General features: G+C 36.6%; 2 protein-coding genes across 3 annotated transcripts; one reads left to right on the forward strand and one right to left on the reverse strand.

The window, feature by feature from the left end:
• Positions 1-39,717: 39,717 nt before the first annotated feature.
• Positions 39,718-44,394, forward strand: LOC149775404 (uncharacterized). Its single transcript, XM_089943474.1, has 4 exons — positions 39,718-39,793; positions 40,632-40,706; positions 41,219-41,281; positions 41,963-44,394. Exons 1-4 carry the CDS (start codon positions 39,721-39,723, stop codon positions 44,392-44,394), a joined length of 2,643 nt encoding a protein of 880 aa, XP_089799600.1. The 5' UTR covers positions 39,718-39,720.
• An 8,489-nt stretch (positions 44,395-52,883) lies between these two features.
• On the reverse strand, positions 52,884-113,059 carry LOC149775405 (uncharacterized). Of its 2 annotated transcripts, XM_089944401.1 has the most exons (6): positions 111,167-113,059; positions 110,023-110,196; positions 106,461-106,674; positions 84,502-84,534; positions 68,178-68,300; positions 52,884-61,584 (listed from the first exon to the last, which is right to left on the reverse strand). In XM_089944401.1, the coding sequence occupies exons 1-6, from the start codon at positions 112,151-112,153 to the stop codon at positions 61,400-61,402; spliced, it is 1,716 nt and encodes a 571-aa protein (XP_089800527.1). In that variant the 5' UTR covers positions 112,154-113,059; the 3' UTR covers positions 52,884-61,399. The 2 variants fall into 2 exon arrangements, with proteins under 2 accessions (XP_089800527.1, XP_089800528.1); XM_089944402.1 differs by lacking the exon at positions 84,502-84,534 and having other exon boundaries at positions 111,167-113,057.
• Between the last annotated feature and the right edge of the window lie 26,817 nt (positions 113,060-139,876).

The raw sequence follows: 139,876 nt of genomic DNA on the forward strand, positions 1-139,876 counted from the left end.
CTGAGGTTTTAAAACCATTCGTAACTTTCTCAATCCGCAAAATCTTATACGTAGACGAGTTGTGCATTTATTATTTGCTATTGTTTCAGCCTTGTTATTTGGTAATTGGAAACCATTTAGCAAGTCACTCTGTCACTGTAGAAACCGAGTACATCATCCTGTCGACTGCTATAATTCTTTCTGATTAATCTGTGTACCTAACATTTGTATTTCTGTTGACCATTAATCCCTGCCAACCTAATTTGGCAGGTCTTTGAACATCAGTAATCAATAAATAAAAGTGAGCATCGACGGTCAGTCTAAACAAATAGCATGTATTAAATGTTTTGCACATCAACCTGTCTTGTTAGCATCCGTTTATGACCAATGACATAATCTGGTTATGTGTCCGCGAATGATTGACGGCATGTGCATGTGACGTGCGCGCCTGACTATATATACCTGTATAGCTGACCATTGCACCGATACATCTGCAAAGCTCCCAAAATAACCTCCAGTGCTGCCATACTGAGGAAACAGGTGAGTTAATATTTTCAACCAATAATGTCTTATTTAATCATTTAATCACAACAGTGTCATACTCAATCGTAAGTATATATAGCTTTAACAGAGAATGGATCAAATTGTGTATTGTTGGCTCTCTTTTTGTTGCTGTGAGGTCGTTCTTAGGCATTTCCTGATGTTGCCTATACATGGATACTAGAGTGTCTACAGTCTTGACACATTTCAAGACATGTTCATTAAGAATAAGGGTGGTTAGGGAGGGACGGAGCAGAAGAAGAAAATTGAAATAGTCATAAATAACGTAATAACATGCATAGGGACATATATATTTCCTAAATGGAAAAGAAAATAGTTTCAAAAGTGAAATCGTCAAAAGTGGCATAAGTTTTCTCCCACAGTAAAATTTTCAATATCTAACTATGTTATATATAATTAAAGAAATTATTTCATTGTCGCGTAGATGCATTTTTTTTAATACATACTAAAAATGACAAATAAGAAAATTGTATCGTAGTTAGACACGGGTACAAATAGAGCGTAGACAATTTTCGCCCATTGTTTGCGATGATGCGCAAAATTTCAACCAAGAAATGCTCTAAAATCGTTACTGAACAATTACTGTAGTTGAAAACGATTCTATGGAATAGGTCTCGTAGTATTTTTTTTACTTCTGATCCTATTAAGCATAAAGGGAGTTAATTTGATAAAAACTTTCCGTTTAATATGTTTTACAATTTTAAAAATAGAATCTGTGTTATCCACAGTTGTTTTGGTATTAGGATTAGTATTTTGCACATTCGCTGTTTAAAGAAAAGAAGAGAAAATCACGCAAATCGCTTGACAATAACACAAGGCCGACGATATCAGAAAAGACACGTTTTACTTCAGTTCTCCTACGGTCATCAGAAGTACCTTTGTTGATTTGTTTCGCCTGCTCATTAATATTGTTTGTTAACGCATTTCTACTCGTGTTTTAAACATATGAATTTATACGCATTTGAATAACTAGTGAACGCTTTCGTTTTTAAGAAGAATATCTTTGTTTTGTAACTTTAATTCACTTCGGCAATAATGCAGCAATGTTTAGAAAATTTAGTGTATTTAAACATAACAAGAAATTGCCATTGCACTGTTTTTAAGTACATGTGCTTAATTATAGACTCATTCAAATGCATAACTTTCTAACTTTTTACACTTTTTCTAATTCGTGTAAAGAATAAATTTAGATACAGATCGCAGAAAGATAATTTTGCATATTCATCACATCTGTATAACCTGGCAATCTTCCCATTACCTTGGTATATAGCAAATATTTTGCTGATCAGCCTGTATACATTCCTGCTTCGTTAAGAAGGGCAAAATTGAGCATTCACAAAAACATCATGTTGGTCAGTGCTTGTATGTATTCGTTCGTTCGTCTGTCCTCTCGGTCCTGTTTGTAACTCTTTTTGCAATATATTTACTGATACTAAACTTACTGTTACATGCATCGTACGGTGTCACGCAAACACCGGGGCGCTAAGACCTACTTCCCGATTTAAGAAACAAAATTACTTAAAATCGCGTGCTGGATATCAATAACATTACTTTTTAAATATTTCTACCCAAGCTGCCATGTTGATAAATTTCGGGATGAATAATGTTGCTCACGGTGACCGGTTTAACGTGACTGTCTACCGTGAACAAGTATGCAAGCTTTGATTCAGTATTGCTAAAAGAAATACCGATTCATGCCACTAATTCCAGACAGAGGCAGAAATACAAAGCTGACTTATGTTTACGCATGTCCATTTGTTTTCTAATTCCAGATCTAAAATGAGCCATTCCACGTACATCCTACTGGCCATAATAACTGTCTCATACGTCCATTGTCACGGGTTCTCTGGAGGTGAGTTGTCTTACTATAGAAAATAATAACCAGAATAAAGAAAGAGAAACTACGTATGAAAAGCATAAATCTTCCATTTGAATATGCAGGGTTATTAATTCATTAACTTTGCAAATACGCACATAAATCAACTATTTTAATGTAAAGAATAAATACGTCATTAACTTTGCAATTATAGCACATTAATCTTCTTTTTGAACAAGTAGAGTCATTACCTTATTAATAAAACAAACAAACATACTTTTTATATTTGAATATGTACAGTCATTATCTCATTAACTTTGCAAACATACATACATCTTCCATTTGAAAATGGTGTAAATACTTCAATAACGTTGCAAACACTCTCTCTCTCTCTCTCATACGCACACACACACACACACACACAATATATATATATATATATATATATATATATATATATATATATATATATATATATATATATATATATATATATATATAGAGAGAGAGAGAGAGAGAGAGAGAGAGAGAGAGAGAGAGAGAGAGAATTATAATTATACACCAGACAGAACGGAAATTGCTATCCCTGGATTATGTAGGAGAATGCTTGATAATAGTAGGCAGAATTAATATTTAATACCATTAATGCTATCATACAGGTTAGGGAATTTTTAATTCGTACTCTACAGAGATTCGAACCCATGTCCGCGGGTAAACGGCACCCATCGCGTTGTGTGCACACACAAGCCAAAATTCCATCACGACTAAATATACATAAAGAAGGATGCTACGTTATCAATGTTATATATTTTTAATTCCAGATAATGGCTTCGGATTTGATGACGGTGACTACGGATATTACAATGGTATGTTTACCGTTGGTGGTACTGGGCGTAAGCTACACCAAACTGCTATAGTAGTCTTTTCTCAATATAACAGAATATTTATGACATTTTCGGAAATTGCATGTTTTTCCGAATGTTATAGAAACGGACAAATTCAATTTAATTTCATTATTGACTTGAGGAAATTAAGCAATAATTCGTACACGTTCTACACAAATAGTTTTTAAACGTTTTGAGATTTAAAAGTTTAAAATTTATTTCTATTACGTTGATTGCACAGGTTCTCACAAAATGTAAAAGGTTTTCTTTAAATAAACAATGGATGTTCTTACAAAACTATAAGGTTTTTTTCCATTGGTTCAAATGAAAGATCTCAAAAATTACAAATTGAAGTTTTCACAAAGTATGAAAGGTTTTGTCAATGGATCAAAGTCGTACAATCCAAAAGCAACCTACTTTGGAAGGGCCAAGACATATCCTATAACTTGCTGGATCCTTGGATTGAATCCGGGTCAGAAGGTCTGCAAAGCATGTCAAAAATTTATGAAATTGATAAACCTACTTACCGGAATAACACACATGACTTAAAAAGATACAGAGTCTGAATCAGGAGGCTATTCGAATTGTTACTGGCATGTTCATTGACGCTAATTGCAGGCATCACCGGTGGAATTGGCGGTATTGGAGGTGCTAGTATTGGAAGTAGCCTGAAGAACGCTGGATTCAACCAAGGAGGCCTTCCGATGTTTGATGGCAGTAGTGTTAGTGGCATAGGTGGTGTTGGTGGAAGCATAGGTGGAATAGGTTATGGAAAAGGAATGGGAGGTATCGGCGGAGGCAGCGGTTTTGGTGGAATCGGTGGAATAGGAGGGACAGGAGGACTGGGAGGAAACGGAATAGGTGGCTTTAGTAGTACTGGAGGCATAGGTGGATATGGTTATGGACAAGGAACTGGAGGCTTCGGCGGCAATGGCGGATTTGGTGGGCTAGGAGGCATCAGTGGGATGGGAGGAAAAGGCATTGGTGGTGTTGGTGGTACTAGAGGCATTGGTGGAATTGGTTACGGACACGGAGTGGGAGATATCGGCGGTATTGGTGGTACTGGTGGAATCGGTGGAACGGGAGGTTTCAGTGGGATGGGAGGAAAAGGATTTGGCGGTATTGGTGGTGCTGGAGGCATAGGTGGAATTAGTTATGGACAAGGAATAGGAAGTATTAGCGGCATTGGTGGAATCGGTGGAATGGGAGGTATTGGTGGGATTGGAGGAAAAGGATTTGGTGGTATCGGTGGTGCTGGAGGCCTAGGTGGAATTGGTTACGGACAAGGATTGGGAGGTATTGGTGGTATTGGTGGAATCGGTGGAACGGGAGGTTTCGGTGGGATGAGAGGAAAAGGATTTGGCGGTATTGGTGGTGCTGGAGGCCTAGGTGGAATTAGTTATGGACAAGGAATGGGGGGTATTGGCAGTATTGGTGGAATCGGTGGGAGTGGAGTCGGTGGAACGGGAGGTTTCGGTGGGATCGGAGGAAAAGGATTTGGCGGTATTGGTGGTTCTGGAGGCATAGGTGGAATTAGTTATGGACAAGGACTAGGAGGTATTAGCGGCATTGGTGGAATCGGTGGAATGGGAGGTTTCGGTGGGATGGGAGGAAAAGGATTCGGTGGTATTGGTGGTGCTGGAGGCCTAGGTGGACTTGGTTACGGACAAGGAATGGGAGGTATTGGCGGTATTGGTGGTATTGGTGGAATCGGTGGAACGGGAGGTTTCGGTGGGATCGGAGGAAAAGGATTTGGTGGTATTGGTGGTGCTGGAGGTCTAGGTGGAATTAGTTATGGACAAGGAATGGGAGGTATTGGCGGAATTGGTGGTATTGGTGGAATCGGTGGAACGGGAGGTTTCGGTGGGATCGGAGGAAAAGGATTTGGCGGTATTGGTGGTGCTGGAGGCCTAGGTGGAATTAGTTATGGACAAGGAATGGGAGGTATTGGCGGATTTGGTGGTATTGGTGGAATCGGTGGAACGGGAGGTTTCGGTGGGATTGGAGGTAAAGGATTTGGCGGTATTGGTGGTACTGGAGGCCTAGGTGGAATTAGTTTTGGACAAGGAACTGGGGGCATCGGTGGCATTGGGGGGATAGGAGGTCTTGGAATGGGAGGATTGGGCAACATTGGAGGCTTTGGAATGCAGTTGGGTGGACTCGGTGGATTTGGAGGAAAGAGGCAATCAGGTAAGAAAGAATATCTTGGAGTTTTTCTTTAAATGTATCTACAGGAGTGTATTGATTTAGGTAACGAATTTAAAGAATTTTGCACGTTATTGGTTCCATTAATAATTAGTATCTAAACTTTCTGTCAACATGCTTATATTCTCTCTCTCTCTCTCTCTCTCTCTCTCTCTCTCTCTCACACACACACACACACACACACACACACACACACAAACAGACACATACACACACACACAAACGCACATACATGCGTAATAATGTCTTTAAGGTGTATGGACATCCATACACACTGGCGACATTGCCCATATTTTTATTTTCCTGCGACAAATACGAGAATATTCATCCACCCTTCCACTTCGTACCGAAGTAAATTTGTACATGCACTGTCCTGAGCAAGCTGTTTCTTTAATAGAAAAACTGCTTCCTAGTTAAAGTCTAGGCCTCGATGATATTCCTGGTATTTTGTATCATGATAACTCGTTTTATATGCAATGGATTATTTTCTTGCTGTCATTGTGTTTATAAACGATACATTAGCACAATGGTATCCATATCAAATTAACTACGTATTTCATGTCTTTCAGGATATTATTAAAATGCGACCAATCCAAGCCTTCCAGAAGACGAATGATGTCGGAAAACCATATTTTTTCTTTTAGTTTTGGTAATTTATTATATATGATTTTGACTAATACAAACATGCTGTGCTCTTGCAGAAACAGTGTTTTCTCGTTTTCAACCCACCCAGCCCCAATGCCCACATATACGTCTCTCTCTCTCTCTCTCTCTCTCTCTCTCTCTCTCACACACACACACACACACAGACACACACCAGAGGAAAATAGAGTGAATTCTCAACCAAAATGCATACCATGTTAATCGTCTATATCATTTACTGCTAGCGACACCTGGCTGCGGCATAAAGACATCGGTTGGTGTGCTTAATGCAACAACTTTATATATATATATATATATATATATATATATATATATATATATATATATATATATATATATATATAATATATATATATATATATATATATATATATATATATATATATATATATATATATATATATATATATATATATATATATATAAACATTATAATATACACTTTCCAAAACGTTCTGTATCCAGCCAACCATACAACCACTACTTAGAGAAAGCTACCAAGCTGACCTCAGGTAACTTCAAACAGAAATAGCAATGCAGTAGCGTAAAACACTCTCAACTCACCGTATTAATACATTGCCGGGGGATTCTTTCCTTTCAAACGTTTTCCCAAAGTATTTTTTTTTACCAAACCAAAACAAAATCACCACGTTTGGTCCTCAGGTCTTCAGCAATGGTTCTCAAACTTTTCTTGCGGACGCCTTGAACATCGCGGACTATGCAAAGATCTTTCCTGATCCTGGCTGTGCCGTTAGCTAACTATTACAACCTTTCCAAAACACCACCTTAATGAATTTCGCGGACCACTAGATCGCGCGTATATAGAACTCGGCACAAAAAATTAATATTTATTATGACTTTTATACATTATAAAAATAAGTTCTCATGTTCTTATATTGACGCCAACAGTGCGGGAAGTCTCGGGAGTGATTTGTATTTCTGTATAATTATTATTGAAAATAAATCATGAATCGTTACGATTACTGATTATTTCAGAATACTCATTTTATAAGGCTTGTCGTGTGCAAGGGTTTGGCGTAAAGGGGAAGGACAATAAATCCTTAACATGCGCCCTCAACTTCAGTCTTCCCTAGTCCTCATGCGTATCTTAGCATACATCAAACCGCGAAGGAGCCCGATCCAGGTATAGCTGTATATTTTACATTCGCGGACTACACACTCGAGTTCAAATTCTTTTCTTGTACTCTTTTTAAACATTTTCACCCAGAAAACAATGTATGATTGCTATACACTTGATATTACATCCATGATAAAATGAACACATTGTTTAGTTCCCCTGATTCAATACGATAAAATTGTACCATGCTCTTTTTACCCGCTTTACGTTCATTAACATTTATGTGGGCTTATGATAGGATGGGGTTAAAATATAGGCTAGACTACATAAACACTATGGGTATAAAAACATGTGGGCAAGACTATACCATACTCCGAGGTAGAATTACGTGGGGTATAAAATTAGGCTGAAGGGATGAGATGGGCGGTGAGAGACCATAATAGTGTGGCCCTAACTTATATCACAGGGTATAATATGACATATGATGACATATCTCTATTTCAAATTATGTCTAGGTATGAAATAGTTGGGAGGAAGAATTTGGGCTGTTACACCAGAATACTTGGTATTATCTTTTAAAGCTTGGGCTCAAGTTTAATGTCCTCTATTCAAACGTGTGCATACAGCAAACTGTACAATATCCCATTTGTATAGACCCAGATGCATTGAACGTCCTCACACTAGGCTCTCGGGTTCAAAATCTTCTCTATTGCTTCGGCTAAGGTTTACATACAGCAGATTGTATATGATCGCTTTTTGTATAGACCCAGACATGCTGGTGCCTTTTCCGACGGCAGATCTGGGGTTATTCTTCTCTTAGACTGATGTGTGTTGTACATGGATAGGAGGCTGTTCTCTCTCTCTCTCTCTCTCTCTGTGATTTGGAATTTTAACGTAGCTTTGCCTGCAGTATGGTAGTGATGTCTAGCACTGGGGCATCATGCCCCATCCAGTCATAGTATCCTGCCACAAGGCCGACCAGTCCTAACACTAACCTCATAATGCTGAGCGCCAAGCAAGACAGCTGCTAGTACCATCTTTTGGTATGAATAGGCCGGGTTCGAACATGCAACCTCCCGTATCTGATGTGGACGCTCTAAGCACTCAGGGCACCATAGCGGTGGTAGTTTCTTTTTATAACCGCCATGGACAGATAAATGTTCAACAAGTTTACATTGAAAGCATATGCAGAATGAAACTACTAAGAGTCCCAAACTGATATTAAATGGATTATCACTATAGTAAAGCTTGAATGAGGTTACCCGGCAGCAAGATGCTTAATTTGAATAAGCCTATCTGACAACACCGTAATTAAAGCCTAATGAGGCTTAATGAAGCTGTCTCGAGGCAAAGTTGAATGATGCGTTTCTCTCAATGACTTTCTCTCTCTCTCTCTCTCTCTCTCTCTCTGAAGCATTCAGACTCATTTTTTCCAGCAAATGTTTCAAACGAAACAGGACACTGTATCCAGAGAGATCGTGAGCAATCACGGTAGTGTACTGGTGAAAAGTCTTCTTCATTCCAGTCGTCATTTGTAGTCCAAGACCCATTTTGCAATATTGATAAGAAAGGTGAATCCACTGGGAGAACAGCAATTTGATTTATGCTTGCAGCGTATATTTAATTTTTAAGCCAAATTTAGAACTTGTGCTCTTGATTTTACAATGTGTAACAATGGTTGCTTTCACTTTTCCGTATAGGTTAGACAGAAGAGGCGTTGATTTGTTAGGAGTTTTGTTGGTCGGTCACTGATTAAATATAATAATTGTTGGTCAGTCAAAAGACTATTTGGGCAGTCATGATATGCTTTGCTCAGTCCGATTATTCACTGGCCAGCTAGAGTATATACTTGTCATTCACTTTATTTGTTGGTCATTTTAGTTACATCATGTATTGGTAAGTCAGAAAAGATATTGATTAACTGAATATCTCTTGGTCAGTTAAAAAGAGTGCTGATCAGTCAAAATCGGTGTTTGTCTGTCACAATAGGTGCTGGTCAGTCCTTGTCTGTCCTTCAATGTGGCTGACCCACTCTGTTTACACTTCATAAACCCAAGAGTGTCACGTCATGTTAATTTCCAATGAGGCCCATTCTATCACACGTAAAACTAAATTCCAATAAGGCCTATTGTATCACACATAAATATAAATTCCCTCAGCAGGTTATAAACCACTAATGTTGTTATCATGAAGGTCAATAAACCGCTAATGTAAATTTCCCTTAGGGCCCCATGGCGACCCTCAGTTTTTAATTCCTATACATAATCATTGTGACCTAAACTTAGTGTTAATTTCCTATAGATGCCTATAGTTGCCTATAGTTGCCAAAACGTAACGTTACAAGGGCTAAGCACCATAAGACCTCATTTTGACCCCGAAATTTTCAAATGAGTATTAGATCTGAAAATATCGTTGAAAGTTTTTTTTTTAATCAACATTTGAAATTTTTTAAATTGCAATAGCTGCTTAATTGTCCCTTTTCAGTTTCCGAATCTCCTGGACTATGGAAATTCGATAGGTCGCAACCTGATTATTCTTGGAGATTTCAACTTTCACTTTGACTGTCCCGGAAACCCAAATACATCAAAACTCACAGATTCCATTACTGTTTTCAACCTCAAACAGTCAGTTAATCAACCCACCCATAAACATGGTCACATTTTAGACTGGATTCTTCATAGACCTGACGATAACATTCTACGGTCCTCCCTGGTATCCCATGACCTTGAATCAGATCACCTCTGCATTATATGCCATCTTGACGTATCAGTCCCTAACCCTCCACCTTTATCTGCTACTAAGAGAAATCTCCGTATGATAAATAGAACCAAACTAATGCACGACATAAAAGCTAACCTAACAACTTGCTTACCTCCTACCGCAGAACAACTCGATAACTGCCTGCGTTCATTGCTTGACAAACATGCCCCAGCTACCAAGTGCAGAGTATCAATTCAAAAGTGTTCTCCATGGTATAGCAGTGTTAGGGACCAGCTCCGCACTGCTAAAAGAGACCGCCGTAAAGCTGAGAGACCTTCACTTTCCACCAGACTCACTGATCATAAGCACATCATTGAAGCCGCTAAGAAGAATGTCAGAAATATAGTCCATGCAGCAAAATCAGCCCACTATACTACTAAGATCATGGAAAGTTCCAGCTGCAAAGAGCTCTTCGAGATTGCTAACAAGCTAATGTCAAGGAACAAATCTACACCACTTCCAACTACCTTCTCTCCAGTCGACCTTCCGGACATATTTGCAAATTTCTTCCGTGACAAAGTACAAACCATTAGAGATAAGCTTGACACCACAAGTTCAATTACTCGTCGTCACCATACAGTTGGGATACAGAATTTGAGCGGCAACCATTAGCAGCATTTGAACCTGTCTCTATGGATTTCGTACGTACAATCCTGATGAAGAGTGCACCAAAGTCATGTGAACTTGATCCAATTCCAACATCACTGCTGCTTGAGTGCTTAGGTCCAGTATTGCCTTCACTAACTGATGTTATTAATACCTCCCTGTCATCCGGGGAATTCCCATCATTTTTCAAAACTGCCATTGTAAAGCCTCTGCTGAAGAAACCAACACAAGACCATAACGATTTAAAGACCTACCGCCCAGTTTCTACTCTCCCATTCATATCAAAAATCTTAGAAAAGGTTGTTCTATCCCAGCTGTATCTCATCGAAACTCAAACAGTCTTTTTAGCAATGTACAATCTGCTTATCGCATTTGCCACAGTATTGAAACTACTCTTCTAAAAGTAGTTAATGACATTCTCGCTGCGTTGGATAGCGGAAAGATTACACTCCTCACCATCCTTGATTTGTCTGCAGCATTTGACACAATAGACCATGATATATTACTTCACCGTCTCCAACATGTATTTGGCATTCATGATACAGCCTTACTGTGATTCAAGTCCTACTTGATCAACAGGACACAAATTGTATCTGCAAATGGAATACACTCCAGCCCAGTTGATCTATGTTGTGGTGTTCCACAGGGGTCTGTTTTTGGACCTGTTCTCTTCATTCTGTACACTCAGTCGCTCTCAAGTGTCATAGATCATCATCCAGTGTCTCACCAATTGTACGCTGATGACACCCAAATATACAAATCTAGCCACCCAACTGAAGTTGATGCTACCATCCAAGGTGTAGAGAGGTGCATTTCTGATGCGAAATCACGGATGACATGTAACAAGCTGCAGATGAATGATGATAAAACTGAGGCCATTCTGATCACAACACAAAGACTTTCTCATTCACATCCTGTACCTCAAACAATAAATATCAGCAGCGCCAACATTAAATTCACACAATCAGTGCGAAACCTAGGTGTTACTCTGGACAGTACTCTCACATTGCACCAACATGTCATGAACATATGCAAGGCTGCATATCTTGACCTGAGACGCATCAGCTCAATTCGCAAATATCTTTCAGCTGATGCCACTAAAACACTTGTGTGTTCGTTAGTACTTTCAAGACTGGACTTTTGTAACTCAATTTTGTCTGGTTCATCTCAATATCTGCTTCAGAAACTTCAAAAAGTTCAAAACACAGCTAATCGGGTCATACTTAGAGTACCACGATCAGAGCACACATGCCCGCTGCTCTGTACCCTACACTGGCTATCCATTCAATCCAGAATCAAACACAAAATTTGTTCTCTGTGCTACGTTTCACTGTCGGACTCTAGTCCAACATACCTATCCGACCTCACCCATGTGTACACACCAGCAAGATACTTACGCTCCTCTTCTGACAATCGTATACTCATTATTCCCACTATGAAAACAAAGTCATATGGACAGCGTTCTTTTGCATACCATGGCCCAGCAACGTGGAATGAATTGCCCACTGAACTTAGACACAAAGACACAGTGATCACATTCAAGAGTGCTCTCAAAACTCACTTGTTTCAACTGCAAGAACAAACTTAAAGACCTAATAATGTTTCCTACCTTAACTATTCTCACCATGTTTTTTTTTAAGTTTTCTAATTTCATGGTGTTTGTTTTTGTAATCATATCATTATATGTTTTTATCTTATAGGTGTTGTCTAATGTTGTAAAGCGCGTAGAGCGTCTAAAGATTAGACGCTATACAAAGTCCTCCTTATTATTATTATTATTATATGCCGTCATATGCACGTGCTCATGGCATCACAGTATCCATAAAATTACCATTTTGGAGCTGTTTTCACAACACTGAGGTGGTCCTCATGCGACAGCCTCATTTTTATTACAGAATATAATGGAATGGGTCGATAGTACATTACTAGGATATCGTTTTGACTGTAGCAGGTGGACCATGTGAAACACGAGAAAAGTCCGTCAACGCTCATTAGTACCTTACACCTGTATAATGATCAAGTATTAGAAACATCTAAACTAACGTTTCTGCTACAACGAATACATCAAATGATTTTAACATAAAGACAATCGTTCGAGATAACCAGCGTTATAACTGAAGAATTTGTTACAGACAAGAGTATCCGTCGACATGTTGAAGGATTCCATTGAGACACCTGTTGTTATAATATTTACCAACGAAGCACTTTTAGTAATCAAGGTAAAATGCTGTACAGATGAATTCTTCTGTAAGATTATAGTAGCATTTTTAGAACTATCTTCCCAACACTGAATGCCAGTAACCAAATATATCGTCAGCAAAAGCACTGAAAATGTATTATTTAGATTTTATTTATTCTAATAACCCAAATGGACTGTGTGGACGCATTCCAACATCCCAAATAGACTGTGTAGACACATTCCAACAGCCGAAATGGACTGTGTAGACATATTCCAACAGCCCAAATGGACTGTGTAGACACATTTCAACAGCCGAAATGGACTGTGTAGACACATTCCAACAGCCCAAATGGACTGAGTGGACACATTCCAACATCGCAAATGGACTGTGTAGACACATTCTAACAGCCCAAATGGACTGTGTAGACACATTTCAACAGCCCAAATGGACTGTGTAGACACATTCCAACAGCCCAAATGGACTGTGTGGACACATTCCAACAGCTAAAATGGACTGTGTAGACACATTCCAACAGCCCAAACGGACTGTGTGGAGACATTCCAACATCCCAAATAGACTGTGTAGACACATTTCAACAGTAGAAATGGAATGTGTAGATACATTCCAACAGCCGAAATGGACTGTGTAGACACATTCCAACATCTAAAATGGACTGTGTAGACACATTCCAACAGCCCAAATGGATTGTGTAGACACATTCCAACAGCCCAAACGGACTGTGTAGACTCATTCCAACAGCCCAGATGGACTGGACTCATTCCAACAGCCCAAATGGACACTGTGGACATATTCCCACAGCCCAAAGGATACGTGGGCGTTCATTTTTTCCACTGAATGGCAGATAGTATAATAAACAATAAGATATCATCATCACTAGTGTACACTATACATAGAAAGAAACGAAAGTAAGTATACTTGCAGATGCAGATGAAATGGGCAGATTAATTTATAAAACATCTCCGTCTGGAAATAGAAATATCTATATTATCATGGGTAAACATACGAACATAAAATCAGAAGTAATTATGTCGAAGAATTGGTAAGTAAAAAATATTTGCATGATAGTTGAATAAACAACGCACTTTCCTTGACTAAAAAGTTTATAAATGTAGCTGAATACATTTTTCAAAATTCTGGTAATCTTGGTATCCATGAATTCTATAAAAATGTAAACATATTTGGTCTTTCTCTTAAATATTTATCTGTATATTTAGCTGGTAGATCTTAATACAATACATTTTCAATGACGAAATAATATTGATCTTCAATGAAGTTATAAATAGAACAAAGGTTATCATGAATTAGTTTATACGGTCTCACCCATCTACCAGATTTAATGTTCATAAATATTTCTCTGTATATTTAGCTCTTAGATCTTAATACAATTCAAGGACAAATGCTATTCGTCTTCGATAATGTTGCAGATTTATACAGTCCCACCCATCTACCTGATTCAAATTTGTACGTGTGCTAGGATACTCAAAAGTTCGCAATTCCTTTTCTATAGTTTAAAGAATAGATGTAAGGTAAACCTTTGATTGAAATTTGCAATATTTACCTAAAATAATATTCTACTAATGCTCTTACGACGACCCATACAACTTTGAATAAAATTGTCTTATAGCCTTACTTCCAAAAACTGTGTAAATATGTCAATGTGACCGATCCCTTTGATCAATACAGACTTTATAGAAACCTTATCTTGGCAATAAATCTTTAAATAATTATTGCCTAATTTTATTTTATATGATAGAGCTTCTAAATGTTCAATATCATACAAAGCTGACAAATGATGTTGAACAATTTGCAATTTGCATCTAATATTTTATAACAGAACTTTCCAATATAATACAACCTATTTACTATCAATTCGTACACCCTAAATACAACTATTTTGTGTTGTCTTCTTCACTCCTGCTATATTTTTTGCAAAAGATGCACTCTTTCCATGCATTTAGCTGGAATAAATCCCAAACATGGTATTAATAATGTAAAATGGGTTTTATTATAAGGATGTAAATTTTGAAAATGCATTTTCCAAGAAAAATTGCACTTTTTTTAGTCTGCTCTACCATAGTTTTCTGCGTTTTGAGAAAGGAACCAACAAACAGCATAACGGGTACAAAATGTGTAAACTTCATTCAAATGTCTTATTCTTCATTGCAGCAAATGAATTCTATATTTCTCGGTCAAGTACCACCTTTACTAAAATTCAAGACCTTTGTTTTTGAGGTACTAACCATAAGTTTTCACTTAACTCAATAATCTTTCGAATTATTTAGTCCGGCCAGGAAACCTAACGTGAAAAGATGACATAAAGAATAAAAGACAAAGACAAAATCATCGCTTAATACATAATAATGTTGAACGTTTTACTCTACATTTGCTGTACATCCATTTCGTTATTTCTATAATAGTTGTCCTTAAGCTATGTTTTATCCCTTAATGTGTAATCTAAGCTTTTGCTGAAAATATTATCAACTGTGTTCATGCCTTGTATCAACCACTGCTTGTGCTTCAATAAAAACACGACAGATTTCTGCCGAGTCAGCAAGTCTGTATTAACTTTGTGTGAGAATCATTTATCTATGCACTTCCGTGGTACTATACTTTTATATCTATTAATTGAACTGTTCATGTGATGGACCACATTTCTGGCACGTGACCACTTTATATACAACATTAAATAACTTTAAAATGTATTTAAAAGTATATCTTAAAAATGGTGGAGAAATTCATTAATAATCATATCAGTCCAGCGCTAACGCCTAATTTTATCTGACGATAAGAGTTTTCTGCCTCTTCAAGGGAAATAGCACTATTTTGTTCAATAAAAATGACAATAAACTCCCCTAAGTATAAGCATCTTTATCTGGTATTACAAAGTGACGATTAGCACTAATGTCAGCTTTGAAGTGTTCTTCCAAAGTGCCAATTGTCTGGTTTTGTTCAAGCCATTTTCTTCTCTTGCTTTTTCTTGCCGCTTTTGTAACTCGATAATGACTCAATATCCTCATAAAAGCAAACATTATTTCACCGATTTTATTAAACCAAGGATTATATTTTTTCTTTTTATTTCTCCGACACTAAAAAATGGCAAACGAACATAATGAAAATATAATCTAATGATGAAAAAGTTTCAATAGTGCCAGCGGTAACGTTAATAATGTACATGTGTTCGACTACACTTAACTTTGATTTATATTCATGTCATCACCAACGAAATCCGAGTGTGTTAACTTTACAGCATTAAAATCACCACATATGATAAATGTGCAATCTTTATTCCTATCACTTTCTTTAATTACCAGAAATTTTAAGAGCATGTCATTTCTTCTTAAATTCTCTATCCAAAGAAAGATTAAATTTGTATAGACTAATCAGATAGTTCATTTGTCCAAGTTTTTATAAGAAGAATAATATCACTTTTGGAAAATATTCCATTTGGCTGTTTAATTTTCTGATTATTCACTTACTGAACTTTTCTGGGAAGCTTTCGTAGTATCCAGGAAACCAGTGAAATCGTCTCTGATGACAGTTCCATTGATAAATCGCTGGGAACTGGAGAGAAAGTTTGGTCCCAGATTGTAGAAGCACCTTAGCTTGTGACCGTAGTCTTTTTCGTACTTCAACAGTGTCTCGCAAGGAAACTCTATCAATTTAAACATTACTGCGCTTCAAGACTTTGGTCTTTTGGCTGTTTATAAAATATGTTCGATGTTACTTGTCGCAGAATGACACTATTATATACCATTTGGGCTTTACTACCTTGACGCAATGGCGACTCACTCGATGTCCTTCTAACGTGTGCGCACGAACACTGCACGTGGAATACACATCGAGCCCTAGCTGACAGCAAATACAATTTCGCACCACATCAAAATAGTTTTCTCTGAAACGTTTCATCAGTACCTAAAAAAATCAAATTGTTTCTTCTACTTAAAGCTTCGATATCTATTGATTTGAAAGCCATAATCGTTAACATATCCACACATTTATGTTTGACTTCGATGCCTTGGTCAACTTCTTTGCATACTGAAAACATGACAGATTTACAATAGTATATACATTCAGGCAATGATCTTTGTCCCGACTTTGTCGCTTGCAAATATTCCGTTTATTCTCCAACTGAAGATTGTTCAACATGTTTGGTTCCTATAAAGTTTCCACCTAAATCTACTCAGCTTCGCTTACTAGTCACAGTTTGTAAAATGTCCCTTTCCAACTCATTATCCACCCTTTCCAACATATAAAATCGATTCTCCACCAACAAATTAAATACAACATATGAAGCCATGTGTAACACCATAGCACATACCCTGCATGTTACTGTAGTTTTTCTGTTTTGAGTGTTGTATTTTGTCTGTTACAAATTGCACCAAGGGAAGTCTTTGATTTTATTCTGCCTTTCCGTTTATTCTTCATTATTATAATTGAAGACTTACTTGAATTTAAACAATATCATTAATCCCAAGTATGGGATTGGTGCGAACAAATAAAGAAAGAAAAGAAAGAAGAAGGAGAGCGAACACAGAAAAGAACTGAAGTTTACTTTTTTTTTCTCAAAAAGATCTCAGGATAACAATTATTTGTATTGCACACACGATGAATAATAAAATATCTTACGTACGGTTTCCAATATTTTCAACTTTTCCCATCAACTAAAGGAATTACAATGTAGGCACGAGTATCACGGGCTACAAAATTCATGCAAATTACTGTGTCGTTCGTAAAAACGTGACCATGTGGCATTTATTACAATCATATTGTTCTTTTTAAATCGATTTCAAATTGCTCTGAAGTAAATGTCCCCTGGACTTGTAAAATCATTCGTATCTTTCTCAACTAAATGTAATCTTTCACGAAAACTGGAAACTGCAAGCATTGTAGCCTAAAGAGAAAGTGGTTGTTATATTCTAATTGAAAACCGTATACAAAATCACCTTGTCAATGCAGAATGCTAGTAAATCTCCACGTCTACTGCTATATTTTCTCCTGTCTAAGTAGTGTCCCTAATATTTGTATTGTTGTTGTCATGAATCCCTACAAACCTTTTGGCAGGTTTCGGAACATCAGTAATCAATAAACAAACGTGTGCATCGAAGGACAGTATTTAAAAATAGCACGCACTAAATGTTTTGCACATACACCTGTCATGTTAGTATTTTTTATGACCATTGACACCAACTGGTTATCTGTCGTCGCGAGTGACTGACACTATGCATGTACCATGCGCGTCAAGCTCTATATATTGATAACTGGTACATCAATACATGTCAAACCCCACCAATACCTACAGTGGCGTCAAACTCAGGAATCGGGTGAGTAAATATTTTCAATCAATAATGTCTTTTATTTTTTCTAAAAAAAATTATTCCATTACAACGGCGTCAAATCAAAGGTTATATATATATATATATATATATATATATATATATATATATATATATATATATATATATATATATAAACGACCTGAAGGTACACACTAAAACGTGCACTTTTTAATATTTCTGTTTTTGTTATTTAACATAAAGCAGATCTAATATATTACATGTACCCGTCACACTTATTTACTCTGTAGCAAATCTGCATGTACCTATTATCTCTTTACTCTGTAAAGCATCTTGACTTTTTATGGTCTTTACGAAGCTTCAAGTTTCGTTGCAAACCATTACCGGCATGTCTCACCTTCTGTAATTAGCATTTTGTGTATTTGTTAATCAACCTCTCTCTGTTTTCATTCTCTTTATACGTTTGGCTTTTAATGGATGAGTCTAATGTAGGCATTATCACAGAAACTAATTACATCATCAATAATTGTAAAGCAGGTGCAGCCAGTATAAATATGCATCCAAAAATGATAAGCATTTTTTTGAACCAAAACTTTTAAGAATATTAGCCAATTAATATCTCCAGGTACAGCAAAAATAATATATATATATATATATATATATATATATATATATATATATATATATATATATATATATATATATATATATATATATATATATATATATATATATATATATATATATATATATATATATATATTAAAGCATTACTTGAATTTGAACGATAAACGTAAATTTTTCCATTTCAGATAATAATAAATTCATTCAAACTGTGTACTCAATATTTAAATTTCAACACGGATCGCTGACGGAAGGAAATTGCTTATATTATTTAACATAAAATGTTGTTTCCTTAGCACACCTAAAATTTGCATCACAAAACTTAAAGATTTATAAAAGAAGAAACAGGCTTGTTCTAGTTTTACAATTTCTCTATAATTTATATACAAAGCGGAATAATATTTTACAAAACTTAATAGCATTATCAAATTAGAATTTATTGTTTTACATGTCTATTTTTTTGCCATGAGTTCAATACTTTCTCAAAGTCTTTACTTAATTTTATCATGCCTTTCTTTTCAATTTTGTAATGAATCCGTTGTCTTGTTGTACACATGCGTTATATTTAATTTATTTATTTTTCCTCATAAAACACAAAATTCGTGTTTGCATTCATTAATCAAAAGGCCAAATGTAGCTCTATTGAAATGGATTAAAACAACTACCAAACCAATATGAACCTGGTTCATATAATATGGTTTGGAAATATATAAAAGATAACGCTTTCATATATAATCAACAAAAATAAAACCATCGTCACAAGCCACGGGCCAAAATGCGTTACGCTGTTTTTTTACCAGTGGCTGCGTGCGGTAATAGTTTCTCGTTTCTCATGAACATGTTTAAGCCTACTTCACCAATCATTTCTCGGAAATTTAACTTAAGATGATCTTCAAGGCCGATAGAGTGAAACAGTAAGATTTCCTCTTGTTAATACAGTCATTTTTCAAACTCAAAGTGCTTGCTTTTAAAAAAAAAAGTTAGACCTGGTAGATGTGTTTCTTTTGATACATATTCATTACAAAGAGGAAAGCTTGTCGCAGACAGCCAAGGTTAAAAAATGGAGCGTTCCGTTCGTGGTTTGAGGCCATGCACAAAGATATGAGCTGGGAAATACTTCAAAATCACGTCATGATAATTATTGTAATGAAACAAATCCTGCGTAAGATGAATAAAATATCTGGAAATTTTTGACCCTTTTGCACAGAAGGGGGGGGGGGTAAAATATTTTATAATAAATTTATTAAAATCTATGATATCAGCGCACAGTTGTTATGGTTTTTGGTTCAAGTCTGTTGCGTCCTGTAAGAACAGCATATTCTTTACAAGCGGTTTGGTTTTATGATGTTTTACACTATTTATCAGCACTAGATAGGTCATACGTGGCGGCTAGCATATTTGGTGGAGGGAGAGCCCGGATAGAAAGACCTCTGGAAGAACCACCGACCCACCGGAAGCTACTGGAAAGATATCTCACATATTCCCTGTTGGTCTAGTTGATGAGTTAGTGATCTGTAAAGGCAGGCGCTTTAGACCACTAGACCACCCAGGTACCCATGTAGAAAAGCGAAATTCATCTAAATCGCATGCCAGTAACATATGACCGACTATGAAGGTAATTGCCACGTGTAGACATGCTTTAGCAAACAAATGAACAGACGATATAGATGAATTCGGGGTCTACTTTTGACCTTATGTGTACTGAAGTAAAGCGTGCTCTGGCTGGCCTCATCGGATGTGGAGATGGGTTGTAGTCGCTGATGTATATTAATAAATTCTAACATTTGGATCTGTCTCATTGCAAATGAGTAATTTTCAAATACGTGTTCTCTCTCTCTCTCTCTCTCTCTCTCTCTCTCTCTCTCTCTCTCTTAAAAGGAATCACATGACCAAGCGATGTGAGAATTACAAAATGAGGAAAACCGAGCAAAAAAGTAAAAATAAACACGACTATGACATTGTCTGATTGTCATGTGTTTGATGATCTACTTTAACTGTGTTTATATGAGCTGATACAAGAAATGTGGGTGTGCCGTCAATATATGTTGCTAGAAATAGCTCTGATGATTTCTGCCAAATATTATCATGGTGCTTTACGTGCCCCTGCTTCGAGAGGCTGTAAGATTGAATAATCACAAAGGCAGTATGTTCGTCCGTGCCTGATGGTATGGGTTCGTTCCTCTGTCCTCTCAGTCAAGGATGTATGTTTTATTCCAATATATCTACTGAGACCAAATTTACCCTTAGGTAAATATCAGGATCGTATTGTGATGACACCAAAATCGGGTCGTTGTAACCTACTTTTCAAGTTATTTATCAAATTATGCAAACTGGTGTGCAGAATATAACATATAAGACATTTGACCCATTTCTGCCAAAGATGACCTCTTGATTAAATTTGGGACGAAGAAATTTTGCGCACCGTAACTGGTCCACCATGACTAAGTTTCTAAGCATATGATTCGGTATTGCTAAAAGAAATATCGATTCATACCATTCATGAGAGCCAGAGGCAGAAACACAGACAGACAGATTAGAGGCAAATCTGACACAGGTTTACTAATGACCACTTGTTAATTCCAGATCCAAAATGAGCCATTCCACGTACATCGTACTGTCCATAATAAGCGTGTCATACGTCCATTGTCACAGGTTCTCTGGAGGTGAGTTGTCTTACTATACAAAATAATAACCAGCATAAAGAAAGAGAAACTACGTATGAAAAGCATAAATCTTCCATTTGAATATGCAGGGTCATTAATTCATTAACTTTGCAAACACACACACACACACTTTATTAACTTTGCAAATAGACATATATATCTTCCTTAGAATATGGAAAGTTATTACCTAATTAGCAATGCAAACACACATAAATAACTTTTCCATTTGACTATGTGAGGAGATTACTTGGCAAACGCACATAAATGTTACATTTGTGTACGTACAGTCATTAGTTAATTAACTTTGCCAGCACATACATTTTTCAGTCGAATATGCAGTGAATACTTCATTTACTTTGCAGACATGCACATAACCGTCCATTTGAATACTTGAATAACTTTCAAAACATGTAAACAAATATTTTATTGAGCTTTGCAAATACATGCAACATGGGATGATCATGCATTGATCAGTTTTATGAATATCATGCAAACGATGTTGGCATTCAACCAGATTTTATCCAAAAACATCACTGTTTCACCTTTTAAAGCCCGAATTTTTAAATATTGTTATTAATTTAAGAAGAAAGTTAATTTATCTTTGTATTCACAGTAAAGAACCACATATGCTGATTAATCACTAAAACCTTTCCATACGGGTCATTTCTAAAAGTAGCTTTTATTGGTGTTAATCACTTCACCTACTAATGCAATTCACGTCAACCACATTTATGACACTGTACTATTATTTTTTTGCGATTGTACCATATTTTATTTTATTTTAACAAATTATCATATTTCAGTGACTGTATTTACTTACACTTTACATTCTTAATTCGGTTCAAAGTGGTGACTATGTTATAATGCATGGTTGATTTAGAAATGACGTAATAACTGACATAAGTTCCCATTAAAATGTTTACATTATTCATGGAATAACGGTATTGTCTACCTCTATTTTATTGAAACTAATTCAGTCTCTAAGTACATACATTTGTATAGATGACCACAACATGGAAATGTAATATAACTGTTAATATTGTGCACACGTCTATTCAGAGCTAGTTTCGCCTCCCACACCCTATGCCACTCTAAGCATACTTCTGTTAAGAAGATTAATTCATTACAACATTTTTTTAAATTCCAGATAATAGCGTCCGATTCAATGATGATGACAACGGATATTACAATGGTAGGTTTACCGTTGGTGCTACTGGGCTTAAGCTACAGCAAACTGTAATACTATTCCTTTCTCAATATAACATAAATTATCATGGCATTTTCGGAAATTGCATTTTTCCCGAATGTTATAGAAACAGAGAAATTACGTTATTGACAAGAGGACATTACAGTAATAATTAGTAAAAGTCTTTCACCCAAAGTTTTGGCGAGATTGAAAAGTTTAAAATTTATTTATATTACGTTGATTGTACAAGTTCTCATAAAATATAAAGGTTTTCTCATTCGTTCGAAAAGAAGTTCTCACAAATATTAAACGTGTTCTTAAAATAAACAGTGGATGTTCTTACAAAATATAAAATATTTTTTCCATTGGTTCAATGAAAATTCTCACTAAGTCCAAACAGAAGTTCTTAAAGTATGAACATTTTTGTTCAGGGATCAAAGTCGTACAATCCATAGAGAACCTACCTACTTTGGAAGGGCCACGATATATCCTAGAACTTGCTGGAACATCAGAAAATTGTGGTTGTGTGTGTGATTTAGAATTTTAACGTAGCTTTGACAATTTTTCAGTCATATTGCTACGATGTCTGCAGTGTGGCAGTTCATAGTGATGTCTAGCACTGGGTCATCATGCCGCAGACATGTAGCATGAAGTCCCATCCAGTCACATTATCCTATCACGATAGGCTCTACATGGCGGCCAGTATTAATGGTGGAGGAAGAACCCCGAAAACCCCGGAAAGAACCACCGACCCACGAGAAGCTACTGGCAAGCTTTCTCACATGCCCACATTGGCTGAATCTTAGACTCGAACCGCCGCAGACAGAGGTGAGATGGCAGTGATCCGTAACGAAGAGCGCTTTAGACCACTCGGCCACTGAGGCAGCTGTTAGTACCATTTTTATAAGTCTTTGGTATGACTCGGCCCGGGATCAAACCCACGACCTCTCACATCCGAGGCGGACGCTCTAACCACTAGGTCACCGGAGCGGTTGGAACCTTGGATCCAATCTGGGTCAGAAAGGCTGCGAAACATATGTCTAAAAGTGATTAAATTGATAAAACTACTTACCGGAATAACACGTATGACTTAAAGAGACACAAAGTTTGAATTAGGAGACCATTAGAATTGTTATTATCATGTTCAGTAACGTTAATTGCAGGTATTGACGACGGAATTGGCGGTATTGGAGGTGCTGGTATTGGAAGTAGCCTGATTAACGTTGGATTCAACCAAGGGAGCCTTCCCATATTTGGTGGCAGTGGTGATAGTGGCATTGGTGGTGTTGGTGGAAGCATAAATGGAATACGTTATGGACAAGGAATGGGAGGTATCGGAGGTATCATCAGTTTTGGTGGAATCGGTGGAATAGGAGGTACTAGGGGACAGGGAGGAAAAGGAATAGGTGGCTTTGGTAGTACTGGAGTCATGAGTGTAGTTGGTAATGGACAAGGCATGGGAGGTATTGGCGGCATTGGTGACTTCAGTGGGCTGGGAAGAACAGGAATTGGTGGTATTGGAAATAGTGGAGACATAGGCGGAATAGGTTTTGGACAAGGGGTGGGAGGTATTGGCGGTATTGGTAGTATTGGGAGAATACGAGGTATCGGTGGGATGGGAGGAAACGGAATTGGTGGTACCGGAAGCATAGGTAGAGGTGGTAATGGACAAGGAATGAGAGGTCTTGGCGGCTTTGGTGGTATTGTTGGAATCGATGGAATAGAAGGTATCGGTGGGATGGGAGGAAAAGGGTTTAACGGTGTTGGTAGTACAGGAGGCCAAGGTGGAATTGTTAATGGACAAGGAATGGGAGGTATTGTGAACATTGACGGCATTGATGGAATCGGTGGAATAGGAGGTATCGGTAGGCTGGGAGTAAATGGGTTCGGCGGTATTGGTGATAATGGAGGGATAGATGGAATTGTTAATGGACAAGGAATGGGAGGTATTGGCGGCTTTGGCGGTATTGATGGAATCGGTGGAAGACGAAGTTTTGGTGGGATGGGAGGAAAAGGATTTGGCAGTATTGGTGGTACTAGAGGCATAAGTGGAATAGTTAATGGACAAGGAATGGGAGGTATTGGCGGCATTAGCGGTATTGATGGCATCGATGGAATAGGAGGTATCGGTAGGTTGGGAACAAATGGATTTGGCGGTATTGGTGGTACTGGAGGTATAGGTGGAATTGTTAATGGACAAGGAATAGGAGGTATTGGTGGGATGGGAGGAAATGAGTTTGATTTTATTGGTAGTACTGGTGGCATAGGTGGAATTGTTATTAGACAAGGAATGGGAGGTGTTGGCGGCATTGGCAGTAATGATGGAATCAGTGGAATAGGAGGTATCAGTGGGAGTGGAGGAATAGGGTCTGGCCGTATTGGTGGTATTACAGGCACTGATGGAATCGGTGGAATAGGAGGTATGAGTAGGTTGGGAGTAAATGGGTTTGGCGGTATTGGTGATACTGGAGGGATAGGTGTAATTGTTAATGGACAAGGAACTGGAGGTATTGATGGCTTTGGCGGTATTGATGGAATCGTTGGAAGACGAGGTTTTGGTGGGATGGGAGGAAAAGGGTTTGGTGGTATTGGTGGTACTAGAGGCATAAGTGGAATTGTTAATGGACAAGGAATGGGAGGTATTGGCGGCATTAGCGGTATTGATGGCATCGATGGAATAGGAGGCATCGGTAGGTTGGGAATAAATGGGTTTGGCGGTATTGGTGGTACTGGAGGCATAGGTGGAATTGTTAATGGACAAGGAACAGGAAGTATTAGCAGTATTGGTGGAATCGGTGGAATAAGAGGTATCGGTGGGATGGGAGGGAAAGGGTTTGGCGGTACTGTTGGTACTGGAGGCATAGGTGGAATTGTTAATGGGCAAGGAATGGGAGGAAGTGGCGGCATTGACGGCATTGATGGAATCGGTGGAATAGGAGGTATCGGTGGGATGGGAGGAAAAGGATATGGCGGTATTGGTAGTACTGGAGGCATAAGTGGAATTAGATATGGACAAGGAACTGGGGGCATCGGTGGCATCGGAGGTCTTGGAATGGGAAGACTGGGCAACATTGGAGGCTTTGGACTGCAGATGGGTGGATTTGGAGGAAAGAATCAATCAGGTAAAAAGGATTATCTTTCAATTGTCTTTAAATATCTCTACAGTGACAGCTTTGGTTAAAGTAAACGACAATAAATAATTTGCCCGTTATTTGCTTCATCAAGGTATCGTATCTAAACATGATGTCAACATTCTCACACACACGCACGCACGCACGCACCCACGCACACACACATACATACACACACACATACATACATACACAGAAAATGACTCATGCCTAATTAGACCTTGAAGCGACATTGCCCATGCTTTTATTTTCGTGCGACGAATACGAGAATAATCATCCACCCGTCCACTTCGTACCCAAATAAATATGTATGTGCATGATACTGTACAAACAGTTTCTTTAATAGAAATTATTTATCCAAAATCTTTCCTAGTTGGGGCTCTGGTCCTGATGATATTCCTAATATTTCGTATCATGATAACTCATTTTCTATGTTATGGACCATTTTGTTGTTATTTTTGTATTTGAAAAGATACATTACCACCATTGTTACGATATCAAATTAAATACCTGTTTGATGTCTTTCAGGATATTATTAAAAGTCGACCAATCAACCCTTCCAGAAGGAGCATGGTGTCACAAAAACATAATTTTTCTCTCCTTTTGATTTGTTTGTTTTTTATATATAATTTTGAATAAAATAAACATGTGCTCTTGCAGAAACAGTGCTTTCTCGTTTCAACCCCAACCCCACCACACCATCCACTTCTCTCTCTCGCTCTCTCTCTCTCTCTCTCTCTCTCTGTGCATACCATCTCAATCGTCTATATCAAAAGCTGCAGCACATACTTAATACAGCAACTTTTAAAATTTACAGGATTAACATCTCCATGGACAGAGAAAAAATCGGTACCTCATATGTCTTTGCTCATTTGTGAATAGACCATTTTGGCCACGGGTTTCTTATCTAATAGCTCTTGATGGTGGTGGTTGTGGTGGTCTTCGTGTTGGTGTTGATAATCAGAAAGTCCACGAAAACTGGAGACAAGTGGAGTTGACTTGGAACATTGTGTATGGCTTTGAGCAGTGGTCTCAAAGATGCGGCTCGATAAGCCGTTTACTGTGGCCCGCAAAATGATTGGCGTCATGAGAGGAAACATAAGTGGCGCCGCCCTTGAGATATTGGAAATGATCTCATGCGGCCCCCAGGGTGGTGTGAGTTTGAGACCCCGGGCTTAGACTTTCCAGGTGCCTGATCATCAGCGTCTTCAAAGAAGACATTCATAACATGCCGGCTATGATTATGTAATTATTCAAGCAAGACCGGCTAGTTGAATGTTAGTGATCTGTGACGGTAATGCCGCCTTAAATATCTTTGTAAACGAGGTAACAGTTGCATAGTGCCCGGTTATTTTCACCAGGCTAATAACATATTAAATTAGGCATGGAACCAGACTGCAAATATTTAATTCTATCCTGTTGGTCAGATATATATATATATATATATATATATATATATATATATATATATATATATATATATATATATATATATATATAGATATATATATATATATATATATATATATATATATATATATATATATATATATATATATATATATATATATATATATATATATATATATATATATATATATATAAACCATACCGTCAAGAAAGAATGCATACCACAGACAGACTCTAAAGTGACATTTCATGTTTAATTATATTTTGATTGCCGACAAAAGACATTACGTTATTTTAACAATTGCATTATAATATACACTTTCGAAAACTTTCTCTATCCTGTCAACCATCCTACCAATAATTAGGGAAAGATACCAAGCTGACGTCAGGTGACTTCAAGCAGAAATAGCAATGCAATAGCTTAAAACACTTTAAAATCATTGCATTAATACATTGCTGGAGGGGATCTTTCATGTTCAAAAGTTTCTCAACGTCATGTTTTTATCAAATAAAAATAGAAAAACCGTCTTTAGTCATTCGGCCTTCAGCAATGGTTAATACAGTTTTTTATACGAAACACTTGAAAATTGAAGCGGGTAGCGGCGGACCACTTAATTATCTTTCTTAAAGTTAATTGTCCCGTTCGCCAACTGTTACAACGTCCCACGGACCACCTTTAATGGAGCTCGCGGACCATCAGTGGTTTGCGTGCCACACATTTGGAGAACCTCTGGTGTACAGTGTTAGTCTGAGATCCTAAGTAGAAAGAATGCTCATACAATGTTTGACATGTACGTTTTCATGATTTAAGCTTTACCTTTAAATCCCATAAATTTGAGTGTTGCGTGAGTACAGATTTTACTTTTCTTACGCCTACTTCTAATAGAATCTACGCTGTGTCGAGTGGAGAGACAAATAATGTAACCCCTCCACTGTGATTTCCTCGTCTTGGTACAGACACCATTATAGATTAATTTTCACACCCAACATTTACTATTCAAATAATTACCCTGTATTTTTGCAATATAGTTAGCAGATTCAAATATATACAGTATAAATTAGGAAACTAATTTTACCCCTCTCTTTTTAATAAATGTAACCAGGTCTTACACTGTTTCATGGAAATCTGAACATTTATTTGAGCAGAATCTAACTATATATGCCGCTAAAAAAAAGGAACAAAAGCAAGGGGAAAAAAATCAATTTATAATACGTACATGTTCTAAGTATTCCACCATGCGCGTTTCGAGCCACGTGCTATTTTTGTAAACGCGCATTAATACAAATATGTTAATGAGGGCAGTGGGGGTGTCCAGTCGACTGTAAGCACACACGTTCTACGCAGGAGAAAACGGAAACATAAACTCCTTTGATATTATCACTTTATTATCATACTTAATCCATCGATGTCATAAGAAAATAACAATAAATAATTAATATATTTTATACGAATAACTTTTAACTTCCATCAGTTCTAATTTGGAAAAGTTCTATGATAGTCAATGGTACTCTAAAGTACACAGCTCTGATGAAGTGTGTAATGACTGATGAGATTTCTCCTTCATGATTATCTTGAAATTTATGTTTTCTGTCCTGGAAATATGGCATGTGTTACCCCGAGGTATAATTTAGCCTATCTGAAATTGTAACCCAGGTATAATCTACCTGAGCCTATAGTACGCCCGGATATAAAATGGATGGAGGAACAATTTGTACTGTTACTCCACATTCATCGGCATCAGTTAAAAAATATCTGGCTATGCCCTCAAGTTCAAAGTCTTTCCTAGTGCTTCGGCAAACGTTAGCACACAACAAACCCTAAATTACTCCTATAGTAGGTATAACGGTACCAACCCAGGTGGGCGGAACTAATGTTGTATTCAGAAATAAACAACAAAACTAGCTGTGGTTGGTAAAATATGTGAGAGTCGCACGTTCTGTTATTCTTAAAAAAACGTTGAACCTCTTGGCAACATGTGAGATTATGTTAACTCATATCTAGGCCATATTTTATATTTTTTAGGATTGTTTTAAAATGTTGTACAGATGACTGAAAATGTATGTTGTGGCTAGATAACTCTTACCCCTTTCTAGTTCCAGCAGAGTTATCTCTCTTAAATGTGATGGACTACCTGGTTCTGTCCTTGTTAAATTGACGGTCTCACATTGTTCTCTATGACACTCATGCTGAGGTAGAATAGAGAGTATACTTATTTCACAAAACATTAGCATTGAGGGCAATGAAAAAGCAATTAGTACCGTATACCAGTAGCGATCCAGTTATATCGGCGCATTTTCGGACTAAGCCCTCGGGTTCAAATTCTTCTGTTGGACTCCAGCAAATATGTGTACACAGGGAAACACTATATCAAAAATTGCTTTAACTGGCTTAAAACTTGATTGTGACATTCATTATTTAGCTTCCCGGATAAGTATGACTATGTCTCAGAGAGAAACCATTACAGGTCTATTTAACTGAAAGGTATTTGTGCCAACATGGACTGGCACTGGAAAAGTGCCTATTTATCAGTCCATTCAAGTTGTGTTCTCGCCTTGTCTAGATCACGTAGAAACAGTGTTCAAAGTTGAACAACTTAATTTTGATTGGATGCGGTGGCTTGCCGCCGCATCCAATGAAATCCACAGACCCGAAGCTCAGAAACATCTACTCAATATGCCAAGGTGTATATACGGTTATTGGAACCTTGGCTAGCGAAGATGAGTGTGAGCAATCGAAGTAGTGTACTGATGACAGTGGCAGTAACCATCTAAATCTTCTCATTCCAGTAGTCATTGTGGTCTAAGACCAATTTTGTAAATTTGTAATAGTGTTGGATCCACTGAGAGAACAGCAATTTATTTTATGCTTGCTTGTTTATATTTAATTTTAAGCCAAATTTAGAACCCGTGAGCTTAATTTTACAAAGTGTAGCAATGGTTAATTTCTCTTTCCACGCTAGCGCTATGGTTAATTTCACTTTCCACGCTAGCGCTAGTGAAAATCAGAAAAGAAACTGCGATTGAAAATACGAATGTACTTTACACTTACTGCTTAAAAGTACACGAGATTTTAAGACAAATTTAGAAGTTACTTAGCCATAATAGGCGTTAGTCAGTTAGAATATGTATTGGTCAGTCAGAAGAGTTGTTAATAAGTTAAAAGTTTTGTTGGTCGGTTACTATTTAAATATGATTAGTCTTGGTCAGTCAAAACACGTTTTGATCAATCATAATATGTGTAGGCCAGTCAGAAGACTATTTGGGCAGTCATGATATGCAGCGCTCAGTCACAATGTCCATTGGTCAGCTAGAATATATATTTGTCCAACATTATATTTGTTGATTAGTCAAAATATGTATTTTTAGTTGCATCATGCATTGGAAAGTCCGAGTAGATATTGATTAATCAAAATATCTTTTGGTCAGTTACAATGAGTGCTGATCAGTCAAAATTGATGTTTTTTACAATAGGCGCTGGTCAGTCCTTGCTTGTCCTTAGATGTGGCTGACCCACTCTGTTTAGATTTCATAAACCTAAGAGTATCACATCATGTTAAATTCAAATAAGGCCCATTGTATCACACGTAAAAGTAAATTCCCACAGGAGGTTCTAAACTGCTAATGTTAAATTACCATAGAGGTCAATAAACCACTAATGTTAATTTCCCGTAGGTCCTCATAGCGAACATCTGTTTTTAATTATTGTACATGGTCATTGTGGCCCAAATTTAGTTTTAAATTCCTATAGATGGCTATAAATGCCCAAACGTAACGTGCCCAAACGTAACGTAACAATGGGTTGGTTCCATAAGACCTTTTAGCCCCAAAATTTTCAAATAAGTAGTTAATCTGAAAATATCAAGGAAAATATTTATATCAACATTTGAAAAACTAAAAATTGCAATAGATGTTTCGTTGTATATTTTTAGATGTGACGTCATACGCACGTGCTCATGGCGTCACAATGTCCATAAAGTAACCATTTTGTGCTTCAGTTGGAGCTGTCTTTTAATTATTCAGGTGATCTCCTATCTCCATTTTATGAGACTGTAATGGTACGGGTTAATAGCACATTACTACGATATCGTTTTGACTGAAGCATGTGGACAATGTGAAGCACGAGCAAATTTAAGTCCGTCAGAGCTCATTGGTACCTTGCACCTTTATAATGATCACGTATTAGCAACCTCTTGCCTGACGTTTCTTCTACAACGAACACATCAAATGATTTGGACATAAAGACATTCGTACGAGATAACCAGCGTTCAATGTGAAAAATCTGTTATAGACAAGAGTATCTGTCGACATGTTGAAGGATTGGATGGAAACAATAGTTGTTATATTATTTTTTTTATATCATTTACGATTATGACATCAAATTAACACTTCCAACGAAATACGTTTAGCATTAAAGATAAAATGATGTATCAGTATTTTTAGAACTCTTCCCAACACTGATTGCCAGTAATCAAACATATAATCAGCGAGAGTCATGAACAATAACTATATTCATTTTATTAGTTCTAATGGACTGTGTGGACACATTCCAACAGCCCAAACGGACTGTGTGGACACATTCCAATAGCCCAAATGGACTGTGTCGACACATTCCAATAGCCCAAACGGACTGTGTGGACACATTCCAACAGCCCAAACGGACTGTGTCGACACATTCCAACAGCCCAAATGGACTGTGTCGACTCATACCAACAGCTCAAAGCAACTGTGGGCGTCCACTGAATGGCGGATAGTATAATAAACAATAAGATATCATCATCGCTAGTGTACACTATACAAAGAAAAGAACGAAAGTAAGTATACATGCAGATGCAGATCAGTGCAAATGAAATAGGCAGATTAATTTATAAAACATCTCCGTCTGGAGAAAGAAATATCTATATTATTATGAGTAAACGTACGAACATAAAATTAGAAGTAATTATGTCGAAGAATTGGTAAGTAAACATATTTGCAAGATATCCGAATACACAACGCACTTTCTTTGACTAAAACTTTATTAATGTAACTGAATGAATTATTTAAATTCTGGTATGGTTGTTATCCATGAGGTGTATAAAATGTGTGAAGTGTATAAAATATTTGGTCTTTCTCTTAAATATTTCTCTATAAATTGGTTCTAAGATCTTAATACAGTATGCTTCCAACGACGAAGTGATCTTCATCTTCAGTGAGGTTATAAGTAGAACAAAGGTCGTTATGAATTAAACCATACAATCTCACACATGTACCAGATTCAGTTTTGCATGTGTGAGATGATAGTCGAGGTCAAGCAGTTGCTTTTCAATATATGAAAGAATGTATGGCAAGGTAACGTTTTGATCCCAAATGTGCAATATTCACATAAAATAATGTTCTACTACTATTCTTAAGACGACCCATCCAACGTTTAGATGAAATTGATTGATAGACCTAATTTCAAAAACTATAAATATGTCAATGTTACAGACCCCCTTGATCAACCCACACTTCATAAAATTTTCTAATCTCAGCAATACATCTTAAAGTTAATATTGCCATAATTATTTTATTGGGTAGAGCTTCTAAATTATTAAACAGCATATATATACATGCATACATACATACATACATAGAATGTGTGTATGTATGTATGTATGTATGTGTACTTCTTTGTGCCTAATGTTTTAAAACAATACTTCCCAATCTAATATACCCTATTTATTATCATTTCGTGCACCCTAAATAAATTGTTTTGTGTTGTCTTTTTCACTCTTACTATCTGTTTGCAAGAATATAGAAGTACTCTTTCAGTGCATTTAGCTGGAATAAATCCCGAACTTGGCAACAACAATGGAAGATGGGTTTTATCGGTCTGTGACAAAGATTCTCAATATACTTTTTTACTCTGTCCTACCAAAGGTGTCTGTTTTTCGGTAAAGGAACCGCCAGACGGCATAACGGGTAGAAGATATGTAAATTTATTTACAATGTCTAGTTTTTCATTACAGTAAGTAAATTCCACATTTCTACATAACGTACCACTTTTCCAAAAATCATGATCTTTGATTTTTAGGTGTTAACCACAGGTTTTTACTTAGCATAATATTCTTTCAAATTATTCAGCCTTCGGGAGAACGTGAAAAGACGATAATGTCATTTGCATATAAAATACTAAAAAGGTGTTATATAACAAAACCTTCAGTACCATGGGTGGCAAACTCTTTCTCTTAATTAAAGTGATAAACATTCACATTTTCGGACACCAAGAATAAAAGAAAATTCATCACTTAAGATATTATCATGTTTAACTCTTTGCATTGATGTACATCCATTTCGTCCTAGTTAGAGTAGCCGCCCTTAAGCGGTGTTTTACCAATGTGTAGCATACCTTATCCCTTGCTGTATAATCTAAGGTTTTGGTGAAATCAATAAACACACAAAATAATTTATTACCTTCATGAAAAATATGCGAGATAGGCCTAAGTAGAATAATAAATAGTATCAATAGTATTGATGCCTTTAGTATCAATAGTATCAATAGTATTGATGCCTTTAGTATCAATAGTATCAATAGTATTGATGCCTTTAGTATCAATAGTATTGATGCCTTTAGTATCAATAGTATCAATAGTATTGATGCCTTTAGTATCAATAGTATCAATAGTATTGATGCCTTTAGTATCAATAGTATCAATAGTATTGATGCCTTTAGTATCAATAGTATCAATAGTATTGATGCCTTTAGTATCAATAGTATCAATAGTATTGATGCCTTTAGTATCAATAGTATCCATGCCTTTAGTATCAATAGTGTTAATAATATTCATGCCTTTCATCAAATTGGTTGTGCTTTAGTCAAAACATTATAGTTTTCCGTCGAGTCAGAAAGTCTTTTGTTAACAAGTATATGTGTGAGTCATTTACCAATGCTCTTCCCAAGTGTTGTACTTTTGCATCACAATATCGTCTAAACTTCCCGTTTCATGCAACGAACCACGTTTCTGGAAAGTAACCACTTTTATATACAGCATTAAATAACTTCCAGAATGTATTTAAAAGTATATCTTTACAGTCTTAAAGAAACTCCATATAAACCAGTTCAGTCCAGTACTACGGTCTAATTTTCTCTACCTCTTCAGGAGAAATAAATTTATTTACTTCATTACATATATTTTCATTCAAGTTTAAGCATTTTTATCTGGTTTTCAAAAGCGAGAATTAGCACTGGTAACAACTTTAAAGTGTTTTTCATAAGTGCCCATTGTAATATTTGAGACTGTGACATTCGCAACATTTTTGAACAGTATAACTTTACTTCATTAAATTTCATTGTTTCAATTTCTAATGTTTTCAGTCAATCTTATTCATGCCTATATTTTCGCAGAGGATTTGTATAGTCTGGTTTTGTATAGTATAGATTTGTATAGTCTGGTTTTGTATAGTATAGATTTGTATAGTCTGGTTTTGTATAGTATAGATTTGTATAGTTTGGTTTTGTATAGTATAGATTTGTATAGTTTGGTTTTGTATAGCATAGATTTGTATAGTCTGGTTTTGTATAGTATAGATTTGTATAGTCTGGTTTTGTATAGTATAGATTTGTATAGTTTGGTTTTGTATAGTATAGATTTGTATAGTTTGGTTTTGTATAGTATAGATTTGTATAGTCTGGTTTTGTATAGTATAGATTTGTATAGTCTGGTTTTGTATTGTATAGATTTGTATAGTTTGGTTTTGTATAGTATAGATTTGTATAGTCTGGTTTTGTATAGTATAGATTTGTATAGAATAGATTTTTTTATAGATCTGTATTGCATATATGTGCATAGATTTGTAAAGTCTGGTTTTGTATAGTATAGATTTGTATAGAATAGATCTGTAGAGACTTGTATAGTGTAGATTTGCAAACATTTGTATAGTATCGATTTGTATAGAATAGATCTGTATAGACTTGTATAGTGTAGATTTGCAAACATTTGTATAGTATAGATTTGTAAAATCTGGTTTTGCTCTTATCATTTTCTTTCATTCGTCTTTTTTTATTTTGGTGGTGTTTTTATAACTCGATAATGGTTCACTCTACTCATACAAATTAACCATTTTTCACCGATCTTATTAAACCAAGAATTATGTTTTTTCTTCATATTTCTTCTGTACTTTATCACATTTTTTTAAATCTTTAAACGAAATACCAAAAATACATTGTGAAAAAGTATATAGTACTTATAAATGAGCTTAAATTGTGCCAGTACTAACATTCTCAAGTACTTTTTCGTTAATAATTTATATCTGTTTGATTAAAGAAATGTGGAAAATATGCATTTTACCTCTCCACTTTTTAGCTGATCACTTACTGGACTTTTTCTGGGAAACTTTCATGGCATTCAGCAAACCTGTGAATTCGTCACTGATGACAGTTCCATTGATAACTAGCTTTGCTGGATATTAGAGAGAACGTTGGGCCCCAGATTTCTTTTTAGTAGCACCGTAACTAGCTACCGCAGTCTTACACTGCACATATCGAGCTGACAGCAAATACTATTTCGTACCACGTCAAAATAGTTTTATCGGTAAAGTTTCATAGATACCCCAGAAATTCAAATTGTTTCTTCTACTCCTCGAAATATATTGATTTGTAAGCCAGAATCGTTATCTTATCCATACATTTGTTTAACTTAGATCATTTGATCAGCTTCTTTGCATACAGAACAATCAACAGATTTACAATATGTCCTTCGTCCCGACTTAAAAAATCTTATAAATCTTCAGTTTATTCTCTAATCGAAGCTTGTTCCAAATCGTTGGCTACTATAACGTTTCCACCTACATTTACACGCCTCCGCTAACCAGTCACAATTTGTAAAATGCTCTTTTCCACGCCATTGTCATCCAGCACAGATAATATATTCTCTACCAGAAAATTAAATTGAACTTTTGAAACCATATCTAACACCATAGCACATACCCTAAATAAATAAGACTGCATGAGACTGCATTATTTACATTTTGAACGTTGACTTTCTTCTGTTACAAATTGCACCAAAGGAAGTATCGGACTGTTACGAACGAGAGAAAGAAGACAAGAAGGAAAAACAAAAGCGAATACAGAAAAGAAAAAATGGAAGGAAGACGGAAAAAAGTGTGGAGTCCTACGTCCATCTTACAGTCCTCGAAATAACTGCACACATTGTCTTAGTGAATTGAAGTTTACTTTTTCCCAACAGTTTTCAGAAAAAAAAGGATGAATAATAAACATTAAGATTGCCAATATTTTCAACTCTTTCAATCAAAAAATAGATTTACAATGTGGGTACATCTATTAAGGCCACTATATCGATACAAACTACTGTGTGGTTCGTAAAAACGTGACAATTATGACAATCATATTGTTCTTTTTAAATTGATTTTAAATTGCTCCGAAGTAAATACTCCCTTCTTTCTCAACACGAAATAATCTTTTACGAAAACTGAAATCTACAAGCATTTTAGCATAACGAGTAAGTGGTTGTTATATGGTAATTGGAATCTTGTACCGAATCACCTTGTCAATGCAGAAAGCTAGCAAATCTCAACGTCCACGGCTATATTTTCTTCTAAGAAGTGTCCCTAATAATTTTATTGCTGTTGTCATGAATCCCTGCAAACTTTTTTGGAAGGTTTCTGAACATCAGTAATCAGTAAACAGAAATGTGCATCGAAGGTCAGTCTTTACAAATAACACGCACTAAATGTTTTGCACATACACCTGTCATGTTAGCATTCGTGTATGACCATTGACACCAAATGGTTATCTGTCCTCGCGAATGACTGACACTATGCATGCGCCATGCGCGTCAAACTATATATAGATAACCGGTACATCGATACATTATCAAACCCCATCATTACCTCCTCCAGTGGCGACAAACTCAGGAATCGGGTGAGTTAATATTTTCAGCCAATATATATATATATATATATATATATATATATATATATATATATATATATATATATATATATATATATATATATATATATATATATATATATATATATATATATATATATGAAAAATAATAAAACAAAATAGAGATAAACAGTCATACATATAATTATATTGTTATAAAGGATATACAATATATCAATTTAAATTATACAATTTTATACGGTGCATTGGCGTTAAGTCCATTAGGATACAAAGTATCTAACTTATGAATCCAATAAGTTTCTTATATGAGTTTATTCACGTCACCATGCACAATCTCTATTGGCATGAAAGAAAAATCGAGTAGAGAGTGATTATTGGTGTTAAAGTGTATTCAAATATTAGAGAAAAACTGAGAAAAACTGAGGTCTCTATAATTTTTTTATGCGAAAGCGATGATTATTCATTCTCTAAGAAACTTGTTAAAATGTTTGTCCAACATGCATGCTACAATTTTTACAGGTTCTCAAATAAATCAAATCAGTTGATATGCAGTTAGTGTTATCACGTAGAAAAAAATATCTCTTTTGTATTAGGGCTACTGAAAGGAGCACTTTCTCTTATGTTTGCACATTGAGAACACCGGTGTCTATTACATTTAGATGAGGATAAGTGTCTTTTTTATTTTCTGTCTGTTTAGTTCTAATTAAACAATCTTGCAAATTCTTGGGTCTTCTATAAGCGAGAATTGGTTTAATTTTTTAAAGTGATTTTACGCTGGTTTTATTGGATAAATTTAGGAGACTATAATATTTATCAATTATACGACCTATATTAGGTAATGAAGGATTATATTGTATTGTGAAAGGAATTACATCTCTCTCTACTTTAGATTCTGCTGTGTTTAAAACCTCATGTTGAGTAAGATTACGGGCTTTGTTCAGCGCATAATCAATTAAATATGTAGGATAATTTCTATTTTGGAAATATGTTTGTAATTTATTCAACGAAATTTGTAATTGACAATCATCTGAAATAATGCGTCGGTATCTTTTGGCCTGGCTATATGGTATACCGTTTTTACACGACATGGGATGACATGAAGAATATTCTACATATTGGTGGATATTAGTTTCCTTGATATGAATATTTGTAGAGATAGTGCTATCAATATTTTTTATTACATTTACGTCTAAAAATGAAACATGCGTGCTAGATTCAGTATAAGTAAATTTAATCGTCGGGTGAAAATGATTTAGGCGATCAATACATTTCTTCAGTTCTTCAGTTGAATGGTTCCAGATCATAAATATGTCATCGAACAATCTAAACCAAACAGATGGATTAAACTTTTCATTTTGAAGAAAATCTTTTTCTAATTTACCCATGAAAAGGAAGCGTATGAAGGAGCCATAGGACTACCCATTGGTGTACCCATTATTTGTATGTAATTCATATTATTAAATTGAAAAAATTTGTTTTCCAAGATAAGTTTTATTATTTAACAAATATATTCAATAGATAGTGTGCTATTATTAGGATTGTTATCAGTAAAATATTTACACGCTTTAATACCATCTGCATGCGGAATATTGGTATAAAGTGATGTTACATCTAATGATACCAGGAATGAGTTATCAGATAGCTCTGGAATAGACTTCAACTTTTTAATGAAATCAGTAGTATATTTAATGTATGAAGGAAGTGATTTCATTAAAGGCTGTAAAACACTATCAATAAATTTGGATAGGTTTTCAGTACATGAATTATATATAACCGGATATAATGGTTCGTCCTGGATAAATTAAAGGTGAATTATGGTCAGGATTTGTATGAGTTTTGGGTAATATGTAGAATTGAGGTGTACGTATGTTAAGAGGGAAAGTATCAGATTCCTCATATTCAAAACATTTCGTGCCTGAAGAACCATAACTTAAATGCGAAACAAGTTGTACAGAATTTTCGGCGTTTATGTTTTTTTTATTATAACAAAACATGAAGAAGGAAAAAAAAACATGCAATATGATAAAACATGCATATGACTCTCTCTCTCTCTCTCTCCCTCTTAAAAGACATCACATGACCAGGCGATGTGAGTATTACAAAATGAGGAAAACCGAGCAAAAAAGTAAAAATAAACACGACTATGACATTGTCTGATTGTCATGTGTTTGATGATCTACTTTATCCGTGTTTATATGAGTTGACACAAGAAATGTGGGTGTGCCGTCAATATCTATTGCTAGAAATAGCTATGATGATTTCTGCCAAATATTATCATGGTGTTTTATGTGCCCCTGCTTCGAGAGGCGGCAAGATTGAATAATCACAAAGGCAGTATGTTCGTCCGTGCCTGATGGTATGGGTTCGTTCGTCCGTCCTCTCGGTCAAGGATGTAAGTTTTATTCCAATATATCTATTGAGACCAAATTTAAACTTAGGTAAAATATCAGGGTCGTGTTGTGACACACACCAAAATTGGGCAGTTGTAATCTACTTCTTGAGCTATTAACCTGGTGTGCAGAATATAACATAAAAAAGAAAAAAATAATTTACCCATTTTTAACCAAGATGACATGGTGATTAAATTCGGATTGAAGAACTGTAGAGTAATATAATTGGTCCAACGTGATCAAGTTTCCATGCCTTCATTCAGTTTTTCAAAAAGAAATATTGATTCATGTCACTAATGAGAGACATGAAAAAACGCAGATAGACAGATTAGAAGCAAATGTTTACTAATGTCCATTTATTTTTTAATTTCAGATCTAAAATGAGCCATTCCACGTACATTCTACTGTCCACAATAGCAGCCTCATGTTTCCATTGTCAGGGGTTATTCAAAGGTGAGTAGATCACACTTCCTACTTTAGAGACTATAACCAGAAGGACAAAAAGAGAAAATACGTAACACATAAATTGTATGATTGAATAATCATTACTTCTCACATACAAATCGTCTGTTTGAATGTGTAGTCATTACTCGACACAAACAAATCATCTCTTTGACTGTGTAGTCATTATTCGACACGTACAAATCATCTGTTTGAATGTATAGTCATTACTTGGCATATTTAAATCATCTGTCTGAATATTTAGTCATTACTCGACACAAACAAAACATCTCTTTGACTGTGTAGTCATTATTCGACACGTACAAATTATCTGCTTGAATATGTAGTAATTACTTGACACATACAAATCATCTGTTTGAATATATAGTTATTACTTGACACATACAAATCATATGTTTGAATGTGTAGTTGTTACTCGGCACATTTAAATCATCTGTCTGACTATTTGGTCATTACTTGACACATAAAATCTTCTGTTTGAATATGTAGTCGTTACTTCTCACATATTCTGTTTGAATATGTAGAGTTATTTATTACTTCACACATATTCTGTTCGAATATGCAGCCATTACTTCATACATATTCTTTTTGAATGTGTAGAGTTATTACTTCACACATATTCTGTTCGAATATGCAGTCATTGCTTCACACATATTCTGTTTGAATATGTAGAGTTATTACTTCGTTAACTTTGCAGACATACCCATAAATCTTACATTTGAATATGTATAGTCATTGCTCTTTAACTTTGCCGACACACATATCAATATTCTATATTTCTTTGGGATTTAATGCACAGGAATAATATGTGTTTGTTTTTTCATTCCAGATAATGGATTTGGAATCGATGAAGTTTTTGACAATGGACTTGACAATATTGGTTACATTCTTGGTGGTAATGGAGGTAAAATACGTTAAAATGCTATGGTTATCTGTCTTATTATGACGTAAATTTATCACGACATTTTCGGAAAGGTTTTTTCAGTGGTTCAGTGGAAGTACTCACAAAATAAAAAGCTTGTCATAATAGTTCAGTGGAAGTTCTCGCAAAATATAAAAGCTTTTATCAATAATTCAAATGGAGGTGGTAAATTACGGTTCTAAGGTTCTGTTGCTTCAAATGACCTGACAGTTACAGGTCACATAAGGTCAGCTCCCGACTCCACACTCACTTGTAACTCTATATGCCTTCTGATAATATTATTAATGTGCTTGGAGATATAGTTGGGATCGGAGGAAAAGAAATAAGCGATTTTGATAGTAGTGGATACATATGTGGAATCATTTATGGACAGTGAGTGGGAGGTATTGGCGGTTTTGGTGGAACTAGTGGGATAGAAGGTATTAGTGGTAGGTGGGAGGAAAAGGAATATAGGGGGCACACAAATGATAAGTTGTGTGTATTTTTTTTTTCAGATAATTGGTTCGGATTCGATGACCCTTTTGACACTGGCGTTTATACTGTTATTGGAAATGGGGGTAAGCTACATCAAATTGATATTGTATCCTTTCACAATATGTAACAGGATATTATCATATGATTTACGGAAAGGTTTTGTCAGTTATTCATTTGAACTCCTCACAAAATGCAATAAAAGGTTATTTCATTAGCTGAATTGAACGTCTAAAAATTATAGAAATTTTCATCATTGATTCAGATGGAACTTCTGATATAGTATACAAAGTTTTTATCATTGGTCTAATTGAAGTGTTAAGAAAATAAAAAAGGTTTTTCCATTGCATCAGATCCTAAGTTGTCACAAAATATGAACGGTTTCCTCGCTGGCTGAACTCGAAATTCTTTGAAACTATTAAAGTTATTCTCATTAGTTAAAAGTGAAGGTCTCACAAAAAACCTTGTCAGTGGTGCAGTAGAAGTTCTCACAAAATACAACGATTTTCAGGATGTTCCAAATGTTACCTTAAATTAATCTTGAGGTGTTTGAAACCATGCAACTCAAAGTAACCTACCTACTGCATGTGTTCTAGCACTTGCTGGAACCTTGGATCGAATCCGGGTCAGAAAGGCTACGATGCATGTGGTTATGTTAGTGAGATAATGCTACTTACCGGAATAACATGTATGCCTCAAAACTACACAAAGTCTGAATTCAGTGGCCATTAGATTGTTATCGACATGTACATTTATGTTAGCTGCAGGTATCACCAGTGGAAGTAGAGGTGGAGGGGATTCTGCTATCGGAAGCGACCTGAAGAATGTTGGATTCAACAATGGAGGAAATGGCATAGTCAGTGGAATGGCAGGACTGGGCGGCCTTCCAGTGTCTGGTGGCAGTAGTGTCAAAGGTACCAGTGGTGTTGGTGGAATAGGAGGTACTGGTGGTACTAGAATCACAGGTGGAATTGGTTATAGACAAGGAATGGGGGATAGCGGCATTGGTGGAACCGGGGTTACTGGTGGGATGGGACGACAAGGAACAGGCGGTATTGGTAGTATTGGAGGCACAGGTGGAATTGTTAATGGGCAAGGAATGGGAGATATTGGCGACAACGGTGGAATCGGTGGAATAGGAGGTATCAGTGGAATGGGAGGAAATGGAATTGGCGGTATTGGTAACTCTGGAGGCATAGGTGACATTGGGTTTGGACAGAGAACGGGCGGGATGAGCGGCATCGGAGGTACGGGTGGAATAAATGAAATTGGAAGTATTCGCGGGATGAAAAGTGAAGGCATAGCTGGTGTTGGTGGTAGTGGAGACATAGGTGGAAATAGTTATGGACAGGGAATGGGGGGTATTGATGGTTTAGGTGGAATTGGTGGAATAAAAGGTATTGGGGGGATGGGAGGACAAGGACTAAGTGGTATGAGTGGTATTGGGGGCATACGCAGAAGTGGTTTTGGACAAGGAATGGGAGATGTCAGCGGGATTGGTGGTACCAGTGGAATTGGTGGAACAGGAGGTATTGGTGGAATTGGTGGAATCGCTGGAATTAGAGGAATGAGTGGGATGGGAGAAAGAGGAATAATTGGTATTGATAGTATTGGAGACATAGGTGCAAACAGTTATGTACAGGGAATGGGGAGTAATAGTGGTTTTGGTGGAATCGGTGGAATAGAAGGTACTGGTGGAATGGGAGGAAAAGGACTAGGCGGTTTTGGTGGTACTGGAGGCCAAGGTGGAAGTGGTTATGGACAAGGTGTGATAGGTGACAGCGGAATTGGTGGTACCAGTGGAATCGGTGGAACGGGAGGTATCGGTCCAGTGGGAGGAAAAGGAATAGGTGATAATGGTAATACTGGAGGCATAGGCAGAAGTGGTTTAGGACAAGGAATTGGTGGTATCGGCGAGATTGGTGGTACTGGTGAAATATCTGGAATTGGAGGTATTCGTTGGATGGGAGGAAGAGGAATAGCTGGCACTGGTAGTACTGGAGACATCGGTGGGAATATTTATGGACAGGGAATGGGGAGTGCTAGTAGTTTTGGTGGAATCGGAGGAATAAAAGGTACTGGTGGAATGGAACGAAAAGAACTAGGCGGTATGGGTGGTACTGGCGACCAAGGTGGAAGTGGTTATGGATTAGGAATGAGAGATGTCAGCGAAATTGGCGGTACCAGTGGGATTGGTGGAACAGGAGGTATTTTTCGTACGGGAGGAAAAGGAATAGGTAATATTGGTAATACTAGAGGCATAGGCAGAACTGGTTTTGGACAAGGAATGGGTGGCATCGGCGAGATTGGTGGAATCTCTGGAATTGGAGGTATTCGTGGCATGGGAGGAAAAGAGATAGCTGGTATTGGTAGTAGTGGGGACATATTAGGAAATAGTTATGAACAGGGAATAGGGGGTATTGGTGGTTTTGGCGGAACCGGCAGAATAGAAGGAATAGGTGGAATGGTAGGAAATGGACAAGGCGGTATGGGTGGTACTGGAGGCCAAGGTGGAATTGGTTATGGACTAGGAATGGGAGGCATGGGAGGTATTGGTCAGATGGTAGGAAGGGGATTAAGCAATATTGTTAATGCTGGAGACATACGCAGAAGTGGTTTTGGGCAAAAAATGGGAGGTATTAGTGGTTTTGGTGGAACCTCTGGAATTGGAGGTATTCGTGGGATGGGAGAACAAGGAGTGGGTGGTATTGGTAGTAGTGGAGACATTGGTGGAAATTGGCATGGACCGGACATGGGAGGTATGGGCGGTTTTGCTGGAACCGGGGGAACAGAAAGTATTGTGGGGATGGGAGGAAAAGGAATAGGTGGTATTGGTATTACTGGAGGCCAAGGCGGAGTTGCTTATGGAAATGGAATGGGAGGTATCGGCGGTATTGGTGGTATTAGTGGTATCGGTGGAACAAGAGCTATCAGGGCAATGGGAGGAAACGGAATTAGTGGTATTGGTAGTTATGGAGGCATTAGTGGAACTGGTGATGGTCAAGGAATGGGAATCACTGGGAGCATCAGTGGAATGGTCAATATGAAAGGATTTCGGGGTAATGCTGGTATCATTATCGGACGTAGAAGAGGTTTCTCAGGACCAATAATGGGAAGACTGGGCAGATTTGGAAACTATATAATGCAGATGGATGGACTTGGAGGAATGTGGCGATCAGGCAAGAATGGTTATCTTTAAATGTAACTTTAAATGTATATATGGTTAGAATGTTGATTTAGTCTAACGAATATAAAGAACTTAACTATTTTGACCTTCTTTTAAGTATCGAATCTAAATACACAGGAATCATGCATATGCCTTGACACTACACTACACTACACTACACTACACACACAGATACACACACACACACACACACACACACACACGCTACATTCCTAATACGTTGAAGCTGTATGGACATTCATATACACTGGCGAAAAAGCAGTGGGGTCGACCCCCACCTTTTACTTTCTAATAGTCTAATTTAAAAAACGAACCTTCTATATAACAAAATTCACGCTGGCGGACGATCCGTCCCCATTGATTTTCTTTTGGTCTATTTTACAAAATGAACCATCAATCAAATATTACAAAAGGGAACGAAGACAGGCACTTATCCTGCAATGACTCAGGGGTAAAATTAATAGTAAGGCCTGTGTAGTGTGTTATGATTTTCCAAAAATAACTGGCTTATCATCAAGCCGCAGCAAAAAGACGTGTCACTTAGAACGAAGTAGTAACAGGTAATAAGTATCCCTAGAAAAATATAATACAATTCCTTACGCACGTCGCCAGGACTAATTATCAAAGATCAAATCGAAATCAATGCGATGTCGTGTTGATGGTGTATAAACATTGATTGTAATAAATCCATGTGGTGTTTTCTAAACTTGTGTAAAGAAGTTTTTAAACTATGATATGTTCATATCACCGAGGCACATAGTCTGGTGAATATTTCGCAACGTATGTGCATCAACACCTGGAAATATAACCAAAAAATTAAAGTTATCTCTCATCAGTTTGGGAATAGGAGTGTGTCTCTGCATAAGGTCTGTTTATATGCCTACTTCGTGAAAATATTATATCTGGATTTATTTGTTTGTCAAGCATGACATCATATTAAACCACAAGACTATTAAGACAACCGTCAAGATCTTCGACAGACAGGGCTTCATTGATGTTAGTGATAAATTTAACAACATCTTCATCATCGATGGGTTCCTTTGCAGCATTATTATGTTCCTTGATAACATTATAACATCAACGATTTCCACCGGTGGTGCTACAAATAAAGTGTGTGCCGTTTGAGCCATCTCATAATCATGTTGAGCAGCAACTGAGCTTTACCAGACCCAGACGAGCCAATAATAATGGCGCGAACAGAATTTGATAACGCTGAATGTTGCTTGGTGGGTGCTTGTTCGTTTTGTCGCTGGAAAGTCAATTACATCCATGTTGTAGAAATGTATTACTTATAATCATGAGTCTGGCGATTAGCAAACTTGCTGATTCCGCAGGTGTCAAACGTGATGTTGACGCAGATTTGTATGTGCACGTACTGAAGGTCTTGAATTAGTAAATTGTGGAGATTTTCATCACATACATGACAATATAACCTATATTAGTTCCATCTGGCAATCATGCATTTTCTCTTTTGGATGAAATACCTCTAAACGCAGTATCATTAATTATAAAATCTAATTCTACTTCGTCCATTATGAACCGTGTACAACGGTGTTTATTTTCATTTGAAGCCCTATATGTAAATTTGCCAGCAAAAAAGTCAGCTTATATCCTTTGCAAATGCTAAGTCTTCCTTATCATTTGGCTCTGACAGCCAGACTTTTCTCTTGAGGCCTGTACGAAATAATTACTTCACTTACGGTCACTGGCTTTAATATTTTCTAATCGAGCATGAATCTCAATGTTACTTTTGGAGCCTATCCGTAGTTATTTCTCGCGCATTCGTCTAATGGATTTATCCAGTGATCTTGTTTATTAAAGTGCTTTCCAACCCACACAAGAATAACTGGATGAAAGTTTTCTGAAAACTGAAATGAGTCTATCTCGGCGAAAACAGTGATGTCCTTAACTGGTAATTGTCCATTTATCGACATCGGGTCATTTCGTGCGTTGGATGTCTAAATAACTAGTATTTCAATGAACCTCCAGACCAAATTCAATACATGAGTGCTGAACGTCCTCGAGAAAGGATTTTGGTGTCGCCTGTCATGAATTATTGTGCTGGACAAAATGAGTAACAATAGATGAGATCGTAAAACAATTTTTTAGTAATTCATCTACGACATCCGTGTCATCGGTATACTTTAATACGACCCACATCAACTGAGTACGAAGAGATTCTGGACAAAGAATCAAATGTTCTGTAGCTTTAATCTGAGATCGGAAATTTTATTGTGAGACTTTGGATCTTGAAAAAAAACTGGCCTATTGTCAGTAAGAATATAGTACCTCTCCCTAAATTCCTTTGTGACACCCCACATTGTCACTATCTAATTAAGGCAAGTATCTCTTCAAATTAAAGATCATCCTAGCTAATTATATAACGTATTACGGAGAAAAAAAACAGTTGCAAGTGGCTGATAATTGGATAGAAAACCCCATGTGAAAAACCTTCTAGCAAGTGTCCGAAGGGGAAGTTTAGGACCATTGTATGGCATATAATGCGGTAGAGATAATTCTGATGTTTGTTTCCATGCGGTTGTACAGAGCTTTGAAACGGTACTACGATAAGAGAAACGTGGCCACAAATAGTGGCCTAATAAAAGACGCTAATGATTATCTAAACACAAAATAATTTACGCGCTGAAAATAATCGCAATGATTTATTAGTAATATAAAGTTATTAATTGAAGAAAATATAATTATATAATGACGGATGATAATATCAACGATAAACCAAATGATTGCACTTGCTCCAAATGTGAATGTGCTTCGTGTAAAAAGTTAGAATCAGATATTGGAGAGGCACTAGTTACATTGTTTGAGAAAGAAAATACATAAGGCCGGATCGTTTGGGCGGGTAAAATGAATCACGCATTAAAATCTAAGGCATTTCGAGGCCAGGACCGATGACGTTAATTTCGGGCTTTCTTCATTAGAATAATAATGTACCGGATTTTATTTTTGCACGAATCTGTACTAAGACCAGTTTTGGAATTTTACTGCGCTCTAAAAATAGCAAGGAATGTCAATGTCATCAGTCAGACTGGCATGACGTTATTTTTTTATATGGAGTCTTTACTACCAGAAAATCAACGCGCTGGGTTCACTTATCAGGCAAACTTGAGTACGGGTCCTTAGTCGGGATCCGTTCTTTTACACTCACATTACAAATGGCTTCGGTGATTTAAAAATATCAAGAAATAGAACTGGTCTGTGTATCTGTGTAAAAATGAAAGTACACTCCTAAGAAGTCTAGTTACATTAGGGCTGGTAGCGCGGAAAGGTCTAAAAGACGTCATAATAAAAGCTGGTATTAAGTTTGGAGGGGGGGTGTTTGCTGAGGGGAAGGTCGCTCTTTTTTCAATAGTATATTACTTGATCCTGCAAAAATCAAACATAATTTTGAAATATTGAAGGAACGTCGTGAGGAGGATAGACACATATTAGTGGCAGAGTATGAATTCATCAAATTATTTCTGCAAGCAATGATAGCGTCGTTAGCAAAGGTCGGTGATCATGAATAAAATGTGAAATGAAAAAGGTTGTAGGTGCGTATGTGAGACAGCTAAAAAAACGTATTGAAATATCAACCGAGGAATCAATATCGGCCAGAAAACATTAACCAGTGTGGTCTTAACTCCTTCACGCTACCACCAAAAATAATATCATTTTAAAAAATAGACAATGATAGCATTCCGACAAAAAATACGTCCTTTTATTTTATTTTATTTGACTTTATTTTATTCTATTTTATTTTATTCTATTTTATTCTATTTAGGGTGTTTATATCGTTAAGGAAGATTTTTCATGGTCGATCTACGGACTTAAAATTAATTATTAACTTGAAGTATCCAGTAAATGTTTAACCTGATAAGTCAGATGAAATCTAATTTGAGAAAATGACTGACTGTGAGATGGTAAGTACACATGATTAGTAGGCGCTCACACATTCAAATAACTGGGGGGGGGGGTCTCTTGAAAAAAAATATAAAGAACATATCCGTGATGTGTTTGAGGTCTTGATAACTACCATCCCGGCGTTACAAACGAGATTTGCAGAAATGGCTGACGTAATAGTAACTATATCCAGTGATACATGACGACCACCAACATTTGGATCGTTGGTATGTTTGAGAATATTTTATGGGGATCCTGTTTTCTCCATGCCGAATCAATCCTTGGAAAATTTTCATCAATTATATTCTTGAGATCCTTTTGCATTGGATCGATGCCCAATACTGTCAGTGTGAAGATGGACAATTGGGCTTCGGTGATTTTAAAATGGTCAAGAAAAAAAACTTTTTTGTATCCTATGCCTTCTCGATATCCAAGGCCACTCTCGCGAATTGCCGTTTCTACTACAGCTTTTTGATAGAAGTCTGCATCAGGTTTCACCGTGTTCAGATGATGTGCTGCTCCAAATGACTGTTTGCTTAATATCATCATTCGGATATTCAACTGACGATCATTTGCGGCCAATCTTGATCGGATATTCAGCCATTGCAATTCTGATCTACGCCTTGGATTTTTTAATAATATACCTTTGTCCGATAAACAATCAGATCGTTGCAGCTGTGGTGTTCCAACATCAGCTGGCACTACCAGCCACTGGCCATTCCTACACAGTTCCGATCGACGACTGATAAATGTCAAAGGCGTACTCGAGCGTTGATATTTCAATAGCGGCGTTCAACTTTGCTCAGGTACTGTGATAGCGATCTTCGATTCTTTCCCCATTATTGATTTGATTATACTCTGAAGCACATCACTGATCTCTGGATGTAACAAATTATCGAGAAACTGAATATCTTATTCAGCAATTGCTATGGGATTCTCCCAAACTATTTTAATACCTTCTTCCTAAATTGGGATCAGGTGTTTTTTTTTTTTTAACTGGTTCTGATTCTGGTGCGAAAGGTCCTTAATGTCACCGATCTCAGAACAATCTTGAACGATATCCTCAATTACTTGTTGTATTTCTTGCTGTAATTGTGGTTGAGCAGCAGCTACTTTAAGTGGAAGTTCTCGTAGAATCCTTTTGGTTTTTTTGTAGTTCTTTCTGCTGTTTTTCAAGTTCTTTCGGCTGTTTTTCCAGTTCATTCAGCTGTTTTTCCTGTTCTTTTAGCTGTTTGTTCCAGCGACGAACAAAGATCTTTAGTAACCTCTGTAACTGGTTTAAACAACTGCTGTACCTGCTGTAATTTCCTATTTGTACTGCTGACACTGATGCATTTGCTGTTTGACATAATCAAGAACGGAGAGATATTTCTCAATGGTCTCTAGTCGTTCTCGAGTTAGATTAGCTGTATGAGAATCCATAGCGAGAGCAGAATCACTCATTATTCTAGATAAATCAACAATTTAATAGCACACCCACTGTCGCGACGGAGTCACGCGCATAGTTTATATACAGAAATGTGATACATCAAACCGTCAAGCATCAGTAGACCTAGCGACGTGCGTGATGAACTTTATTAATTTTTCCAGGGATACTCATTACCGATTTCTACTTTGTTCTAACTCCTTTTGCGTTCATGCTGCTCAATGATAAGCCAGTTATTATATATATATATATATATATATATATATATATATATATATATATATATATATATATATATATATATATATATATATATACATATATATATATATATATACATATATATATATATATATATATATATATATATATATATATATATATATATATATATATATATATATATATATATATATAAAGTCATAACACGCTACACCGGGCCCTACCATTTGTTCTATCCTGGGAATTTAGCAGGATCCGGGCCGGTCTTCATTCCTTCTTGTAATATTTGAGGGTTTTCTTACCAAAAAAAAATAGACCAGGCCGCCACCAGTGTGATCTTTTAAACAAGGATCAGTTTTTAAAATAGACTATAAAAAAGTCAAAGGTAGGGCTCGGTCCACACTCCTTGCTGCTGGCGACATTGGTCATGCTTTTATATTCATGATTCGTATTCTATACTACAAAATGGGTTTTGTAAATAACAATCCAAAAGATGCATATCGAAATAACGAACTAATTATGTCTTTTAGGGTATTATTAAACGATGACTCGACCTGACCAATCCATGCTTTCCAGAATAAGCCATGGAGTGGAAAAACAACTTTTGACAGCCATCATTACGACTTTCTCCTCCAGAACATCGGGACCATTCGTAAAGTTGTTGAAGGGATACATTTGAATGACTGAGGTTTTGTTTTGTTTATTATATATAATTTTGATTAAAATAAAGGTGTCGTTCATTTGCAAAACAAGTGTTTTCTTGATTGCAACTCTCTCTCTCTCTCTCTCTCTCTCTCTCTCTCTCTCTCTCTCTCGTTGACATAACCTGCTCTGAAAGGTTAACCAAGTTATACCTGTGGCTAAAATAGTGTTAATTCTGCTCGAAAGGATTCGACAAAATCAGTTGTCTGTAATTTAATTGGTTATGACACCTGGCTGCGGCATATAGACAGCAATTGGGCCATATCATACTGAGATGATGCAGTTAAAAAGGATTAACACTGGAGAACTGCACGTCATACGTAATTGCTGAGTTGTTCCATGGAAAAAGACGATTTCAGCCAGGGACTTATCATATATTAGTTTTTATTTGTGTTGATAAGTACATCCACGAACCTTGGAGACAGGTTGATTTTGAACGTTATGCATAGCTTACACCGCCTTGGTGTCTGATCATTAGTGAAGCACGCTGTCTTCTAATTAGACATGCATGGCCATCTGAGAAAGATTAACTAATTAATTATTCACGTAAGACAAGCTTGTGACTTATTAGTCCCTAAAGGTTTTTCACCCTACCCCACCAATGGTCAAATTCAGTGTTACTTGTGATGGTAAACCGACCTTGTCTCTTCAACGACAACTGGGCAGATCCCGTGTATCCGTTGTGTGCCGCTGAAACTGCATTTTGTTAGCCCATCTTTTCACTAGACTTACCAATATATTAAGGAAAAGCCAGTTATATACTCAGCAAAGAAGCCAGATTATAATATGCTCATTTTCCCCCCTTAACTTTACATTGTCAGAATCGTGCAGTATTACCCGATACTGAACCCACGCGCCAATACACATATAGCATTCACGTGCATAAAGGAACTACTTTCTATTGTAAACAAACAATGGACGCAGACGCCTGCACTTTTGATTTGTAAACAAATCATGTACACTCATGTCAGAGGCGCTTTACGTTGTGGCTGATTAAATTTGTTTCTGAATGAACTAAAACAGCTGCTTCGTGGACTGCCACATACCAGCTGCTTTGGCACATTCTGCACTGATGCAATGTTTCGGATTTAGGTTAGCTACAGTATAAAACAGACGCAAGAAAAGGTCCTTACAAATAAGATACAAGTGACAAGTCATGTACTTTCTTCTTTAGAGGGTGATAGGAATGGCAACAAAAAAATATACTTACAGTTTTACATCCTGAATTTCCTAAAAATGTACTTTCTTAGTTCTGCAAATCCGAATTACATGAGCCATGTCATAGGTTCTCAATCTTGATTACACATTTCGAAATTGTACTGTAATTTAGATGATAAGTGCAATTACATCATCCTTACTGCACTCAAAATGAAAGAAGCATAATAATTCCATAGCGTCTTTTTGATAATTGCAATTGAAAGACTTCATATTTTTCTCACATTATGATTTCAAACATTGAATGACAGAAACAGAAACACATTTGCAGATGTCAACACGCTTCTCCCTCGCTTCTTCAATTCAATGCATTTCATGTGGAATTGGCACATACAAATCCAGTCCATAATCACGAAATTTCGTAGAATCGAAAAAAACAAACAAAATCTATTCATTCCAGATCAAATGGAAAAGTTGTTGCAATGTACATTCATTCACAATATGACTCCGAATTTCAATTTTAACTAGAAACGCCATTTTCTTTCGAAAGTTTGTCCAGCGCGCGACTAAGTTTAAATTTATCTGGGTGGAGTTATGTGCGCAGTAAAAATGTTCTTGTGTAATGATGAATATATGCGCTTGTGTATTTAGTTTGGAATACGACATACATTCATTTACGTTGTTTCTTGTAGTGTATTTTGTTTATATAATTAAGCCTTAGGTAGAATAAGAAAATGAACATATAACATAAAGGTTACTGCATTTGTATGGGAAAATATGAACTCGTTTTGTCGGATGGATATACTGCACTTCCAAGGTCGTGCAGTATTACATCTAAAAAAAAGCTCGTTCATATTTTTCCATACAAATGCAGTAACCTATAACTACAAATGAACTGGATATGGCTGACAGGCCGATAGACTGATAGCATGAGATGTGCATAGTTTATAAATATTCGGAAATTCTCCATACAAAAATTGTATTCTCTGAACAAAAAGAACATTAAGTTGGGATGATAAAAGAGACGTTTTTACAAGTGAATAGCAGTTTATGAATAATAAGGTCTGATGAATACCGTCAAATACTAGAAACAAAATTAAAACGACATTTTATGTTTAATTCTAGTTTGATTTCTGACAAAAGACATTACATCCTTTTTTTACAAATTTCAGCAACTTAAATTAAAACGTACTCTTTTGAACTTTTTAGATATTGTTAACCATCTTTACAATATTTTCGGGAAACATGCCAAGCTGATAATTGTCTCAGATAACTTCAAAAGGAAATAGCAGCGCTGTTGTGTCAAACACTAAAAAAATAATTCTTTCAATACATTTTTAAGGTTCTTTTTCCAAAGTAAACGTTTTCTCAAAGTGAAATTTACCCCAAAAACTAAAACAAAAGTAATATAAAATAAAAATACATCTTTAATAATTCTTTTCGGTAATATTAAATCAAAATTTTGAAATGTCATGAGTTGCGTGCAAAGTGTGTATAGAAAGCATGTTCATCAGGTTGTTTTACAATCTTCTTGTCTGTAAACAGTTTGTAAAGTAAATACTCTGTTACCAGAACAATTTGTACAGTAAACAATCTATTCTCAAACACCTTGTATAACAAATATTCTATTCTCAATACACTTTGTACAGCAAATACTCCATTCTCAAAACACTTTGTACAGCAAATCGTCTATTATCAAAATAATGTGTAAATACATCATTCTCAAAACAATTTGTACAGCAAATGCTCTATTCTCAAAACACTTTGTACGGTAAATACTCTATTCTCAAACACTTGTACAGTAAATGCTATATTCTCAAATTATGAGATGTTGCATACTGAGCTATTTAGTTAGGTCTTTCAACGGACCGAAACTGATAGAGAAGCACAGCTGAAAGGTCAAACACTGTTTAACCCATGTTGCTGATTATAATGACGTAATATGCGTGATTTTATAGTTTTATAAAGCTGTACACAACTGACAGATCTTTTTAATTTGAACACAGAAAGAAGAATACAACAATCTTGGTGTCATCCCACTCAGGCTGACAAGATATTAGCATCAGTTTGGTCATGTATACCGCACACCCACTTTGCGAACAATAATACGACACATTAGCCTTAGCATAACATGCCATCAGATTAGATTCTACAGTGTTCGTTTGAGATCATGAGTAGAACGAAATCTTTTACATACTTGTTTTTGCTGGTTTGATATCCACGGGGTTTTCAAAATATTTTTTAAATATATACTTTAAAGAAACCCTTCGTGAGTACGGGTTTTACTTTACTTATGCAGATTCCAGGGCAATATCACACGTGATTACATGACAGTAGGGCAAGACTGACGCAACAGTTACGATTTTTGCTGACAGTGAGTGAATGTACCACTGCTTCGTCATAGAATATATGAAAGTTATATCTGAAATAAGCCAAGAATATACTGGCCACGTTTATATTCTACGCATTAAAAATTACTGTAAACACGTACATAAAGGAAACTGTATGATCCCTAACAAAATACATGCAGATATACTGGTACATTTATGTACTCATACTACGCTCCCGGGTTCAAGGTCTTCCCTAGTGCTCCAACAAACGTGTGCATACAGCAAACCGTATATGATCCTAAAGTATAGACCTAGATAGGTTAGTGCCTCTTCCGCTGATAGATCTGGGTCTATTTTATTGTCGGATTGTTACGCGTTATACATAGATAAGAGACAGTGTTCTGTTATGATCTCTATGAACAGCAATGTGATTAACATGCTTACATTTCATAACACCTTCAGAATTAAACTGTTGAAGAGCCAAAACTGATGTTCAAGTGATTATCGATATAATAAGGCTATACGACAAGGTAATTAAGCTTAATATATCTAACAACAAAGTAATTATGCATAAGAATGCTATCTGACAACATGGTTAATTATAACTGAATGAGGATATCTGACAACAAAATAATTAAAGCTTAATTAGGCAATCTGACATCAAGGTAATTACGGTTTAATGAGCCTAGCTGACAACAAGATAAGTATAGCTTAATTAGGCTATCTGACATCAAGGTAATTACGGTTTAATGAGCCTAGCTGACAACAAGATAAGTATAGCTTAATTAGGCTATCTGACATCAAGGTATTACGGTTTTATGAGCCTAGCTGACAACAAGATAAGTATAGCCTAATTAGGCTATCTGACATCAAGGTAATTACGGTTTAATGAGCCTAACTGACAACAAGATAAGTATAGCTTAATTAGGCTATCTGACATCAAGGTAATTACGTTTTAATGAGCCTAGCTGACAAAAAGATAAGTATTGTTTAATTAGGCCATCTGACATCAAGGTAATTACGGTTTAATGAGCCTAGCTGACAACAAGATAAGTATAGCTTAATTAGGCTATCTGACAACATGGTAATTAAAGCATATTGATATTACATGACAACAATGTAATTAAAGCCTCAGGAAGTTATCTAACAAAAAGATGATTACAGCTTAATGAAATTATCTGAAAACAATATAATTAGTGCTTAACGAGGTTATCTGACAACAACATAAGTAATATTTCAAACAAGCGGCCAAACAGGCAAAATATAAAATGGCAAGACATAATTATATACTGGTGAATTATCACAAAGGCATTATTGTATCACAGATATTAGATAACTCCTACGGTCTGGAGAAACAACAAAACTATTTAAATGGTCTGTCAGTAAAGACTGTAGTCAATTAGTTTCAGTCTGCGTTTACCGTCATATATCGTTCCTTTGTTTGGTTGGTTTGTTTTTTGTCATCGTCTAGACAAAATAGCTGCAAATATTAAATGAGTATATTTATAATACTATAAAACCCTGGAAAGAACCTGAACGATCGCTGCCCTCACCTCCAAATAGTTTTTACATTTCGGAGACTGTATATTTGTCCAAAACTACATAAGTTAACTATTGCTCAATGCTTTCGTTTCACAAATAAATGTACCATATATCTGTAGCCGATATATAATCCGAACAGTCAGATAAATTTAAATCTAAAGAAGAGAATTCTGGAGTGTCCAAAAAGACAGTCGATCTATACGTTTTCAATGAAGGACCATTGCCAATATTTGATGTGACCTCGAATCACCTTCGTAAATAATGCATATGCTCCCCATCTACTGTATATTTGCAAACGTTTGGTTTTCCATGTGTGTGCGTGCGTGTGTGTGTGTGTGTATGTGTGTGTGTGCATCCGACAACAAGGTAATCCGAAGACAATATAATTAATGCTTAATGAGGTTGTATATATCTTGTCGCGGTCAGCGTGACACGTAACAATTAACTTTGATGCATGGGCTAGACCTGCAATAAATCGCTAGTCTGCGATGGTTTAACCTTTTGGTGCATGAGTGATATTTAATTAGAATCATTTGGGATAACGGTCAGACAGATAGACAGGGAAGGTTAATTTGGGTTTAAGTTGCGAGTAAAATGTCAAAGTCGAGATACTCCAGAGAAAACTATGGTCCATTTGGAAACAGGTGTCATAAAATTAGTTTTTCCAGAAGTAGTTATTAATAAAGGCGGAATAAACAGAATTATTCTAACTTCGACAGGCGTGGTACAGTTTTGGTGATTAGATAAAGTTAATTCCGACCTACTACGAAAAATGATGGTTGTGTGTTTCCCATACAAAATATGTCTTAAGGAATTTCCCTCGCGAAATTAGTCATTCTAAGATTCTGTGGAAAGCGAAGAAGATGAATCCAGGGATATAACAAGTATTTCTCGTAATAAACTGTCAAAAGGACGGTTGTCTGGAAGTTGAGGGGGACGGATCTTAAGGGTACAGCGAGATTCGAGTGCTTAGTAAAAGCTAGTCTCCGAAAGCACAATGTTCGTCTCAATCACACACAATATTTTCACTGAGTTTGTTTGCTTAATGTCATACCCCAATTTTCACTGAGTTCGAAAGCTAACTTCATTCATTTGTCTTGAATATTACATGACTCGTGTATTAAAAAGAATGTCATAAAATATTACCCTAATGTGAATTTTATGAGAATTGTTCCAGTTTACTCGTTTATATGTAATATGAATTTCAAGCATTACTTCCGATGCGAAATGTGAGAATTGTGTGGATTCATCTGTCTTAAGTGATACTACTCATGTAGGGTATGAATCGATATTACTATGCCTGGAAATGTTGTGCCAATCAATTGCTAGTTAGCAAGTAATATAGTTAAGAGAAGACGTGATGGTCATTAAATTATTTTCAAAAAAGAACCGTATGCCTAAAACCGAGATAATCCAGGTTTGCTATATAGCCCACAGCAGGGCGTAGTACTATTTACTAAGATGTTTAGTTACATCGTGATTCCAATCATGAATGCGCCTAGCCGCTGGGGAAAGACATTAATGTTATGGTAATAAGGCCATGTGTATCAGCTGTTAGGACGCGAACTGACTCATATTAGCCTTAGTTATGTTGAGTTATGATAAGACGCTATCTGTCGTAACAATAGTGTGGATACTTGTTCGATCCCAGAAGTAAGGAAGCATCATAGATATTTAGGTTACCATTTACGTATTCATTTTAAAGGGAAAAAAATAGATTCATATAGCAACACACAGTGGGGGGGGGGGGGAGCGCAGACAACCAAGGTAAGGATGATGACCGGAAGAGGCTTGAAGTTATAGAGAGAAGAGAAAATGGAATACGGCGACTCTGACCTGTCACCAACGTTGAATTTGGAAGGATCGGAACCAGGTTATGTAGGCATTCTGATGCTGAACCAACGAGTTCGATCGTTCACTATGATGAAATTTGTTTTATCGGTATAACAGAACGGCTATTTGCATTTGTTACAACGTTGGTAATTTTCTTTAAATCACAAAGTGTTTCATTCAAATCATCCAATGTCATGTTGGATTTCATTTTATTTATGTAATTGATTAAACTGTTATATATTAAATATGGAGGTTCGTGTTGATCTGTTCTATATCTCTGGTCAAAACTCTGTTATTCCATCCATTAATTCATATTTTATTTGATTAATTACCCGATCCGGGCAATAACACTACGGTCTATCATTGTATCATCTCTTAGATAACGATGACCAAACAAAAGAGCCACATAACAAGTGTGGGACACCTCATAACAATATATATATATATATATATATATATATATATATATATATATATATATATATATATATATATATATATATATATATATATATATATATATATACACACTCTCCTCAAAACCGAACTCTCTACATACCAGAATTTATCTCAATAAAGAAATTATTTTGGAATCCAGAATTTCCTTTCTTAATATCACCATTTTCCAAGTTAATCAAAATCTCTCAACTCCGAATACCAAAACATTGATTCTATCCCAAATTTCGTTGTACGGTTTACCCCACCCCCTTAAACCGAACTGTCATTTTCATTTTTTTTTTCTGCTTCAAATTATCGAATGGACATGCTTTCTTCCACACTTTTGTGCCACCAAACATATGGTAATTGCCATCAACAGTGTCCATGTTCAGCTGACAATGCTGGCGAGAACAACTCTGTTCATCCAAGTTTCGTCTAAATTTCGAGAAATGAATAAGTCTAACTCCTCCATTTAAAACGATCTGGAAATCAACAGTTAGAACCAAAATACCGTCCCCCCCACCACCACCACCACTTACCTCTTGTCACTATTATTGATTTTAAAAAATCGACGAACCATTTTAAATTATTTACGTTTTCATTATTGGGACAATCAGTTAAGCAGAGGAAAACAAACGTAAACGATGCCTGGAGGTGTATTTTGTTTGTTTTGGGGTTGTTAAGTTAAATATCAGGGATTTATTAACAAGGTACGCAGCCTCGTTTTAATGATTTGCCAACGGAGACCGACGAAGCATTATACAACAAATTTAGATTCACTAATTTGGGTCTTGACCTATGAACATTATGAATTGTATGGGAGTATTTCCACATTATGGTGTATCCCAATAACTTTAATGCACTTCTCGTAAGCAGTCTAATTACTCAGATGTTTCTTGTGTCGAGGAAAAAGTAATATAATAAATCTAGGGTATGTGCCATTTGTATTTACGTCTCCATTTTTATATTTATGAGATTTGTCTGATTAGTTGTCTGATTACGGGAAATCGGTGTTGGGGAAATATTCCTGAGCCTGAGCAATTAGCCGATTGCTAGGAGCAAACGTCACAGAGTGCAGTCTTAGTTTCGTAGTGAGTTCAAGTCAGAGCCGCATACGTGGCCATGGAGCCATGTAGTTCCTATTGTGTATCTCCATGTGACGTATTTGTGATAGAAGCTGATATCTGAGACTGAAAATTTGTACAGTGGAATATCTGGAGACGCCTGTTAATGTTGCTTTTATGGTATATATGGTGTAGAGTCACCGGCGAAATGAGGCTTCAGATCATGATTTGACTGACCCATGGATAGGTTAGGAACAATAGTACCATGTATTTGGTTATTTAGTTGTATTTCTTGAGTTGTATTTATTTTTGAGTTGTATTTATTTTTATATTTCACGGCGTGAAGGTCTGGCGCTACGTTACGAAAATGTAAGGGGCCCAGAGTGGCCGAATGGTCTAAAACGCTCTCCGTTACGGATCACTGTCATCTTACCTCTATCTGCGTGGATTCGAGTCTCGGGTTCGGCTAATGTGGGTATGTGAGAAAGCTTGCCAGTAGCTTCTCGTGGGTCGGTGGTTCTTTCCGGGGTTTTCCCGGGTTCTTCCTCCACCATTAATACTGGCCGCTATTATAGCCTAGCGTGTGCTGAAAATGGCGTTAAACCCTACAACAACAACAACAACGAAAATGTAAAAAGGAGACCATGTAGTTGTGAGGTTGGAATGCGATTGTGAAGTTGTGATGTAAATGTGCAGTTGTGATATTTGTGGTCATGCATTGAAAAGAAGAAAATTATTTATAGAATGGGGGCGTTGGAATTTCCAGTTGTCGGGAAGTCCTTGGAAATAAAGGGAAAACAAGTGACCTCTAGCAGAATTCTCGCCATGGTTGGATTAGCTCAGTAAAGAGACTCCTTTTGGTTTATTACTTTACTGTGTGGAACAACTGAATATTTTCATGTAAATGGATGTGATTTTCAAAAGGAACGTATCTTGTTCATTCAATTTTCCATTAAATATATGTATTTAAAAACACAAAACAACAAAGAAAACACTGACAGCTTTCCTAATTGAAATAAGCGCGAAACATACGAAACATTTCATACAGCAACTGTAACTTACATTTAGACAATTTAAATTATGCCATAGAAATGCTCAAGATGCAGGAACTTCAGGGGACTTCGCCTACTTGTCCCTCATTTGGAGTTGAGTTCCATCCCATCGACTTTTTGCTATTTGTTTACCCTCCCTCCCCCTCCCCCCATGACAATCATGGTTACACCCCTGATGTGTGGAAAGATTTTATTCTTTCTTACGAACATCAATGTAATTTGAGTCTATAATGTAATAACAGTTGATAGTTTGTTGAAGTTTGGCGGATACCGTGTGTTGCATGTATCAATATCACAAAGACTTGCACACACGAACGTCTGACTCAATAAATGTACCAAAAACCTATAACTTAAAAAAAAAAAAAAAGTGCAACCAACTTACATACAGACTGCACTGACTTGACACCGGTCAACGTCACGAGATATGAGGCGATACCAACAGCACGTACTTAATCAGGTATATTATTGTTTTTGTCTTTATATAAATGACTTTCTTTTTGGTTTAAATAGGTCCGCATAACAGTATGCCTCTGAGATTCGAAACACAGCAATGTTTGTTAACGTCCATAACAGGGGGAGGGGAAGAGAAAGACAAATTGACCTTTCTTCGCCATATCATTCTGTTTTTGTCCATAAAACTAATGGACCTTTCTTCTCCATACCATTTTGTTCTGAATCAATGTTTTCAATTCACGTTTCAAGTTAACCTCCCTTCGCTCGTTCACTTCACGTACGGTGGTATTAAACAACACTATTATTCACGACAATATAAGGACTGATGACATCGGAAACCAGGCTGACGACTTTGCCCACGTGAAGGAATCAGATCACAATTATTACTTTCGGGTCAATAAGCAGGAATATTGTTCCTATTTTTAGAGTATTTTTCATCTGTTTGTGGGGATTGTCGGCCTGGATGTAGATATTCTTGATACTGATTTAAAGAAAATATGTATTATTTTTAATATAAGGATTATATTGTGATCGTTTGAGTGTCTTTCGATTACAGTGCACGGTGAGTAATCGGGTGCTGATGCTGAAATGAAATATTTAACTCATGGCACGTTACTTTGTCGACAGTCCATCATCTCTAAAAATTTCCAGGTAACATATGACAAGAATAAACTGTAAGTTTTCAAGGAAAATACAACTGATTGATAAGTGAGTTTAATTGGATTTGAAAACAGTTGAAAATTCAGCACTGAAAAGCAAATATAGAGAGTATATTGGGAAAAAATTTGGTACTGAGTCCTGAAGCTAAGAGAACGTGCTTAAGCGTCTTAAGGATAAAGTGAACTTCGCTTCGGTCGTTGGAGGGGGTGATGCTGTATAAAATAATATGCAATGGTGATCCTAGTTGACTATTGTTATAACCTTCTTCTCAATGGCTTGCGCAACATCCGGTCTGCGGATGGATTTTAATGTCCTTGCCAAAGCATTGACTGACGTCACCGAGCTCAGTTCTTGCCATTTCTTCAGGCTTCTGTAGGCCATCTCTTCTGATGGTGGATGGATGTTGTAGAAATCGAATTTTAAAACTGAAATGAATCGAAAATATATTATTCAGTTCCTGTCGCATGAAGAAAACAAACAACTATATTTAATTTAAACAGATCTTTTTTTTTGGATAACTCTATAGAGTACACACTGCCGTTGTTATTTCTATACCTGCGTGCAAATCTAATCAGTCATCTGCATATGTATAAAAACATGTAAACTTAATTTCATTTGTATACGTGAAGTAGTTCCACCTTAAGTATCCCATTCGGGTTTCGTCTGAAGTCCAAGCACAAAACTTCAAAAATGTAAAGACAATATTTACAATATTCTGGCTAAAAACTCAATGCATTCGTTGACATATAGATACAAATATTCCAACCAGTTTCATTTTTCTGCCTGAGGTGGCATTGTATACTCATGCTCTCGTGGATTTTTTCAAGACGTTTAAGTCCAAAATGTCAAAAGCTGTGTAATAACATTGAATAATTGTTTTAATGGGTTCAAAAATATATTCAGGTCATCCATATATGCATATAAATATGGTAAGCAAATTAATTTGTTCTGCCTTACTCGCTAAAAATATTTATTTCCTTTTTCTTAAAATAAGTATGTCTTCTTTAAACGGATAGATGGACGGAATCAAATCAGGATGACCCTACTGAAGGGGTGGGGTGAGTGGTTTAAGACAGTATTAGCATACTCTCTCGTTTGTTTGTACCCCTCTACCGTTGTAAAAATAAAAAGCATCAATATATATATATATATATATATATATATATATATATATATATATATATATATATATATATATATATATATATATATAGTGTGCAAAACTTAGCCATTTCATTCACTGATTTATAATTTCTAGTCTGAATGTCGCCAAGGGTCCCTAACGCCGTCAAGCAAACAATGATTCCGATAAAATAAGCAGTCAGACTGCTCGCAGTCTATTTGGTTTCTAGAATAGCTTATTTGAGTAAAAAGCTGTCGTCTGCGTCCAATATTTGCAATTTATTGTTTTTATATTTCGAAAACAAATTAAACCAATAAAAAGAAGGAACCTTTTTATGCATGCGATCTTAAAGATGTAAATCCAAAATTTATGGAATTATTTAGATTTTCAAAGACGGTGAACTCCGTTACATCTGTTGCTTGAAAACATAGACTGGTCCACGCAAATATGGCGACTGCTTTGCGAAAGAAACCCCCATTTGATTCGAAACGCTAAGAAGCTGAGTGTGGTTGGAATGCCCTGGCGACAATCAGGTTAAAACTTATAAATCAATGAATGAAATGAGTAAGTTTTATGCAATTTATTTATGTCCTTGATGCCTTCTGTTTTTAAGTCGGTAAGGGGATCCAAACAAACGTGACGGTTTGAGAACACTATATTAGCCTCTGCATTTAGAATGCATTGAATGCATTAATACTTGCAGCCTCATGACGACCAGGGTTTCGTCATACAAAATTCGACAACTGTCTTTAAAATAGGTTTCTCAGTCAATATGTATCTGTCACGTCGCCGAAAATCACATATCAATTGCATAGACAAACATTACAAAAGACGAATCAATAGCAATGTTTAATTTAAACACACGTCCCACTAGAATTGTAAACACACTGAATGGTATTATTGAGACCGATTTTCACTATACTTGCGTCAGTTCTTTGAATAAAGATGTAAGACGGTATAAACAGATCGGTCAAGATCACTTAAAGCATTCAACCATGCGCTCAGGATTGTGCCATATAAATCTCCAGATTTTGATGAAGAACACTTAAATATTCTGTCCTTTTATGTTCCTCGTCATCCAACGTCATGGAAGTCAATATGAAAGTGTTCGAACTGCAGTGTTAATAAATGGTCAGAATCTTGAAGTGATATTTCTCGTGTACAAATATTTCATTATATTTGACACCTCTTTATGAAGAGATACGAAAAGTACTTCATACTGCTAAACAGGTATATTCAGGTGAAATACATAAATGTCACGTTCTGCCTGTACTTGACAAAAATAAGAACAAAGAAAGAAAGAGAAAAAAAACACCAGAGGAAAGTTACACTAAATGTCAAAATTCTTCATATCATGATTTTCGCATCACAGTTCGGTTCTTAGTTGTGAAAATAAGAATTAAAACTAAAAGTACTTAATATCTGGAATTTTCCCTCAAAATACTCTAGTTATCAAGTAAATTTTGATAAGCTTTCCAAACATGAGGAATTTCCCAACTGACCTGAAGGAAATAAATCGACTTTCTACCGTTCAATACGAAAGTTTTAGATGGTTTGTCTCGATTCTTTTTTTACCTTCTCTTAAGCAACCAAAATCAACAAATAAAAAGTTTGTAATTCATTCATTGCACTTTCAAAAACATTTTATGTCTAGTCTGGCAAATTTGCATTCCCGTTTCAACAACTGCTACAAAATAGTGTGCTTTAAACTAATTCAGGCTGATATTTCTAGCACATGGGTGCAATAATTTTGGTTAACTGTGTGATTAGATTATGCCCAACATCCACAAGTACAATATCCAAATAACTCTCAACCACAATACATGAATATAGCATAGATGTATGCCAACATTCTCCTCAATGTGCATGTTGCAAATACAAACAACTTCACTTTACACCCGTCACTCACTCAGAAGTATGCAATATCTGTACAGCGCCCCGAAAAACGATGGGCTCGTGACCAGAATGGTGTGTGCGTAATTCCCACCATCTTAGGACGTTTTTTGAAGGTCATGTTTCTTTGCTCTTAGTATTGAAATCTGAATGTGTTTCAGGATGAAAGCATACATTTTTCAAAATTAAAATCTAAACTGACCAAAGACTTATACAAATTATACTAAAAGCTGCCTCGCTAGGCGCTCAGAATTAAAAGGATATTGATAGGACTGGTCAGCCTGGTGTCAGTATAATGTGAATGGGTGGGACATCATGATACATGTCTGTGGCCTGATGTCCCAGTGTTAGACACCACTATAAACTGCCACATAGTAGACATCGAAGCGATATGACTGAAAAATTGTTAATTGTTAAAGCTATATTAAAAATCCAAATCACACACACACACACCTTTTGAGTTAATTTCACACCATTTACCCTTATCTCCTACTGAACCGTAATGTGTACAAACGTGTATGCAGTTCAATTAACATTGAGACCTAGATGTATATATACGGTAAATCCGACTGTTCCGAAGCTGAATTCATGTTAAGGTCATCAATGACAGATATATAAACTAAATAGACCGATGATTCTCTCTTATTTAAAAACGATGTGATTGTGATGTGATTTGGATTTTTAACGTAGCTTTAACAATTTTTCAGTCATATCGCTACGATGTCTGCAGTGTGGCAGTTTATAGTGATGTCTAGCACTGGGGCATCATGCCGCAGACATGTAGCATGATGTCCCACCCAGTCACATTATCCTGACACCGGGCCGACCAGTCCTAAGTGTTTAAAAACGAAGAACGTTTAGATATATCGCATATGTGTACAACAAGGCATGTAAAAAGTACGACCCTTGATTGAGATAACGCACAAGGCATGTGAAAACGTTGACCCTTGATTGAAATAACGCATATGTATACAACAAGGCGTGTATAAACAATGAGCCTTGCATAAGAAAATGCATATGTGTACAAGGCATGTAAAAACTATGACTATTGCAGGAGATAATGTATGTGTGTACAACAAAGCGTGTTAAAACTATGATTTAACGATTATGTGTACAACAAGGCATGTAAAAAATATTACCACTGCGTGATATAACGAGTACGTGTGCAACAAGGCATATAAAAACTATTACCCTTGCATGAGATAACGATTGCGTGTACAACAAGGTATGCAAATAATATGACTATTGCATGAGATAACGCATGTGAGTACAATAAGACGTGTTAAAATTAAAACCACTGCATGAGATGACACATGCATGTAACGACAAGGCATGTAAAAAAATATGACCCTTGCATGATAACGATTACGTGTACAACAAGGCGTGTAAAAACTATGAATATTGCATGAGACGCCTCAGATTTATAATATATTTCATAGTGAAATATTGAAATATATTAGTAGAAGACAAATGATACCGCCACAGTAGCGATATCGCTTTTCGAGCAACTGTTTCACCATTTAGGAAATTTATCTGCCCTAATTTATGGTATTGCAACTTGCATTTTCCATATATTAAGCCTATTTCATCTTTCTTCTTCTTCTGCTCTTCTCTCTCCTTCACAACAGGATATACTGATTGATCTCCAATGTGTCAACTGTAGACCCACTAGTGTATACTTAAGCAATCAATGAGCTGTCATACTGAAATGCCTAAAAGGGAACTCCGAAACAGCCAAACGTTGACTTTAAATATTACCTTTTTATAACTACCTTTCTACATGAATCGTGGAAATTATCAGTGACTGAAATTACCTGATCTGTTGCTTAAGTATCACCCGTACGGTAAACATTTAATATTCTACGACAAAAAGGTACAAATTTTTAAGGGAACAAAAATCATGATTAAATATAGTAATACACTTTTTAAAGAAGCAACTATAACTCGAATCACTGGCTTCTTTGAAAACGATGGATAAATCGGGAGTTGATTAATGTTGATTGCAAACGGAATTTAACTGACCATCGAAAATTGGATGCAGTGTCTGCTACCGAACTAGACTGCAAGCTTGAAAAAGTCAAACAAATATTCACGTTTGAATGCAGAAATAATCAAAACTATTAACTAAAATCTTGACAAAGTAATCTCATAATCATCAAAAATCTGTTGTTTAAAAATGTTTCGCTCTGAAGTGTGTCAAATACAATAGCTCCTTGTTGTTTCTGCATAACCCCACCCGAGTAGTATCAATCCGCGCATCAAATGTGTTAACAAAAATATTTTTTTAAAAATCTCTTCATTTTCGTAATAATACAGTCATTATTTTGACAAAACACACAATCTGAAACCTGATATATACAAGCTAAATCTGTAATACGTCCCTGTCCCGAATTTATATTAAAATTAAGATCTTCTTTTTATCGATGTACTAATTCAGCTGTTAATTGCATCGACACAAAATAGAGAAATCCATGAAAATTAATGATTTTCGCTTTTAAATAATACATAATTAAAAGAAAATCTACGTTTTTGGTAGATATACGCGTGATGTGGAAACAATGTTTCCACTTCACTCGAGAAATATTTCCACATACATGTGTCTGCTCAAAACAGATATTTTTATGTGAGAACCAAAGCATGTAAAAACAATGACCGTTCCTTGCAGTTTAAAAATAAGTGGCAGCAAACAGATATGTCGTAGCGGATCTCTGGTGGGTTGTTTTTCCCCATACAGCTCATAGTGTGTTACCTCCCTTTGGTAAAGTACTATCACTGCGACAGCATACTAAATCTGGTGATAAAATGCCACCCAGATAAACCGTATTTCTGACAGCTGTATCTCACTCAGTTTATATTCTTAAAACGTTTAATGATATCGACTGGATGTTTAGGGGCTGATATTGTCTATTCATTAAAAGTTGCAAATACTGGCAGAGAGTTTCGTCTGCACACATGGTTGTACATTTTATACACTGAACGTATTTCTCGCGGGTGTTGAGCTACCGTCGGCTGAAGGGTTCTTTTGACAATATTTCCGGATCAAACTATATCTTTAACGACTTGTAAATCCACGTGGAATAGCACAACCATCTGTCCCGTGGCCACTTTTAATTTCGTCTAGATATGGATATTACCAAATACCGATTAGTGTCAAAACCGCACACGTGTGCTCCGGAAAGATCTAAATGCATCAGAATTACACATTAAAAATAACAACAGGTGAGATCAGATCCATAAATCGTTCATCAGTATCAAAACATAATGGGGGGCGGGGTAATTGATCGGACTGTAGAATGTGAATAGTTTGTGTACGTTGTAGTATTCGGAATGCTTCTAGTGATGGAGCACACGTTCCATGATGTTAAAAGATAGTACGTAAATACACGTCATAATAAACCAATGACGTGCATCTAAGATGGCATGCTTATTCTGGTTCCTTTCTCAGCTTTATGGTTGGGTTTCAATCTGTGAAAAAGAAACTCGGATAGAATCCATCAGAGGTGTTCGTGTACTAATGCGCCAGACGATAGGCTAAGGTTTTGATGCCCCAGTGGTCAAAATGGCTGCGGTAGCGATATAATCCGAAAGAATATAAGCTGTATGAAGTATGGCATTCTCCATTATGGAAAAGAACGATGAAAGATGAGTAAATGTTCGTACATATTATTTCTTGATAATATGATTTATTCAGCATTGATAATATGATTTATTCAGCATATATTATTTTCTTGGTCATTTGACTCATTCACTTCAAAATCTTTCAGATTTGTAACAAAAATTAAGTTCAACGACCATATCGAAAATATGTATTCCAACTCAGGAACATTACTAAAAACATGTGTGTGTGTGTGTGTGTGTGTGTGTGTGTGTGTGTGTGTGTGTGTGTGTGACAGAGGGGGGGGGGTCTGCAACTGGAATTGTTAGGAAATCAAAAGACTATAGAACGTGATAGCAGCTGTTTTTCTTAAATTCTTTTTTCTCCCCTAGATATGAAAAACTTACCATCCAGGTCCTTTGATCGAGTTATGGGGTCCCGAGGTGGACTGAATGGGAGCTGCTGGTACATTTTGGACCAGTCCTTACCTATAGTCGGAACTGTTAGATTAATCGCCTCTTTCATGGAGTCTGTAACAGATAAAACGCATTTTCATATTCTCCCATTGAAACCTAATGAACAAATGATAAACATGCTTAAAAGTACAACACTGAAATGATTTGGATTGTGAATCATAGACTTGGTTTCCGCTCCTAACCAGTAAGTTTCAATGTTCAATTCACTGGATGGTTTAATTATTTGAACTAGAATTTTTGGTTTTTTGGTTTTATAAACATTACATAGCACACGCAAACTCTCTGATTAGAAGCGACTGCACAATAGCACCTATTATGTAAAGAGGAAGGCATTCGGCATTCCCTCAATATATGGCCTTTCATTGTAACACCTTTCCTGTTATAAGTTTAGTGTGGTTTTCTTATTTAATAACAAAATAATATGTGTAATTATTTCATGATAAGGTGATCTCGCTAGAAGACGGTACACCCTGCCTGTTATAAGGTTGGTGTGGGTTTTTTTATTTAATAGCAAAATAGTATGCATACATTATTTCATTATTAGGCTATCTCGCTATAAGGTGGTATATTCCATTATAACATCCTTCCTTTTATAAGGCTAATTTAGTTTTCTTATTTAACACCAAAATAATATGTTTAAATTATTTCGTTATAAGGCTGTGTCGCTATAAGGCGGTATACTCACTCCATGGCTTCCAAGGACAGCACTATGATGAGGGTAGTGATGTATATAAAAATCTCAGGCCTACATTATACGGTTTATAAATTAGATAAGGTGCAATAGTTACACTTGGAACATTCAACATTATGATGACGTTAGAGTTGCATTGGTGCATATTACTGAAATTATCTTAGGGTCAATTTATCTTTCATTAAAGAAAAAAAAAACTTTCATATACGTAACATTTTGTCCTTTATGGGTTGTTTAAGTAAAAAGGGGAGAAACTTCTATTCCTGTCTAACAGGTGAAGGTGAGGAAAAGTTTGGATTCCAGCATAACACCTGCAAATATTTTCCGTCAGTTCTACTTTACCCGCAGACGGTATTAACTGTAAATATTAAATCGCAGGCCTTGGTGAGAATTTTGTATATTGAAATTTTAACACATATGTAAATAATCACTGGATTTCAACAAAAGGCGTTTAAATTTAATGTGTACCCAGTTGATGTCAAACATATTATCCAAGTAGGAATGAAGGTCTTGCGAGTTAGCCCTCGCACTTAATTATTTTCAGCACGCTACCTGTAAAGTGTAAATACCCAGATAAGGAGCCCTATTCAACCCTTGATAATATATGGTAGTTTGTTACCTAGACCAAACAGAAGCCTTTCATAAGCTTGATCGGGAAATAAGAGTGTATAGCACTTCATTCAAATACTGTCGAAAGCATGATTGATATTTTAAAAAAATACCCATTCCCTTTTTCAAACCATAAGTTAAATTAACGTGGGTCTAACTAACTCTCAAATCAACAGTGAACAACTGCAGTAAGACGGATGCCAAACACAACAATTTATGTGGCAAGAGTTTATATATATATTACAAGTACGTACTCTGTGTGTGTGTGTGTGTGTGTGTGTGTGTGTGTGTTATCACCAGCCAGAATGGAGCTTAGAAAGAAAGTGGGAAAGGGGGAATAAAGTACGCAATATATAATTTCTATATATTGACCGCAAACGCCCATCCCATGGTGAGATGCAATGGGTCATCCATCCCATAATGATATGTAATCGGCTATCCCACAGTAACCTTTGACCTTTCTATTCCTAAATCAATCGGCTTCCACCTTACTTAATGCGTATAGCATCTATATTTGGTCTGTGATTTCAGTGACCTTGACCTTTGAATTTTGACCCCAAAATATATACATTTCTTTCCCACCCCAAGTGCACACTATTCAGAACGTATGGTTACGGTACATGTTGGAGAACATACTTTATCGTGCAAAAAATTAGAAGTTAACGGAGAGACCTGGAATTAAATGAAAATTAAGTGTTTGTTGAACTGGAAAAGGTCATAGAATTTTTAAAAAGATATATTTTCACGATAAATTGCTCTGGCAGCTCTCTATAAACCACTTTAAAGAGAGAGAGAGAGAGAGAGAGAGAGAGAGAGTTATTAATGAAAAATAAACAACAAACAAAATAGTGTATATGTCCTTGTTACAATGAATATTTCACGCTATGCTTATAAACTGCAAAGATGTACGACCCTGATTGAAGTTTTTTATTTAAAAAAAATAAATAAATATACCATCATCACCAAAACATTTTGTAAAGTAGAAAACGTTTGTATCTTGCAGAGAGAATATCGACAAAGACAATTATATCAACCAGACATAGGAATTTTCGCGACTGGAAAATGGTACCTAACTTTCAAGTTAGAGAAATTTGCTCAGTCGGTATTACTTACTTGGGTCAGGTGATTTGTGTGGTACATGCTCTGTATAAGGAAATCAAACAGTAATGACGTCATTGTGTTTTATCTTTTACATAGGCCGTCTGATTTGTGTGGTACTGTATAAGGTAATTAGTAATAACGTTACTTTCATCCTTATTTACATAGGCCGTCTGATTTGTGTGGTACTGTATAAGGAAATCAAACAGTAATGACGTCATTGTGTTTTATCTTTTACATAGGCCGTCTGATTTGAGTGGTACTAAATACGAATATAAAACAATAACGATGTCATTTTTATTGCTATTTACGTATGCCTTCTGATTTGTGTAGTATTGTGTAAAATTATGAAACAGCAACGACATTAGTTCATTATTATTTAAATGGGTCTTTAGATTCGTGTGACACTGTATAAGGAAATCAAACAGTAATAATAACGTTATTTTCATCCTTAATTACATAGGTCGTCTGATATGTGTGACACTGTATAAGGAAATCAAACAGTAATAACGTTATTTTCATCCTTAATTACATAGGTCATCTGATATGTGTGACACTGTATAAGGAAATCAAACAGTAATAACGTTATTTTCATCCTTAATTACATAGGTCGTCTGATATGTGTGACACTGTATAAGGAAATCAAACAGTAATAACGTTATTTTCATCCTTAATTACATAGGTCGTCTGATATGTGTGACACTGTATAAGGAAATCAAACAGTAATAACGTTATTTTCATCCTTAATTACATAAGTCGTCTGATATGTGTGACACTGTATAAGGAAATAAAACAGTAATAACGTTATTTTCATCCTTAATTACATAGGTCGTCTAATATGTGTGACACTCTATAAGGAAATAAAACAGTAATAACGTTATTTTCATCCTTAATTACATAGGTCGTCTGATATGTGTGACACTGTATAAGGAAATAAAACAGTAATAACGTTATTTTCATCCTTAATTACATAGGTCGTCTGATATGTGTGACACTGTATAAGGAAATAAAACAGTAATAACGTTATTTTCATCCTTAATTACATAGGTCGTCTGATATGTGTGACACTGTATAAGGAAATCAAACAGTAATAACGTTATTTTCATCCTTAATTACATAGGTCGTCTGATACGTGTGACACTGTATAAGGAAATCAAACAGTAATAACGTTATTTTCATCCTTAATTACATAAGTCGTCTGATATGTGTGACACTGTATAAGGAAATCAAACAGTAATAACGTTATTTTCATCCTTAATTACATAAGTCGTCTGATATGTGTGACACTGTATAAGGAAATCAAACAGTAATAACGTTATTTTCATCCTTAATTACATAAGTCGTCTGATATGTGTGACACTGTATAAGGAAATCAAACAGTAATAACGTTATTTTCATCCTTAATTACATAAGTCGTCTGATATGTGTGACACTGTATAAGGAAATCAAACAGTAATAACGTTATTTTCATCCTTAATTACATAGGTCGTCTGATATGTGTGACACTGTATAAGGAAATCAAACAGTAATAACGTTATTTTCATCCTTAATTACATAAGTCGTCTGATATGTGTGACACTGTATAAGGAAATCAAACAGTAATAACGTTATTTTCATCCTTAATTACATAGGTCGTCTGATATGTGTGACACTGTATAAGGAAATCAAACAGTAATAACGTTATTTTCATCCTTAATTACATAAGTCGTCTGATATGTGTGACACTGTATAAGGAAATCAAACAGTAATAACGTTATTTTCATCCTTAATTACATAGGTCGTCTGATATGTGTGACACTGTATAAGGAAATCAAACAGTAATAACGTTATTTTCATCCTTAATTACATAGGTCGTCTGATATGTGTGACACTGTATAAGGAAATCAAACAGTAATAACGTTATTTTCATCCTTAATTACATAAGTCGTCTGATATGTGTGACACTGTATAAGGAAATCAAAACAGTAATAACGTTGTTTTCATCCTTAATTACATAGGTCGTCTGATATGTGTGACACTGTATAAGGAAATCAAACAGTAATAACGTTATTTTCATCCTTAATTACATAAGTCGTCTGATATGTGTGACACTGTATAAGGAAATCAAACAGTAATAACGTTATTTTCATCCTTAATTACATAGGTCGTCTGATATGTGTGACACTGTATAAGGAAATCAAACAGTAATAACGTTATTTTCATCCTTAATTACATAGGTCGTCTGATATGTGTGACACTGTATAAGGAAATCAAACAGTAATAACGTTATTTTCATCCTTAATTACATAAGTCGTCTGATATGTGTGACACTGTATAAGGAAATCAAAACAGTAATAACGTTGTTTTCATCCTTAATTACATAGGTCGTCTGATATGTGTGACACTGTATAAGGAAATCAAACAGTAATAACGTTATTTTCATCCTTAATTACATAAGTCGTCTGATATGTGTGACACTGTATAAGGAAATCAAACAGTAATAACGTTATTTTCATCCTTAATTACATAAGTCGTCTGATATGTGTGACACTGTATAAGGAAATCAAACAGTAATAACGTTATTTTCATCCTTAATTACATAAGTCGTCTGATATGTGTGACACTGTATAAGGAAATCAAACAGTAATAACGTTATTTTCATCCTTATTTACATAGGTCGTCTGATATGTGTGACACTGTATAAGGAAATCAAACAGTAATAACGTTATTTTCATCCTTAATTACATAGGTCGTCTGATATGTGTGACACTGTATAAGGAAATCAAACAGTAATAACGTTATTTTCATCCTTAATTACATAAGTCGTCTGATATGTGTGACACTGTATAAGGAAATCAAACAGTAATAACGTTATTTTCATCCTTAATTACATAAGTCGTCTGATATGTGTGACACTGTATAAGGAAATCAAACAGTAATAACGTTATTTTCATCCTTAATTACATAAGTCGTCTGATATGTGTGACACTGTATAAGGAAATCAAAACAGTAATAACGTTGTTTTCATCCTTAATTACATAGGTCGTCTGATATGTGTGACACTGTATAAGGAAATCAAAGAGTAATAACGTTATTTTCATCCTTAATTACATAGGTCGTCTGATATGTGTGACACTGTATAAGGAAATCAAACAGTAATAACGTTATTTTCATCCTTAATTACATAGGTCGTCTGATATGTGTGACACTGTATAAGGAAATCAAACAGTAATAACGTTATTTTCATCCTTAATTACATAGGTCGTCTGATATGTGTGACACTGTATAAGGAAATCAAACAGTAATAACGTTATTTTCATCCTTAATTACATAGGTCGTCTGATATGTGTGACACTGTATAAGGAAATCAAACAGTAATAACGTTATTTGCATCCTTAATTACATAGGTCGTCTGATATGTGTGATACTGTATGAGGAAATCAAACAGTAATAACGTTATTTTCATCCTTAATTACATAGGTCGTCTGATATGTGTGACACTGTATGAGGAAATCAAACAGTAATAACGTTATTTTCATCCTTAATTACATAGGTCGTCTGATATGTGTGACACTGTATAAGGAAATCAAACAGTAATAACGTTATTTTCATCCTTAATTACATAGGTCGTCTGATATGTGTGACACTGTATAAGGAAATCAAACAGTAATAACGTTATTTTCATCCTTAATTACATAGGTCGTCTGATATGTGTGACACTGTATAAGGAAATCAAACAGTAATAACGTTATTTTCATCCTTAATTACATAGGTCGTCTGATATGTGTGACACTGTATAAGGAAATCAAACAGTAATAACGTTATTTTCATCCTTAATTACATAAGTCGTCTGATATGTGTGACACTGTATAAGGAAATCAAACAGTAATAACGTTATTTTCATCCTTAATTACATAGGTCGTCTGATATGTGTGACACTGTATAAGGAAATCAAACAGTAATAACGTTATTTTCATCCTTAATTACATAAGTCGTCTGATATGTGTGACACTGTATAAGGAAATCAAAACAGTAATAACGTTGTTTTCATCCTTAATTACATAAGTCGTCTGATATGTGTGACACTGTATAAGGAAATCAAACAGTAATAACGTTATTTTCATCCTTAATTACATAGGTCGTCTGATATGTGTGACACTGTATAAGGAAATCAAACAGTAATAACGTTGTTTTCATCCTTAATTACATAGGTCGTCTGATATGTGTGACACTGTATAAGGAAATCAAGCAGTAATAACGTTATTTTCATCCTTAATTACATAAGTCGTCTGATATGTGTGACACTGTATAAGGAAATCAAACAGTAATAACGTTATTTTCATCCTTAATTACATAAGTCGTCTGATATGTGTGACACTGTATAAGGAAATCAAACAGTAATAACGTTATTTTCATCCTTAATTACATAAGTCGTCTGATATGTGTGACACTGTATAAGGAAATCAAACAGTAATAACGTTATTTTCATCCTTAATTACATAAGTCGTCTGATATGTGTGACACTGTATAAGGAAATCAAACAGTAATAACGTTATTTTCATCCTTAATTACATAGGTCGTCTGATATGTGTGACACTGTATAAGGAAATCAAACAGTAATAACGTCATTTTCATCCTTATTTACATAGGTCGTCTGATATGTGTGACACTGTATAAGGAAGTCAAACAGTAATAACGTTATTTTCATCCTTAATTACATAGGTCGTCTGATATGTGTGACACTGTATAAGGAAATCAAACAGTAATAACGTTATTTTCATCCTTAATTACATAGGTCGTCTGATATGTGTGACACTGTATAAGGAAATCAAACAGTAATAACGTTATTTTCATCCTTAATTACATAGGTCGTCTGATATGTGTGACACTGTATAAGGAAATCAAACAGTAATAACGTTATTTTCATCCTTAATTACATAGGTCGTCTGATATGTGTGACACTGTATAAGGAAATCAAACAGTAATAACGTTATTTTCATCCTTAATTACATAGGTCGTCTGATATGTGTGACACTGTATAAGGAAATCAAACAGTAATAACGTTATTTTCATCCTTAATTACATAAGTCGTCTGATATGTGTGACACTGTATAAGGAAATCAAAACAGTAATAACGTTGTTTTCATCCTTAATTACATAGGTCGTCTGATATGTGTGACACTGTATAAGGAAATCAAACAGTAATAACGTTATTTTCATCCTTAATTACATAAGTCGTCTGATATGTGTGACACTGTATAAGGAAATCAAACAGTAATAACGTTATTTTCATCCTTAATTACATAGGTCGTCTGATATGTGTGACACTGTATAAGGAAATCAAACAGTAATAACGTTATTTTCATCCTTAATTACATAGGTCGTCTGATATGTGTGACACTGTATAAGGAAATCAAACAGTAATAACGTTATTTTCATCCTTAATTACATAGGTCGTCTGATATGTGTGACACTGTATAAGGAAATCAAACAGTAATAACGTTATTTTCATCCTTAATTACATAGGTCGTCTGATATGTGTGACACTGTATAAGGAAATCAAACAGTAATAACGTTATTTTCATCCTTAATTACATAGGTCGTCTGATATGTGTGACACTGTATAAGGAAATCAAACAGTAATAACGTTATTTTCATCCTTAATTACATAGGTCGTCTGATATGTGTGACACTGTATAAGGAAATCAAACAGTAATAACGTTATTTTCATCCTTAATTACATAGGTCGTCTGATATGTGTGACACTGTATAAGGAAATCAAACAGTAATAACGTTATTTTCATCCTTAATTACATAGGTCGTCTGATATGTGTGACACTGTATAAGGAAATCAAACAGTAATAACGTTGTTTTCATCCTTAATTACATAAGTCGTCTGATATGTGTGACACTGTATAAGGAAATCAAACAGTAATAACGTTATTTTCATCCTTAATTACATAAGTCGTCTGATATGTGTGACACTGTATAAGGAAATCAAAACAGTAATAACGTTGTTTTCATCCTTAATTACATAGGTCGTCTGATATGTGTGACACTGTATAAGGAAATCAAACAGTATTAACGTTATTTTCATCCTTAATTACATAGGTCGTCTGATATGTGTGACACTGTATAAGGAAATCAAACAGTAATAACGTTGTTTTCATCCTTAATTACATAGGTCGTCTGATATGTGTGACACTGTATAAGGAAATCAAACAGTAATAACGTTATTTTCATCCTTAATTACATAAGTCGTCTGATATGTGTGACACTGTATAAGGAAATCAAACAGTAATAACGTTGTTTTCATCCTTAATTACATAGGTCGTCTGATATGTGTGACACTGTATAAGGAAATCAAACAGTAATAACGTTATTTTCATCCTTAATTACATAGGTCGTCTGATATGTGTGACACTGTATAAGGAAATCAAACAGTAATAACGTTATTTTCATCCTTAATTACATAAGTCGTCTGATATGTGTGACACTGTATAAGGAAATCAAACAGTAATAACGTTATTTTCATCCTTAATTACATAAGTCGTCTGATATGTGTGACACTGTATAAGGAAATCAAACAGTAATAACGTTATTTTCATCCTTAATTACATAGGTCGTCTGAAATGTGTGACACTGTATAAGGAAATCAAACAGTAATAACGTTATTTTCATCCTTAATTACATAGGTCGTCTGATATGTGTGACACTGTATAAGGAAATCAAACAGTAATAACGTTATTTTCATCCTTAATTACATAAGTCGTCTGATATGTGTGACACTGTATAAGGAAATCAAAACAGTAATAACGTTGTTTTCATCCTTAATTACATAGGTCGTCTGATATGTGTGACACTGTATAAGGAAATCAAACAGTAATAACGTTATTTTCATCCTTAATTACATAGGTCGTCTGATATGTGTGACACTGTAGAAGGAAATCAAACAGTAATAACGTTATTTTCATCCTTAATTACATAAGTCGTCTGATATGTGTGACACTGTAGAAGGAAATCAAAACAGTAATAACGTTGTTTTCATCCTTAATTATATAAGTCGTCTGATATGTGTGACACTGTATAAGGAAATCAAACAGTAATAACGTTATTTTCATCCTTAATTACATAGGTCGTCTGATATGTGTGACACTGTATAAGGAAATCAAACAGTAATAACGTTGTTTTCATCCTTAATTACATAGGTCGTCTGATATGTGTGACACTGTATAAGGAAATCAAGCAGTAATAACGTTATTTTCATCCTTAATTACATAAGTCGTCTGATATGTGTGACACTGTATAAGGAAATCAAACAGTAATAACGTTATTTTCATCCTTAATTACATAAGTCGTCTGATATGTGTGACACTGTATAAGGAAATCAAACAGTAATAACGTTATTTTCATCCTTAATTACATAAGTCGTCTGATATGTGTGACACTGTATAAGGAAATCAAACAGTAATAACGTTATTTTCATCCTTAATTACATAAGTCGTCTGATATGTGTGACACTGTATAAGGAAATCAAACAGTAATAACGTTATTTTCATCCTTAATTACATAAGTCGTCTGATATGTGTGACACTGTATAAGGAAATCAAACAGTAATAACGTTATTTTCATCCTTAATTACATAGGTCGTCTGATATGTGTGACACTGTATAAGGAAATCAAACAGTAATAACGTTATTTTCATCCTTAATTACATAGGTCGTCTGATATGTGTGACACTGTATAAGGAAATCAAACAGTAATAACGTTATTTTCATCCTTAATTACATAGGTCGTCTGATATGTGTGACACTGTATAAGGAAATCAAACAGTAATAACGTTATTTTCATCCTTAATTACATAGGTCGTCTGATATGTGTGACACTGTATAAGGAAATCAAACAGTAATAACGTTATTTTCATCCTTAATTACATAGGTCGTCTGATATGTGTGACACTGTATAAGGAAATCAAACAGTAATAACTTTATTTTCATCCTTAATTACATAGGTCGTCTGATATGTGTGACACTGTATAAGGAAATCAAACAGTAATAACGTTATTTTCATCCTTAATTACATAAGTCGTCTGATATGTGTGACACTGTATAAGGAAATCAAAACAGTAATAACGTTGTTTTCATCCTTAATTACATAGGTCGTCTGATATGTGTGACACTGTATAAGGAAATCAAACAGTAATAACGTTATTTTCATCCTTAATTACATAGGTCGTCTGATATGTGTGACACTGTATAAGGAAATCAAACAGTAATAACGTTATTTTCATCCTTAATTACATAGGTCGTCTGATATGTGTGACACTGTATAAGGAAATCAAACAGTAATAACGTTATTTTCATCCTTAATTACATAGGTCGTCTGATATGTGTGACACTGTATAAGGAAATCAAACAGTAATAACGTTATTTTCATCCTTAATTACATAGGTCGTCTGATATGTGTGACACTGTATAAGGAAATCAAACAGTAATAACGTTATTTTCATCCTTAATTACATAGGTCGTCTGATATGTGTGACACTGTATAAGGAAATCAAACAGTAATAACGTTATTTTCATCCTTAATTACATAGGTCGTCTGATATGTGTGACACTGTATAAGGAAATCAAACAGTAATAACGTTATTTTCATCCTTAATTACATAGGTCGTCTGATATGTGTGACACTGTATAAGGAAATCAAACAGTAATAATAACGTTATTTTCATCCTTAATTACATAGGTCGTCTGATATGTGTGACACTGTATAAGGAAGTCAAACAGTAATAACGTTATTTTCATCCTTATTTACATAGGTCGTCTGATATGTGTGACACTGTATAAGGAAATCAAACAGTAATAACGTTATTTTCATCCTTAATTACATAGGTCGTCTGATATGTGTGACACTGTATAAGGAAATCAAACAGTAATAACGATGTTTTCATCCTTAATTACATAAGTCGTCTGATATGTGTGACACTGTATAAGGAAATCAAACAGTAATAACGTTGTTTTCATCCTTATTTACATAAGTCGTCTGATATGTGTGACACTGTATAAAGAAATCAAACAGTAATAACGTTGTTTTCATCCTTAATTACATAGGTCGTCTGATATGTGTGACACTGTATAAGGAAATCAAACAGTAATAACGTTGTTTTCATCCTTAATTACATAAGTCGTCTGATATGTGTGACACTGTATAAGGAAATCAAACAGTAATAACGTTGTTTTCATCCTTATTTACATAGGTCGTCTGATATGTGTGACACTGTATAAGGAAATCAAACAGCAATGATGTCATTTAATTGACAATGACAACAGTTTATTGCTAATGTAGGCAATAGGCCAGTAATATTACAGTTACACAACAATACTACCATGACGAAGAGCGCTATAGTAAAATAAATTAAACACAGTGAGGTGAGAAAAGGAAAACAAATGCAGTACGCACAATATAAATATGTAAGAAGAAGAAATGGAACTAGCATTACATAGTTACATAGCTGTGATCTTCCATATGGGTAGAAAAAAATAATATAGTTACATGTACATTAGAACATTTGATCTCATCTGTGGAATGAAGAATAATGTATTGTGCACGTTGATATATTATGAGACTGTTCTTAGACTGCATCAGAGGATATAAGATTCCTCCACATTGGTGTTTTTTGCTAAAAAAAAAGTTCTGGTATGAGTCTATTTCTAAGATCTGCATAAAATGGACATTATAAAGCAAGGTGATACTCATCGTCTATTTTGGCTTTTATGACATAACATACATATACGCTGATGGGAGAGATGCCATTATGCCGTTCTTAAGTTTTGAGCGGAACAACGGAATCAACTTAATGCAGTTTGCAGATGGGTAGGTAAATTAATGGTTGTATATAAAACTGAACGGAAGAAAAGATCAACCAATTTATTATAGTGATATAACTTATGCGAATTATTTACGGCTGAATTCCAATCCAGTAGTAAATTGACTTGAAAACGATGCCTGAAATTTGACTAAAATATTTTTTCATTGTATGACTTATTTTCATCTGGTGCCTGTTTAAAGGACGTACATATATGTTATAATTCGTTGCTATCTGAACCTATGCAAACATTGCTCTAATAACGATGTTTAATCTCAACAGATGGTAGTGTCAAATCACGTTACCAACGGGCGTAAATGTAGCTATATCTGCTAAAATCAAAGTAGGCTTGTTTGCGATAAATAACTTATAACTAATACAAATATAAGAATATAAGAAATTAATCACCACGAGAGAGAGAGAGAGAGAGAGAGAGAGAGAGAGAGAGAGAGAGAGCCAGTGTTGTTTACTGGATTCTTACCCTTTATCTTGCCTCGACGTTCTCAATTTATTTTATCAAAGAATTTCTCATAATTAAACTTAGAAAATATTGGGAATATATTTTAACATACTATTAACAAAAATATTAAGTTTTAAAACAAACCCAAAAATGACAAGCTATATATATTTTTTTTTTTATACTTTTAAAGTCAAAGGTCTCACCCAACTGAGTCCGATAAAAAAAAAATCATGACTTGAATGCAAGTAAAGACAACATAGTAAAATTATTGAATATGCATCCGGAAGTCCTCGGCATATGTGAACAACTTGTATCATGCCTCGAATATATAAAGTATTTCAATGTCGACTTTTAAATGCGTTATATGGCTGTATGACTTGTACTATTCAAAAAACGTGTTATTAGTACGATTCCCATTCGTCCGATACCTAGAGCTAAATAACTCCAGTTCTTTTACATTCATCCTCCTTTAGTAAATTGACCGGCAGAGACTCGATGCACAAAAATATTCATAGGATGACGCAGAAAATATTGGCCAGTCAGCTCTTTCGTTGCAAATTTGGGGCTTATTTCGGAGAGTTTTAGAGCACCGAGAAGGAGAGCAAGGCAAAGTACCACTTTCAAACGGTTAACATTCATATGTATGTTTTCATTTATTTGTGTTGACAGTTACAATCAGTTTTAGGAAAACTATTTGTTGTCTGAAGAAGACATTTTATGAAAATCATAGCTCCTGCATTCTTAGGAAGGGCTCTGGGTGACCAAGGGGTCTAAGGCACTCGCCTTTACAGATCACTGAAATCTCACCTTTGTCCGGGTGGGTTCGAGTCTCATGGGTGGCAAAAGCGGGTATGTGAGAAAGCTCGCCAATAGCTTACCATGGGTCGGTGCTTCCTCCCGGGATTTTTTCGGGTTCTGTAAAATGTACTGACCATGTAGAGCCTCTCGTGTGATGAAAATGTCCTTAAATCCACAACAACAACATTCTTAGGAAATGAATTTGAAATGATATACAATTACCCTAACTTTGCCTGTTCTTCAGATATGTATTTTTTTTAAAATATCCACCGTTTAGGTATCACTTATCTCAAAGTACGTTTAAAATTGTAAAATATATAAAATAGCTTAAAACAGTACATATTTTTAATATAATTTACCTATGAAGTTCAGAAAGTGAAAATGATCACTCAGCATTAGCAGTCTTCTGATTAATGAACACAGGGCCGGCGCAAACTAGGTGCGAACAGTGCGCATGCGCAGAGGGTCGTTTTCAGAGAGGCGCCGAATCGGTTAAGGAAAAGGGGTGCAAAAATCAGAAAGCTAAAATGAAACAAAGCTTTTAATTTTGTTTCATGTGAAAATCTTCTTCTTTTTTGTTGGTCATAATTTGCATCAATTTCTTACGAGCTTGCTTGACAGCAACTATTTAAGGGGGAGGGCGCCAAATGTCTCGCACATGGTGCCGTATTGACTCGCGCAGGCCTTGGATGCACTTCAGAAGACCGTGCTGGGCGATATTTTTTAACCCAAATCGACTCGTGTCATACACATATACATATAAAGAAACAACAGCTTCTTTATAGACAGTCTTCCTAAGATATACATATTCCTTTTGTATACAATGGATTATCAGTGGGGAAAATCCTGGGAATACCTTTTCTTTAAATTTTAATATTGTGCAGAAAGCGGCACAAGAGATTATACAATGAGTTTGCCTCTTGATAAAAACAAAGATGTAACTTGAAAGATATAGTTCGACTGACTATTATTTTCCATGGTCTCTTTATATTGCATTCAAGCACCCATTGTGGAATTGAAATTTTCCGAGCAGCAGTTGGTATCGGATCCAATTTTTCGAACTGTTAAGGAATGATTCGTATACCCGACAAGCTATATGAATCATTCGTGAACCCGACACCATTAAATGTGCCGAAGAGTAAAGAAAGAGAAATAGAGTTGGTTAGCACCGGGTATCGAAGTATGTAAGAACAATACAGTGTACATATCACTGGCCGCAACATGGGTAGTGATATTTTGGTGAACAAATACAGAGAGATGTTCTACACAAATCTGCGATTTAAAGTTGATCTACTTAGGATGACAAAATACAAGACAGTAACTTAGCGATGGTAATATGCAGCTTATCAATGATGTATTAAGATAGGTTATTATTTATAGAGTAGAAAAGACTAGTAAATACATGCGACTTTCAGATTTTACAAAATTCCATAGTTTTCTCCAGGACCCTCTGCAACTTGTGCGCCTATATAGATCTGACCAAAGCATAATATTGCTAAAATTGCATCTTTTATAGACTTTACATTTTTGGTACCAAGTTCCAAATATCGGTTACCAGATCATCGCATTGGAAATCACTAAAAGTGATGCTTCACTTTTTTTTATCCCGCCGTACAAATGAGGATTGGAACCCGACATATCTTATTCTGATTTTTAATTGCCAGCCAAATGCATGCTAGGATTGTTGGATGAGTCTAATTCTGAGAAAGGATGAACACTACCGTATAACCTATGTCACCCATGGACGTATCCGAAGCTGACCAAACAGTATAGAACGTCTCACTCCAGCTTTAACAAACGATTCACTCGTCCAAAAATTTCAGTACACGAGGGTTCTCTGTAACCAGCAAACACCTTTATTGCTATAATTGAGACTGCGCGCGATGAGCATTAGGAAAGCCTGTCAGTTAGAATGGAAATGGATATACAGTCCTGATACTGAGATCAAAAGGGTCAGTTTGAAAACTGAAAATATTTATCGTATCTTAATAACGTTCATCCGGCTTTTAGCAATAATGTGATTGCATTTACTCAGATATGAATAGGGTAAAAGCAATCTTCAAATGTTCCGATATTTTTCTAAACTGATCATTATAGGACTGCAGACTACTTACAAGATATATTTACTGACCCCCACCCCCACCCGAAAGTAAAGATCCTGGCAATGTGCACAAAACTATACACCTCGTAAACTAAGATTTAACAATGGAAGTGATCGAATGAACATGAACAATTTCAGGTTTTGCACACACACACACACACACAAACACACACAAACACACACACACACACACACTTTTATGTTAACACATTTTAACGAAGATTTGGCTGGTCGGCGTTGAGATTTTATACAAAATTTTATAGTAAACCGCCAGATGGCTGAGACGCTTCGGCGATGGTGCAGAGTGAGTGTAAAAGCTGCATGAGAGTCCCGTAAAAAACAAGAGTGCTCATAAAATCTCAAATAGAAATAAACACGAAAGAGTATAAAGTACTAACTAAACGCATATAATACACCCACACTCCATATTCTAAAGCAAATATTCGAATTTGTCACGTCATTAAATGCACGTGCGTCTAAAAGTGGAGTCTCTTTCATACGATCATCAAAAATGACAGGTACACTCTCAAGATGGGTGCATTGGAAATAAAGGTGTGTGATTGCTAAAGCTGTTAATATGTAGGGAATCTAAATACAGAGACGGTGATAGATATAATCCAGCAGGATAAATAATATATATATATATATGATCACCTGTTGCAGTCTTCTCAATCAGCGTTGGTCCACCTGGGGGCAAAATCAGACGGATTCCAAATATTAATAAATCAACAGAGCTGATTCAAAGTTATCCATTGTCGAATTGTGAGGATTTTGATAATGATAATAAATTCTCGATGTTGACCCTCTCGTGTTCCGAAAAAAAGAGTAGCCTGGTTTATGTTACAGAAATTAGGTCATTTCACAACAACACGAAGTTAGTAAACTCACTCAGTACCGCAAGCCAAATGAGATGGCATTATTTCATTCGCATCGTAAAATGAATACACATGTTAAAATGGCGACCAGCTGTATTTCAACCATTCTGCGAATTTTAGAACGATCAAGGATGAGGAAATATGGGGGAGGGGAAGTTTTGCCAAGTATCGCGCTTTTGTCCCAAAAATTCGTATCAGTTTATGTAATATTATACCACATGTGTCTTTCACCAATTATGAACCGTTTATAAGGTATCATATTTTATTTTCATTAATATTTTTGACTATTTTCTAAGGTAACAGATATTAAGGCAGGTACATCTGTTTTGTAATTTTTAGGCTAAGATGGAAAGGTAAATACATACCATCTTTGGGTATATTTTACATATATTTTGCACACGTGCACTTGTGTTTTATTACGAAATCCAGTTTTGTCTCCCTAGTGAATGGTCTCTTTTAGAAAAGCTGCATAAAGTTGTCTCAAAAAGGTATGTACAGTTTCGAAAACATCTACCTGTTTTACTTCTGTTTGAATGTATTATTATTATTATTATTGGGGCCTTGGGTGGCCAAGCGGTCTAAAGTAATCGATTTTACCGATCACTGTCATTTCATCTCTGACCGCGTGGGTTCGAGAAAATGCGTTAAATCCTAAAGAATTATTATTATTTTTATTATTATTATTATTATTATTATTATTGCTAGTATTAAAAAATATATGTGATCTTTTAAACCTACATCTTAATAATTATGTAACAAATTAAGTTATATTTATCTATTAGAATAAAATTTCAAAGAATAAAATTAAAGAATTAAAGTTATTCAATACAATATTTTCCCAGTGACTGTCTATCCTGACAATGTTTAAATCGTCTTCTGATAATGTTTCATAACAAACTTTTAGCATGAGGGGGAAAACACCACTATAAAATGACTGATTATTTTCAGCATTTGCTGCAATATGCAAATCTTTCTTCATTGTAAAAATTTTTGTATTACCCTTCATTTCAAGGCCCACTTTCCTCGACGATACTCCGTATTCTGACTTTGGAAAGGTACTCGACTACCCAAATGCTACATCTAAAACTACATTTGCCATGTCTAATATAATACATCAACACTAACTGAGTAAATTTGTATCAAGCTTTTGAAATTATATAGCTTAAAAACTATTTGATATTAACCAGCCTGTAACTGCTTCCACAATGCCGTCTTTGGCATCTTGATGTCAGCATGAACAAGTGTGTATCGTCTTTACTTCATACCAGGGCTGTATGATCCAATAGGCACAGTAAACACTGTAAAACCAGCAATTATTCGCAGGGACTTTGTTTACACTATTCTGGTCATGCGATAAGATAACATTCGGTTGAAAGTGATTCGAAGCTGTTATGTTTGTTATAAAGTTTTAATTAATTTGGATACCATTTGATTTTTATATGATAAAAGTATACGCCGTAGAAACGTCTCAGATTACATGTATCTTGATAACATTTGGAGTCAACTCAATTAATCGTTATAATTATCTTGTTGCAGTGAAAAGCAGTTGGTCCTCTTGAGTGGGTTGCATGAATCTTACATCCTTATAAACTGGTTCTTCATGTACCTCCACACCCAGAATTCATTGCAGTACTTACGCATAGTGTAACATAGTTGTTCTAAATGATTTAATGTCTTTACAGTTACGAATGAACAAATGGCAATAGCGAATCAGCAGACTAATGCACAAGCAAGCTTCATAATGTTCCGGTGATTTTCGAAACTGGCCACTTCTATGAAGGCATTATGGTGGTGCTGTACAGTTAGTAGTAAATGGGGCCACCCTACGTACAATGGGAATTAGCATTACAGGGACCCCTGGGCCACTCTACATACAAGGGAAATTTAACATGGCGAAAAATCGTGGGCCACTCTACGTACAAGGGGAATTGAACATGGTGAAAAATCGTGGGTCACTCTACGTACAAGGGGGAATTTAACATGGGGGAACAGAGTTTGGGTTTGTCTAGGGACAAGGGGAATTGAATATGGGATTTTTTTAAAATTTTTTTTTAAAATTTAAATTTAAATTTAAATTTAAATTTAAAAAAAGGGGTAGGCAATGGAAAGGCTATCTCTTTTCGAGAAATATGGCTGGCCCTGAAAAGGGCCTTTGGGTTTATGTTAATGTATCCATTAACATAAAGGGCACCGCATTGGTCTTCTTCTTCTTGTTCTTAGGCTGCGTCTCACTGTTGGTCCGTAAATCAGCACTCTTTTCAGGCATCCTTGTCTTTCAACGTAGATCCTACGTATCCACAGACTGGTGTTTGTCCTGTGGACAACGGTCCACTTGGATCGGACATACATGGGTATGTCCGTCCTAAACATCATGGAAGACACAAGGGTGGATGACTCAACTGTGGTCCACATCTTGAAGCGACGAGAACAGGTGAATCAATGTAGTCAACTGCGCTTATTTATAGGCAGAGGTAGCATTGAAACGGATTGAGTTCATTCACCAATCCGAACACGCGTTACAAAATTCAGTCAGCTCGCATCCAATCCGAAGAGAACAGTTTGTGACGTCACGTGGTCTATATAGATTCGCTAGCGCTTGTGTGCAGTCAATCTATGCGACAGTGATTCAACATGACGGAAACTCAGAAAACGATCCATTGGGGTGCACCAGCAGGGGAGACTGCCCAAGGGAACCCGGACTTACTTTCAGAAGAGGTACATTGGGATTTTGTGGATTTTCTTACCTCGCAAGAATTTGTTCCGGAACCTTCGTTACCTTCTTCATTACTGCAAGTGGAGAATTTTAGACAGAGACAGAAAGAAGAATTGGAGAAATTTATACAACGACAAAAGGAAGCGGAACAAGCTTTTCTCCTACAGCAGCAGCAGCAGCAAGAAGAAGAGGTAAGAAAAAAACAACAGCAACAACAGCAAGAAGAAGTAGCAGCAAAGAAACAAGAGGGTGAAAATCAAACGGTCACGGTACTGTTGGACATTTTAGCGGAGTTAAGAAGTCTGAAACAAATGTATCAGACTTCTTTATCACGACCGAAGAGAATACGACCTTCCCGAGCTAAACACGTCAACCCTGTGACTAAGCCTGCCGTACCACCCTTAGTGATTTCAACTCAATCATCATCATCAACATTACGCAGTTCAGAAGTAGGCCTTGGCCGTGGCAAAGGCTTAAGGCAGTTAAAGTTGATTGGCTAAACTCACCCCTACACCAAAAAAGGCCCTTTTCAGGGCCACCCACATTTCTCGAAAAGAAATACAATTTCAATTTGCCAATAACTCAAAAAAAAAAAAACACTCATTTTACCCTTATAGTACGTGTCTGTGTATGAGTGCGTGAGTGTAGCTTCTTATTTTAAAATCAAAACTCAAAGACACTTACCTTGTATCATTAATGTATTCTTTTCTCCATTTTTTACAATCCAATTCACAATTCACAACACAACACTTTAATTAAAAGTTCAATGACTTCTTCTTTCTCCTTATTTAGTCTTTCTGTTTTTTGAATTTCTTCACCGTCTTTTCCTCATTTTCTTCCCTTCTTCTTTTCTTCTCCTGTTTCTTTGCCTCTTGTAAATAGAATTGTCTTCTTTCTTCCTCTTCTTCCTCTGAAGAATCCCTCTCTTCTTCCGAAGAATCCCTCTCTTCTTCTGAAGAATCCTTCTTTTCTTCTGACTCCTCTTGTTTCTTTTTTGGGCAATCTGGAGACCAATGTCCTTTTTCTTTACAATAATAACAGGTATCTTGACTTTTGTCTTTTTTAGCCCCTGTTTTTTTTTTCTTTTTTGACGGTCTGGACACTCTGAAGACCAATGCCCTTTCTTCTTACAGATATAGCAAGTATCTTGACTTTTATCTCGAAAGGAAGGAGAGTAGTCCGTAGGCTGGTCTGAAGAGAATTTTCTAATGACCCCTCGCAAAGCTCTGACGAAACGTTCGATTTGGTTAGTCTCTTCCATCGTTGTGCTCGGCTTGAGAGTGAAATGAATAGTGAAAAGGACAAGACACACACCCTTTTATATACGCTGGTCTGCCATGACTATAAATTAGTCTATGGTGTTTAAACTTGAGTCATTTGACGTTTTGCACTCAAGATGAAACGATCCTATTCATTCGAGAAGAAAGAAGAAGAAGAAAGTAAGAGGCAGAAACGTGATCTATCGCCTCGTACCAGGGCTGAAATCTTGGCACAAATTCATGCCAGTGATTTTGAAGAGGACATGAGTGAACCAGAATCCGAACCCTCTAAACCAAGTTCACCACCCTTAGTCAACCCTGAAAAGTACTATTCCATTCGAGAGACGGAAAAGCGCTCCTCTAGAAAATTTAGAACTACGGCTTACACCTACACGGTGAAGTTTAAAGATTTCAAGTCCGACGTACCCTTAGAGAAAGCAGAAGGGTTTATCACCAAGATGTGGGATTCTTTGCTCACCGCACTCAAGCGACAATGTCAACCCAAAGAAGACGATCGCTTGACACTATCCATAGATCACGACAGCTTGAAATCCCCTGTTTGGATCGAGTTTAGCAGACCCGCAGAACTAACCCCTTCCAAAGTCATGGACAAGATTCAACACGTACAACAATCTAATGACCAGTTTGACATCACCGATGGTAAAGCCACACTGAAAATGGCCCACGTCTCTCCTCTTCAAGGGACTGGACGCAAAAAGATGTTATTGGTGGACGACCTTCGCAACACCAAAACAAGTCTCGTCCGAATTAACAACCCTCAAGACCAGATGTGTTTAGCTCGAGCCATCGTGGTGGGACGAACCTATGCCAACAAGAACGACACGACAGAATGGAAAAGAGCCTGGAACACTATTCAACGTTCCCATCGAGCCAAACAACGAAATGAAGCAGAACTCCTGTTGCAACAAGCTGGTCTGTCCAAAGACACACCCTGTGGCATTCCTGATATGCAAAAATTGCAAGATGCCCTAGCTCCACGCTACACCTTGAAAGTGCACCCTCAAGAAATGCGCGGACCTCTGTTGTTTCGAGGCCAAGACTTTAAGGACGGAAACTACATTCATGTTTATTATCACGATGACCATTTCGATACCATTACCACTATCACCGGATTCCTGGGATACAGATATTACTGTGAGAAATGTGATTATGGTTATAACAATCGAGAGCAACACAAGCATTGTGGATGGAAATGCCCAGGATGTTTGGCCTCTCCACCCTGTCTGAGCGAAGAACCAGTGCCTTGTTCGACTTCTCTGCGCACGTTTGTCAGCCCTACCTGTTACCAACAACATTTCAAAACACAACGTTCACAGAAGAAATGTGCTTGTCAACTCCTGAGATTGAGCCCTACCTGTGGACAAGGCATACGTACCAATAGTACCAAGGCACACGTATGTCGAGGAAAGAAAAAATGTCACATTTGTCACCACATCGTGGACTTGGAACACCAATGTTACGTGCAAAAATACCAACCCCCACCAGAGAAAGAGGACGGTCACAAGAAGAAAGGCAATTTCATCTTTTTCGATTTCGAATGCATGCAAGAGACCGGCATTCACATTCCTAATTTCTGCGTGGCTCATCGAGCGTGCGAGAAGTGCATTCAAGAACCTATCTTCAGTCATTGCCCTCACTGCAGCAAGATTCCTGGAGGGCGTGAAAATATCTTTCGAGGACCGAACACGTTAGCCGATTTTGCCCAATGGGTCTTAGACCCCATCGACAAGACGTGGAGCCAAGAGGACATCGAACGTTACGGAGATTGTCATCGTCATGCCACAGTGATGGCTCACAATTTCTCCGGATACGATGGACAGTTTCTTCTCAGATACTATACGGAACAAGGCACCGAGCGTCCTAAAGTGACTTTGAACGGAGCCAAAATCATTTTCATGCAAGTGGGACAAGTGCAGTTTAAAGATTCGATGAGTTACTTGGCCATGCCTTTGAGCCGAATGCCTAAAACGTTTGGAATGACAGAAATGGCTAAAGGGTACTTTCCACACTTTTTCAATACGGAAGCCAATCAACACGCCGTTCTACCCCATTTACCTGAGGCTCACTATTACGACCCCGACAACATGCGTACCGAACAACGAGAAGATTTCTACGCTTGGTACCAGGCTCACGCCTCGGACCCTTTCGACTTTCAGGAAGAAATGCTAAAGTATTGTCGTTCCGACGTGGACATTTTACGACGTTGCTGTGGAAAATTTCGAGAACTTTTCATGGAACACGGAGGGGTCGATCCTTTGAAAGAAGCTTGCACCATTGACAAAGCGTGTTCCTTAGTGTATCGACAACGATTCATGCCTGAAAACACCGTGGCTGTCATCAGTCCTCAAACGACCCACTTTGTCAAACGTCAATACTCGGTCAAAGCCCTACGTTGGTTACATTACTTGTGCGACAAGGAAGACAAATGGATTCAGCATGCCCGCAACGGAGGGGGTGAAAAGACCATCGGAACGTATTCGGTCGATGGCTGGGACTTAGAAAACCCCAAGATCATGTACGAGTTTAACGGTTGCTTATTTCACGGATGTCCCGTCTGTTACCCTGACCGTGACACTAAAAATCAGTTTTTACAACGGACCATGGAAGACTTGTACCAGGACACTTGTCAGCGACGCCTAAAGTTAGAACAGCAAGGATACCAAGTGGTGGAAATGTGGGAACACGAGTACGATCACCGTATGAAAACCGATCCCGAGTTTAAACGCCTCGTGGAAAGTTACCAGTTCATGGACCCACTGAACCCGAGGGATAGTTTGTACGGAGGAAGGACCAATGCCACCTATTTGCTGTACCAAGCCGACGAAGAGAAAGGAGAAGAAATCAAATACTTGGACGTGTGTTCGCTGTATCCCTATGTGTGCAAATATTGTCGCTTTCCTGTAGGACACCCACAATTGCTGACGGAACACATCGACCTGAAAAACATTCGACAATACGAAGGCTTGATCAAGTGCAAAGTTTTGCCTTCCACGAACCTATACCATCCCGTCTTACCTCACCATTGTCAAGGCAAACTGATGTTTCCCTTGTGCCGTACTTGTGCCGAAACGTGCAACCAAGACCAACCTTGCCATCACACCCAGGAAGAACGTGCCTTGACGGGAACCTGGGTCAGCGTAGAATTGTTCAAAGCTCTGGACATGGGATACCAACTGTTACAAGTGTACGAAATTTGCCACTTTTCTAAGACACAACAATACCACAAGGGTGACCCCACGCAGAAAGGCATTTTCGCAGACTACGTGGATGCCTTTTTGAAACTGAAGCAAGAAGCCAGCGGCTATCCGTCCTGGTGTCACACTCCCGAAGACCAAATACAATTCAAAGAGAAATACTATGAACAAGAAGGCATCTCTTTAGACCACATAGAGAAAAACTCAGGCAGGCGATCGTTTGCCAAAGTGATGTTAAATTGCTTGTGGGGTAAAATGGCACAACGACCGTGTTTACCCAAGACGGAATATTTGACAGAACCTTCCCGCTACTTCCAGATGATTCACGACAAAACCAAATACACGAAACACGTGGACGTCGTTCGAGAGGATTTGATCTTGGTCAATTACGAAGAAGATCTGGACTTTGTACAAGACGACCCTTTTGGAAATGTCATCATTGCGGCTTACGTGACAGCTCATGCTCGCTTAAAATTGTACGAAGCTTTAGAACTGTTAGAAGAACGCGTCCTGTACTTTGACACGGACAGTTGCATTTACATCCATCACCCGATTCAACATCACCCTGACATCGAAGGAGACCGTTTAGGAGCCTGGACAGACGAGCATCCCGACGACAAGATTCTAAGTTTCGTCAGTGGCGGCCCCAAAAATTACGGCTACGAATACCGGGACAAACAAGGAGAAGTGCACACGACGTGCAAAGTGAAAGGACTGACTCTGAATCATCGTACCAGTCGAGTGGTCAACTTTGGGGTATTGAAAGAAGCCTTGCAATCGGGAGAGAATGGAAACTTTAAAGTGACCACCTATCAACCGAACAAGATTGTACGTTTACCCACTCACCACATCGTCAGTCGACCCTTGGAAAAAGTCTATCAAATTGTATACCAGAAGCGAGTGCGACTTCCCAATCACTTTACGTTGCCGTACGGTCACGTTGGTATTGGTCTGTATATAAAAAGGAACCCTAGGCAAGATCGATAGTTCATTGTTCATTGAAGTAACTTACCATGTCGTTGACGAAGAAGAAACCAGATTGGTTTGGCTTGGACCCAAGAGGTGGCCCAGTATGCACGAGAGTTATTCAAGGAAAAAAGTTACTTTTCAACCCGTGTTAGTGACGGTGCCAGAAGAACCCGTCACCCAGGACGGGACTGTCGTGGACAGGCCTGAAAGACCCTTTCAAAAGGACACTTGTGTGACCTTACTCCCTACTATAGAACTGGTTAGAACTTTACCCAAAACATGTGGTTGTTGTACAGACACTTGTTTTTATTCCACGTACATGGTTATCATGTGCCTTTTATTCTTGTACTTAAGCTTTTGGCTTTTATGTATTTTTGTCTTTCGTATTCATGTTTGAAAAAAAAAACATTCAATAAACGTGTTCTGAAAAAAGTATATAAACTCTTGTCTTGTCTGTTTTCGTGTCACAAGTGACATTCCTAACACTATGGCTACCTCTGCTGTCTCTGCTCCCTCTTCGTCTACTGTCAAAGTCATCGACGAACACTTAGATCGTGCCAGTTGGGAGGCTTTGTATCTTCGCCATCCCTTTAACATGCTCATTGCTGGACCTAGCGGTTCAGGCAAAACCGAATTCGTCAAACGTTTGATCGAACATAAACATCATTTGATCGATCGGCCACCTCAACGCATCGTGTGGTGTTACAAAGAGTGGCAATCGGCGTACAACCTCTTGCGAGAAAGTCAAGGCGATTCCATCGTGTTTGTGGAAGGCATTCCTAAAGAAGACGACGGCATCGTCTCTGACTCCCGTCAAACCCATTTGGTCATTTTCGACGACATGTTAGGAGAAGACGAAGAAGAAATTAAACTGTGGTTCACGCGCAAAGGGCATCACCGTAATGCCAGTGTCGTTTACATCACCCAAAATTTGTTTCAACAAAGTAAAGCCCATCGCACCATCAGTCTCAATGCGCATTACGTGGTCTTGTTTAAAAGCCCTCGAGATAAATCGCAAGTGCAAGTCTTAGCCAAACAGTTAGGAACGCCTTGGCTGACTCAGGCGTACGACGATGCCACTCAAACGCCACACGCCTATTTACTCGTCGATTTGAAACCTACGACTCCCGAGGATTTGCGATTTCGTACCCACTTGTTTCACCACTGGTGCCAAGACGGAGGGCCTGTCCTGTACACGTCTCCGTCCTCGACTTCATTTCACTCCCCATAAAAAAATCTATAAAAACCTCAGACCCTTTTTCGTCTGTCTCACACAGTGCGAACATGACGTCCCTTCAGTCGCATCTTCCCGTCAAATTGATTCGTGCCTTGTATGGCATCAGTCGAGAAAAAAATCCACAAACACGAGCTCGTGTCTTAGAAGCTAGTCTCAAAGAAGTCTTACGATGGTTCACGGTGACGGCACGTCAATTACTCCAAGGAATCATTCAGATTCCTCATCAAACCAAACGCTTTTTCGATCGAAACAAAGTCGCTTTGGTCCAACTGGCCGATCCCCGCATCGACACTCAAACCAAAAAACAAATCATTTTGAAACCTGGAGGGAGCGGTACTCTAGGAGGGGTCATCATTCGCTCTCTCTTAAGATGGGATCCTAATGCCCCCAAAGTTATCCCCAAGACAAAAGTCCAACGAAGCCCCAAGAAGAAAAAGACCAGGTCCCCAAGGAGAACTTCTCCAGTGGCAGGAACCTCCTCTTACCAGACACCACCACCCCGGAAAAAGAAAAGAAGCCCCCAGAAAAAGAAACAGAGAAAAAGTCCTCAGAAAAAGAAAAGTCCACAGAAGAAAACTAGTCGCAAGAGAGGCACTTCGGCCAGGACGCAACCTTACACTCGCAAACCACGATCTGCCACGGCAGTGACTGCGTCTCCGGCATCCTCACGTTTGTCCACTTCTCCGTTGATGACACCAGGAACTGAAGAGTACTTGGAGACGTTGATCACACCAAGAACTTCTCCGTTGATGACCCCCAAAAGAACTTCCCCAGTGGCAGGACCCTCCAATTTAGTGGCAGTGGCTGCTGCTCACAAAGTACCTTCTCCCAAAATCAAAGTCCATGAAAGATCGGGCATGTTACAAAGTTTACTGGATTTGTCCAAGCAAGAACTGGCTCGATTTAGTCCGTTGCGTACCCCTGCACGACGTGTCATGCCTGTCCTCAAACTGATACGACGTCAAGACAATCAGTGGCGACGCGTTCCAGCATAAAAAAGGCCTGTGACCAAGTAGGGTATCAGTGTTTTTTCTGGTGCTCCTGAAGACTCAAAGATGTCACCCTCCAGAAAACCCCAAGGAAAGAAAAGGAAAGGACTGCCACCACGTTTAGCCAAACATGGGGACATGTTATCTGTCCTGTCCAAAGCTTCTCCACCCCTACGAAAAAAACTCATTCAAACGGCCTCCAAAGAGGTCATCGATACCGTGTGCGAATGTTGTTTGAACGTTTTGAAAGGCACGATCCCTTTGTCCAAACACCAGAAACAATGCTTAGGCAAACATCGTCACGTTCTTCGCCAAATGGTTCAAAAGAAAATTCCCATTCGTCAAAAAAAGAAGATGTTGGTCCAACGTGGAGGCATTTTGCCTCTCTTGTTAGGCCCCATATTGAAAGGAGTCTTGGGAACCATGTTGGGAGGACTGGTGGGAGCAAGATAAAAAGGCCCTCGGAAGTCACAAGATCTCAGAATCGACCGCTCACAACCCCATGGAAGGACGAAAACTAGCTTTAGTGCCTTACAAACGATGGATGGAATACCATCGGTGGCAAGAACAAAGCACCCCGCATTTACCTCCCAATCCCAATTTGAGCGAGATGTCCCAGTTACAACACGAATTGCAGTCCTTGATGGATCGCCAAGATTTGTCCGAAACAGAAAAATCGCAAAAGTACGGTCAACTCTTGCAACGACTGCAACTCTTTCACCAGAAAGCTTTAGACGAAACAGCTCTACCCACTCTGAAAGATTTTAAGACCTTGATGAAAAGTTCAGCACCATCACCAGTACCAGTACCAGTACCAGTACCACCACTACCCGTGACCAAGACAGAAAAAGGAGAAGAAGAAGAAGGGTTTCAAACTCCACCAGAAAAAATACGCAAGTTAACAACACCACCTACCTCCAGAATTGGATGGATTAAAAAGATGATGGCCACCCCTTCTTCATCACAAGAGAAAAAGAAAGTGAAGACAGAAGTGAAACAAGAACCGATATCCCCCGTTCAGACATCCTCCTCTTCGACACCTATTGCCGGCCGCACACGCAAAGCATTGCAATCCAAGAAAGTACCCCAAGAGAAAAAGAGCAACATCCTCCAAGAGTGGGTATCTTATTAACACACCAACCAACACAAAAAAATGGAAAAAGTCTTAGCCAGCATTTACTACGATCCCTCCCATCCTGCAGGTTACGCAGGAGTTCAAAAATTGTATCGTGCTGCCAAACCGCGACTGAAAAGTCTTCGTTTACCTCAAGTGCAACGATGGTTACAAGAACAAGCTACCTACACTTTACACAAACCCATTCGACGCAAGTTTGCCAGAAGTCGCACCCGAGTGGAAGGTATCGATCATCAATGGCAAGCCGATTTAGCCGATGTCTCTCATTTAGCCAGCTACAATCGTGGCTACAAATATTTGTTTTGTGTCATCGACGTCTTTTCCAAATTTGCCTGGGTCGTGCCCTTGACTTCCAAATCGAGCAGCGAGTTAGTGCGAGCCCTGCAACGGGTGTTGAAACAAAGCGGTCGTCACCCTCTTCGATGGCAAACGGACAAAGGCACCGAATTTCTGAACCAAGCTTTCCAAAAAGAATTAAAGAAACGTGACATTCATTTTTTTACCACCGAGAATCCCGAAACCAAAGCCAGCATCGTGGAACGTTTTCAACGCACTTTGAAAGAACGCATGTGGAAATATTTTACGCATCACCACACTCTGAAGTACATCGACATCTTACCACACCTGGTGCAAGCGTACAACCAATCTTACCATCGAAGCATCGGACGTGCCCCGCAAGACGTGACTCCCGACAACGAAGTGTTGGTGTTTGAGCACCTGTTCGGTACGTCCCCGACGAGGGCTGTCCCCAAGAAAAGTGGAGAGTTGGTCGTAGGAGATTGGGTGCGCATTGGCAAAACCAAACGCACTTTCGACAAAGGTTACTTACCTAACTGGACGACCGACTTGTTTCGCGTCACTGGACGAGTGCATGGCCGTCATCCTGCCGTCTATAAATTGGAAGACATGAACGGAGAAGTGCTCAAAGGAACGTTTTATTTGCCCGAGTTACAACGTGTCACCAAAAAAGAAGACGACGTGTACGACATCGAAAGCATTCTCGAACGCAGAACCCGTAAAGTGGGCAAACGACGTGTCAAAGAAGTCAAAGTACGTTGGAAAGGATATCCACCCAGTTTTGATTCTTGGATCGACGCTTCGCAAGTCATCGACTATAAAAAGAAGTGACCATCATGCCCTTTCACACATCAGACGCAGCTACGTCGACCACTCCTTCTTCACCTAGTTCTTCTGTGCAAGATTTACAAAAACAACCCTTGTGGGTGTGGTGTGGAGAACGTGTGCCTAAAACGCAAATCGTCTTTTTCTGCCAAATCTTCGTGGTGTATTGTGTCATCGGGGCAGCCATTGCCAATTTGAGTTTGCAACAAGGAGACAAACAATTGTGGACCATTTTATTGAGCAGTTGCATCGGTTACCTGCTTCCTAATCCCTCCCTGAAATTCTCCTCGAACGGGAACCCCGGGAACCTTGTGTCCAGTGCCAGTGCCAGTCAACACTTCAACCACAATCAGAACCCCATTTTAGACGGAGACACGCCTCTGACGTCCAGTAACCCCTCAGACAGCCACATAACTCTGGAATTATGAGTCACCAAAACCAATTTTACTTAACCTTACCCAGCGACAGTTCCATGGAGGTGTTTCCCCACAACACGTTGTGCTGTTACACGGCCAAATTACCTCAGGCCATCCCCTTAGATCACGAAGCCCATTGGGAAGTGGCTTTAGTAGAAATCATTCACCCGACCCAAGTCCTCAATGTCCTTCCCAATCAAAATTTTTTTGATGTGGAAGTTCATGACGAGCAAATGCAACAGTGGATGGATAGCAATGTCAAATATGACAAGAAAACCCGTACACAAAAGTACACCACCTATCACTTGTTCATTCCCCCAGGCTATTATTTTAGTGGTCAACATTTGGTCAGCACCATAGCCTCCAGGTTTAATGTCGTGTTTCTGAAAGCTTTGGAGCATGTCAACAAAAGTGTCACCATGGAGTACCACAAAGCAGCTCGTCGCTTCTTGATGAAATTTGAACGGAGTAAAATCATGTCCATTTTATTTTGTCCTGAATTGTTTGACATGTTGGGCGGAGACATGGACATGAGAAAGACCATGCTCAAGAAAAACGAATTACCCATCGTTTACGACAACGAGTCTTTTAGCAAGTTATTTCGTGCCCCGGTAGAACTGAACCAAGGACTGAATTTGATGTTCGTGTATTCCGATGTGGTGGAGTACAACGTGGTGGGACACACCTCCGTACCGTTACTGCGTGTCATTCCTTTCAAATTAGATTCTGTTACGAACGCTGACGAGGAAGGTGGAAACACTTACCACGTCCACCGCGAATTTGTCCATCCTCACTATTTGCCGGTCAGCAAGTCGTATTTGGACACGGTCAACATTGCTATAAAAGGAGATTTGGGACAAAATATTCCATTCACCAAAGGAAAAGTCACGGTGAAACTCCATTTTCGAAAACGGTTCTCTCACGACTCGTAAGTAAGTCATGTATCCAGTGTACCGAGGGGATGCACGACAGCGAGGACACGGTTTAGGAGATATGTTAAAATCGGCCTTTCGTTCGGTGGCCCCAGTGTTGAAACCGATGGTGACACGCGGATTGCACGCCTTGAAAGATGCGGCACTGACGCAAGGCAAAGAATTTCTCCAAAATGTCATCATCGACAAACAAAACCCTAAAGAAGCCTTCATGAGGGCAGGCAAAAATGTCTTGCTGCAAACGGGCAAAGACATTTTAGGCCGACAAGACACACCTATAAATGCCCTGCACGCTACCGAGTCAGGCATTCAGCAAGGACAAGGCAGAAAGAGACGACGAAGAAAACACCCTTTCACCAGACTTCAAGCGAGAAAGGCCAAGAAAAGAAGAACCGTTCGAGACTTAGACGTTTTCGATTATTGAGAAAGAACAAAAAATGATGCACCGAGAGTCTTGCGCTTGTTCCAAGACGGAACTGGATCTGTTTGCCATGCCCCCCACCATGATGACCATGCAAGAATCCCAATGGGTGGAATTTCATCCCGTCTCCTCATTGGCCGATTCCGCTCCCATCGAGTTTGAAATCAAAGGACAGCCCGAAGATTACATCGATCTGAATAGCAGTTACTTGTACCTGAAAGTCAAAATTCTAGATAAGACTGGAGGTCCTATAGACGATGAAGCAGTAGCTCCCGTCAACAATTTCATGCATTCCTTGTTCAGTGGAGTGGACTTGTACTTGAATAACAAACTGGTCAGTAGCAGCATGGATACTTACCCTTATCGTGCCTACCTGGAAAATCTCTTGACGTACGGAATAGATGCCAAGAACACTCATCTCAATTCCTGTGTGCTTTGGGAAGCTGACGAACCTACCAAGTTTGAAAATTTGGAAACTGATGAAAAGAAAGAGAACAATGACGGATTTGTAGAACGAAGAAAGAGAATCACGGGAGTCGACACAAGTTTAGAACTGATGGATCGTTTGCATTTGGACATGTGGTTGCAAGAAAAGTATTTGCTGAACGGGGTGGATATCCGTCTGAGACTGAATCGTAGCAGTGCCGCTTTCCATTTGATGGCTGATAGTGACGGTTACAAAACCAAAATCCTAGAAGCCAGACTCTACGTACGCCGTGTGGAAGTGTTACCTAAAGTGGGAAACGACATCAATCAGACGTTGAGCAGAACGACTGCCAAGTATCCCATACGACGCGTGGAAGTGAAAACCTTCACCATTCCCAAGGGACAGCGATCCATGATCGAAGATCATCTGTTCCAAGGACAGTTACCCAAACGTTTGATCGTTGGTATCGTCGAGAATACAGCCTTCAACGGAGCTGCCCAAAAAAAATCCTTCTACTTTCAACACTTTGGCGTGTCCAAGATCGAAGTCAGTCGCGATGGCAAAACCTTGTGTACCCGACCTTTCGAACCTGACTTTGCCAAGAAGAATTACTTGAGATCGTACTTGTCCCTGTACGAAGCCACCGGACAGTTAGGAACCAACACCAGTCACGGTATTACGTACGAGGATTATGCAGGAGGCTACGCTTTGTGGGTTTTTGATTTCACTCCAGACCAAGGCAGCGACGAGGGACATTTCCACCCTATAAAATCCGGCCAGATTCGTGTGGAAATTCAGTTTAAAGACCGAGACCCTGATGAAACGGTGAACGTCATCCTGTATGCAGAATTCGATAATACCATAGAAATCAACAGTTTGAGAGAAGTCATCCTAGATTACTAGAAACCATGGAAGACTGTTGTCCCTCTTTACCTAGTGGAGAAACTTTGGACATGAAATGTGAGGAGACCGTGGAAAAAGAAGAAGTGATCATGATGAAGTCGAGATGGTCAGAACAAGAAGCCCATTTAGTCTCCTGTTTTGCCAAACACTTGGTCGAAAAAATGACGGAATTGATCAAGAAAAATTGCTATGGATGTCAAAACGATCATCCCAGTCAAATTCAACACGATAAATGCCTGATGTTAAGTCAAGAAGAAAAATTGAACGAATATCTGGACGAAGCTTGGAGTCCCATCTCGGACAAAGACGTGTTGCACCAGTGGTATAAAGACTTGCGTGAACATTCTTGTCCACCATTAACCACTCAAGAGATCCATCGTATCGAAGCTCTCCTGAATCAGAGTGAGGAAACAGAACGAATAACCGTTTATTCGTCAGTCATTTTCAAGCAAAAAGTCAGGATCGAATTGACGACTTATTATTACCTGTGAAGAAGAAGAAAACACACACACAAATCAATGGATACCTGGGAACTTTATTACCTTTTGAACCACAGTTCGTATACGGCTTCTTGGAATCCTGTCGTCTGTGCTAAAGATGAACTCCCTCATCGCAAACCTAAAGACCATCAAGCTTACGTGATCAACACGGACGAAAGTCATCTCCCAGGAACCCACTGGGTAGCCGTCTACTTTCCTCAAGAAGGATGTGTGGAATATTTCGATTCGTACGGATTACCCCCTTTGGAAGACGATATCATCGACTTTATGAGAAGAAATGCTCAGACCACCCGATTCAATAACGTGAAATTACAAGGCACAGATTCCTTGGTGTGTGGACAGTACTGTGTGTATTTTCTGCATCATCGCAGCCTGGGCTATTCCTTAGAACATTTAGTGACTCATTTTGATCCTCGTTCTTCTACTAGAAACGATGTGAAAGTAGATCGATGGTTTTGTGACCATTATGCTTATCTTTTGTCTCAAGCTAGGAAACGTAGTGTCCATCAATGGCCTAATGATTTCCAAAAGTGGAAATCACAATTTCATTCACAACGTTGTCAGCCCTGTTTAAAGTAGATTGTCAATTGAGAAAAAAATGTTAGTGATTTAAAAAAATTGTTTGATGTTATATTGTTGGATTATTGTTAAAAATGTTAGAGTTGTTGTTTAGTGTTAAGTGATTTTTGAATAAAAAATGTTGTGTTTTGAAAAAAATGCCTTTATCTTTTGTTTAGCTATAAGAATGTTGGATTGATGCTCTTTCATTTCTTACTATCCCTCTCATGACACTCACTGAACGTTGCGGCTCGAAAACCGTGTGGGGGATGTTTTCCTTCACGTCCGCGCTTTGACTTTAAGAACCGGGGTTGTTTCCAGTCTAACCATCCATTGTCGACTCATCCTCCTACGAAGATGTGCTCCAAACTAGCTAAGCTCAACGAAGCCTACGTGAATTTGCATAGGGTCAGACACAGTCTGATACCGAAGCCAGAAGAAATAGAGAATGTGAGAATGTTAAAAGTCACTGAAGACCTGATAGAAGAGCTCTTCAGAGACGAAATGAACATGGAGAAAGAAGAATGGACAGAGAAGTACAGACTTCAGAGACAGCAGCAACAGCAGCAACAACAGCAACAACAACAACAGCAGCAGCAACCTGAAGCTGACAGAGGCTTTGTCGATTGTCGTATCGACACCAAAGAGTTCTTCTTCTCTTTCCGAAGAAGCAGACCTATCGCCAGAAAGTCTATCCTCAGAGGACATCGCATTCTTAGAAACTAAAAAAAGAATGCCATAGCAAACAAAAAAAAACAGCCCTTTTCAGGGCTACCCAATACTCTAGAAAAGAAATAACTATTAATTTGCCAATGTGTGTAGGTAGAGTAGTGTGAATATAAACACTAACTCTTTTTTTAAAAAATGTGAGGGTATGTGTTTGTGTGTTTGTGTTTGTAAGTGCTAAAGTAAGTTGGTGTGAATAGTAGATTAAAATAATGCTTTTTTGGTGTTTGAGGTGTATATTTGGGGTTAGATTGGATTGCTTTGCGTATGTGGATAGTCTATTGAAGTGATTTATAAAAAAATTTAAAATAGTGATGGGTAGCATAAAAAGTGAGTGAGTGTTGCTTTTAGGTCCGCGCGTTGTTGTTTTTGGTCATGATGTAGGTAAGATCAATTTTATGTTTTTAGGGGGATGTTTTCCTTCACGTCCGCGCTTTCACTATAAAGTGAAACTCGTTCGGCAGTCCAACTACCCTTGTTGATTGATCAACACCAAAAATGAACACGAGACTGACGAAACTGTTGGAACTTCATGTGCATCTGGAATATGCCAGGCGCATATTAAATGAACTGGCCGCGGAAGCCATTGTGGAGGAGGGAAGGATAAGAGAGGAGGAGGAAAGAAGAAACAAAGAAGAGGAGGAGAGAAGATATAAAGAAGAAGAAGAAGAAAGAAGATACAAAAAGGAGGAGAGAAGAAACAAAGAAGAGGAGGAGTGGGAAAAGGAGAGAAGAAAAAATTTCAGAATCCCAGAAACCGAAAATTGGGATTCTGAAGCCACATATCCTGCCTCTGCTCTCTCCCCCAAAAAGGTAAAAAGTAACTGGGGGACAAGATGTGTATGCGGCGCCAGGCCTGGAAGGTGCCACCATTAACCAGGTGTCCATGAAGTTCCAAAAAAACAGCCCTTTTCAGGGCTACCCAATACTCTAGAAAAGAAATAACTATCGATTTGCCAATGTGTGTATGTAGAGCAGTGTGAATATAAACACTAACTCTTTATTAATAGTGAGAGTGTATGTGTTTGTGTGTTTGTGTTTGTGTTTGTAACTGTTAACGTAGGTTGATGTAAATAGTAGATTATGGGTTTCTTTATTGTTTATTTTGTGTGTTTGTGTTTGTGTTTGTAACTGCTCACGTAAGTTTGTGTAAATAGTAGATTATGGGTTTGTTTATTGTTTATTAGCGTATGTGAAGAGTATAGTTTTGGTTTTATTATATGAAATGAGAAAGTAGGGGATGTTTTCCTTCACGTCCGCGCGTTGTTTGATCATGATCTAGGTAAGATCAATTTTATGTTTTTAGGGGATGTTTTCCTTCACGTCCGCGCTTTTCGTATAAGAACCCACAGTATTCGTCGTTCAAACCATTCTACGGAATAAGATACAAGATGGAAGTGTCGGCGTTGTTTAATGACTTAAGAAATGTTTACTTTTGGATGATGGATGGAGAGTATACTATTGAAAGGATAGAAAGAGAATGGAGGTTGAGAAAAAGTCTTGACTATGTCAATGAACTACAATTAGCGAGGAAGATGATAGAGGAGATGATAGAGGAAGAAGTTAAGAGATTGAGAGGATTGATTCAACCAGAGTATGTAAGAGTAGGGACTATAAAAGAGTCTATGGACAAGGTAAAAGCAGTGAGATGCTATTTAGAAGAGCTAGAGAAATGGTCAGAGTGGAAGTTCGTGAAAAGGGGCATTGAACAACTAAAGAAAGCGGAAGAAAAGATGAAAAAGATAATAGAGGAAGAAGTGCAGAAAATTAAGGACAGGTGGGCAAAGATAGAAAAGAACAAGAGAATAGAAAGAAAAAAGAAGAATATGAGAGACTGAACAATAACTGGATAAAAATCCAACAGAAGTTCCGAGCCATGGGGCACCCGGACTGGATACCGGAAAATGAAAAGAAGAAGAAGAAAGGAATTTGGGGAAAGATTAGGGGCTGGATGAGTAAATGGAGGAAATAGAAGAAAGCCAAAGGCCCTTTTCAGGGCCAGCCATATTTCTCGAAAAGAGATAGCCTTTCCATTGCCTACCCCTTTTTTTAAAGTTAAATTTAAAAAAATTTTTTTAAAAAAATCCCATATTCAATTCCCCTTGTCCCTAGACAAACCCAAACTCTATTCCCCCATGTTAAATTCCCCCTTGTACGTAGAGTGACCCACGATTTTTCACCATGTTCAATTCCCCTTGTACGTAGAGTGGCCCACGATTTTTCGCCATGTTAAATTTCCCTTGTACGTAGAGTGGCCCAGGGGTCCCTGTAATGCTAATTCCCATTGTACGTAGGGTGGCCCCATTTACTACTACAGTTTCGTATTTTGCGCAGGGTTATATTTTTAAAGGAAAATAATTTCTCACGCTTTCCTTACTGGTTAACTTAGCTATATAAAAAGTGTTTGCACTGGCAACATGCACAATGGAGAGAGCGTTGGCACACCTCAGTGTTACTTTCATGTACTGTGGTCTTTGGTTCTTGTACTTGTGGAAATTGTAAATGATCTAAGGATACAGTTAACCAATATGTCTGCTTCCATGTGCTCGAAAACCATCCTGAATTTGTCTGAAGAACACTATCTTTAGCAGTTATTAAAATATGAAAAACGAATTTTCCCACACTAGACAATACCAGCTTCTGAACGAGTGAATTGCAAAATTTGTAAAAGGTACAGAGTTATCGGTTCGTTATTATTATTATTATTATTATTATTATTATTATTATTATTATTATTTACCTTTGGCCAAGCTGTATACTATATATAACTACAATTACACCCATCAATCGTACACCAAAATAAAGGTAATTAAAAGTTCTGTTAACAATATCAAAGATGTACAAGGTCAAATTAAACAGCCAGGATAACGAGCGATGAAATCATGGGAAATCATTTTTCGTTAGCATACTAAACTGTAGAGCGTAACCGGTGAAAAGCTAATCAATGTATTCGCGATATACCCGATGTGATTTAGTGACGTAGTAATTTATCCGTCATCCCGACTTTTGTAGCACAAGCTAACGAGAGAATGTATACAATTAATAGGCGTTATCTTTTAAACTGCTAAGTGAATTTGAATATTACTTTTATTAATTTTTAGCCACTTTCTTATAAAAGGCACATGTGAAAAGGGTAGTTCGTGTTCCTTCAGTGATAAATTAAGTACAAAGTAAAAGACAGTAAACTGGTAAGGTTAAAATAATAATAAATAAAAAAATAAACCAGCTCTGCATTTTAATTTGATTTGACCTTAAGGAGTCAACACCTGAGTCATTTCATATGCAAGAATTTTTCGAGCAATTTAAATAATTCTTTGGCCTCTTAAAATGGGTTTTATAGGTACAGTCAACGGTGACCGAGTGTATTGCATTTGACATGGGATAATAAAACTGTATTGGGTAATATGATAGCAATGGTAAATGTTTACTTTAAACATGAGAGGAAGTGAAGGATGTTTCAAATTACAAGTGGATATTAATGTTCCGCTGAACCTGTACATAGTTCGAGCGTTATAATGGCAGTGAATTCACTTCAACATGCTTGTAAATGACTGGAGTTAAATTATTAAAAAAATAGAGAGTGGCTGTATTTAACAAGAGACTTTGAGAGTGTATCTCAGGATTAAGTAATATGTTGTGTCGTTTCTCAATATAACATCGATTTTCAAGTGAGCTGCCTGCGGGTAAAAAATGTGTCGTTCTATACATTAGGGTAAATGGCGCCCCGGGCGACGATGAAGGTCCAAAGTGGTGTTGGCACCCCAAAACCTCTGGTGCCGGGGGCTTTGATGCCCCAAGACCTCTGGCGCCCAAGGCAATCGCCCCCCCCCCCCATGAGTACGCTACTGGGTTTACATAATTTTTACAAGTTAATGTGCCAAAATATGTCAATGGAAGTAACAGGGAAACCATGTACAAAATCTGTTAGACTTAAGTCTTACATTGGTGCTGATTAGAAACCAATCAAGTTCATCCAAACGAAATGCGCCTTTATTCGAGTTTATTCTTAAAGGCAATATACAAAATAGAAATCCTGAGCATTTTTGCACTCGTCAGACTGAAAGAAAATCAGGATTAAAATACAAATATTTTTTTAATGTACCCATATTCAAATTGATAATGCTTGTCAGACTTCAAAGCATCGTCAGAGAGAGAGAGAGAGAACATATCTTTGATTTCTTGTACTTTCTACTGAAATTATAAAAGGAGTTCTTGCCTCTAAAATCCATCTTTTCTCCTGGTGTGTAACCGTGGAGGAATATCTTCTTGACCGTGGATGGGTGCTCTTTGACCTCTATAATTCGCTGCAGTGCCTGTATCTTGGCGGAGATAACCTTCATTTCCTCGCGGAAGGATTCTGTGTCCTCTTTCTGTGCGATAACGGAATCCTTTACCTTTTCTGTCTTCTTAATATGGTCTTCGTACACATTCTGTACAAAGATAGGTAGAATTGCCTGAGAAATGCGCGTAAAAAGCATGCAGGAAAAGAATCCAAAGACTGGCGATAAGAATGAAAGAGGAATGATTGATATAATAAATTAAACAATTCCAGAATGGGACAATACATATTGCTCCCCATGCAAGCCCTCAGTAACGAGAAATAGCGTATTACACGCGTATTTGTTGTACAAGAGAGAAGAGCCTCTCACCCCACCTCTACTGATTTTAGACCTTTTAAGCCAAAAATTACGCACAGTCAATTATGAATGTATTCATGGAAGAAAGGCATCAATACTAGAACTGCTGTATTTATATTAAACAATTAAATACTGGCAAATATAATCAGCTCGATTGTAACCGGAAGTAAGAATAAAACAATCCCATTTTTCGTCGATTAGGGCCTTTCAAATTTCTAAGCCACAAACCGAAACGACGTGATAAAAAAAAAATGCCGTTGAACGAAGATGTAAGTGCTCCATAAAACGTCAAGAGACTAAAAACTGAATAGATTTCAGTCTGTTCTGAACTTTGAACCTTGAAGATTGTAATTGTGTTTGCATCTAAAAGAAACGATTTATTTTACAATATATTCCAATGACACTTCCAAAAATGAAAAAAGTTATATTATAAATCACTGTGACGATTTTTTTCATTAAATGTTTATGTCTCTAAACAATATATTAAAATGTAGGAGCAAGGTAAATTTACAAAATGCCATAAGTGATATAACAAATACCAGAAACACTAAATGAAAAGTATAGCATTCAACACATATGTAAGCCTTCGGGTAATCATAGCATAGGGAGGGGGCTGAGTGGAATTGTCTGGAAAGATCAGACGGGGATACCTCCCCCCCCCCCAAAAAAAAGGTAAACTTAGAATTCACCAGTGATGAAATCGAAGCATTATTCAATGTTATCTAACATAATTCTACGTATATTGACCTGTTGACACTGTTTACTGATAAAATAGAAATTTATAGCAATTAATTTGTATAGGTTGACAATCCGACAATATATAACTACACCCCATGTGGCATCAAGTTTTGTCCTACACCAGCATATTAAATAACAAATTTCTCTGGGATCGATGTTAACGACCAAACTAAATCCCTACTATCGACTAAATTTCCAGAGTATACATGTGATGAAAGCAGATTTAGTCAATTTTTAATCCAAGATAGACAATGGAGATGATAATAAAAACGTTCTACACACACACACACACACACACACACACATATATATATATATATATCTATATATATATATATATATATATATATATATATATATATATATATATATATATATATATATATATATATATATATATATATATATATATCTTTGTGTGTGTGTGTCAAACTGCCTCTTCCACGCGCAAATCGTCTCTGCTTATTTACATGATAGTGGTTCCGCGAAGCACATCTTAAATCCTTATAAATAAATAAGTCAGCCATTCATTGGAACCATTTTTAAGTCATAGTTATTAAATCTGGGTACGTTTGCCAACATGGTAAGTGTGCAGGTAAACTGGGGGGGGGGGGGCAGGTGCGGGGCGTTTATACTTGCGCGTAGGACAACTAGTCAGGGATGTAATCAACTGTTACATGTATATACTGCAGTAAACAGGTGATATGTGAGTCATTTGTTTTAAAAAATGGTTAATTTTGGTAGTAGAGTAAAGCCAGTTGAGAAAGAATTTTGAGGACTGTTCCAAACATCTGCATCAGATAATAAACTATTATGCTAGAGATCAAACCATGGATATGCCCTTAAATTTAAGATTAGCTTTCCCAAAGTCTGTGCAATCAGCATAAAATTTATTTAGGTTTTAAATGATACCAGAGATGACTTAGCTAAATGGAAGATGAATAAATTCATAAAACAGAGGAACTGGTACGTATTTGAAAGACGAATTAATATGTTCATGATTAAACATTGGACAGGGCCCAAACATTTACATTTCTAGCTTTCCTAAACCTTGTATTGTGGTTGTTTGGGGGTTTTAACGCCATTTCTCGGCGCACGATAGGTTTTACATGGCGGGCAGCATAACTGGTGGAGGAATGACCCGGGGAAAACCCCGATAAGAACCATCGACCCACGGGAAGCTACTGGCCAGTTTTCAGTGACCGATAAAGGCGAGCACTTTAGACCACTCGGCCATCTGGGGCCCATTCTAAATATTGTGCAATAAGCATAACATAGCTGTTAAATGATACTAAAAACGATTTGATTTAAGTCATAAAAGTAATTAATGGATATATTACTCTCGAATCTGAATAAAATATTTAGCGAAATGTAAGAGAAAAGATACTTCTAATTTTAATACTTTTATTTTCGTGATAAATTTCTTTCTTTTAACTAAGAGATATCATAGAATAAACGAAAATTGAAGACGCAGTATGAAGACTCGATACTCGAAATTCAGCTGCCTGATAGTGCTCTAGCTTTAACCACGCAGTGATAACGTGATGTTGCCGAGATCTTGAGATAACACTATATCTAGTCCGTTACCCTGGACTCCTAATATGCTTTGTGTGCTAAGCATTACGGGAGGCCAAGGTACTAGACCGACACTATACTTGGCAGGAAGTGAGGTATCTCTTTGCTATTATCTATGTCTATGAGACGACATCGGAAGCTCTGTTCAGAGCGAGATAAAGCCCCACGTCACTTAAGTTTAAAAGTTGATTTGTTCGAGCGCAAGTGGTATCTTATATCCCTCATCTATGGATTCTACTTCGTCAACAGGCTACCTAATCGTTTGATTGATATAGAACAAAATTGTTAATAAAAAAAAATGACTTACATCTACATTAGTCAATAGAGCTTCCTATCAATTATTTTTTTAAAATCAATTAAACGATGAGATAATCCCTGTTGATCCGAGACTGTAGTCACATAATACCTCTAAGTGTGGGTGAAAATGTACTTCGAAATGAAATTTTTCACAAATTGTTAATTAGGACTGTCTTTAGTGTCAGACAAACGTGAAGTGTATTGCAAGCACGTGCAGTTTTTAAGTATGTTGAGCAAGAATTTAAGACATTGAATAACGCGACTTCATGCATGCAAGTGCTTTGGATTTAGCCCTTTATTGGTATCACACACTTACGATAAACATAGGAAAGAACAATACAAAATTAAATTCTGAGGAAAACTGATTTCCGAGACTCAAAGGGAAGCGTATCAAATATTGCAATATCAAAATATTTTCAGTTCAACCCGTCTCCATAGCTTGTGTTTTCTCTTTCTTTTTTTTTCTTCTCTTTTTTTGTTTAATTGTATCTTAAGAAAATGAAATATTGGGAAGCATGCGCCTGACCCTACCTTGAGTTTGTGCAGGTCTTTCTGCACCATGTATCTATCCTCCTTCATATTCCGGCGTTTGGTCCGGATGTTTCTCAACCGCTTGTCCAACCTTCTAATCTCCTTCTGAAGTTCCTTTGACCGTGCTAATATGGGTTCGTACATATCATGGGAACTGGTACGGCCACCTTCATCCTGTGTGTACCAATAACGTACATTAAATCAAGATCACAACCAAAATCTTAATACCCTCTGTTTATAAACATGTCCAATATTTTCTTTCCATTTTATAAAAAAAAAAAAAAAAATAATAATTGGTAAATTATAAGATGTTTGAAATTTGGTCATCATCGGATGTATTTATAAAATCCCAAGATAGTCAGCTTTCAAACGTCTCATAATAAAATGAGGAATATTTTACACGTGTCTCACACAATTCAATCATATATTTATATCGTTACAGCGTTCAGTCCTGTTTAACATGTCCTCATTATAATAAAATCTAATTTTTAGTGTTAGAAAAATACTGTACAGATTGGGTCATTTTCATGATTAACAGTAAGCTCTTAAAAGATAGACACCCCACACACACACCACTCTGCCGCTTGAGGGATCTTTCGAGCATTTAGTATCGGTTATATGTTTGTGTCTCAAAGCAATGGCTTTTTCTTAAATACTTGTAGTCGTTTTCATTCTATTGAGCTTTAACGTAGGTCTTGTCTAAAGTCACAACGTTTTGTGGTGTTATAATGCCGGAGATGTTACGGCTGTAAACTTCAAACACATACATTTTTGTTGTTGTTGTTGCAATAATGCTGTTGTCACTTACATGCACAAAAGTAGAAGTCCGATCAGTAAGTCTCATGGAAAAGAAAATCTATATTTAAAAAAAAAGAAGAAAACTCTTGCGTGAAATATGTAAGTTGAAGGCGCAATTTGCAGTTATTTAGCTCATTTGTTGAATTAGTGGTCAAAATTGACTGATTCATCACCTTGATAAGTGTCCGTCTTTTCCAAGTTTATTTCCAGCGAACACTACACGAAACACTTTTGTTTGCTTGCTTGCTTGCTTGCGAGAGAGAGAGAGAGAGAGAGAGAGAGAGAGAGAGAGCATACGTTAACTTCTTATATATCATTTATATAAAACAAACGTCGATTTAAGTACCTGCAGCTGAGCAAGGGTTTCCTCGTGTTCCCTTTTCCTCTCTTCTAGCATCCGCTCTGTCATGGAGATGTGATCCTCAAACGACAGCTCTCTCCTCCGGCAGAAACGCCGTTCGTTTATCCTTCCCTGTAATTTTTGCTGAACCTTCTTGGAACTGTACTTCGACCTCTCAAATCTACTCTTAGTGTCCTCAATGCGAAACTGATTCCTCCTCAGCATCTCAGTTATTTGTTGATGCCTCCTTGAAAGCGCTTCCAATTCTACTCTTACCTTTTTCAAATAACCTTCATCGGCAATAATCCAACTTTTCAAAGGATTGCAAATTTCAGACAATATATCAGTAATCACATTCATGAAGTGAAGAATTTGACCGTAATTTACAATATATTCCGTGAATACAGCTCCTGATATTTCTTTTATATTCTCATGAAATCGTTCTACCTTTTTTAATCCCTCCGTCACCTCCTCACTCCAAGCATTTATGTTATTTTCATATGCCCTAACACATGGAACGTCTAGACTTTCAAGCTCTGGAAAAAAGCTGAGACAGTATTTGAAAATGTAATCTTTGCAAGCTCTGGTGAGTCTTTCTTTAGAACTTTCCACCAGAGCGTCAAAATATCTTGCCGTATCCACTAAACGCTGAAGTTCAGATATGCTGGAGGTCCTTTCGGCCAGAAACTCATCCTTTTTAAACTTGGCCAAATCCCTTCCGAAGTCCTCGTAATTTTTGTACTGCTTGATATCAGTTTCTGAGGTAGCCAAACTAACAAAGTCAAGCCAATCATCGATGTTATCATCTTGGGCATAAAGAAGCCACTTATCCTTAAAGTTATGGATGTCTCTTTCTACGTCATAGATCAAACAACGGCCTTTCCTTCTCTCGCCTGCCAAGGAGATGGGGAGCCTTGGTTCATCACTTTTCTTTCTTAAACGAGCCAGGCTCTCCAAACTTCCACGTCTCAGCAGAGGTTTACTGGTATCCATGTTCGTAACTTTTCTTAAAATATTATCGTCTATGTTTCTTTCTAAAGCAAACAATCTCTAATTTTTCCCAAACGACATCATCATAATACTGTGCACATTTGAATCAATCATCTTTGATTTGTTTTTAGCTTTGCGATCTACCAGTCCATAATCACACTCAAAAGAACCATTCTGATTATCCCATTTCCTGCAATCATACTCAACCCTAGACTGTACAGTAGAGGTGTCGTTAATTCAAACGTTCCTCTTAAATCCCTGATAAAACAAGACGTGTTTCTTTCCTGCGGTCACAGTCGCTACTGCCAAAGAACACTCTTGTTGATTCACTGGATTAACTTGTCAATACACCCCTCGTGCTTTATGACTACACGGAACAAAGCTCTAAATATCGAATCCCCAAACAAAGAAAGCTTCATCAAAATTGCCATTTGAAATAACAGTACAGTAAGCATTCACTGTGTCTCTTTTCATGGTCACGAAACATAATATCGAAATAGCTATGTGCATATTGGAGATCGTTCTCTCACACTAGGTGAAGTCTTTATTAAGCAGCAGCCGTTAACATTCGTATTTACCCTACTCGATCTCATGAAATAACGATTGGCGTAGACTGATTTTATGGATTCTCCGTAATGGCGAGAACTATTTCTATTCAATTTAACATCAGAGGTGGCAGGCGACATATATTCTGACCACCTCAAGGCGCATTCAACTTATGGTCATGATTTTTAAAAAGAAGTGGTGATAGAGTTTGATAAACGGGTACGTACGTTTTTTTTTTTTTTATATACAATTTTACCGCGCACCCCTGTTTTAACGGGGTAGAACCGCCATTGACACGTTCTGTCTGATATTGCTGAATTTTCTTAGTAGATAACCAGTAAGTGTACTTATCTGGCGGGACGCGTTCAGGATCAACTGTGGTATCAACTTTTCACAGCTAATCCATGTTTGATAGGCACTAGGGACGACCGAATGCAAGGCTAATTTGAGAAAAGAGAAGTATCGTCATAGCCAACTTGCATCATTTCTCTTTCGTGTAGCATTTATTCTGCTTTGATCTTGTATTTTAGTAAAATTTATAAACAGTAATGTCAGATTAATTTGGTATGGCGTAACAAAACATTTATTCAAAAATGTAAGATACCATTCTCGTTTCATTTTGTTCAATCAGAAAGCTACCAAGAATTAAATATGATGGGGACACTGTTGTCAATACCATCAAATAAACCTGCTTGTATATGTGTTAAGCACTGGATTTTTATACATTCGAAGAGTCGCATCCCTTTTTCCGTTTCACTGGAGCTTGTATCGGTCGATTCGGACCATGACGGCTATGTCTGCGACGCAAAAATTTGCATCGAATTTAGGTTGGCGCAGTAATTTACAGAAAAGGTATAGTTTTCTCGTGAAATTTCGTCGCAAAAAAGACACAATCTATTCGGACTTCTTCGCCTATTTCATCAAGTAGACTGGACGTGGGATTGATCGCAAAGCTGCGATTGAAAAGGTTATATGCATTTGCAACTTTCCAGTCAGTCCAAGGTTCGTAAATAGCAGAGGTGGTCCGAATGGTAGCTATTGAGGATTGACCTCGAAGTTGCAAATGGTATCAACATTCATTTATATTTTGTTGATCGAGACTAGACTGCAGTTCAGTTAGACATAACAGCTGTCATGCAATGCTCCGGCAGGTCAGTGTCGACATTGTGCGTTCGATCAATGATTTGAAGAGAACAGTATTGACCCCCCCCCCCCAATCTACTGGTGCATTATGCGACAGAAAATGATGCTCTTTGCTTGCTCAGTTGTTTTGTAGTGGAATCAGATCACAATTATTAGTTCCGGTTCAGTACCCATTAATGTAGTCCCAGCCTTTTTTTTAGAGCAGTTTTTCCTGTCTTCTTTTGGTGGTTATACAAGAGTTAGATTTAAGCATTTTTGGTATGGATTTAAAGGTAATTAGAATATGAGTTTGTGGTATGGTTGTCTGTGTGTGTTTCGGCGACAGTGCACAATGAGTAATAAGGTCTTGGTGATGATCCGGAACTGAAATATGTGTTCTATTGCACGTTGCTTTGTTTACAGTCCAGCCTCTCAAAGAAACACCTGGGAACCTATAACAAGAACTTCACCGTGAAGTCATCTTTCAAGGTGTTTGAGATTAACATGATCTGTACTGATTGTCACACAGTGGAAAGTTCAGTGCTGAGAAACAAATGTAGTAAATATATAGTCAAATTATTTGTGTTCTGGGTCCATAGTGACTGTCTCGCGATCAGAATGATGCGGGCTTCGAGCTCTACCATTGGATCAGCCCGGGTGGCTACTTTGGTGTGTCAGTAGCAAGGCAATTCACTCCAATTACTTCAGCATGATACAGTTTCCGTGCGTTACTTTGAAGTAAAACAAAAAATAAACCGAAGACACGGATGATACGGAAATATGTGTGTAGTTGGACGCCTGTTGTGACCTGTTTTATATATGCCATCGTGTCATCTAGGTAAAGAGCAAAACAGAACAGAACCTTTACTTGATATTGAAATCTCAGGCCACACGCAGGTGGCATATGAGAACAACATAATGCTTACATATGTTAGGTGGCAATATGTGCAAAGAATAGTTATTAAACGTTTACGTTTCAAACAGATATATGACAAAATAAATGGGGTGTACATTACCATTGTATGAAGTAAAACATTTAAACAGTACATTGTGGAGGAAAAAAAAATTGTACGTATTACGCATGCATATGCCATTCCGTACATAAACGTAGGCATATTTGTGTACTTACATGCACGCACGTTCACATTACACAAGTGCACATCTAAGCAGTGATGCAAATTGTACGTTACTGGCAGTTAGATGCATTTTGTCATAATTCTGTCAACAAATGTAGAAAGACATGTAAATACTGAACGATGTTAGGAGGAAAAAGCTTACCAAACTTTGCTACATTAGGAGTAAAACAGTAAAAAAGATGGTAAGAATTTACATGACACTTTGTTTACAACTTTATTTTGTTGACGCTTTTTACATCTATCGCATTTCATTATATATATATATGTATGTATGTATATATACATGTATGTATGTATGTATATATATATATATATATATATATATATATATATATATATATATATATATATATAATTCATAGTCATCCCCTGTGTCCCTCCAGGTATGTAAACTGTAAACAAACCATTGTGTTATGACAATAATTATGTATTGATCTACCTGGGTGTTATCTATGTAGAGCCCCCTAACGATGAGAGTTCAATAGTCGTCACATTGTAACGCTTAGGCACCATTTGTTAACTGCTGTACATTTCCTCATGGAAGTTACCATTCCATGCGGCAGCATAGCAAGGAATTATGGCGCTACATTCGAAAGAAAATGGTTGTCTGATGGAAGCTGGTCATTTTCTACGACACTGATTCCAATGGCCAAAGCTCCTTGCAAACTATAATCCAACGTCTACCTGATATTGTAGTTTTACATTATCTTGCTTGTCATACTTCGATAATTAAGTTGTTTTTGTTGTTGTTGGGGTTTTTTTTGGGTTTTTTTTCACAGTGAAATAACAACTGAGGAAACCCTCATGTTTTCCCCAGAGATAAAGTAACAAGTCTTTCAAAAATATTCGAGCTTATGATTAATTTACAATACCCGGCACATAAATAATGTTCAGTGAAATATTACAAAATTACCGACAAAAGATCCCCAAAGAAAAGCACGTATTCAAAATTAATAAAGACACACTTTCAGAAATGTTTAATCGGTGTCGAAATTATTATGTTTGCAGGTAGGGTTGATTACAGTTGTGGTTACCAGAATTTTAACATCTACGGGCAATAACTCTTGCTATATTATTACTGAAAAGAGGTTATTATACCACAGAATGCATCTTATATTCAAAGCATTTAACGGTCATTTATCAATGAAAGCGTGATTGCGCTAAAGGTTGAAACAGTTAGAATTCATAACACTCGATTTCACTCAACGTTCGCCTACCATGGCGGGACAAAACTGGGTCGCTGTATAAATTTAGCTTTTGAAGATGCAAAATAGTATCAACATGTTCTTGACTAAAAATCTCTTTTTTTCCCTAATATAATCGAAATGCTCAGTTGCCAAAGTTGCCAAACACTTCCGGCATTTTTGGTTCCGTGACCTTGAACCGTTTGATCCTCAGATCAGCTGGAATCTTCTGGGTCGGATATATTAATCTGGCGTGTATAGTGAGGAAAACCGTCCATTCCCTTTCCCGAGAACTTGATTAAAATGCGTTTTAATATTTAATGCATCAATGGTTTTACTTCTCCTTGTCTAGAATCTGGAGTGTTTTTGTTTTCTTTCACGCGGCTACCGCGCTCCGTATCAGACAAAAGCAAGTACATAAAATGTTCATGGCGTACAAGCACCATTGGAAAGAAACTCCGTAAGTGACTTAAAGATAACAAATGAGGCTAGTTCTACGCCTTTTTGGTTAAATACGGCGGTGCTATCTACGGGATAAGAATGGAATTTGGCTCTATCATATAAAACTATCTGCCTGGTGCGGTGATTATTTAGTGGCGACATATAGCAATATACCCGATGAAAACCTAATCAGCACTCACATCGGACAGGGCTCCTCACGTACGGCTGAACACATTGAGGTACTGTGATGTGTAGAGTCCATGTTAGATGTTAGAGAGACGGTTTCCAAGGGCGTGCTGTGCTACCAAAACACTATACAACTATACGATGTACCTGCAGATAGCCTGTTTTATCTGGAATTATACTCATATTACGATAATATTCAATGCAGTTTAGGTTAAATAAGGTTCGTGTATCTGCTACTGTTTAAATATTTCCCACAGATAACTTGTCTCTCAAAACATATTATATACACACCTCAATTACTTGGCGATTCTATGAGGCCAAAGTGTGTACTGAGGTAGACCCTGTGATAGTGACTCAGCATCGTGCTCATGTTGATCCGACCCTGGTTGAACTACAATTTGGAATTTCTCTTTCATAAACGTTTAAAAATATTACGATTTTGTACCGGTGGAAAATTCGGTGGAAAAGATTATATGAATCGGCTCAGCAACAAAAAAGAAAGAAAAAAGACAATTTTTTAATTTAAGACAATTTTAAATTTTCTTAAGGAAGGAGAAAGCCGATCTAAAAAAAATACAGTGCGACACCGTTGATCTTAGCTGCACCCCCCCCCCCAATTACACGGTGAAAACATGAACGAGACATTAAAACTGTAATATACGACAAAAACAATGAAGCTGTTTGCTGAACTCGAGATACTAACTTCTACCAGTTCTTGAAGAAAGGAACAATAAACTAAAAACATACATAACCATGGTTACCTTGGCTATGTCCAAATCTAGCTAGAGACCATATGAAAGCTTCCCATTCATACGTCTGGCTATAGTCATATTTTCTGTCTTTTACACAAGGCATTGAACAAGTACTGAGAGGAAGTACATTTCAGAAAATCTGTAAAACTCGACAGTTTTTTATTTATGGTGGGCAAAGTCTTAGGTTGGTAATAATTTTGAATGTTCAGGCTGTATTCTAGTCATGGTCTGTGTTTTGCATATAAACCGTATGGGTCCGTCGAACTGATGAGTTTCAGCAACAACTATCGAAGAACCCTGGTGAACCTGGACTTTATAAATTCCCAGTCAATCTCGCCTTTATGAACTGTATATAAATCCAAAAAATCTAACCCAGAAATTATATAACACTTAAGCTTGAGATTTATGATCAGCCAATCACAAGGTGTTTTACTTTTGTAACACCTTATTCGTTTAGATGATAATACAAATCAAGCTCAAACCCAGACGTCGAATATTTTCAGGCCTGGTGTGTTGTTACCAAAATCTTAACGCTGACGGATCAGGCACTGACGTAAACGCGCCATTTGTGGTTGAAGTCAAAAGAGAAAGTTGCCATTCAAATGTCTGCAGTGTGGCAGTTTATAGTGATGTCTAGCACTGGGGCATCATGCCGCAGACATGTAGCATGATGTCCCATCCAGTCACATTATCCTGACACCAGGCCGACCAGTCCTAACACTAACCTCTTAATGCTGAGTGCCAAGCGAGGCAGCTGTATCACACTGTAAAACGTCTCCTTTGCAAATTAGATTTCTATCAGTACATGATGATATGTAACTAGTGTTCCACTTACCAACACTCTCACGTGGTTCCCAAAAGGTCCTGTCAACATGGGCATTTTCTGTCAATAAACCACAAAATAAATTAAATAAGAATAAGCATAAACACAATTTCAATGTACCAAAAACTGCTCGAACGAATTCTCTTATTTTCAGGCAGATATGCACGACACTTTTTTCCTTCTAATATGAATGACAATCTGTAAACAACATAAAAGACAAAAAGCTGTCTAAATCTAGCGCAAACATGACAAGTCAGGCACAACTATTGTTAGCGTACAGGTTCTGATAGAGTGGCATACGATCACCTGCCGGGTTTACGGGATCTGAGGAACGGTATTCATAATGCACCCTTACGAAAAACAAAAAGACCTTATTTTACGGAGTTGTGATATAAGAGTTAAAATAGGTTAAACAATATGTTTTAGAATATAATAGTGTTAATAAGGATTATAAGACGTCGCCGTTTAATGTATATTTTATTGGAAAAGGAGTACTAAAATGTTGTGTGCTTTACATTTATCATTTTGTCTTCTTAATAAATTACATAATTTTTATCACCGTTATTTTTAATCTTGCTAGTACCTGAATACTTTAAAATTTCTTCGGTTTGAATCAATAAAGAATAAAGTTTGTTTTTATTTGAAAAAATAGTTCGTTCGACATCCCCCCCACAAAAAAAATGTAATTAATAACGATGAAGATTTGTTAAAGTTGTATATATATATATATATATATATATATATATATATATATATATATATATATATATATATAATTTTCGTAAAGTTTATAATCAGTAAGAACCCAAACCCAATAAAATGACCAACCCAGTGCCTCAATTACACAAGAAAAGTTATTCAGGAGGGAAAAAACGCAAGTATATGTGAACCTACACCGATATATTAAGGAAACATAATACCTTTATTAACACTCTTTCATATTCCTGCCAAATGAATGTTTCCCATACGCAGTATAATTGTAGCATAATTAAAGCATTGACACAGTGTAAACTGTAACAACACTGACTCGGTTGATTTATGGCTCTGACACACAGTATAAATCTAGCAATAAGACGATGCAATTTATTTAAGTATCAAATGTATATGTATTCTTAAAATGATCTCTTGCATTTTAAATCAAGAAATCTGATGGACTTTGAACATGGCCTTTACTTGACGGGAGATTTAGAGTTCATTTAGAACACAATATTTCATATTACAATACAAAGCCAATTTGAGCAATGGAACAAGTATATAATAACAACTATAACAATGTACAGTCAGTGTAGAAAGTATTGTAACAATTTACAACCTATGTAACAAGTATACAATAACTGGAACAATGTACAGCCAAAATAATTGAAACAATGTACGGCCAGTGTAGCAAGTATAAAACAATTAAAATAATGTACGGCCAGTGTAGCAAGTATATAATATTTGTAACAATGTACGGCCAGTGTAGCAAGTATACAATATTTGTAACAATGAACAGCCATGTAGCAAGTATACAATATTTGTAACAATGAACAGCCATGTAGCAAGTATACAATATTTGTAACAATGAACAGCCATGTAGCAAGTATACAATATTTGTAACAATGAACAGCCATGTAGCAAGTATACAATATTTGTAACAATGAACAGCCATGTAGCAAGTATACAATATTTGTAACAATGAACAGCCATGTAGCAAGTATACAATATTTGTACAATGAACAGCCATGTAGCAAGTATACAATATTTGTAACAATGAACAGCCATGTAGCAAGTATACAATATTTGTAACAATGAACAGCCATGTAGCAAGTATACAATATTTGTAACAATGAACAGCCATGTAGCAAGTATACAATATTTGTACAATGAACAGCTATGTATCAAGTATACAATAACTGGAACAATGCACGGCCAATGTAACAAGTATAAAACAATTAAAACAATGTATGGCCAGTGTAGCAAGTATACAACAGCTGTAACATGGTGCAGCCTGTGTATCAAGTGTACAACAGGCATAACACTGTACAACTTGTGTAGCACCAGAGGTTACGCAAACAGTACGCAAATTTGCCCTGCTGGGTGTAACCATCGATAGCCAAATTTAAAGAGACGGTTGGGCGAAACGTCTCATCTCTGAAGTTAAATTTGCTTTGTTTGGTTGTTTTTGTATTTCGTTTAAACAAATAATTGGCCATAGCATGCCTAGAAAATAGGAGCTAAGTGTCTTTCCCATAGACATACAGTGGCAGCTAATCCAGATTGATCTGGGCGGGTATCGAATTCGCGATCCCTGGTTTAAGAATCCGACGCTCCACCAACGGAGCTACCAATTTTATCGATTACATTATGGGTTCAAGCCCATGTGGCTGTTAATTTTCATTAGTTTTTTAGAGGCCAACGTGGTCATAGGATTACGAATAAAAATTGGTTTAACTACATGATATGAAACCCAAATATGTACACACGGTCAAATTATACACTTGATTATATTGATTCTCACGGTAATAATGAATGGTAAGCGTGGTTATTCAGAGATATACAGCTTTAACTTATGAAAGCCGTACCGACTTCTAATATTTGTATTATTTGTTTTAAATTATTATCAACCTTCCCTGTCTTATTGCAAATCGACATACGGTGTAATTAGGTTTCGTTTTGGACATGACTCTAGCTAAGATAACCAACTTGAAACCAAAGATCACGGTTATGTTGACATTTACTTAACGTACGCAAAGAAAGAAACGTTCAACAATCTAATCAGGTTCAAACCATGTAACGTATTGATAATTTGCTTACATCGTGAATCTATATGATCGAATTAACAAACTAATCAGGTTCAAACAATGTAACGTACTGATAATTTGCTTACATCGCGCATCTATGAACGACAGATTTTACCCTTGGTGCGGCTAAACCTGAGGCAACTTGTGAAGCAAAGAGATGGCTGTGAAAAATAGAAAAAGAAACAAAGAACTACAACAACCCTATTCGCAACAAAAGGCAATCAGCAGCCATCACTAGCACATTTTTTGACGATGAGATGCCTTTCTTACAATTAAATTACCGTTAATATGAACGACCAGAGATTTAAAGGAATCGTAAATTTTCGCTATTGTAATATTTAAAATGCAAGCTTTTCTAATCACTGTATCTCGTACATGACACTTCCATCCAAGCCGAATCAGATTATGGGGGGGGGGGGAGGCAAAATTTCGAAAGGTCCCTGACTTACCTCCAAAGGGCACCAAAGCAAAAGTCTATGTGTATATTTACTCAAAGTGTGAATAATACCTAATAAACGTGCGCAAGAATAAAACGATGATTCACATTTTCAAGTGACAAGTGACTGACTCTGTGTGTGTGTGTGTGTGTGTGTGTGTGTGTGTGTGTGTGTATGTGCGTGTGTGTATGTGCGTGTGTGTACGTTATTTTAGCCGGGAGGGCGGATCAGGCCCTGCCATCCTGACGTGTAACGTTTGCGCAGACAAATACGCAACCGTTTAAAAAAAAAAAAACTGCATATGTTATTTATTGGATTTGGCTCTTGATTTTGTCCAAACGAGAGCACAACTGCTGCTAGACCGAAAATCTGACCGATAACGATACATTTATTCTATTGGCAGTTGTCGGTCATTATAATAAAAAATAATACTGTTAACGATAAAAGATGTATCGGTCGAAACCATTGCATAAATATACACGCTCAGGCGTCTCGCAGAAAAACTTCTTTCAAAAGATTTAGGAGGCGCAAATTAAATCCAGCACAAACTGATATTTCTGAATGATTTGGAATAAAAATGTAACCCTGCAATCAACACCTTATTTTCTTTTTCTTCTTCAAAGACTTGGCCAAAAATCTTAAATTTTGCTACACGGTGGTCGATGTACGCAAGGAACGCGTTCCATGAGATCCGGTGCTCCAGACTTGAAGAATGAACCAGAACGATGACTGCACGTTCAGAATCATTGGTGTATTTAAAAAGTAGACGTAGACACATTCATAAGTTTGAGTATACTTGACAGCAAGATACTTTATTCCCATTATAATGAACATTACCTCCGCTACCTTTTGAATTTACAATGTGATTACTATGCATCATTTTCTAGATGAGATGTGTGCTTTATGTATGGTAATATGTATAACGTACTTATCTAGGACATGTCTTTCAGCGTTTTATCAAGTGAATCGTTACCAGCATTATGGACTGGGACATGCTGACTCACGATGTTTTGACACCTTTTGATAAACTGATTCGGTATGTATTGTAATTTTGTATGATTTTTGTGTGTGCATATTTTACGTGTTAGTCATAGCAGTATAATGAAATTACCTTGTTTCATGTATAATTTAGCTAGGATATTATTAATTTATTCCATAATTCCAATGTTTTGCTGTGCACTTGCTGCCAATACGTACTAATCCGACATTTGACCCAAATTCGCTAATGAGGCACAAATCAATGTCGCTGACAGGTTAACTCATTATATGCGTCTCTTTCCCTAATGCATACCTTTTTGCTATATCAATATACGCCTTTCATTCCAAAAAAATCAATGTAAACAATAAATAAAGCTTGGATCTGAAAATATCGCAACCTAAGTGGTGTATATCAATATCTACGTTACTGTCGCTAGTGTAATTAGTGTCAGATAAAGATGAAAAATAAAACTGAAGATTGAATTAAAGACTCTGAATCAATCGTGTATACTCTTTGAGAAATCTAAAAGCAAATTTTGAATATTTATACCCTGAACATTCATTCACCAGACTTCAGAATGTAGATCGCTCAGTCATGATACATACGTAACCCTTGCTGACGCACGACATTTTATTGTGTAAAACGAGGGTTTGGGGAGTATAAAAGGCGCTTAAAATTCACTTGTACGTTTTATTATTAAAAAAAACAAAAAAAAAACAACCAAATAAATGATTATTGTTGATGCATAATTTTTTTTTACGTGCATATGCTGTGATGTTCATTGGTTATAAAACATGGGATACTTAACGTTACTTGGTCCAAATAATATGAAATCAAAATCAAAGAATTGAATAAACCCTTCGAAAATGTAATCATGTTTCATATATGTCTGAAGAAAACAAAATCTTGATAAATCTATCAGGTAACATTTTGACAAATTATAGCATAAATAATGCTTAATAATGCGTACGTTACCGATACATACGTGACAAAGATATACTAAACAACGGAACACGTGATGATAGCCGGCCAACTTTGCATGCTGAAAGGTGTCATGCCGCTATCTTTCAATTCTCAGTATATATTAAAAAAAACACCAAGTACAACGAGGACAAGCCAGTAAAATTGTGTTATACTCTATGTACTTAAGCCCACCTATAGGTAAGCGATTCCAATTAAAACCTTTGATTGACACTTACGATTGTATTGGACAGGAATCACTAAAAAAGGAAGAGAAGATATCATACATTAAAATATAGTGATCTCTTTGTTTACAAGCGATGTAATCACTGTGTATAAAGTACTGATACATACCTTACAGAGCGTAACGTGTGTATTAGGACTTAATCCAGAACAAAAATGATTACCAGTGTAAAATATGAGTACAATTTAGATCTTCGGTTTAGCTCTACTATACAGTTATTCTTAAAAACACAATTAATATTGGATACATTTTTAAAAAGTTTTAAAAGTGACTATGAATGACATGAGTATATTTGGTAGCTAATGGTTGAAGGACTGGCATAAAAAAAACAAATCTTTAGTGCCAGGGTAAATTATAAACAAACTAGGAAAAAAAAATCAATGCAAAGGTAAATTAGAAACACACCATCAGTGTAAATATTTATAATAAAAAATAATTTCAGCTATACTAAATACTTCACATGATAATTTCGTAACGTATTATCGATACTTACGTTATTAGTCCCCTACCTGTGAAACCAGGGGGACTCTAGGTTTGCAATGACTCGTTCTTGTCTTATGTTACGTGTTTAGGCTCTAATAAACAGTATTTAGAAAAAAGTGAAGACAACAATCTTTGTAAAATTTAACAAATAGTTTATTTCCTTGGAGAAAAAAAAATAAGGTAAAAAGGATAAAATGGAACTTAGGGTTTTAAGAATCAAATCCAAAATTAATCCAAGAATAATCCAAGAATTAAAAATTAGAAGTCCTAAATATAATGTTCTAAAGAAATTTGAGTTCAAGTCCAAACGAAAATCAGAAATGGAAGGTGATGACGTGTTCTATAGCTAGCATGGTGTGCTGTTATGTCTACGGTTCTTTGTTGCTCCACAGACAATACTATTCCGGTGTTTGAATTCCGAATAAAATTCAAAGAAATGTCTTTGTCCAAGAATTCTTTATTAGCATTAAAATATTTCCAGGAAAACGAATTAACCTTTTAGAATCCAAATAAAATGAATAAAAATTAAAATGTAACTCCAAACTGGTCACAACAAAACGAACACCTTGACATCAAGTGTTTTCAAGCCCAAACTGACTAAATTCTCTATAAACATCGGTATTAAACATGACTACTGCGCAATTCCGGTAAAGCTAGAATTTCGAAATAGAGGCTGTTTACATCTAAAGTCACGTATTCCCAGTACGACCTTGACAAAAACCAATCATGTTACTCCAAGAATAAGATACAAATAGAAAGTTGTTTACTTGACTCACTGGTTTCTGAATCAAGATCGGGAACTAGGTCAGCCTTAGGTGTTTACGACAAAGCATTCAGGTAAAACTAATTTCTGGAAAATGCCAAGTTCAGTAAACAAAATTATATTACTTTAACATGTAATAATTTTTTTTAAAAAACTTACAGACAATTTAATTAAAGCAAATATAAATTAAATCAAATTGACATAACACTTGTTTATTTTAGAATGGCCAAAACAAGAAAGGAAATACAAAAGGCCTACAGGGAACGCCAGACGGCTATGTTCCTCCAAAGAGAAAGAGAGAGCTAGGCAAAGGCAAAAGTATGTGCCATCGTCACAAGTAAGTAAGAAGAAAAGAGAGGAGAGAAACATGAAAAATAAATTAAGAAACAGACTTTCACGGCTGAGAAAAAAGAAAGAGAAGAAAGCAACGAAAGCTGAAGTGAACAGACCAGTGGATATGACAGTGATTTTGTAATAAGAAAGGAATAGCAGGCTGAACACCTGATAGTAAGGAAACCATTTGTTACTAAAAGTAACAAAGGAAAAGGTTTGCAGATGATCATGCGTAGGGCTCTTGCGCGTTCCCACAAAAATATAGGTATTCTGAAATCGGATGTTTCAAACCCGAGACGTAAGATAAAGACAAAAAATAAGACAAATGAGCGACTAATTAAAAAACTCAAACAGTTGACAGCACCTAAGGAAATAACACCAAGTAAACGAGCCGTTGCAGATGAAAATGTATGTCTGACCCTAAGAAGACGGAATCTTGTAAGAATAAAACTCCTTGTATGCAATGCAGTTTGTCTGAAATAAAAGCGTCAGAACAGTTGTTTGAACTTCCGTGTTTTACATTATGACACATACGTTACCATCTACGTTACAAAAACATTTTATAAAATACGTTAGTTATTTTGTTTTATTTTAAAAGTTTCGTGAATTCACTTAATTAGGCATAACATTTTTAATTATTTTATCTTCCTATAAAATATAAAATAAGTTATAATGATTATATCAATGATCATGTGAATAATGATCATGTTCAAATGTCACATACAGGAGAAAATACTAAAATGACGAATGTACGTGTTTAATATGGTTAATCAAACATATTAGTAAAAATTTCATGCCAAAAGGGAACCAAAAAAACTGAGTGAAAATAATTATAAACTTAATAAACAGTCTCTTGTCGCGTGTAACTGATACATACGTTATATTTCTGGAGTGACTGGAAAGGCATACACATTTTAAACTTTCGTGATTATATTTTGAATTGGAAACCGTTATGGTTAGAATTGTATTAATTTGACAACTTAAAATGTTTTTAATGTTTTGAATATTCATTATTATCAATTTAAATAAAATTTAAGATACGAGAAATTTTGGTAAAGATGCACTTTAATTTACGCACATTTATGTCTTTTTCATAACTCATAATAGCAGAAGGCAATAATGTTTTGAATGATATTTACGATAAATTATCGCAAAATACCTAATTATACAATTTTCAACCATTTTCCCGGTATAATTTTATTTGTAAATCATTATAAAAAAAATACTTTCAAATACGAGACGATCTCTTGTAACATATGTATTTTGCATGAGAATTAAGGATTTGAGACCATATTTGTTAGTAAACATAAACAAAATATGGGTCAATTGGTGTTGTTGAAATTTTTAGCTTAAATTTCAGATATTTCTATGTAAAAGAGGCGAATACACTTGTTGTTTCTAGAATCATTTTTTTCTTCTATTTTTATACGTATAATTGCTCCACATTAGTGAATTTGGGTCATTTGCACTGTAGTTAATGACATTCTCTCTGCTTTGGATAGCGTAAAGATTACAGTCCTCACCCTCCTTGATTTGTCTGCAGCATTTGACACAATAGACCATGATATATTACTTCACCGTCTCCAGCATGTATTTGGCACTCATGATACAGCCTTAATGTGGTCCAAGTCCTACTTGGTCAACAGGGCACAAATTGTGTCCGCAAATGGAATACACTCCAGCCCAGTTAATATATGCTGTGGTGTTCCACATGGGTCTATTCTTTGACCTGTTTTCTTCATTATATACACTCAACCACTCTCAAGTGTCATATATCATCACCAGTGTCTCACCAAGTGTACGCTGATGACACCCAAATATACAAATCTAACCACCCAAGTGAAGTTGATGCTGCCATCCAAGGTGTAGAGAGGTGCATTTCTGATGTGAAATCATGGATGACATGTAACAAGCTGCAGATGAATGATGATAAAACTGAGGCCATTCTGATCACAACACAAAGACTTTCTCATTCACATCCTTTACCTCAAACAATAAATATCAGCAACACCAACATTAATTTCACACAATCAGTACGAAACCTAGGTGTTACTCTGTACAGTACTCTCACATTGCACCAACATGTCATGAACATATGCAAGGCTGCATATCTTGAGCTGAGGCGCATCAGCTCAGTTCGCAAATATCTTTCAGTTGATGCCACTAAAACACTTGTGTGTTCAGTAGTACTTTCAAGACTGGACTATTGTAACTCAATTCTGTCTGGTTCATCTCAATATCTATTCCAGAAACTTCAAAAAGTTCAAAACACAACTGCTCGGATCATACTTAGAGTACCACGATCAGAGCACACCTCCCCGCTGCTCTGTACCCTACACTGGCTATCCATTCGATTCAGAATCAAACACAAAATTTGTTCTCTGTGCTATGTTTCACTGACGGACTCCAGTCCAACATACCTATCCGACATCACCCATGTGTACACACAAGCAAGATACTTAACGCTCCTCTTCTGACAATCGTATACTCATTATTCCCACTATGAAAACAAAATCATATGGACAGCGTTCTTTTGCATACCAGGGCCCAGCAACATAGAATGAATTGCCCACTGAACTTAGACACAAAGACACAGTGATCCCATTTAAGAGTGCTCTTAAAACTCACTTATTTCGACTGCAAGAACGCACTTATAAACCTAATAATGTTTCCTACCTTAAATATGTTCAGCATGTTTTTTTATGTTTTCTGATTTTATGGTGTTTGTTTTTGTGATCATATCATTATATGTTTTTTATGTTATAGGTGTTGTCTAACGTTGTAAAGCGCTTAGAGCTTCTAAAGATTAGGCGCTATACAAAGTCCTCATTATTATTATCATTATTATTATTATTATTATTATTATTTTGGTCAGCAAGCGCTATGCAATCTGATTGGCTGTTGGTCACATGACCTTTTCGTATAAATAGCATCACGTACCACAGAGCTTCACTGTTTTCTTGTCCTAGTTCCGAGCAGACAGAAACAAAGCCCAAGTGGCCAAAACGTACATGTACGCCAATATAAATTTTATTACCAAGTCTATTGACATAGAAAATAAAAATTTAGAAAAACTAGATAAGGAGATTATTAATTACATACGGGATTTTAAGACCCACTACGTCAAGAGGGAACCTTTATATAGAGTACAAGGGGGGGGGGGGGGGGGGCTAGCACTCCCCAACCCTATTTGGATAAAGACTGCAAACATTATAAATAGATTTAAAAAGATTAAAGCATTACCAGCATCACCAAGGGAGGAAATATACATCTACTGGTTTGGGTTCACAATGAGAAACAGAGGGGACAATTATAAAAATAATAAACTTGTAAAAAAAACTAGAAATACCAAGAAAATTTAGACATATCAAAGAAATACTAACCAAATATAGGGATATAAAAAGTTTATGGGACCAGGAAGAAAAACTAATATATAGATACATTAGAGAGGAAATAACAAAAAAAAAATAATCTAAAAGTAAAGTAGAACAGGAGAACATAGAGATTAACTGGAAAAGAGCATGGGGGCACTGGACCAAATTACGCTCCCTAAAAATACAAAGCCTTTGCTTCAAATACATGCACAATGCATGGTTGACAGGAGAGGTAGCAGTGAGACGGCACATGGTCAGAGTATCGCCAAAATGTCCACTGTGTAAAAAAAGCCCCTTATAGTAAACTACACATAATGATACAGTGCGAGAGCAGGAAAACATGTAGATTGAAGGAGATAGAAGAAATAAACAAAGGGGGGAGATATTAAAAGGCAAATATATTATACATGGATGGAGACCTCCAAAAAAAACTTTATACAAAATTACAGAGTACATAGTAGACACCATGATGGCCTGTGGGCAAATAAATGTGATAAAGAGGTAAAGAGAAGTATAAGAGGAAAAAAGGGGGAAAAATTCAATGTTTTTTCTTCTTTCTTCATAATTTAAAAAAAAAAAGAAAGAAAAGGAAACCTGTTTTAGAGTTCTCTATATATATATAATTTAAATAAATGCAATTTTTACCTAACTTAGAAAACTTATAGACAAAATATACAAAGATACAGGGAACCTACATGGGGAAAGTAAAGACGATGACATCATGGGGCTAAGTCGCATGGCCCTACGCGAAGTGGACAGGCCCATGAAAGAGTTTTGAAAAATACCCCATGTAGAACATAAACAGACCAAACACAGACATAAAACACAAACAGGGGCTAATTCATAATTTAATATTTTACTAACTCTGTATCTATCTTAAAACCATACAGCTCCCGTACTGTATGGTTTGACCAACCCACATGTGGGAAAATAAACAATTTTGAATTCTTTCTAATAAAATAATTAGATAAATTAATAAAAGGAGGACTAACTCGACTAAGGAGAAACACAATGGAAATAAAGAAGTATGGACCTTGAATCGACCGTAACCTATCTATTGATATTCCTAGAACAACCACGATGAACGACACATATTAGCATTCGATTAAAACAATAGAAAATTGAAATAAATAAATAAATAAATAAATTTTTAGAAAATTTTAAAAAAAATTGTACACCGTTCCATCGTCAAAATTTAAAAACCAAAACTATTTAATCGAATATAACATAATAGAATACATCGGATCCTAAATCCAAATTAGTAGAAAAGAAATACAACTGGGAAAAAGAACACTGGATCCAAAATTGCTGTCTCAAACATATATATAAAATAGCATACACACAATATAGCACCACTACATATAGCATACACTGAGACCTAGGCGACCTCTAGCAAAGGTCACAAAAAATACAAAGGAAGGAACTTTGAGCAAGGTGAGAGAAAAAAAAAGACAGCCTCGGAGGAACGACCCTTTAGATAACATTAAGGAAACATAAATACCCCATCAAAAATTCTAAGACAAATTTTTTTTATATAAAATTCTATTTTAAATAAAACATACTACATATCTGAGGGGGAAACACAAAAACATAAAATACTTTTTTATTTTTTTAGAAATGGTGGTGGGGGGCATCTGTCTGGTACCCCCCCCCCAAAAAAAAAGAAACAAAGCATTGGGTGGCTTTATCCCATTTCATCCATTTTATCATTTCTCTAGCTTTGGTAGATAAACATAGTCAAGCTCCTAATAAAATTTGATATGCTTGCTTGACATTACGGTGAATTCCAGAATTTATTTATTATTCATGAGGTGAAGTCTGCTATTGGTTGATATGATTTGACCTTCCGTGAATTATCACCGCAATTAACCTATGTAAGTGAAGGTGAGATATCATTACGATCTATATAATTCTGGGAAATATACAAATTGTTCCCACATAAACTGATATATATGTATTATTACGTTAAGTCGCTAATAAATCGTCACGCTTCACCTTCGTTAGAAGGCGAACTCACGTTGCACCTTCACCTTACGATACTCACCACCTTCAGCACCTGAAGGTTAATACTTCACCTTCACCTTACGATACTCACCACCTTCAGCACATGAAGGTTAATATTTCACCTTCACCTTATTCACCGCCCCGACAAAGGCAACTTTTTCTTGTACTTCCATAACGTGAATTCTAAATGATATAAGTCATTACAAATATATTCTTAAATCCACTCAGAGAGAAGTGGAGAAGGTGCAAGTATATTTTAACCTCCTCTGCACCTTCCCCGACCTTTGTCTCCCGTGATTATATCTGATTTACATAAGTCTGGTATTAAATCTTAAATGTTTATGTATATGTAATTTTATTGACATTCAGTAATTGCATGTTCTTGTACTTAACATAATTTACAAATAAATACATTCGATGTTTATTCGATACGGTCTAGTATTATTCTTTCTAATCAAAAGCTAGAAAGGAGGACCCAACAATTATTGTAGCCAGATACGGCGTTACACTAGATAAAGGCAATAATCATATACGATGGACCTGGTCGAGGCCGTGACCAATATTTTTGCAACGAGTAGGCCTAGATTATTTTTTTTTTATTTCTTTAAATTTTTTTTAACGTTTTGAAAATGCGGCTAATCGGTGAAGAAACAAACACTGAGGTTTGGTTTTCATGGAAAGAAAAGCAGCAAGACTGAGTGGCAAACAGGGCGTGAGTGGCATTTGTTAAACGCAATTGCATTTCAGACACATTTGGACGTAGACACACGTTTCCCTGTAGAGACGATAATGGTGAAGCCTTGTGCTCATACATTGATAAAAATATTAAAAAAAACGAGATTCAGAGGTTGATAAATGGACCCCAACTGGTCCAGTTGTTACTAAACATTCTGAGAACAAATCATTGTTTTTAAGTTTTAATAATTTATTACATCGCTTGCACTGAAAATAAAACATGAAGAGTTAGGGTTATCTTATTATATGTGTCTGTACACACGTGTTAAATTTAATGTCATGAGGTTGAAACCTGGTTTCTACCTTTCGCTACTGGAGTCAGAGTTTAAGTTTTGTGATTCTACAGTTCCATTACCCTGTGCGTGTGTGCGTGTGTGTGTGTGTGTAATCATTCATTGAAAATGGCATAGATATGACACGATGGGATGGCACATTGCATAAAGTACTGGAATTATCTAAAACGAACTGGCAAGCTTGATTAATGACTTAAATGTGAAAATGGATGGGTTTTTTGTAGCTACTGCCAAAATCGTCCCTGATAAACAAAATTAATAACATGCGCAAGAAGAGCAATAATCAATATATTAAGTCATCGCTTGGTTGTAATACTGAGAGAATGATCACACGGAGAAGCATCTTCAGTAGCCTAGGTTTTGATATGTTAACCCTAGCTACACCTTGGCGGATCGATCAGCTATTTCAGTGCTTTGTCCTAGTGACATCTATTGGATTTCATAGTTGCCTCCCTTAGTATGCCAACTAACCAATGGCATGTAACAGTGTTGCAATATACGTCGGCTGAAAATGGCAGAGGCAATAGATTTCAAACGAAACTTTGTAAGTTTAACATCGAAAGTATTACTTTCTACTAGAGTGAAGCTATTACATGTGTATTTAAAGGAAAGGATATATTTGAACAAACACGGACCGACTGTAGCAAATTGCTTAGTTATGAGTCCATTCCAACTGTGTGCTCCCCCTTCTCTCAATCACGACCGCTCCGGTGGCCTAGTGGTTAGAACGTCCGCCCCGGATGCGGGAGGCCGTGGGTTCGATCCCCGGCCGAGTCATACCAAAGACTTACAAAAATGGTACTAACAGCTGCTTCGCTTGGCGCTCAGCATTAAGAGGTTAGTGTTAGGACTGGTCGGCCCGGTGTCAGGATAATGTGACTGGGTGGGACATCATGCTACATGTCTACGGCATGATGCCCCAGTGCTAGACATCACTATAAACTGCCACATTGCAGACATCGTAGCGATATGACTGGAAAATTGTTAAAGCTACGTTAAAAATCTAAATCACATCACATCACATCACATCTCTCCATCACGTAGGAACAATGTTCAAATTTGAACAAGCTGATTTCGATTCGATGTGGTGGTTTGCCGCTGCATCCAATGAAATTCCCAAACCAGAAGTTCTGAAATATCTAACCGATCCGGCAAGGTGTAGATAGGGTTAACATATCAGAATCTAGGCTAGTAAAGATGATGGAAAAGGTTGCAAATGTTACCTGGGTTTTAAGTAAACTCTGTATATTAATATTTTAATCTTTCACGCAGTTTGTTTGTGGGTTTTTGTGTGGGGTCCTGGTGTTAATATTGATCAAAAATGTGTTTTGTGGCCCCTAGGGGGTAAGTACTCCTGACCTAAAACAATAAATGTTGTACAATTGAGAATATGTTTTCTATTTGTACAAACCACTGAAAATGGTTGGAAATTCAAATCTGAATAGAAGGAAACAAAATGTTTTCTTTGGAGCATCTAAAACACATACTAGTAAACAATATTTGGGTTACTTAGCTTTGACATATATAATTAAACCACACACACACACACACACACACACACACACGAACACCTCAATCACACAGATAAAATAAAGAAAATCTATATCAAGTTTCTGCTTTAAGAATCCAACGAAAAGTGGAATGTAGTCTTAACTAGATGCAGACTTTATTGCTCCCAATAGTTCATTGGATGATTGGAACGTAATGCAAGTATTTTCAGTGTTCATCTCCGAACTCACATGAAAATGGATGGTACTGTTGTTCAAATATCCCCAAGATTTTGTTCAGCTATTCTCAAGTCTTGAAAATGATCTTTCCGCATCTGTATTGCAGGGAGGGAGTGTCAAAATAAAGATATATGTATGTCTCTGTTCATATAAGCAAGTGTACATTAATTACAATGTCAAATCTGGGATTTCCTGAAGGCAGACGACAGTTGCCCATGCATATATGGTGTTTGCAGGTGTGCAAAATTATAAAATGCTCCCAATTACTATCGCGCTTAACAAAGTCAAACTCAATCTCCGTGAACCAGAGTTCTTGAATTGAATTTTCCTGGTCTGGGCTCACATTGCATGTGGCTCACCCTTCCCAGATTTGCAGCTGCATTTCAACATTATACCATTAAAGATAAATCTCACTTTGACACTATTCCAACTATTGCATTTGATATGGAGTAAAATCCAACTTAAAATAATCGTGCTGTACAACAATCTCTAATAAAGATGGCTTAAACATTCTCATGCAAGGCAACACAGTCTAATAATATTTGTTAATAACTTTTGTTTCTTCAACATGCAAGTCTTTGATTTACATACCTTGAAAAGAATTTTGTTGTTTTACATTGTGTACTATACCTACGAATACAGCTTCATGGGCTCTCCTACAGCAGTGACAAAAGGACATACCAAAATCGCATAAGCTATTGTATAAATCGACCGTGGTGATGGTTTTCCATGCACACTAGCCTTCACTATTTATAAGGCTACAGGTTTATAAAGTGGTGTCGGCAACTCTCTCTCTCTCTCTCTCTCTCTCTCTCATTGAATGGAAATTGTGTTTTATAAATACGGCCATGTCCGGGCATTTGGAAGTAAAAATATTATTTTTTCCTTAGCACTTTTACTAATATTATTTGTCTGTAGTTATTGAACGAGTCTATTTTCAGCTAGCACGCATCATATCGAATAGCGGTCGGATTGGAACGGAACACCACTCTTTTCTGCATCGGAAACAGTAACATGACTGTTTACCTCCCCTTATAGATTGCAATCCTAGTCATTTCGCTGATCATTACATGTATCAGTAAGAATTTCAAATAATAATTATTTTTGGGTCCTAAGATTATCAATTATACTAATACAAAATAAGTTGGTAACATTTTACCCAGTATATCATTGGCTACCAAGAAAATAATACCCGAATATCAGATTAGAAGTCGAGTTCACATCTCTGCTGTCTTGAGGAATTTCAAATAATCCAAATGATTTTTGATTATTTGATCTATTGCTGTAAACTTTATTTTCATTTTTCATTGTTTATATATTATTTTTATTTTTCAGGTCAATAAATGAAACAGACTGAAACTGTCATAAAATCAGATACCAATATCAGGAAAAGCCCATTCAGTTTATGGGAAGTTTTTGTTTCTAATTTTTTTCTCAAAGTAATAGGCCTATTTTTGTAAACTCAATTCTATGCACCAAAACCACTTCTTACTAGCTGTTATGTTATCTGTTTTTCTTTTATGCTACTCTGATTTTTTTTAAAACAATTTTTACAACTGGCTGAGATTTAATGTTTAGTGTTTAAAAGTTTTGCTAACCTTGGTATGCAAAACATTGAAATTATTCAATCCCTTTAATAAATTTAATTTGGAATGAGCACAGATGTAACAGTCTTTTTATTATGTGACCAAAAATACTGATTTTATTCAAGAGACCAAAAAGTAGCAAAATGGAATCACACTTAGATGTGTTCTGATGCTTGGATATTGCACATGTTGTGATGTTAGTGATGGTGTCATATGGTGTTATTACATGAATTTATATTTAACATAATGGGGCATATTAACCTAGCCAATACAATATTCTTTTAATGAAGTCTAGACTGCATTCTATAAATTAGAAATGTGTCAGGGACATAATTAGTGTGGACTAAAAATGAGGATAACTGAGTTTTGGATAATTTTAGTTTATGCTTGTAATAAATAGATAATCAATGAAAGTGTCTCTTTGCTCCATTGTAAAAAGTCACTTAATAAACGCTTGATCATTGCAGCTGATGCAGAAGTCAAGTATTTACATGATCAGATTAAACCTTGTTATTATTAAATAATGTTGCAGGTATTGTTACACTCATATTAAATTGACTGAGCATAATTTTTGACCACTCATTTTTAAGTGGGGATTGAATAAATTTATAAGCATTTCATGCAATTTTTTATAAGCATTTCATGCAGTCAGACATCCTGAAGAAAACACTCCTTTTCAACTAAAAGAATCTAACTTTCAAATGGAACTAGACTGACCGAAACATAGTCCCAACCAAGCAAAAATGTTGCGATAGAAGTAAACTAAACTCAGCTAACACTTTCATGCTCTTTACATTTCTCATAGATTCTCAGTCTTCATTTTATGAACTGATGACCTGAGATTTGATGTGTAACTGTGACAGACTCGGGCTTAAATCTCAACATTCCATGGCCAACAATGGCATCTCCATCTGGTCAAGTCATCACCTAGATGTTGAAACAGAATCTTGAAATGCACCAACACGTACCATTTCTTCTCATATGTGATCTGATTAGCTGCAATATTCAAATTTTTTTGTTTTTATTGCACAAGTGGCAATTATTGATGTTACAGGGACCATCGGGGGGGGGGGGAACTAGGGTAAACAAGAGTACTGCAAGTGACACATGATGCACCCATCCCATGTTTAATTGACCTCTATCTAGATAACTAAAGTTTGTGTACATAAATGCAAGCCATTCACAAAGTTTGGTCTAGATCTGTGATGTAAAACTATTGTTACTGTGCAGAAACCATTTTTTCCCCATCATAATAACCTTGGCCTTTGAACTTTTCACCTCAACATAAACAAGTGCACATCATCCAGAATATCTGGTTCAGGTATGTGATGTAGAAACCATTTTTGTTCTTCTATCACGGTGACCTTGACCTTTGAACCCCAAATGAATAAGATTTTCATTACCCAATGTGCAAGCCATCAACAAGCTTTTTAACCATAGATGATGGAGAACTCAAGTTATTATGTGGAAACCAATTTTCTTCTTCAAGTCATAGTGATCTTGACATTTTATCTTTTAATTCAGAAATGGATATAATTCTATGTTGTCCCAAATGCATGCAATTCACAAAGTTTGGTTAACTGTAGTTGGTGGAAAAGTCAGAACTGGAGTTATTTTATGGAAAATGTGCTTCTTCTTTCAGTAACAATGACCTTGACCTTTGAGCTTGACACCCCAAACTTCATAGGTTTCTTTTTAACTCCAGTGCCAGTGACTATGGACCAGAGAGGTCATTTGAGTATTTGAGTGAAAGTATGTATTCATACAAACAGTGACAAAGAATGGAAAATTGCACGTTTATGAGTCCATTCCAGTTGTGTGCTCCCCTTGCATTGCTCATGTAAGAACAGTGTTCAAATTTGAACAATTGATTTGGAGTTTGATTGGATGCGATGGCTTACCACCACATCCAATGAAATTCATAGACCAAAAATACAGAAATATCTTCTCAATCCACCAAAGTGTACATAGGGTTAACACATCAGAACCTATGCTGGAGAAGATTCCCTATTGCAGGCATATAAAACTTACTCCTTGTCATAAAATTTCCCCTTGCATTGCAGAAATGTCTCTATAATGGTCTCCCACATCTCCTATGTCTTGCATGGAGGGTAAAGTGACTTTGTTTAATTTTGAGATTCAGTGATGTTTTCTGATTTAGTTACTTTTGTTATTGTCCTTAATAATTTAATTCATAAACAACTACCACATACAGGGCCGGCGCTACCATATAGGCAAACTAGACAGCCGCCTAGGGTGCTGATTTCAGGGGGCGCATTAAAATTTTTTTATTATTGTTTATACATTTGAAAATTGATATTTTCGGGGGGGGGGGGCAGAATCTAACCTTGCCTAGGGCGCCAGATAGTCTGGCCGGGTCTGGCGCCGGCCCTGACCCCATACATAGAGAAAAAGAAATACCACATACACAGAGAAAAAGAAATACCACATACAAAGAGAAAAAGAAACGCTATTTTCAGATTTCTACAGATCTGATTTTTTGTAATCTATAAAAAAGAACATAAGTTTTACCTTCATTGGTTTGGGAAAAGTAACAATGTTCACAGCTTGAATAGTTTCTAAGCTGATATTTTTCAACCTGTAATGTATGTTGCAACATGATTTAGATTTACCATCTGAATTCTGTACAAAATGGACAAACATGTTGATTAGTCCATTAAAACAAATAAATAAGTTTAAAATGGACAAATATGTTGATCATTCAACTAAAACAAATAAATGGATAAGATAATAATTTAGATACCAGCGGATGCAGAACTATAAAAATATTTGTAGATTTTTAATATTTGTATACATTTTTCTCACAAATGTAAATAGTTTACAAATGTTTTATAAAATATGTATTGTAATTCACAGAGAGAAAGTCTGGTGGTCCAGAGACAGGCAGTAAAATGATTGCATTTGCTGTACAAATTTTTGCATCATATTTTAAATGTTGACAGACTTATGCCAATATCATGTAATATAAATTTGTGATGCCTGTATATCATGTGATAGAAATATATTATACTTGTAGTTCATATATAGTAGAAATACATGATGACTGTAGACCATATAGTAGAAATACATTATTGCTGTAGATTATTTATTAGAAATATATCATGCCTGTAGAGCAGTGTAGACCATATTACAGAATACATTATGCCTGTTGGTCATGTAATAGAAATACATTATGCCTGTAGATTATTATGATTGAAATACATTATGCCTATAGATCATGTAATAGAAATACATTATGCCTGTAGATTATTGTGATAGAATAGAAATACATTATGTCTGTAGATTATTATGATAGAAATACATTATGCCTTTAGACCATATAATAGAAATCTATTATCCATGTAGACCATATGATAGAAATACATTATTCCTGTAGATCATATAACAGAAATACACTATTCATGAAAATCATATAATAGATGTACATTTTGCATGTAGATCACATTATAGAAATACATTATGATTGATGTTTTTAATTATCTATGTAAAATACAATATTCTTGTGCCTTAAGAATAATTCATGTCATATATTTAAAAACAAAGTTTAACAATTTTCAAAATTTTGGTGTAAAACTTAGATTAGGTCAAATAAAATAGTATGTGTGGTTCTGGTTACCTGAATGACCGTATTTTTAACTGACAAACTCTATATTTTGGGAGGAAAAGGCAAATAAAATTTGGAAGACAAAAATTTAAGAAAGGGTTGTAACCATGACTAAAGTTAAATTCAGGATGTAAATAATGCTTCTTCTAGTTTATGCTTCATTTAAACCTGTATGGACCAAATTAAAAAATTACAAGAAAAGAGTTTGCATCAACCTTCCTATCCTAAAGCTTTTTTCAATATAACCAGAACAACATGTATATTTTTATTTGACTGTAACTGAGTGTGGTATTTCTTCTATATAAAATGCAGCAAGTAAATGTTTTGAACAAGATTTGTGTTACCAGCAGAGGAAGAAGAAGAAACAAAGGATGATTTCAGTGAAGTAGAGAGAGAAAAGATGATGATAACCAGTATTTGAAATTGCTACATGCTAAGCAGTTTAAAACCAGCAATTTTCATAGGGGACCATTACCATTTTATAAGGTATAACTCTTTGCTTCAGTAGCTGTAAATGACCCATATTCCAGTAGATTATGAAATTAATTTGAACACTGAGGAAACATCAATGATGATGATAATTAAGTTATTTTACCTTATACTGATGATTGACTTTGACAAAAATCTTCTGAAATGTAATTCCTTTGTTTATATATGCCCCTCTGTAGGCACTGAGACTTTGGAACTGTGATGTACCACACTCCCACTTTAGTATCTCTTCAATTCTAATTGAAAATGTTATCTGCAAAACAGTAATGAAAAAGTAGATAACATGACAAAGCATTGTCATAATGAGTTTGTTCATCCTAAATGTTGCCGCAAAAGAACATTATCAAACTCAAAAAGATTTTCAACCAAATCATGAAAATTAATGATGGCTCCCGAATCAAATTTCTAAATGAAAAAGTGACAACATGTCAATTATCTACTTTTACTGGTAACTAATATAATATTGTCCACTAAAATCAAACTAACTCAGTTACCTCACAAGGTTTTGATATGTTAACCCTAGCTACACCTTGGATTAATTTGCTTCTTTTACTTAAGCACATAGTAGTTTGTATCTTTTATCACTGTATGATCAGTTTTATTATTTTGACTGCTGTACTAGTTCATAGTCATGCACTCTATCATTCTTAGTAATGGCATACTAGTTAATAGTCATATACTATATGATCTTTAGTAATATGTATTCTAGCTCATAGTTATACAT

Source organism: Sinohyriopsis cumingii, chromosome 19, assembly GCF_028554795.1.
Source record: "Sinohyriopsis cumingii isolate HCF-2022 chromosome 19, ASM2855479v2, whole genome shotgun sequence".
Lineage (NCBI taxonomy): Eukaryota > Metazoa > Mollusca > Bivalvia > Unionida > Unionidae > Sinohyriopsis > Sinohyriopsis cumingii.

Coding starts and splice junctions, on each gene's coding strand:
- LOC149775404 (XM_089943474.1), top strand. CDS start 39,721: ATGAGCCATTCCACGTACATTCTACTGTCCACAATAGCAGCCTCATGT. Junction 39,794..40,631: donor TTGTCAGGGGTTATTCAAAG/GTGAGTAGATCA, acceptor TTTTCATTCCAG/ATAATGGATTTGGAATCGAT. Junction 41,282..41,962: donor TACTGTTATTGGAAATGGGG/GTAAGCTACATC, acceptor TGTTAGCTGCAG/GTATCACCAGTGGAAGTAGA.
- LOC149775405 (XM_089944401.1), bottom strand. CDS start 112,153: ATGGATACCAGTAAACCTCTGCTGAGACGTGGAAGTTTGGAGAGCCTG. Junction 106,675..110,022: donor AAGACCTGCACAAACTCAAG/GTAGGGTCAGGC, acceptor ATCTTTGTACAG/AATGTGTACGAAGACCATAT. Junction 68,301..84,501: donor GATTGAGAAGACTGCAACAG/GTGATCATATAT, acceptor TATCTGTTACAG/ACTCCATGAAAGAGGCGATT.